A 144179-nucleotide genomic window follows, 5' to 3' on the forward strand; every position below is an offset into this window, starting at 1 on the left:
TGTCTTTGTCAGCACTGCTGGTGGGGGGGGGCAACACTACTGGAAACACTGCATAGTGGGGGACAAATACTGGGGACACTGTATCGGGGGGGGGCACCACTACTGGGGGTGGAGTACTACTGGGGGCACTGCATCGGGGGACTACTACTGGGGGCACTGCATTGGGGGGACCACTAATGGGGGCACTGCATTGGGGGGGGACAACTACTGGGGGCACTAAATCGGGGGACCACTACTGGGGGCACTGCATAGGGGGGGGGACTACTACTGGGGGCACTATATAAGGGGCACTGCATAGGGTGGACCACTACTGGGGGCACTGCATAGGCAGGGACTACTACTGGGGGCACTATATAAGGGGCACTGCATAGGGGGGCCACTACTGGGGACAGGGGCACTATATAAGGGGCTTACTACTGGGGGCACAAGGGGCACTGCACAGGGGGGACCACTACTGGGGGGCACTGAATAGGGAGGACCACTACAGGGTGCACTGTATAAGGGGTACTGCATAGGGGGGGGGACAGAACTGGGGGCCTGCATAAGGGGGACCACTACCGGGGGCACTGTATAAGGGGCACTATTGGGGGTCTGCATAAGGGGGACCACTCCTGGGGGCACTGTATAAGGCGCACTGCATAGGGGGAATCACTACTGGGGGCCTGCATAAGGGGGACCACTACTGGGGGCACTGTATAAGGGGCACTGCATAGGGGGGATCACTACTGGGGGCCTGCATAAGGGGGACCACTACTGGGGGCACTGTATAAGGGGCACTACTGGGGACCAGCATAGGGGGGACCACTATAGGTGGCACTGCATATGGGGGACCACTATAGGTGGCACTGCATAGGGGGGACCACTACTGAGGGCATTGCATAGGGGGACTGTATAAGGGGCATTGCATTAAGGTGCATATGGAATGGAAAGGAATATTCCCAGAGTGACGAGAAAGGGGAGGGTGACCTGTTCATACGCCCTATTTTTCAGTGACCACGCATACCTTGTGTCCATGGCTATTTTCCGGCGTGCATGTCTGTGGCGTGTGCACATAGTGGGGGGGAATCCATTTTTTTAAATTTGCCCTGGGCTCCAAATACCCTAGTTACGCCACTGAGCTGCTGATATATCTTTTCAGGTAAGTTTATTATAACCTAAATGTTAAAAATAAAGATAGCTAGCAGTGATGAAATGCAGGTAGGCTGAGATTTTTCACCTTAGTAGACTAAACATGTGACTGAAAAGTTATAGAAAACCCTTTGTAGGCGCAAAAATATGTATAGAGTCTGCCCTAGAGGTTAATCACTGTAGGAAGTTCCCATACTTCCAAATATAACATATAATGAGAACAAACAGTAGTGGTAACCTCTTGGCGCTCAAAACACAATAGATAGTGTAAGTCTCAATATATTCTGATAAAAAAACATTTTTATTCACATAAAAAGACAGAATAAAGAAGCATAATGAGACAGAAAACATATAACATATAAGGTGCTGAATATTGAATTGAAGCACAAAGTCAGTAAGGAGTCCTACCCGATTAGGGAGATGGAGCCACAGGATCTGATATACAGGCATGGATCTCATATTGAGAGTCGACAGCAACTGATTCCAAATGCAAATGTCACACCTAGAATCAACTCCAGACCTTTTACCTGCTTAATGGATAATGAAATAATGAGGGAATAGCCCACACCTGTCCATCAAATAGCTTTTGTGTTGATAGTACCATTACTTTTGGCCCCTTTAAAAAGTGGGAGGCACATATAGAAACCGTTGTAATTTCTACACCATTCATCTGATTTGGATGTAATTACCCTCAAATTAAATCTGAAAGTCTACAGTTAAAGCACATCTTGTTTGTTTCATTTCAAAGCCATTGTGGTGGTGAATAGAGGCCAAAATATGAAAATTCTGTCAATGTCCCAATATTTATGCACCTGACTGTATAACACACACACACACTCTCACTCTCTAAAAATATAGAGGCCATAATATGAAAATTCTGCCAATGTCCCAATATTTATGCACCTGACTGTATCTCTCTCTCTCTCTCTCTCCCCCCCCCCTCTCTCTCTCCCCCCCCCTCTCTCTCTCTCTCTCTAAGAAGAGTAATGGTACAGTATTTAAACTGATACTTTATCTAAGTATAGGTAATATATATGACTATAAAGACCACAGATAAGGTCATTTTCACAACAACAGTTATTAACAGCACACCTAAGTATTGGATTTTATATAATTTATAATGTGTATCTTTGGAATATAAAATAAATGATCTGGACTTCCGGAGGCGGGGCATCCTAGATGGCCGCATTTTAGAACTGCTCCGCGCCTTCTTGCGGAAATCTGCTAATACCCTCACCTAAAATCATATAGACCCCGTCAACAATACCAGCAGATTAAAGGGGAGTCTGGCTGGATCAGACAGATGTCTTTTTGAGGAAGGTCGGTAGCCTTTTCATACTACTCCGGAGTCCGGCCAAGTTTTGGCGCGAATCGGCATGGCAGCAGGCCTACTGAAGACAGGACCTGCAGCCGCCTGAAGATAGGCACCTCTTGTCCCACCCCTGGCATTTTTTCCTCCGGTGACCCAGCGAATATTAACTTACCTTTTTCTCCTGCTCCTGGGGACTTCTCCGTGCACTGGCTGGTGCGGCAATCAGACACTCGGAGACACGTGGCCTCTGCTCCATATACAGGATAGACCCTGCAGTCGCCTGAAGATCGGCACATCTTCCTCCATCCCTGACACACTTCCCTCCAGTGGACCGGCGGATCTTGGCCTGCCTCCCTTTCCTGCTCCTGGACTCCGTCCCGCGCGCTGGCTAGCGCGGCTGTTGGACACCCGGGGACACGTGGCCTCTGCTGCACACACGAGACGGACCCTGCAGCCGCCTGAGGATAGGCGCATTCCTCTCTCACCCCTGGCATATCTCCCTCCGGTAGGCCGGCGGGTCTTGGACTGCCTTCCTCTCCCGCTCCTGGGATCTGCTCTATGCGCTGGCTGGCGTGGCGGGCGGGTGCTCGGGGAAACGTGGCCTCTGCTGCATCTGACGGACGGGGGTGGTCTGCGGTCCGGCGGCCTCTCCACCTTGTGCTGAACACCTCCAGGGTGTGTGGACGGAGCGTCTGATGCGAGCGGCTGTGACCGGAGTCCTCGTGGCTGCCGCTGCTGCAAAGCACTTCCCCCAAGCTGCCTGATATTACAGTCGGGGCTCCGACTGGCTCTAAACCATTAGCAGACATCAGCGGTGAGTGATTGGAATTTACTGCGCACCAGACGGTCTGTTGTTGTCCCCAGAGTTGTGGTGATACAGCTAACTCTCCCACGCTTCAACCCTTTCTCCTAAAATGTGGGGATAGCTTCTATAAAGACATAATTTGCACCACGTCTATATACATGGACATTTTGCTGGATTCTTATTTGGTTGCCGGGGGATACATATTTGGAGTTTGAGTCCTATTTTTCCCCCTGAAGTGGACTTATCCCTACGTTGTCCCTCTCATTCAGCGCTTTCTACAAAAAGATAGAGGACACTGCAACTTGTGGAGACAACTAAAGTATATGTGTCCTCATTTATATCTACTTTACAGGTCTTCAAGAGGGCCGTCTGTTGTCAGGTCCATCTTAGCTTCGAAACTGCTAAAGTGCTGGGGTATTTTGTTGGATACAACCCTTTGGTATAATTCACATTTGTGGTAGATGTATATGTGAGTATGGGTATATGTGTGCATATTTATATGTACACATATATAATTGTTAGAAACTACTGCTATTTTGTATACCTGGTTAACCCGTGGCTGATATTTTACTGTTTCATACCGTGGATTATATTCACTATCTTTCTGCTAATATACGGTCACTATACAGGGGTTAGTTTTTCTGCCAAAACCCATTTCCAGATCTGATACTTTTATTTAATTGTACTGCAACATTTCAGCAGCTCAAATTGTGACACAACACAATTGAATTAGTGCTTGCATTAAGTCTTATTTTACCTGTTCTCTGCTGTAGTATGTTAGGTACTGACGCCACCTAGTGGTGGTTTTCTTTATTTTGAATATTGTGGCAGAATATTCTTAATAGGTGACCTCTGTGGATATATGTGATTGTTTTTGGTGTGCAAAGGGACCTAGCCGCAGGTTTTTAGTGTGTAAATTTTACTGGGTGCAACTTACTCGTAGAATATTGCATATTGTAAACACCCGTTATTATATATATATTTGTATATATATATATTTTTTTTTTATGAGCCTTTTTTTTCTTTTGGCTGTCAGGTAATGGACAGATATTTGGATAAGACATCACAGTCGGGCGACTCTTCACAACCTACTCCTTCTATGATGGGCAGAAATAGACCAACGGGGAACAAATCCTCCTCCACGCCACATGGATCCTCAGAGACCCCATCGGGCCCACAGGACATCTCCTGTCCCGAGCAGGGGGTTATAGTAGCTCAGACGTCTATTGCGGATATGATCGAGGCAATCTCCAGAAAACTTCTACCCCAGATTGACAAAAAATTCGATGTCATGCAAACATCTCTTGACTCAGCTTTGGCGAAGATTGATGCCAATACCTCTCGTATCTCTGGATTGGAGCAAAGGTTGAGTGACGCGGAAGACACAATTCACTCCTTGCAAGTTCGCCTTGACGACTGCTCTCGCTCCTCTGGGGCACTGGTGGAGAAATTAGATGATCTCGAGAACAGAAATAGGCGCAATAACTTGAGATTTATTGGAGTTCCTGAAACAGTGAGGGGTGAACGTCTGATGGAATATCTTTCTACTGCCTTGCCACGAGCTCTTAAATTGTCTCCAGATCTGCCCCACCACAAATAGAAAGGGCCCATAGGATCGGTCGAGAGAGAGATAATGCTGCAGGTCGTCCAAGACCAGTTATTGCTCGATTCCTGGACTTTAGAGTTAAGGAGCAGATTCTCATGGCGTATCGGAAGTCTCCTCAGCTACAAATTGATGATACCAGAATTTTGATTTTCCAGGACTTTTCCGCTTCTGTGGCTCAAAAAAGAAAAGCCTTCTCTCCAGTGTGCAGTTTCCTGGTAGAGAATAATCAACGCTTCGCCCTTATGTTTCCTGCTAAGCTGCGAGTAGAAGAGGATGGCCGCACTATTTTCTTCGATGACCCTGACAAAGCCAAGGCTCATTTTCTTAATAGGTGCTCTCCTTCGAGGTCTCCAAACCAAAGGCCTTAAAAAGTTTAAAAAGGTGTATCATGTTAACAATTGTTCAGATTAACTTGCGGCTGGTCCCCGCGTTCGCTGACTATTACTGGCGTTCCTTATTGGTCCGCAGAAATGGCGCAAAATGACATTATTGGTAATTTTCATTTCTGTTGCTATTTTCCTCGGTACTTCTTCCTTTTTCAGGGAATGTACAAATGTTTTTGGATGGAAAAAAGGAAAAAATAATGACTCCAAGGCACATATATTTAATTTTTCTCAGATTATATTGTATCACAGATCTTTTGATGTTATGTCTGTATTGAATAGGATATGTCTTTGCAAATGTTTAACCTGCAGTGCGGAGGGCCCCCCTCAACGATATCTTCTCGAAGGCTGGGACGGGGAGATGTCTTTTCTCTTTACTATGTATTTACTTGTTATGTTTCCTCCTAAGGGTATAGGATAATGGCGTCACCCTTGCCTTCAACTCCTCAGATAGATAATACTTTAAAGTTAATCTCTTGGAATGTGGGAGGCCTCAATACACCTATAAAAAGAAAGAGGGTTACTACACTTCTTAAGAGGCTTGAGGGTTCTGTAGTGTTTTTGCAGGAGACGCATTGGAGGGCTGGAGACTATTGCATGTTGAGGGACTCCTGGATCGGTGAGTGCATCTCTGCACCCTTTAGAAATAAATCACGAGGGGTAGCAATACTTCTACACCGAGCCTTGCCATATGTTATTCATGATAAATACCTGGATCCGGAGGGGCGTTTTATCCTTTTAGATATCTCTATTTCACATACTAAATATACTCTATTGAATCTTTACGCACCTAACTCCCCGGCAGATTTTATAAATGAACTTTCTCAATTTCTACTGACCAGAGATAATCCAAATGTAATAGTGGGTGGCGATTTCAATATAGTTGCGGACGCAGTATTAGATAGATCTACCCCTCCAGTGAGACCACACTCGGTTTATTGGCAACATCTGGCACGATTTGAATCTCTCCAAGGCCTAACTGACCCATGGAGGATCCTAAATCCTACTGATAGATCATATACTCACATATCGGCAGCCCACAGAACTCTATCTCGCATTGACTATATTTTAGTGGCAGATGCATTATTTTCAAAATTACAAGAAGTAAATCTGGGTGATATAGTCATTTCCAATCATGCTCCAATCAGTATTTCTTTGTACAACACTTCTCTAGTAGCTGCCTCCCGCCTTTGGCGCTTCCCCACATACTTGTCCAAATCAGAAGATTTTCGTAATTTCTTAACAATCAAATGGAATGAATATCTTGACGACAATATAGAGCATTGGGATGACCCTGTGCTCTTTTGGGAGGCGTCAAAGGCGGTGATGCGGGGCCATATTATTAATTATGTCTCTAGAAAATGTAAAGAAGTTAATAATCAACATGACTCTCTGCAGGCGGCCATGTCCTCAGCCTTCCAATTGTATATTTCCAACCCGGTCAGAGAGACTTTCAAGGTATATAAACAAACACGTGAATTGATGGAATCTTTCTTACTTTCCCAAGCTTAATGTAAATTAGATTATGCTAAAAATAAATATTTCCGATGGGGGAATCGGCCAGGAAAACTGTTGGCTACTATGTCCAGAGCTAGAGGTGGGAGGAGTTTCATACATAGGATTGAGGATCCTACCTCTGGGACCTCATTTTCTCAGACAGATTTAATCTCTAAACAATTTCAGAAATACTATGAACTTCTCTATGAGGATAGACCTATCGATTTGAATCTCCAAGATCGACTACTGAGCGAAGCACACCTTCCTAGACTAACCAGAGAGCAGAGAGATGGGCTTGATAGAGACATATCTCCTACTGAGATTAACGACGCCATTTCAGGTCTTAAAACTCACAAGACTCCGGGCCCAGATGGTCTTTCAGGAGAATACTACAAATGAATGCGACATAATGTGGCCCCCACTCTATTGGAACTCTATAGGTGTATTCACAAACATGCTCCTTTATATGCTACTTTTAACTCGGCTTATACCATATTCCTACCTAAGCCAGATAAAGATCCCCAATTAGTGGCCTCTTATAGACCAATCACATTGCTTAATGTGGATTTTAAAATATTGGCCAAGATAATGGCCACACGATTGCAAAGTATACTTCCTGATCTCCTTACTTCCCACCAGTTAGGCTTTGTACAGGGTAGGCACTCAGTAAAAGGTATAAGAGCAGCGATAGCAGCTACAGTGGCCTCTTTTGGTGATCCATCCTCCAATAACATGCTCCTCAGCCTAGATTGCCACAAAGCGTTTGACACTGTCCTCTGGCCTCGCCTTTGTGAAGTTTTGGCACGAAGAGCTTTTGGCCAAGATTTTATAGATTTAATCCGCTATTTATATTTATCTCCTAAAACTTCCCTATTAGTAAATGGGGTGCGGGGAGGGACGGTGGAGATGTTCAGGGGAACCCGTCAGGGTTGTCCCCTATCTCCCCTTCTCTTTAATTTATCCCTTGATCCGCTATTACGGCTCATCCAACAAAATCTAGATATTCGAGGTATATCGATAGGTAACAGAGAATTGAAAATTACTGCTTTTGCGGATGACATATTGCTATATATCTCTAGACCCTCTTCTTCTTTAAGTCACATATTGAATTTGCTCCAGGACTTTGGAAACGTGTCGGGTTTGCAGATTAATTCAGAAAAGTCGACTGCCTTATATCTTAGGCCTGGATACTTGCGCCCTTCTTGGCATGCTAATACTCCTTTTGTGTGGGCTAGAAAAAGTTTTATGTATTTGGGGGTTCAGATCACCAAAAATCCTGCATCTCTCTATTTTATGAATATCACTAGAGCCCTAACAGAACTCCGTAGAGAATTGGGAGGGTGGGGTCATCTCCAGCTCTCTTACTTGGGAAGGGCCAGTCTGCTAAAAATGGTGTCCTTTCCCAGGATAATGTATCTCCTGCAGTCCCTTCCTCTCCTGTTGTCTTTAGAAGATAAACACAGAGTTTGTCAATTTTATTTGGAATAAGGGGCGTCGCAGAATAGGTCTTGTTCGTTTACAACAATTGAAATCAAATGGAGGAATACATTTCCCTAATGTTACGCAATATAATCATGTGGCCATTTTACGTCACCTCCGTGATTGGTTACATGGCACTGACATATATACTAACTCTGATTTGGAGGGGGGCTTTCTCCCTGATTGTAACTTGGTATCTTTCTTACACATGTTAGACCACGATATCCCTCCTAACTTGAAAGAAAACCCTCTCCTATGGAGCACACGCAAATTGTGGTGTGTATTGAGACACAAATCAAATTTACTTGCTAATAGATCAATTTTTAATTCTTTTGTGCTTAACCCTGAGTTTCAACGGGGTCAGGCTGGCCAGCCCTTTACCTTATGGGCGTCAAATGGAATTGGTTCAGTGGGATGTCTATTGGACTATAATACGAAAAGGCCTCTCACATTCCAACAGGCGGTGGGGAAATATAGTTTTCTCTCATCTTTTCCATTTGCATATTATCAAGCCCAACATTACGTTGGTGAAATTATTAAAATTTTCTCTACGGAAGATTGGTCCAACTCTTTAGACCCCTTTTTGTCCAATCCTCCGCCCATATCTAAGGCCATTTCTATCCATTACAATTTTCTTAGAGTACAGCTTGATTATGAGTGTATACAAACAGGGCTGCCTCGCTGGCTGTGTCATTTTCCAGAATTGTCAACAGATGATTTACTTAAAGCATTAGAAACATCTTGTCATCTCATACCAGCTAGTTCCTACAAAGAATTATTTTTAAATATATTTCATAGGACATATATAAGCCCTCACAGAGGTTTTTTGATGGGGTCTTCCTCTTCGCACAGATGTTATAGATGCCAGGAAGAAAATGCAGATATATTTCACTGTCTCTGGGCATGCCCCTTAGTAAGAATCTTCTGGTTGGGTGTCAGAAAGTTTGTAACTGACCACCTAGTGAACTATTTACCCTTTAATGCGGAGTGGGCCATATTGGGCATATTACCAACAGATCAAAGGGTATCTAGGGGAGGGCGGAAACTTCTTTTGGCAATTAGTGCTGCAGCACGGAAAACTATTCTTCAGATGTGGATTCAGCCGGCTACCCCTCCTTTATCTCTGTTTCAAGAGAAATTGTTCTATCTTTTCAGGATGGACTGGATAGAGGCATCCTTGGAGAGGGAGAGTAGGGTTGGTAGGTTTTTTGAGATGTCGGAGAGTTATGTGACCACTCTGCCACTGAATACAAGGCAATTGCTCCACAAGTGCTTTTCTCCTACGTCATGGTTCGAACTCAGAATGGTGGATAATGACCCGCCGATATTGTTTTAGAGGGGAGGGGCCATTATCCGCATGACGGCAAGACTCAATTATTGAAATCTGATAGATAATTTTTCAGTTTCTATAATATCAGAGATAGATATGTTATGGTATATTGTTGGAATTTTGTATGGTATCAGAACTATGGGCCTGATTCAGACCCACTCGCAAGCGGCTGTCTGCTCGCAAGTGGGTCGATGTTGTGCTCTGCGCATGCGCACGATGGCGGGAGCTCCGTCGTGCGCATGCGCCAGACGCGACGAGCGAAGGACTTTCCTTCGCTCGTTGTGTCTGATCAAAGGGGGCGTGCTGTCGATGTTGATTGACAGCACGCCCCCTTTGGTGGGCGTGCCGGGGGCGTGCCTCCCTGACGGGGGCGTTCCCACGGGAACGCCTCCCATCAGAAGCCGGCCCACTGACATCACTAGTGATGTCAGTGGGAGTGATTTTGGCTCTGATAGAGCCAAAATCACTCCGGGGCTTGCGGTTGAAAACCTCAACCGCAGGCTCCGGCTCGCAGTTTCGATGGTCGCGATGGTCAAGACCATCGCGGCCACCAAACTGCACGCTCGTATAGGCTGTGGGTGGTGACCCACAGCTATACGAGCGTCCAGGAGGACGCTCCATTTTTATGGAGGGCGGCCCTCATTCAAAGCGTGCGCTCTGCTCAGAGCGTACGGCTCTGAATGAGGGCCTATGTTATGTGTTGTACAGCGATATCGTTATGCAAATTTGTGCAAAACCACAATATGTGGTTATTTTCGTGCTAAAGAGTCATAATAAAAATATTTTCGAAAAAAAAAAAAAAAAATGATCTGTATTCCTAATATAGATGTTTTGTTAAATAATGACAGAATAGCAGAGCATGTATCTTTACCTTGTTCCTCGTATGTAAATTAATATTTCGCAATTAATGCACGTGTTTGCTGTAGACAAGTATGCACATTAACCATATAATACAGGTTTCTGATATGTCTGCAGAATCTGTCTCATTCTGTATATCTGTAGAACTTTACAGTGATTTGGCACTTACTTCATGTCACTATAGCAACAAGCCAGTGTTCCCATGGTTAGCACCTACGCCTACACTAGTTATTGGTTAAGATGAGAATTTCCTGAGATTTTCCTTTTTTATCTCCATTTATGCTCTTCCCCAGCAGGTGACGAATTTCTAATTTTGTGCTACCTGTACATAAATCTGTTTGTTTTGAGTGTAATAAAAATGATAACACTTCAATCTTCTTATAATGCATTGATTCAATCTACTCATCAAAGAGTCTCCAACAGCAAGGGATTTAGATGTAGTTTTTTTTTCCAAAATATTCTGATTACTCTCGGATTAAGTGCAAATACCATTATCCTGTGCTAGTAAGAACTAGTATTAAACAATATGAGCAGTCCCAGACTTCTACAGTGCAGTGTTGGACTGGAGCATTAAGGGCCCAGCAGGGAAATGCTATGGCAGAGGCCCACTGAATGGGTGTGACCAGCTTTCATAGAATAATATTAAATCTGTGTCAGCTTTAATCTACTAATATAATCTGTACCCCCTTCCAGGACAGTCGTGAGCCTTTATAGGCCCCAGTAATTTAGGGGATGTGACCTAATGTAGGTAGGCATGGCCACACCTACTTAAAAAAATTGTGTGTATTGCGCTGCACAGCTCCATGGGGGGTGCAGTGTGCTCTTTGTCCAGGGGCAAATAGCCCCACCCACCCCCCTCCCACACACACACAGCCAGAGGAGACTGCTGCTGCTGCTGCTGCTGCCCAGCGATAGCATGTGTTGTGCTGGGGAGACAGAGGCTAATCCTAATTTAACATTTAACCAAGTGTCTAACCCTAAACCTCATTACATCATGCAGAGGGGGTGGGTCTGTCAGCACTGGTAAGTCCAGCGCTGATTGGAGCATCCGGAGGATGCTTTACTCAGCAGCACAGACTGCAGGGTGCCGGCCAGGAGTGTCTAAAGGATGCTCCGGCAGTGCTGCAGCAGTGATCCTGGCCGTAAGGCTGTGGGCCGGGGACGGTGCTGCCGACAGAGCCCTGTGCTCTGTGCAGTGGCATACCCTTAGTAATGGCCCTGATAAACAGCATATCACCAGTATATTACTGCAGGACATTAATTCCAGAATATCACAGGCATTCCATAAAGAAAAAGTTTTTGGAAAAGTATTGCAGAATTGGGCACGTAATACCAGCTAACCACAAAAAAACAAATAGATGAAAGCGCTGTCAATTATTACACATTTAACAATAATCACAAATACATATAATAAAGAATAAGCACATATCATAATATAGCAATAAAATAAAAGCAATCACTTCACTGTTTTTTTAAAGACACATAGCATCTGGAGTCAGCATAAAATGTTCATTTCACAGATCTAAATATCCTAACAGCGCAGCTTGATATTAGAGAAGTACTGTATATAGTAGTTCATTTATAACAATTCAAGCAGGTGCACACATTGGATGGTTATTTTGTATACCAGGGAAAAAAAGTGATAAGTACAGTATGTCTTTACTTGGAATGGGATTGAAATGCAGGCGGCTAAATTTCTTCTCTCTGCCCAATACCACTGCGGCCGCATCTGTATAGCAGCACATTCGGCAGTGAGAAAGAGGAGGCCGCTGAGAGAAGCAGTCTCCTCTCTTTTACTGCCCGATGTGCTATTGCAGCTGCGTTGCTACACAGAAGTGTGCAGAGAGAAGAAAAGTTGCAGATGGGTCACTGGACCCACACAAATGTAAGATAGATGTTAAGCGAACTGTGTCTCCCAGATGACACCAATGGCAGGTATACAAGATAACAGGAGGGCTGGATACTCGACTGGATACAGGAGACAATGCCAGAACCGGAAACACGTGAAACTCTATCACCGGCATGGAGTGAAGGGCTGGCTGTAATTTAACAGATACAGGGTCCAATCAGAGTGAGCTCTGCTGCCTTCCTAATATCAGACCAGTGTATAGCTGGCCTGTGCACACAGACAAGACAATTAACTAGTGTGCAGCTGATACTGCACACAGACAGACAGTAATTAATGAACACATGACAGTATTAAATGCAATGTCCTGGTAGCAACTAAGACTGTGAACTGCAACCAAGATGATCTGCTAACCGCAGATCCTAACATATACAAAAGGAAAGATTTGTAGCAGTTTTTGCATAAAGTCGCAGAAGCAATAGCGGCAAAGATGCTGACAGAATCAGGCCCAATGTGTCCCAATAGACAAGAAAGTACTTATTCAGGTACATTGAAGTTCTTTGAATGCACTGAACTGGAACAAGCAGTGTCTAACAAACTGCACCACAATGCAATTACATGCAGACGGAGTGGAAATGCAAATGGGTATGGACATATTGAATAGTATAGGTTCTATTTTAACATGTCACATGCCTTGCTCTTGCATTTAATGCAAAGTATGTGCCTTTGATACACCCAGTGGCGGGCTGGGCTGGGGGGCAGAGTGCCAGCTGCCTCCTGGTCCGCTACAACTTTACAGCTTTGGGGCCACTTGATTCACATGCTTGTTGGCCGGGAGACAGGAAGAAGTAGCTCCCTGGTTGCTCCAAGTCGGTCTCCTGTCCTAGGGTTGTCAGTGGCACCCGTCAGCACTTTTGGTGCTCGGGAATCCCACTGCGGGGTCACTGAGTCACCAGCCGGCCCCGCTGTCCACTTCCTGCCGTCTTTGTCTTGTCCATTCAGTATAGTGAAGGGGTGGGCAAAATATGACCCGCGAGCCAATCCTTCCTGCTGCGTCCCACCACTGCACAATGACAAGCGGCCCAACCAGCCGCTTGTCATTGTGCTGCAGTACCTCCGAACCGCGGCTGCCACTGGGAACAGCTGGGTGCAGCTATATGCTCCTAGCTACAGTCTCACACTTACAGGCACGTTCCCTTGTGCACTGCAGCGTGACTGTCTCCACTTATCAGAGCAGAGGCATGAGAGCATGACCCGGGCGTTCAGCAGCGGATCAGCAGTGCAGAGAAAGGCAGTGGCACAAGAATGAGTTTTACAAAGTGACCCAGCTATAAAATCCCTTATAATAGTAAATAATAAGGCAATATTAATTACAACACTGACATTATTTTGTATAATGTTTCTTTGTGTTTTTTCTTCTTATTGCCTTCCCGTGGTTTTATTTTTTAGGCATTTGCATTTATTGTTACCTGTTTGCATTATCATTTGTATGCGAATAAGCAAATAAAAATGTAATGAATATGGGGAAAAACACAGATAGGGCTAGGCAAAGGGAGTGAGTGTTTGGGGTTACAGCAGAAAAGTACGAGTATATAAATATTATGGGGCTGATTCTGATGGCCGCATTTGCGTAAAGCTGCAGCTGCTTGTTACTACATCACGGTGATGTGAGAATCCGCCCCATGTATACTAAATATTATGTATCCTATCCCGCCCTCTTTTCTTACATCGGGAGCCGCCATCATTAGTGATTGTACCAGCCTCATGCTGGGTGCAAAAGATCCATCCCATCTCCATCCGCACTCTGCCAATGAGCACTGAAGTCAGCCGACACACCCACGACCCATCCCAGACCAATACAGACATTTTTAATAAATGATACTAAAAAAATGGTGGTTTCTCAAATCAATTTATAAGCCCTTTACAGGTGCATGTAAGGGAAGGGTTAATCTAGACAAGAAAAAATACAAAAAACATTCCCCCAGCACTCTGCTCATAGGCCAGTAAAGAGATTTGTATCCTATATGATAATAGTTGTTGCAGAGATTTCGGTACATAAATTTGCAAAAATATGGTTAAGCTACCAGCCCCGCCATAATGTCCCTGCTTTTGGTGGTGCTAACGCTACATGTTATTAGCACCCACTTTAGGTCATACATTTATGCATTTTCTTATTCAACATGATAAGCACATACATTGATATATTTCTAATTTGAGAGCTAACTCACCTGGGTGCTATTATCTTGTAGCATTATGACACAAATTTTTCCGTCACCGGGGGGAATTCAATTCAATGCGATAATGAATAGCCTCAGGAGGGAGCTCCCGCAGCTATACAATTCACTGCGCTGTTTGGGCGAGCTAAAGGATTCTTCTCGCACCCCCCTGGGAATGCGAGGAGAACTACAACAAATGTGCTGGCCACGCAGCTCTTTGCCGGCTTAGCACGGTGCTAACAGCCGCGCGGCCGGCACTTTAGTCAGAGAATGCCGGTTCTCACGACTAAACACCCAGTTTAAGTAACAAGAACCGGCATTCTCTGACTTAACCAATTCTCGACCAGGCAAACAGAGTGGTGTATTGAATATATTCATCGCATTGAATTGAATTCCCCCCACAGTTTGCTGGTAGAAAAGTTGGGGCCACATGGTTGTGTTTGCCCCCCAGGCTGAAAGTTGCTAGCCAGCCCCTGGATACACTTGTGGGTAAAAGGCCATGAATTTTGATTGTTCTATGTAAGAGGATGCCAGTGCCATCACCAGAATTCTTTACCACCACCTGGAGTCACTTATGCTCCTTAGTGTTGTCTGTCACTGCTGTGTGTAACACTTTGCCTGGTACTCTGGTTGGATCCTCAAAACTATAGGTTGCCAACACATGCCAACTGGTCATTAGAATGTTAGCTCATATCTATAGATCATAGATACAGCAGAGTCATTGTGCAGGAACAGAACAGGATCATTAATAATAAATGATAGTTGCTCAGAAATAGCTCTCTAAGGAAGTGATGTTATACATACATAGGGCCTGATTCTGATGCAGGTCTGAATATGGCCACATCTAGTGAGCTTTAGCGAGCTGTACATGTGCTGTAGTGAACATACACATCTTTGCATATCTCTGGGTGATCCTGAGTCGGACAAATCTCAGATGTCTATCTCTATCCATTAAATGGGTGTTTCTGGGTAGCAACTGGGCATATGCACAAGAGCAGTGGCGTAACTAGGGTATTTGGAGCCCAGGGCAAATTGAAAAATGGAGCCTCCCACCCCCCTATATGCGGGCACCCAAAAAATGGGATTGGTCACAACATTCCTTTCCATTCCATAATGCAGTGCCCCGTATACAGTGCCCCCTGTGCAGTGCCCCCAGTAGTGGTCCCCCTTATGCAGGCCCCCAGTAGTTCCCCTTATACAGTACCCCCAGTATGCAGTGTCTCCAGTAGTGGTCCCTCTTATGCAGGCCCCCAGTAGTGTCCCTTATACAGTACACACAGTAGTGGTCCCCACTATGCAGTGCCCCTTATATAGTGCCCCCAATGGTAGTCCCCCTATGCAGTGCCCTTTATATAGTGCCCCCAGTAGTAATCCCCCATATGCAGTGCCCTTTATATAGTTCCCCCAGTAGTAGTCCCCCCCATGCAGTGCCCCCAGTAGTGGTCCCCCCTATGCAGTGCCCTTGATATAGTGCCCACAGTAGTAGTCCCCCCCAATGCATTGCCCCCAGTAGTAGTCCCCCCCAGTAGTGCCCTTATTAGAGCACCCGATGCAGTGCCCCCATTAGTAGTCCCCCCAGCAGTAGTCCCCAGTAGCAGTCCCCCCCAGTAGTAGTCCCCCCGATGCAGTGCCTCTAGTAGTAGTCCCCCCCAGTAGTAGTCCCCCCGATGCAGTGCCCCCAGTAGTAGTCCCAACCCCCTGATGCAGTGCCCCCAGTAGTAGTCCCAACCCCCTGATGCAGTGCCCCCAACCCCCTGATGCAGTGCCCCCAGTAGTGCAGAGTAAGACACGCAAGTAATAAAAAATAAAAAAAACCACTTAGCTGAATCCCCGGTCCAGCTCCGGCTCCTGATCCTGCCACCGTCCGCACCTCAGTCCGCCCAGGCTGGCATGCTTTGCATTATGGGAGAGACATCATGACGTCTCTCCCATCACCCACTGCAGGAGCCGGAAAGCGGAGCTCATAAGTGAGCTCCAGCCCAGCTCTAGTTACGCCACTGCAGAAGAGAGACCCATCTCATGGGCATGTTGTAGATGTGTTGTGGGTGCACTGGCAGAGTTACACCATATTCTGAGGTGTGCATATGCCGAGCAATGCCCATCTTTTGCACCTAGCATGGATTAGCTGTAAGTGCCAATACTAGCCATGATGTCTGCACCAGCTGATGTAAATAAGTGGAGTGCTACAAAGAGTACATATGAAGACATACACATTATGTATAATTATACAATATGTATATATATATATATATATATATATATATATATATATATGAGTTGGATTAGCATTCCATTTGCAATCCATCCGGATTCCAGATGCACCTGCATGCGTGTCACGTAACGGGTGCATGCTGCACTTCCCTGCCGGGTGCTCACACACCTCTGCCGTTCTGTGGGTGCGCATCTCCGCTGGCTCCCGCTGTCCGCGGGTCATTTGATTTCTCAGTGGCCGCAGTGATCGAAGTCCCACGTGGAGCCGGACCTGGGTGTCGCCATCTTAGTCCTGACTCACATGATCACAGTACTCCAATGGTGAGAGACAGGAGGCTGCAGGAAGAGGAACGGCCAATCACCAATCACCGGAGACCCAGGGGTATAAAGGAAGTCCAACTGCCAGTGCTTTGTTGTCTTCAGACCTGCTGTAACCTGCTCTAGGATCTCTCCAGCAAGTGATCTGCATATACACTCCAGTGCTAATGATACCTCCCAGGTCTTCCTGGCTCAAACCAGCAATCCTGCATAACTGGTAATGCAAAACCCAGTGTTCCTGCATAACTAGTACTGCAAATCCCAATGCTCCTGAATAGCTTGTATGCTTATTCCAGCAATCCTGGATAATTGGTACTGCAAATCCCAGTGTTCCCGAATAGCTGGTATTGCTCCATATCCCAGCAATCCTGCATAACTGGTACTGCAAATCCCAGTGTTCTCAAATAGCTGGTACTGCTCCGCATGCCAGCAATCATGCATAACTTGTACTGCAAATCCCAATGCTCCTGAATAGCTTGTATGCTTATTCCAGCAATCCTGGATAATTGGTACTGCAAATCCCAGTGTTCCCGAATAGCTGGTATTGCTCCATATCCCAGCAATCCTGCATAACTAGTACTGCAAATCCCAGTGTTCTCAAATAGCTGGTACTGCTCCGCATGTCAGCAATCATGCATAACTGGTACTGCAAATCCCAGTATTCCCAAATAGCTGGTACTGCTCCACATCCAGCAATCCTGCTTAACTGGTACTGCAAATCCCAGTGTCCTGAATAGCTTATACTGCTCCCAGCAATCCTGCTTAACTGGTACTGCAAATCCCAGTGTTCCTGAATAGCTAGTACTGCTCTGCATCCCAGCAATCTCACAATAGCTGAACTGATTGGCAATCCTAGTACTATCCATAGTTTTGCCATTCTCCTGCAGTTCTCTCCTGCATGGAGAAAAGCTATATCAAGCCACCTAACTTCCAGCCCAGCCTTTCATGTCCCACTCCCCTTGGCAACCTCAAGTCCTAATCCACCAACAGATCCAAACCTGACAATGAGGATATGTGTGTGACTTAGAATCAGGTCCATAGACTCTTACGCTTGTGTTTTATACAGAATTCATACAGCAAACTGGAGCAGGGTAAACAAATTCCCTGCCTCATTAGCCAATCCAAGCTGTGGGCCTGATTCAGAGCTGGACGCTCTGACCAGAGCGCTCGCTCTGAATCAGGGCCCTCCTACCTAACAATGGAGCGGTCTCCTGGCCGCTCGCATAGCTGTGGGTGACCACCCACAGCTTATGCGAGTGGCCAAAGAGATGGTCGCGATGGTCATGACCATCGCGACCATCGGGCTTGCAACGAGACCCTGCGGTAGGGTCTCGCTGCCGCAAGCCCAGGAGTGCTTTTGGCTCTATCGGACCCAAAAGCACTCCCACTGACATCACTAGTGATGTCAGTGGGGCCAGACCCAGACGGTAGGCGTTCCCATGGGAACGCCTCCGTCTAGGCAGCAACGCCCCCGGCACGCCCACCAAAGGGGGCGTGCTGTCACTCACCATCGACAGCACGCCCCCTTTGGTGTGAGACCCATAGCGACAGCGCATGGCTGTCGCTATGCGGGTCTCGCGCATGAGCACGACGGAGCTCCCTCCATCGTGCGCATGCGCATTAGGGCACCATCGACCCGCTTGCGAGCGCTCGGCGCTCGCAAGCGGGTCTTAATTAGGCCCTGTGTCCCTTATTCTGTAGTAGAGTCCATCCGGGCTATTTCTTGGTTCTAGTCAGTACCACTAAACTTCGACAGAGAGACAGGACTGCCATCATAAATCGTCTGTCCTAGTAAAAAAGTAATGGGGCACATCCACTAGAAGATCTACTCCTGGTCCAATCTCTAAAAGATTTTCCCTTGATTTTTTCCCTAGAAATTTTATCTTTCAGTCTGAACGATTTGCAAACTATCTTTAGTAGATCAAGTGAAATTGACCTGCATGTTCAGTCGACTGATGAGACGATCAAACGACCAGCGGGAGCGTGCATCGTTGATCGTTAACGACCAAACACTGCACGATTTATAAACGATTTTTAAACGATTGAACGAAAACGACATCGTTATCGTTCAATCGCCGGCTAAAATTGTTTAGTGGATGCCCCCCTTAACATTCACATAGGTAGTTGAGGGGGGGCATAGGAACACATACTATACTGTATAAAAAGACTGAGGGGGATACAGAGACAGACACACAGGATTGGGGAGGAGCAGAGAATTGCAGACATAGGGTGTGAGATTCCTGTTCAGCTTACACTGATGACTTCTGACTTGACTGTGCAAGAGGCCTGATCAGAAAGGAAGTCAGGTGAGGTGGAGGAGGACAGAAGGGAAAGTAGTGGCAGGAACGGACTGCAAGCGGACAAAATACATAGGGGCCCATTTATCATTGTATATTTGAGGTATAATCCCTGAAAACACCCGTTGTCAGGGGTTAATCACAAATATTTAGTATCCCCCGGATGTATAAAGGAGGGACCGCTGCAGGTATCCCTCCATTCCCGCTGGCAACCACATCCCCATAGGTTTCTATGGGGATACGATGCTTCCAAATTGACCAACATCCAGAAGGTGATGCATTCCGGATATTGGCCCCCGCAGCTAACGTCATCTGAAGATGGAGTTATCCGCTGTAGCCTATGGGCTACACCATGCATAATTAGCTGGCAGAGCAATGGTGGCCGTGCATGTGCAGTCAGTATGACTGTGCATGAGCAGCAGCCCCGGCAGGTCTCCGGGCACATCGCAGGAATGGGCTCCTTTCGCAGCCTGTGTCCCTGCATGTCCCAGATGATACATCTGGGTGCTATGATCGCATATTGCAATGTGATCAAGGGCGGTAATGTCATGCCCAGATCGCTGTGTAACAGCGATCATTAATAAATGGAGGCCCTAGTACAGCTGGGATGCGTTCTGCAACCCGGCGGTCGGGATGCTGATGCTTACATTACTGGTGCCGGAATCCTTACGCCGGTCAGAATCCAGGCATCCCATACCCAATCCGTGAAGCTTAGATATTGTGGCTGTGCTACCTCTTGTGGGTACACCTGGTCCAGAAGGCCCCCTGAGCAAGGGTGACTCCCCCTTAATATGTGTCCGCCAGTTGACTAGCTCCAATTATCCTGGCTACGATCTGCAGGACTGTCTGTAAATGAGAAGCAGTTTGCGCCCGACATCATTAGCTTTATCGGGCCCACTCTTCATCTGTGCCCCTGTACCCCCATGACTGCGGCCCAGCTGGAAGATATAGGAGTACATTTATCTAAATTTGTATAAAGGACAATTTGAGATGTTGGCCATACGAACCAATCAGATTCTAGCTATCATAGTTCATTTTGATTGGTTGCTATGGGCAACACTACCACTTTTCTTTTTTGAGAAGCTTTGATAAATATACCCATTATATTTTGAATCTCCCACTAAAACTGACCTGAGATAGCCCTAAATCCTTCCACAGAATTTAGGGCTACCTCAATGGTAAATTTGGCTCTAGGATTCAAGCTCCTTGAGGGACTCTAGAAGAGGCAACGCACCTACAGAAATGAATTAAATCCATCCTGGAGCTCTGGAAACCACTCCAGTGTCACCATTCTGTAGTCCCTGGAGACTACACTCACAAATGGGAACATAATTAAAGTTAAAACACTTTAGTTAAACACATTTATAACATACTTATGTATTTTGCCCATTATTATGTACAGGTGCAGAGCACCGATATTATCAGTAATATATTTGTTACAGCTGTGCATGGAGGATGAAAGGGGTACCTGACCACACTGTCGAAAACTAGAACAGCTGGGAGTTGTTATAAAGCATTTGAAGTGGCTGCCTGCCCTTAGCAACTATAGGATAATGCCACAATGATGATCTGCCCAGCGCGCTTCAAGGTGGACTTTAGTTCAAAAGGCCAAGCAATACCTTGTATCTGATAGTACAGTTACATCGCTCCACAATGTACTGTTATGGCAGTGTATATAAAATATAGAGGTAAAAAACTTGTGAGTGATGACAACTAGATGTGTATTTCTGCAGGAAAACTGTGGCTATGACTATTTCATCTACTTAATTCGTGTGGAAAATCTTCTGTGGGACTACCAGTATGGGCCAGGCAAATGCAATTCTGGGGCAATATGGGTATCATAATCAATGCTCATCTATAATAACAAAACTGACCTAGTTTGCAGTTGCCTTCCTGCAGCCCTAAACAAATCTACAAACGAAAAACATTTTATATATGTACTCTACCTATTACTCATCTTTGTGGCTTGTAGCTCAATGTTAAATCATTGCTGCTCTCTCGGCGCATTAATATACTAAGCACATGATTTCTCCATTACAAACAGAATAAGGAATAAACAATGTATCTGATAATACTTTTGTATCCATCGGATAGATAACAAGGTATAGGTCTCCTTGTTCAGCACATTGGACAGCAGCCCCAAGACATTCTATGTCAACGCAACCAGAACTCACTACAGTATACCTGAGTGTTTCTCTGTGTAGTGCGCGAGTGTGCTATTCTCGAAGCTGCTGCGCACAATGGCCTGCCTAGTGTAGCTACGATGTTACAGCGAGGCATTGCGCATGTGTGATTCGCAGAGTCTCAGGGCGGACTCCCATAATAAACACAGAAGGAAGGTGGCGGCCGGCTGGCATCTTGCTGAGTGAGGTGAGGTTATCAGCCGGTGCTGGGGTTCCTGGGCAGCGGGCACTACCTTACATTTGGTGACCACTATGTAGCTGTGCTTTCAAGACATTTTTATGTGCACGGTAAAAAAATAATTGCATTAAAAGAACTAACCATCCGCGGTAATTATGTTTGAAGGGTGTTTTATCAACATGGGCTGTAGCTATAGGCAAGTGCTGCGGTAGGACAGGCAATTGGCACATCCAGAAAATCTGTGACCCAATTTCAGGAGTGTCGGGTTGCTTTTAAACAGGTTTCATGTAGTTCAGATTATAATGGGAGGAATGCTTCAACCCCACCCAACTAACTAATATTATGGGGTAAACCTAGAAGTTTAGAATTCATATATATATTTTTAAACCATAGAAACTGTAAAACACGCTTTCCCAGTGGTGTTGGAACGGTTTATGACTCTAAACTTAATGGTTACTGTGTTAATGTCTGTATACCATTACCAGCAATCAGTACAAAGATAGTATTGACATTCACATTTGTAGAAATACTGGTGGTCAGCCTATTCGTACATATAAAACATGTAAAAACATTTTTTTGTGAAAATATATATATATATATATATATATATATATATATATATATATATATATTTTCACAAAAAATGTTTTTTTGTTATATATATATATATATCATATGTAGTGTTTGGATGTATTATACATTTGGGGTATAGTTCAGTAATACAGAGAGATTACAGTTTTACTGCGTGTATATTTTTGTATATATACACATTATGGCAGCTACCATATTGAGAATTAACCACTTAATTGACGATTTTTCCGGCAAAACCGATCAGAAATTGCCGGGTCTGCTGGAGAGTCCGGGTAGTTGGAGGAGATCCGTTCTGCACATGTGTAGAACAAATTTCCTCTTCAAAAACGCAGCGGGGCGGTGCGGTCGCACCCTGTCATCTGAAGCATAGCTAGCTGTGTTTGCATCCCATGCGACCACCACAGTTAAAAAAAATATGTCTACAGACAGCAATGGCAAGATTGGCCAAAGAAAAAGGAAATGTTTATATCTTAATGTATGTTACAATACCGAACATTTCATGTAATAATATGTTGTAGAGATATAGGGGTTCAATCCAGTTAGGTGTGAGTTGTTGTTTTTTCTGCAAATTCACCTGGCTAATTCATTTTGCAATCCAATTAGAAACTCACATTGAACCAGAGTAAACTCGCATTTCTCTAATTGCACCTCCCTTAGGATGAGAGATGGTAGGGAAAATCTATATTCCATCTTCAGGATCCATAGGGTCCACAGGAATTACCTTGGGTTATTTGGTTGGAGTGATCCAGGCACCGGACAGTCAAGCTGTGCATCCCAGAATGTCCTGGTCCTCTTCCCTATATCTCCCGCCCCTGGCCACAGGCAGGTCAGTCTGGTGCGCAGGATTCAGTTGCACCTTTTTAGACAAACTTTTGTTTTTGTTTTTTTCTCTCTTAGAGCAAGCAGTGCTAGGTATCCTAATGGACGCCTGTGCTGCTCGTCCATCTACCCCCCCGGTGCCGCAAACACCGAGTGCTCTGCTGTAGCTGATAATTTCAAGAGGTTTGGTCAGTCTCCCTGTATACCGCTCCTTTGGTGGCCAGGTTATACAGAGCTCAATATCCTACTAAGCTTTGTGCTTTGATATAGTTGATTAAGAGCCTATTGCAAGTATATTGCTTAATGCATTGTATGTGACTTATGCTAGTTCTGCTGTGTATTATACTGCCTTTATTTTTCTGAAAAAGCCTGTCAGTTATAACTATCACTGCTATTTCTCCTCATAACCCTCTGCTACAGGTGTGTGGGTTTTTGCATAAACTGTCACATTGCATTGTAACCTTTATTATGTATAATGGTAAGGAGAAGCAGGAGGCTAAAGCCCCTTTGCTGGTTTCATGTAAATTCTGTTTGGCGGGCTTGTCCCACCAGGATTTCATACAGGATGGTTTGTGTGGTAGTTGTTATAAGGAACCACCTCATCACTCCAATCTACCAGCCCCTGTACAAGAGCCACCCTGGGTGTCCTTTTTGTCTCAGGTTATGGCGCAGGTTGTGGGTCTACACCCACGCCGCCTTCCACTATTGGGTACCCACAGCACTTACAGCCTGCTATGTTTATATCCCCTTTGCATCCTTCCTGGATGGATATTTATGCCCACTCAAGTCAGAGTATGGCTCCGTCGTCTGCTGCATTTCAGCAAATGCTTCAAGCAAACAGACCGACTAAAGCCAGGAGGTGGTCTGTGTCATCCTATCAGTCCGCCCAGCCTGTAGCCTCTGACACATCTTCGGAAGGGTTTGAAGATGCACAGGGCTCTGCTCAGCAGTCTGTCTCAGGAGAAGAGGACCATCCGTCAGTAGTGGATGTCTATTCCTTGATTAGGGCAGTCAAATCTATCTTGAACATAGATAATGACGAGCCAGCACCTAGACTTAAGGCTTCGGTGTTCAAACGCCAGAAGGTGGTTAAGGCTGAGTTTCCTAAGTCCAAGCAGCTCTCAGAACTTATTGGGGAAGCATGGAGTACTCCTGATAAACGGTTCCATGTTACAACGCCCAACAACACAGGATTTTTGTCAATGGAAACTGCTCTATTCGGGTCCAGTCATCCAGGAATCCTTCCCAGGTACCTGGCAGGGTTTCATACGGAAAGGACTTGGGGGAGCTGCAGTGGAAACTGGTAACCCAGGTCGTCTAATCTGGGTCCGTTTACAGCATGGGGAGAGCCATTACAGAGCAAGGAGATGATGTCTTCTCCAAGCACTGGCACTGCACCCATGTGTAGTGTGAAAGGCGCTGATCCGGGAATAACCTGGATCGGCGCCGAGGTGGTTAAGGGGTCTGTTCCAGGTTAGTTCCAAATCCTGTGTCAAACCAGGGACTTTGGTGGAAAAGCGGGGTAATTAGGCAATTGGAAATTTCCAATTAGCTTAATGAAGGGGCCTATCCATTACACGACTTTGTGAACAATCCGACCAAAACCAGGCGGTTTTGATCGGATTGTGTAAAAAGTCGTGTAATGGATAAGCTACAAACGTCCTGCGACTTGCACTCCTGTGAACAACTGTCAGACTCTTTTGCCGTTCGAACATGCTGGTCAATTTCTGTATATTGCTGAACGACTTTAGAAAGTTGTTCAGTGGATATGCAGTGAACGACCAACGGTGAACGTCGGCAAACGACTTCTTTATTGAATATTTACTGCACTTATTAAAAATTTGGTCCTTGGTCTATAAAGAAATTGTTCACAAAAGTCTATCATGTTTGTGAAGACTTTTGTATGAAAGACTTTTTTTTTTGGCAGGAAAAGTCTTTGGTCTCTGGTCTTTAACAAAAAAAAAATCTTCTAATGGATAGGCCCCTTTTAGTCCAATAATTACATCATTTTTGTTGTGTAAAAAAAAATGGCCTCAAATTACCCATCATCAACTATTTGGTTTCTTTATGCATCACAAAATTTAATTAGTGTTTATTTAAAAAATAATAATAATTACCTTTTTATATTTTTTGTATTACATTTTTTTAGTCACCTCAAAGGACCCCAAAAGCATCCTTTTTCCTTCTATGAAAGTATACGGGAAAACCTTCACTTTTTAACCATTTTTTTTTAAATGTACAAAATCAGCCATTTAACACAGTTTAAATACTTCCAGTACTTTTCTTATGCCAGCTAGCAGCCTACTGTATGATTCTGCAAACAAAATTGCACTTTTTCTCACATAGCATTTGGCTGACAATTTGCAAACCCCCGCTGTGAGTACGCGCATTCATGAGAAGTCTGCGAATTCCATGAGACCAACTTGCACCTAATTTGATTGATCCCATAATTTACGATCAAAGGGGTCTATCAATTAGACGACTTTTCTACATCAGGGTCCATAGGGTATCCACAGGATACCTTGGGGTATAGGTGATGACATCAGGCATCAGGCACCATAGAGTTAAGTTTTCAGCCTCCCAGGATGTACTAGGGTCCCCCTCCTATACCCCGCCCCCGAGCCAAGGCATCTCAGTTTCGTTTGGTGCCCGGCCGGAGTCGGATGCACCTGTTAGAGGGGGGCTAAGGATAGCCCCTGAAGTTTTCTTCAAAGTAGCTGTGGCTGCTCATCTGGATGTACAGCATGGACAGTCAGTACTGACGTCCATGCTGTCTTCCCTACACCCCCGCCGGTACCAGAACGCCGATACTGATCCGGGGATGCTGGTAAGCATCTGGGGTCACAGCTAGCGGTGACCCCAGATGTTTGGGACCATGTCCGGATCCAAGGGGGCAGCAGGTAAGCAGCGGGGTCCCGCAGTGGGACCCTGCTGACACAAGGTCCAGAGTCCCCAGGCAGGGGGCTCCCTGGGGACTGGCTGCAGCGTGGAGCCAGGTACCTAACCTGCGCTTCCACTACCCCCCTGGGACAGCGGACTGCGGCTGAGCGGTAGCGCTGCAGCGTCCCAGGGGTTAAATGCATGCCAGGGGAGAGCGCCTTCCCTGTAACACAGCCGGCGCCTCCCCCGCTGCACACAGCCCTCTCTGCTCTGCTGACTGGCCCTGTGGCAGCGCTCCTCCCCCAGGCCGGCCTCCTCTCTGCTCCTCGGTGGCCATCTTTCCTGGAAGCATGGTGAGCACTGTTGGACGCTGAAGATCGGTGGCATCGCGGTCTGGTTCCCCCGGCATACCTCTCCTCCGTTGGCTTAAGGTCTATGTATGCAGCGCTGTGTCCTACCAGGCTCTGTGTCTGCGTAGTTGAGAATCAGCGCTGAGAGTGCAGGAATTGATTTCTTTGCATTGTATGTGACTTCTGCTAGCATCTGCTGCCTCTACTTTCACTTTCTACTGTCAGCCATTTCACTGTCCCTGATCTTTTTCTATAAAGTCCTTGCGGTGCGATGATTGCAGGGTGGTCTCACACTGTACTAACAAGTATCAGTGAGAGGGGTCACATACTTACCATTATGTCTGAGAGTGACTTTCCTTTCCAGCTTATGTGTACTACATGCAAGGTACCAATAGCGGAGGGGGAGGGTAACGCAGAGGGGCTATGTCGGCAGTGTTATTTATTGGCGCGGCCAATTACTGTCACGGCTCTGGTACAGGAGCCGCCCTGGGCTTGTTTCGCCAAAGCGCTTACAACCCTCGTGGGCCAGTTAGCTCCGCAGCCTGCGTTCTCACAGATGGGATTGTCCCAGCAGTCAGTAGTGTCGTCACCCATGCAGGGTTTCCCGAGACAATTGATGGTACCCCACAGTCTCATTATTTCCCCTCCCCAAATCTCTCAGGAGCCTGCGTGGGTTAATTCACTGACAAGTTCTGTACAGCACTTGTCGGACGTGTTACAAGGGGAGTCTGTGTTGAGGCCACATAAGCGGCCGATGGAGTCTCTGTCCGCTCCTTATGAGGATGACGACGTGACGTCTGATGATGGGGAGATTCTGGATCTTTCTGACCAGGAACCTCTCCGTACTAAAGAATCGGACGCTAGGTCCAAGGTGTATATTCCTGGACTTATTTGGGCAGTCTGCACAGCTTTAGTGATTGAGGATGAAGATCCTCCGGTGTCCAAGTCTAAATATGCCTTTTTTAAGGATATTAAGGGTGACGCCACAGTGTTTCCTCTTTCGGGTCAGTTAGTGGACCATTTAGAGGAGGCGTGGAAACAGCCTGGCAAACTGCATCAGCCTCAGAGACGCTTGGCGGTGGCTTATCCGTTTGTGGATAATTATTTTTCTAAGTGGGAATCCCCTCCACAGGTGGATTCTCATGCGACACGCCTAGTTCGTAGTGCCACATTGCCCATGCCCTCCATGTCTTCCTTGAAGGATGCTACAGACTGTAAGGTGGAGATCTGCCTAAAGTCCATTTATTCCCTTGCGGGGGGGGGCAGCTAGGCCGGCAGAAGTCCACCCTGATCCCGTCTCAGAGGATTCTGCACCTCGGAGCCTTATTGGACTCCGGACAGCAAAGGATCTTTGTGACGGGGGAAAAGATCTCTGCCTTGCAGTTGAGGGTGCGCAGTTGTCTGCAGAATCGCCGTGTGTCTCTGCACTCGGCGATGAGGTTACTGGGCTCCATGGTGTCAGTATTCGACATGGTGGAATATGTCCAGTTTCACTCCAGACCTCTGCAGCAATTGATCCAGTCCAAATGGAATGGACTGCCTCAGAGTCTAAAATCCCAGACGATGGTGCTCACTCCAGAGGTTCGCCTGTCCCTAGCCTGGTGGTTGCAGACGACCCATCTCAACAAGGGTCGTCCGTTCTGGGTGGCGAATTGGGTCCGGTTGACAACGGACGCCAGTCTTTGGGGCTGGGGAGCAGTCACGGGTCCACACTTGTTCCAGGGCAGGTGGACTCGGGCGGAAGCAGAGCTTCCAATAAACATCTTGGAGCTACGCGCGGTTTTCAATGCTCTCCAGCAGGCACATCGGGTTCTCCAAGGTCACCCAGTGCTGGTCCAGTCGGACAACGCTACCACCGTGGCCTACATAAATCGGCAAGGAGGAACTCGAAGTCGGGCGGCTCTCGTAGAGGTGTCCCGAATCCTGATTTTGGCGGAGCGCAATCTCCCGGCCATAGCAGTATTGATCCCAGGAGTCCTAAACTGGGAGGCGGACTTTCTCAGTCGCCAGGATGTTCATCCGGGGGAATGGTCTCTGCACCAGGACGTCTCAACTTCTGTTGGACAGGTGGGGTCTTCCAGAGATCGACCTCATGGCGTCACGGCACAACAAGTTGCCGGTGTACGGGTCTCGCACAAGAGAAGAAAAGGCGTCTCTGGTGGATGCTCTGTCTGTCCGGTGGACGTTCCGGTTTGCTTATCTGTTTCCTCAGTTTTCCCTTCTTCCACGGGTAATCCGGAAATTCAAACAGGAAGGAAGGACGCTTCTGTTGATAGCTCCCGCGTGGCCCCGGAGGCACTGGTTTTCAGACTTCCAGGGACTGTCCGTGAACATTCCTCTGCGGTTGCCGTTACGCCCGGACCTCCTGTCACAGGGTCCTTGTCTTCACCCGGACCTGACTCGGCTGTCTTTGACGGCGTGGCTGTTGAGACGGCCATGTTAAGGTCCAGGGGGTTTTCCAGCTCTGTCGTGCAAACAATGCTAAGGGCTCGGAAACCATCCTCTGCAAGGATATACCATCGTGTGTGGCATACGTTCTTCCAGTGGTGTCGGCTAGAGGTTATGCTCCTCGGGAGTTCCGTCTGTCTAGAGTGTTAGCTTTCCTACAGGCGGGACCATGGGCTTCGCCTTGAGTCTCTGAAGGTGCAGGTGTCTGCCCTATCCCTCTGGTTCCATCGTAGGATTGCTGCAATCCCTGATATGCGCACCTTTATGCAAGGTATTCTCAGAATTCAGCCATCTTTTGTTCCACCGGTGGCGCCTTGGGATTTAGCTGTGGTCCTGAGGGCTCTCCAGGGACCGCCGTTTGAACCACTGGGCTCAGTGGACCTCAAATGGCTGACAGCTAAAACAATTTTCCTTCTGCCCATTGCTTCGGCCAGACGTGTTTCTGACTTAGGGGCTCTCTCATGTAGACCCCCCTTTTCTGATTTTTCATAGGAACAGGGCGGTGCTGCGTACTCGTCCTGGTTTCCTTCCTAAAGTTGTTTCCAGTTTTCACATCAACGAGGAAATCGTTGTGCCGGCTTTTAACTCTCCTGATCTTTCAGTGGGTGAGGCCACTTTGGACGTTGTGCGGGCCTTAAGGATTTATGTTGACCGCACTTCTTCGTTTAGGAAGTCGGACGCCTTGTTTGTCCTCTATGGCTTCCGTAAAAAGGGTTGGCCTGCTTCACAGCAAACTTTGGCAGGCTGGATTCGTATGGCCATTTCTGAAGCTTATCTTCATGAAGGCCTTCCGGTTCCTTCCTCTATGAGGGCTCATTCCACTAGGTCTGTGGGTCCTTCGTGAGCTGCTCGACGTGGTGCCTTTGCAGTCCAGATCTGCAAGGCTGCCACATGGTCCTCGGTCCATACCTCTGTGAGGTATTACGCGTTTGACACCTTTGCCTCTCAGGATGCTTCCTTCGGGCGGCGGATTCTCCTTTCAGCACAGGAGCGTCCCCACCCTTAAAGGATACTGCTTTGGGACATCCCCAAGGTATCCTGTGGATACCCTATGGACCCTGATGTAGAAAATATGAGATATGGTAAGAACTTACCTTTGTTATCTCTATTTCTACGAAGTCCATAGGGTTCCACAGGACTCCCGCCCTGTCGCACCTGTGCTGCAGATGGGCTTTGCTCTGGTCACCGGTTTTTCCATCTCCGTCTGGTGAGAATGTGATTCTTGTGTGTGTCCAGATCTTTTTTCTCTCTTCCTTCTCCTCCTCCGGCCTATGGCTTGGTACGTACCTGAGATGCCTTGGCTCGGGGGCGGAGTATATGAGGGGGACCCTAGTGCATCCTGGGAGGCTGAAAGCTTTAACTCTATGGTGCCCGATGCCTGACGTCATCACCTATACCCCAAGGTATCCTGTGGAACCCTATGGACTTCGTAGAAATAGAGATAACAAAAGGTAAGCTCTTACCATATCTCATATTTTTAAACGATCCGACCAAAACCAGTGTTCGGTTACAATTTCTACTTCAGGGTCCATAGGGTATCCACAGGATACCTTGGGGGTATAGGTGTGACGTCAGTCGCAGGGCACCAAAGAGTTAAGCTTTCAGCCTCCCAGGATGCACTAGGTCCCCCTCCTATACCCCGCCCCCGGGCCAAGGCACCTCAGTTTAGTTTGGTGCCCGGCCGGAGTCGGGTGCACCTGTTGGAGTGGGGGCTAGAAGAGCCCCTGAAGCTTTTTCTTCATGCAGCTGTGGCTGCACATCTGGATGAACAGCATGGACAGTCAGTCCTGACGTCCATGCTGTCTTCCCTACACCCCGCCGGTACCAGAACGCCGGTACTGATCCGGGGATGCTGGTGGGCGTCTGGGGTCACAGCTAGCGGTGACCCCAGATGCTCCGGACCATGGCCGGATTCAAGGGGGACAGAGGTAAGCAGCGGGGTCCCGCGGTGGGTCCCCGCTGATCACATGGTCCTAAGTCCCCAGGCAGGGGGCTCCCTGGGGACTGGCTGCAGCGTGGAGCCAGGCGACCAACCTGCGCTTCCACTACCCCCTGGGACAGCGGACCGCAGCAGAGCGGTAGCGCTGCGGCGTCCCAGGGGTTAAAAGCATGCCAGGGGAGCGCGCCTTCCCTGTCTCACAGCCGGCGCCTCCCCCGCTGCACACAGCCCTCTCTGCATGCTGCCGACTGGTCCTGTGGCAGCGCTCCTCCCCCAGGCCAGCCTCCTCTCTGCTCCTCGGCGGCCATCTTCTCCAGAACGCATGGTGAACGCTGCTGGAAGCGCTGGACGGAAGCATCGTGGTCTGGGTCCCCCCGCATACCTCTCCTCCGCTGTGGCTCAGGTCTGTGTATGCAGCGCTGTGTCCTACCAGGCCCTGTGTCTGTGTAGTTGAGTAATCAGCGCTGTTAGTGCAGGAATTGTTATTTCTCTGCATTGTATGTTACTGTGCTAGCGCTGCCTGTAACTTTTCTTCTCTAAACTGTCAGCTTTATTACTGTCCCTGTTCTTCTGCTAAAGCCCTTGCGGTGCGGTGCTGCAGGGTGGTCTCTCGCCTATTTAATACTTAATTGGTGAGAGAGGTCACATACGTGGTGCCATCATGTCTGAAAGTGATTTTCCCCTCCGGCTACAGTGTACCACGTGCAAAGTACCGTTAGCGGAGGGGGAGGGTAGCGCGGAGGGCCTTTGCCGGCAGTGTTTGTCCATGGCGCGGCCTATTACGGTTACAGCACCGGTACAGGAGCCGCCCTGGGCTTGTTTCGCTCAGGCGTTAACAGCTTTAGTGGGCCAGTTAGCTCCGCAGCCCGCGTTTACTCCGAGGGGTTTGTCCCAGCAGTCTGTGGTGTCGTCACCCATGCAGGGGTTCCCACGACAATTGGTGGTACCCCACAGTCTCCCTATTTCCCCGCTCCCGGGTTCTCAGGAGCCAGCGTGGGTTAACTCCCTGACGCGTTCTGTACAGCACTTGTCGGATGTGTTGCAAGGGGAGTCTGTGATGCGGCCTCATAAAAGGCCGGTGGCGTCTCTGTCCGCTCCTTATGAGGATGACGAAGGGACGTCTGATGATGGGGAGATTCTGGATCCTTACGATCAGGAACCTCTCCATACTAAGGACGCTGATGCTAAGTCCAAAGTATATATTCCTGGACTTATTCGGGCGGTCCGCACAGCCTTGGTGATTGAGGACGAAGTTCCCCCAGCGGCTAAATCTAAGTATGCCTTTTTCAAAGATGTGAAGGGCGATGCCACAGTCTTTCCTCTTTCGGGTCAGTTGGTGGACCATTTAGAGGAGGCGTGGAAACAACCTGGCAAAAGATACCAGCCGCAGAGACGCCTGGCGGTGGCTTATCCGTTCGCGGATAATTATTTTGCTAAGTGGGAATCCCCTCCACAGGTGGATTCTCACGTGACCCGTCTTGTCCGTAGTGCCACATTGCCGATGCCATCCATGTCCTCCCTTAAGGATGCTACGGACCGCAAGGTAGAAATCTGCCTGAAGTCCGCTTATTCCCTTGCAGGGGGGGCAGCACGGCCGGCTATGGCCATTTGCTGGGTTGCCAGAGCGATGGAGCGCTGGGCGGATTCATTAGAGGCTTCTTTTGAATCCGACTGTCCGGCCGAACAGGCGGAGTTGATTGGCAATCTCCGTGATTCGGCCACCTACATCAACGAGGCGGCTCTAGACATTAGTACTCTGGTGTCTAGAATTTCTTCAGCAGCGGTAGCTGCTCGTCGCACCTTGTGGCTGCGATCCTGGAAGGCGGACGCAGATTCCAAGAAAGGTCTGGAAGCGTTGCCGTTTACCGGAGAAGTTCTCTTCGGTCCGGATCTGGATAAGATTGTGGCCACGCTGGCGGCAGCCAAATCTGCTTGTCTCCCGTCGGCCGCTGCTCCTTCTGGTTCGGGACCATCGTCCTTTCGGTCATCTAGGGCCCAGGGCAGGCCCAAACCACAGTCGTTTCCTCGACAGGCTGGCCCTAAGAAATCGGTCAAGCCCCGGAAGCAGGCATGGAGTACCAGACGTCCGGCCCCCAAGCCAGGTGACAAGCCTGCGGCCTGACGGTCCGGGCCTCCCTTTGGGGGATCCCAGGGTGGGAGGCCGCCTGCTACAGTTCGCCCAGTGTTGGTCGACCACTACGACAGACACTTGGGTTCTGGAGGTGGTTTCCCACGGATACGCCCTCTCCTTCCGGCACAGACCCCCGGCTCGCTTCTTCACCACGGGTCTCCCATCAGACCGGAACAAGGCTACGGAGCTGCGGAAGGTATTGCACACTATGCTCCAGGCTGGAGTTATAGTGGCTGTTCCATTCTCCCAGAGGGGCCAGGGTTTCTATTCAAATCTATTTTTGGTACAGAAACCCAATGGGTCATATCGTCCGATTCTCAACCTCAAAGCACTCAACAAGTCTTTGCGGGTCCCGAAGTTTCGGATGGAGACCCTACGGTCCATCATTCTGGCGCTGGAACCTGGGGACTACTTGGTGTCATTGGACATACAGGACGCTTACCTGCATGTCCCTATTCTTTGGCGCCATCAACAGTTCCTCAGGTTTGCAATCCGCAGCGACCACTTCCAGTTTCGGGCGTTACCTTTTGGCCTGGCAACAGCACCACGTGTTTTCACCAAGGTGATGGCGGCTTCTCTGCGGCTGCAGGGAGTCCGCATGTTGCCGTATTTGGACGACCTGTTATTGGTGGCAGGATCTCCAGAGCTCCTGTTACGCCACTTGGACCTGACCATTGCACTGCTGCAACGGCACGGCTGGCTAATCAACTGGCAGAAGTCCACTCTAATCCCGTCTCGGAGGATTCTGCATCTTGGAGCCTTATTGGACTCGGGACAGCAAAGGATCTTCGTGACGGAGGACAAGATCTCTGCTTTACAGTCAAGGGTGCGCAGTTGCCTGCACAGCCGCCGGGTGTCCTTACACTCGGCGATGAGGTTACTGGGCTCCATGTTGTCGGTGTTCGACATGGTGGAATACGCCCAGTTTCACTCCAGACCTCTGCAGCACCTGATCCTGTCCAAGTGGAATGGGCTGCCTCAGTCTTTGAAGTCCCAGACGATTGTGCTCACCCAGGAGGTTCGCCTGTCCCTTGCGTGGTGGTTACAGACGACCCACCTCAACAAGGGACGTCCGTTCTGGGTTCCAAATTGGGTCCTGTTGACAACGGACGCCAGTCTTCGGGGCTGAGGAGCAGTTTCGGGTCCACACTTGTTCCAGGGCAGGTGGACGCCGACAGAAGCGGAGCTTCCAATAAATATCTTGGAACTCCGTGCGGTCTTCAATGCTCTCCAGCAGGCACAGCGGTTTCTCCAGGGTCGCCCGGTGCAGGTCCAGTCGGACAACGCTACCACCGTGGCCTACATAAACAGGCAAGGAGGAACTCGCAGTCGGGCGGCTCTCGTAGAGGTCTCTCGGATCCTGGTTTGGGCGGAGCGCAATCTTCCGGCCATATCAGCGGTCTTCATCCCGGGAGTGCTAAATTGGGAGGCGGACTTTCTAAGTCGCCAGGACGTTCATCCGGGGGAATGGTCCCTGCACCCGGACGTTTTTCAACTACTGGTGGACAGGTGGGGTCTTCCAGAAATCGACCTCATGGCGTCCCGGCACAACAACAAGTTGCCGGTGTACGGGTCTCGCACAAGAGACGAAGGGGCGTCTCTGGTGGATGCTCTGTCCGCATACCTGTTCCCTCCGGTCTCCCTTCTTCCACGGGTAATCCGGAAATTCAAACAGGAAGGAGGGACGCTCCTGTTGATAGCTCCCGCGTGGCCCAGACGGCACTGGTTCTCAGACCTTCAGGGTCTGTCCGTGGACAGTCCTCTGCGGTTGCCGCTACGACCGGACCTTCTGTCTCAGGGTCCTTGCCTTCACCCGGACCTGACTCGGCTGTCTTTGACGGCGTGGCTGTTGAGACGGCCATGCTGAGGTCCCGGGGGTTTTCCAGCTCTGTGGTGCGTACCATGTTACGAGCTCGGAAACAGTCTTCCGCGAGGATATACCATCGCGTGTGGCATACGTTCTTCCAGTGGTGTCGACCGAGAGGTTATGCACCGCGGGAGTTTCGTCTGTCTCGGATTCTCGCCTTCCTGCAAGCGGGACTAGATCATGGGCTTCGCCTTGCTTCTTTGAAGGTACAGGTTTCGGCCCTATCTGTCTGGTTTCACCGTAGGATTGCTACAATCCCGGAGGTGCGCACCTTTATGCAGGGTGTTCTCCGCATTCAGCCGCCCTTTGTTCCACCTGTGGCGCCTTGGGATTTGGCTGTGGTCCTGAGGGCTCTCCAAGGACCGCCGTTTGAACCACTGGGCTCAGTGGATCTTAAATGGCTAACAGCTAAGACTGTTTTCCTTCTGGCCATTGCTTCGGCCAGACGTGTTTCTGAGTTAGGGGCTCTTTCTTGTAGACCCCCTTTCTTGGTTTTTTATGGGAACAGGGCAGTGCTCCGCACTCGGCCCGAGTTTCTTCCCAAAGTTGTTTCCCAGTTTCATGTTAACGAGGAAATAGTTGTTCCGGCCTTTAACTCACCGGGTTTTTCCGTGGGTGAGGCCTCTTTGGATGTTGTGCGGGCCTTAAGGACTTATGTTGACCGCACTTCTTCGTTTAGGAAGTCGGACGCTTTGTTTGTCCTCTATGGCTTCCGTAAAAAGGGTTGGCCTGCTTCAAAGCAAACTTTGGCAGCCTGGATCCGTATGGCTATTTCTGAAGCTTATCTTCATGAAGGCCTACCGGTCCCTCCTTCTCTGAAGGCTCATTCCACTAGGTCTGTGGGTCCTTCGTGGGCAGCTCGACGTGGTGCCTCGGCAGTTCAGATCTGCAAGGCTGCTACGTGGTCTTCTGTCCATACCTTCGTGAGGTATTACAGGTTTGACACCTTCGCCTCTCGATGCTTCCTTCGGGCGGCGGATTCTCCTTTCTGCACAGGAGCGTCCCCACCCTTAAAGGATACTGCTTTGGGACATCCCCAAGGTATCCTGTGGATACCCTATGGACCCTGAAGTAGAAAATATGAGATATGGTAAGAACTTACCCTTGTTATCTCTATTTCTACGAAGTCCATAGGGTTCCACAGGACTCCCGCCCTGTCGCACCTGTGCTGCAGATGGGCTTTGCTCTGGTCACCGGTTTTCCGTCTCCCTCTGGTGAGAATGTGATTCTTGTATGTGTCCAGATCTTTGTTCTCTCTCTTCCTTCTCCTCCTCCGGCCTATGGCTTGGTAACTAACTGAGGTGCCTTGGCCCGGGGGCGGGGTATAGGAGGGGGACCTAGTGCATCCTGGGAGGCTGAAAGCTTAACTCTTTGGTGCCCTGCGACTGACGTCACACCTATACCCCCAAGGTATCCTGTGGAACCCTATGGACTTCGTAGAAATAGAGATAACAAGGGTAAGTTCTTACCATATCTCATATTTTCAAACAACTTGTGAGTGTGGTTCACTACAACTGCCAGCATTATAGATCTCCCTAACGCCATATCTGTAAAGTGGGCACACTTGCCTACTCTCCAGGAAACTGTGGAAGGCTTCCAATTTTTTGAGTAACCCCCCGCAGCTTCTCCGCATTCCACCCACTTCCTTGTGAAGTGGGCAGAATGGTGAGAATATTCCTGGGGATCGGCAGGTCTCAAGTAGGGGGCGGAGCTTAATGGTGCAATTATTTAAGAATCGCAACATTTGGCCCCACCCCTATTTAATTATGCAGTATTCGTGGCAATTTGCAGTAAGGGGCAGGGCTTAATGACACAGATAGTCCAGTCTTGCCCCCCATCACGCCCACCTGCTTCTTCTTCCCGGGTCCTAATACTGTTGCACGCAGCAGTGTCTGTATCTGCATGTTTTGCTGCTCACAAACTGCAGCTGTAAGCCTTTCCCTGGTGCACAGCCATGCATCTAATTGTGCAAGGACTGAGATGCCCACTTCTAGCATCTTCAGACACTGCAATCATGCTTGGCGCATCTTTAGACACAACCATCGATATTTGGATCATCCAGATGTTAGATGCAGGTTGTCCATCAGAATATAGCCTCCAATGTGTGCGATTGTGAGTCTGAGCTCACAGTGCCACACTCCCATAACACGCCACTAAGACAGGCAATGTGCCTGCAGCCGCATAGCTACCTTCATCTCACCTCTCAGTTACTGCCCCTGAAAGCCCAATGCTTTTTCAAACAAATTCTGAGATCGTGTGACTGTGGTTACCCTAGGGAGACACTGTGGGATTACAATTGGAAAACTAAGATTACAGGCAGTATTGGTTTTAAAGGGGTCAGGTGAATGATGGACAACAGTCTGATTTAATAAGAAAGAGGCAGTTAATGATCAGGGCAAATGATCAAGCAGCTACATCTAGTGGTCATAACAGCAGACTAGTAAGAAACAACCAAAATTTATATTACAAATGAGGTTACAAGACCGGATAACAGAGGCAGAAACGGCGATGGTCCTGGAGGACTTTATTACAGGATATATTTGTAAAGGTTCCTGCACCGCAAATGGTCACAAGTAGAAAAGTTATTGTATATTCCATTCATTGGATGGACTGGATAGGCAGTAATGCAGGTAACCAGGCTGAGCAGGTAACAGGACTGTAGTCACAGGAAATGGGACTGGTCTACCAGTTATATGGCAGGCATGGCTGGTGCAAGTAACAGAATGGAAGAAACAATGATACACAGACAATGCTGGTACTGAGGATGCACTGGTAACAGAACTGAAGAGACAGAAAACAGGACTGGCGTAATGAGCATACCCAGATACAGAACTGAGAAAGGTGGCTTGCACACTAATAGATGGTGTCAGTGAGTCAGGAGTAGAATGATTACTAGTTATTGGCAAAGAGTCCTGGCTAGGAGAGGAGCCAGATAAAACAAGGGAATCAAAGAGAAAGCAGGGCCCAAACACAAGCCAATGTGAGTGGCTCCACAAAGGTCAAGGTCAAACTAAAGGTCATGATTCCAGTACTCAGGAAATTCAGCAACAGGCACAGAACTTGCAGTGCAAGTACATAACCATGAATTTGCATGATACAAAAGACTCCTTTTTAAAAGCCGTGATAACAGACTGAGCATGCTCCGGGATGTACAAAAAAAAAACAGACAGCTCCATAAATACCCAGTGCGCATGCTCAGGGAACATGAAGGTGTATCTCTTTTCTTAGCAAGTATGGGATCATAACACAGGCAGAGGGACAAAACCGGAGACAAACAGAACACCTGAGGAGCAGCAGGAGTCAGGACATTATTCGATTGCATAACGAGGGCAGCTAGGAAATGTCATTGCAGGCTTTAATGATTAAGGGCAAAATTTACTAAGCTGCGGGGTCTAAACGATTTGGTGGCGGTTTAGCGGCAGTTTCTAAATGACAGCCCTGTTCTATTCTTTTCTAAAATCTGTTTTGACAGCGGTTTTGCAGCGGTTTTGGCCTTAGTAAATCTGCGAATAGCAAAACCACCACCAAACCGCCGGGGTTTAGAACCCGCTGCTTAGTAAATAGTGCCCTAATGCTGGCCATACACTAGTACGACCAGCATAAGATGAGATTCATCTTACGATATCCCTTGAACTCCCCGGCACCTCACTGGCCTTTCCGGCCTCACGATTGACACACCATGTACATACGATCTCACGACACGATCATCTGTAGTTTAGGAGGGAAGGTCATTGAAAGAACACACCCTTCTTCAAAATGTAACTGAAACTACGCCGGTCGGATGCACGATGCATCTTATGCACAAATACACGGCACGATCTGCATACGATTACGATAGATAATATAGACTGCACATCTGATCATACGATACGTTTTAAGAGCGGCAGGAGCGCACATCGGATCGTATCCTACCTAAATACTACACGATTTTGACACAATTCATCGTATGACGCGTCTAAAATTGGCAATCTGCCCGAAATCGTGCTAGTGTATGGACAGCATAAGTGTGTTTTGAGAGAATTGGTGAAATTTGATGGGTAGGAGACAATTTGTGGTACAGCACCACAGCATGTGTGCAACCTATGGATGGGTAAGGATTATGTGACCACAGTAAAATGAAAATCACTGTAGCATCAAAGCCTCCACTTTAAAAAATAATTGGAAATGAGTTTTTGGTTTAATCAGAGCATTGTAGACTAGTCTATTCAGGAACCCGAATAGCACACTGAGACCTTCAGGCTAGTGGAGGGCTGTAAATGCTATGGGTCTCCAGCAGATAACGGTTATATTTCCAGAGGAATGATACAGATCTTACAGAAACTGTAACTATAGGCATTACATAGGAGCTGTTTTTTTAAGGTGTACATTGTATTAATTTCTCTTAGCTTTACTGGTCGTTCGTATGTCTTACTATATTAATTGCTGTGATACATTTATAGTGCTAGGTTATACCATTCCAAGTTTTACATTGGCAACCCAGAAACTGTCTCTCTGTGCTAGAACATCCAATTGTGTGCATTTGACAGTATATATTTCACTACATGGTGCTCTGATATTGTGGCCTGCCCAGAACCCTTAAGCCGTGACTAGGTATATATGCCAGCTAAGTAATGGCACCCATACACAGTGCGATATGCACCTTGCGACGCGATGTGGGATCCGACGGCCGACATATCGGGCGGTCCCCACACACTGTGCGATCGGGGTCTGCGCACTGGCCGATATCATGCCCACACACGGCACGATATAGCAGCGATATCGTACCAATTCGTCGGATTGGCTGCTATATCGCACCATGTATGGGCACCTAAACAGTATGAGTATATCGGGTTTTTCTACTCAACTGCCAATTTCGCCTTTAAAAAGTATAGTTTCATATCCGTAAATACAAACAATCATTTTTGGAAAAAGAATGACTTACCTGGTATTGTTGTTGATTAGATGCAATCTGTTAAAGAGAGTATCTAACATCTCCTTTCTCCTCAATGTTTTCAATATGGGCTTTATACTGTGCTATCCCAATTACGCAGCATTTTACTTCCTTCAGACTGGAGTCTCACAACAGCACTTGAACGGTGCACTTTTCTGGTTGTAGAAGAGCAGTGTCCATTAGAGCTGACACTCTGCTGTGTTGAGACATTAAAGTGAAGGTAGAATGCTCCTCCCCTGGGATCCATTCTTCTCATACTGTAAAACACTATATACAATATTTTTAATGTGTAATTTTATTATTGTGACCTAAAAATACCTTTTGTTAATAGGTAAGAAAATCCATGTAACAGTTTTCTGGCGTTGTATGTGAGGGTATCCTGCAGTGATGTCATAGCTCTGTGTGTAATGATTGTGGCTCCCATCAGCCATTACATGCATGAATCCAACAACAGCTAAACACTCTCTCCCCTGTGACACCAATCCGCCTGTTGTCTGGTTACATCAGCTGGTGTGTGAATCCTTCACAAAGCTAAAGCTAACTCACAATGGAGTGTAAAGTGGGAGGCCAAACAGCTCAAGACTGCATAGAAGTGTGTTAGCCAGCCCACAAGTAACATGTTTTATCACTGGAATATATATGTTTTCATATAAAATATTTCATGTTAGAAGTTGGCTATGGGCCTGATTCAGCAAGGGACGCAGTTGCTTATACGCACGCAATTGGCCGATTGTTGCATGTGTAGGCATTGCAATGCGCATGCGCGAACTAGCTATTGTGATCTGCTCCGGGGACAGTGGCAGGTGGGGAGTTTGACTGGGGTGGTACACCTGTCAAACCGTAACGCAGGTGTCCTAAGGCGAACTCAGGGAGGACAGAAACCTCCCGTGAGCAGAAGGGCAGATTAAGTGCAGTTTGTGGGTGGTGATGGGGGGGTGGTTGGGCGAACGCAGACGTGGCAGTGCATTTCAATGGCGTTGCATGGGCATGCATAAATTAGCCATTGCAATACCACGTGCAGCCTGAAGCCTCATAGCATGCGCTGGAGTAAGCAATTCCTGAGTAATGCTGGCCCGACACTAGTACGACCAGCATAAGATGTGATTCGTCATACGATTTCCCTTGAACTCCCCGGAAGCTCCCGGCCGCATTATTTGGTGCTTTTTGACACACGATGTACATACGATCTCACGTACTATCATTCGCCCCTATATGACCGGTCGTGATACGGTCGACCGTGTGCCGCACTAAAAACATGCGATCATCTTATAGATTTTGGCCTACATTTAAATAGAGGGCTGGGCTTCACTGGGAGGTATAAAAAACGGCTGCAATTTTAGCTCTGCACACTTCTGTTTGCTCCGTGACTAGTGGGGCTTGGCTTTTACCCTTGGTTTTTTGTCTGCTGCTCCTCTCCGCTCATGATGCTGCTGTAAAATGGAGCTTGGGCGTGTACAGAAAAATGTCACTCAAATGACGACGGTCGGACGTACGATGCATCGCATGCGCAATTACACGGCACGATCTGCATACGATTACGACTGATAATATGGGCTGCACGTCTGATCATAAGACACGATATAAGAGCATCGGATGGTATTCTTACCTAAATACTGCACGATTTGCACACAATCTGTCGTAAGAGGCGTCTAAAATCGTGCAATCGGCACGAAATCGCGCTAGTGTATGGCCAGCATTAGGTCAGGGCTTGTGCAAGTGTGTGTATGGGTCCGATGGTACTCGATTGCACCGATGGTTTTGCAATTCTGCTAAGCATTATGGATGTGCGTATGGTATAGTGGGCGTCCTTATGTAGTGCTGAGTTTGCAGTGTGATAGCAGTGCTATAGCAGTTGAACTGCGTGTGCGTACGAAGCATTGCGATCCATAGTGAATCAGGCCCTATAACCTCTATAGCTGTATTGATCCTGTATGGCAGCTGAGGAGCTTTTCCATCACAAAGAAGGAGACATGTTAGGGGCATGCCACACGCTTCCATAGCACTAGGGCTTCCCCCATTTCCCCCTTCCCATTTATAAAAAGATACCCTCAAACTGCCACACTTATCAAGGGCAAGCAGTCCCTTCAACTCAGGAATGCTCTGCCAAAAGCAATAATCCTGTGATGTCCCTTCCCTGTTTGTGAATGTGGTACTTTATCTTGTAGAAGGAGGCATGTACACGTACATTGGGGGAATGCTGGTAACTAAGTTGTATTTTTCTTGTGCAGAAGACTGTAGTAAAAAGAGAGTGTCAACTCTTCCTCACCATGACTCAGTTCGGAGCACCAAAGAACCCTGTAAACTGGGTTTCCCACATCACAGCAGCTGTGGTATCTCAGCCAGGTACTGTACATCATTTGCCTTGTCATTGCACTGTTATGGAAAGAAATTTTACTTGATACATTTCATCTGTAGCCCTGAGAAACTTTGTTTCTGATTAATAAATCATTACTACTGCATATATACAATAAATATATATATATATATATATATATATATATTAATTACACATATACACACACACACACACACACACAACCCTTTTCTGATCTTTAGAGCGTGAAAAGGGCCAAGTCTAATAACCCTTTTCCACCAAAATCCTGGGTCTGTCCCGGGATTTGGAACACGGTTCCAAGACGGGTCAGACCCGGGATTTACCCCATTCTCACTGCAGCGCGAGCCGGCGACATTTACACAGCACACGGCGCTTGGAGATTATGTCATCACCAAGCGCCAGAAACTCCAGCTCTCCCCTGAATGACAGACCGGAGCGGACCGGTGACTAGGGGAGGGGGGCTTTCCCAGAGGGGGAGTGTGTGTCCTTTCTGGAGGCTGTGTGATGTCACATCTGTCACCGGGGAGACGGGCAGGGAGAGATTTAAGCCTCCCCGTATGAAGCGGGGATATGGGTAGAAAACGGAACAGTCCAGACCATACGAGGAGGCTGTAATCTCTCCCTTCCCGGTGACAGCTTCTGAATAGCACCAATCACTGTGCTGTAAACGGATCCCTTTTCCACTGAGCCTGACCAGGGTTTTACCGCATAAAACCCTGCTTGAGACCCAGGAAGAAATGCCAGGTCAATCGACCTGCAAGTTTTTCCTAGGAGACTTTTGCACTGAGCCACTGTCCGGGTTGAGTTGGTAATAACCCGGTTATTTTGGCCAGTGGAAAAGGGGTATTAGTGGTAAATTTATCAATGTGCGGCCAAGGTATAGATGTACACAGTTCTGCATACAAGCAAAATGCTTATGCAGTTGTGGCCGACTTGTGCGCAACTGTAAATTGGCCCTGGTGTCTGCTGTGGTCACGTGCATCCTGGCACTTGCAGTGCCACAAAAGGTAGGCGCTACAAATATTTTCCCCCTTTGATAAAAGTGTTAATAATTGTGCCTCAGTTGTTAATAATAAAAATAATGGGGGCACACACACATTATTAATAAGTGTTCCCACATTTTTAATTCACTTTTTAATATAGGAGCCCCATCATATTTTTCTTTTTTTATTGCTCCCCTAATCATTTTCTGTACTGCAGTATATTCTTCTTTCGGGAGCTCCGTTGGGGATGCAAGTGCAGGAGGTTTTCGATTTATTAGACCACATCTAGGGGTGGGGTTAGGGGGGTGATTCATGGGATTTCCGGTGGGGGTGAGTGGGAGGTGTCTATTCACGTTGGAGGGCGGCGGGGCAACTTTATTCATTGGTCCTGCAGTTTCAGTGACAGTTGTAAGGGGAGAGAGGGGTGAGGTCTCCTTGCCGTTCTCTAATGGGCAGCTGCTAGATACACACCTAGCAGCATTATGCCTGTCAGTATACAGTCATTCTGGCTGGATACATATGTTACATGTGTACTTTAAGGAACATTTTTTTCTCTGGACAGGGCACCCTGTATTTCACACATATTGTGATACTCTCTTAACTCATTTAGCTTTGTATGTACAGAATATTTCTCTTTTAGGGGAGGTGACTCCTGCATACAGACCATTAGATACATTTTTTATTGATTATTTTATATATATTTATTTTATATTGACTTAGCACTGTGATTAAATTGTCTAATTAAATATATTAAAATAGTATCATTGTCAGTATCTATCATGTAACCTAGCAGCGAGAGACCCAGCTGTGGTTGAGAGGACAAATCTGCTGAACATGGCTAAGCTCAGTATAAAAGGACTTATTGAATCGGCTCTGAGCTACGGCCGTACCCTGGATTCAGATTACCCTCCTCTTCAGCAGTTCTTTGTTGTGATGGAACATTGCCTGAAACATGGACTTAAAGGTACAGTATGTAACAAAAAACAATAAAGCACATTGACCTGTCAAGATGACATGCAGTGATATATAAAGAACATAGGGCCTGATTCAGACCCACTCGCGAGCGGCTGTCCGCTCGCAAGTGGGTCGATGTTATGGACTGAGCATGCGCACGACGGAGGGAGCTCCGTCGTGCGCATGCGCCAGACGCGACGAGCGAAGGAAAGTCCTTCGCTCGTTGTGTCCGATCAAAGGGGGCGTGCTGTCAATGTTGATTGACAGCACGCCCCCTTTGGTGGGCGTGCCTCCCTGACGGGGGCGTTCCCACGGGAACGCCTCCCGTCAAAAGCCGGCCCACTGACATCACTAGTGATGTCAGTGGGAGTGATTTTGGCTCTGATAGAGCCAAAATCACTCCGGAGCTTGCGGTTGAAAACCTCAACCGCAGGCTCCGGCTCGCAATTTCGATGGTCGCGATGGTCACGACCATCGCGGCCATCACAATGCACGCTCGTATAGCCTGTGGGTGGTGACCCACAGCTATACGAGCGTCCAGGAGGACGCTCCATTTTCATGGAGCCCGGCCCTCATTCAGAGCGTGCGCTCTGCTCAGAGCGTACGGCTCTGAATGAGGGCCATAATACTCTATGTACACTGACGTGCCAAAAGTCATGGGATAGATGCTTAGTATCGTGTAGGACCCCCTCTAGCCTGATTATGTGCAGCAACTCGGCGTGGTATCGATTCCTCAAGTAGACGGAAACCTCTGGAGAGCTGTTGAGCCATGCTGTCTGGATAGCAAACACAGTGGTTGCGTACATCTCCGATGGTGTGGGGAATGCGTATGTGCATTACACCTTCTGTACATGTTCAGAATGGGTCCTGCAATATCACTTGCAGTGTTCCCTAAGCTGCAGCCTGATTGACAGGCTGTGGCCATTTGGGGGCGGGAAAAGTGCGGTGCTGGGCAGCGTTCCTGAAAATAGGGGGTGCTTCGTCCCAGTTTTCTGAAAGTACCGAGGCCAGTGGCTGTGTCTTCCGACACAGATTTACTGGCCTCGGTAGCGCAGATGTGGTGGCCAGTCTGAGTAGCCTTAAGGCCCCCATACATCAGAGATTGATTGCAGCAATCGTGCAATTTGCAATTGATAGTGTATAAAAATCTTTCCCTTTTTTAATCGATTGCAGAATTGCCACAATCGATTGAAAAAGGGAAAGATTTTTATACACAATCGATTGCAAATTGCACAATTGCTGCAATCAATCTCTGATGTATGGGGGCCTTTATGATCAGAATGTTGATCCGATCCTGGGTCTTCGGGCACTGCCATGGGATCTGAATTGCTAGGTGGAGGCATCTTTTTCCTTCAGACGCCTCCTGCAGTAATAGCATATATGCACACAGTAGCTGCGTCCAAAGATGCATAGTGAACAGGCCCTCTAAGCACTAAGAATACAGATAATCAAAACAATTATAATAAACTCTAATAATTTACATGGAGTATAAATAAACTTCTTAGCACATGTTTGGCCAACAATGTATGCCCACCTACCAAGGTGAACTTCATCATGTCCCCCTACTTCCACAATAATTTCACATTATATAAATGTATCCAGAACTTACCTATAATAGTGCCCATTCTAATGCGTAGACTGCAATGCAAGGACCCATACTAATTACAGTCACCTAAGGGCAGGTGGGAGGGCTGGTTCTCCAGGCAGAAGGAATCTTGCCTTCAGGTGTACATTATATACACAATTATAGAGGGAAAAAGGAAGGTGGGTGGGGCTCAATTGCACACTCATTTTAAACATAATGGGGGAGATGTATCAAAGCAACATAAAGTGGAGAGAGATAAAGTACTGACCAATCAGCTTCTAACTTTCATTTTCCAAACACAACCTCTACAATGACAGTCAGGAGCTGATAGATTGCTACTTTATCTCCAAGCTTTGATACATCTCCCCCTATAAGAGGTGCTTCCATGCTGAAAGTTATAGTGCCCTGCAGAAAAAATAAAATACAGATGCACACACTAAGCACTAGGAATATTGATAATCAATATAAATATAATAAACTTTAACACTTAACATGGAGTATAAATAAGGTCTGTATAAATATAATAATGTATGCCCACTTACCATACATAATCATACCACACTTTTCATTTCATGGTAAGATTATTCATCTGTAAATGGACTGGTGCAAGATTATTCATCTCTAAATGGACTGGTGCAAGATTATTCATTTGTAAATGGACAGGTGCAATTGCACCAGTCGAATGCTGTTACCACCATTTTGGAATAGCCCACAACAGTGTGTGCACGTATATGCAAAGTTGTGTGTCTCTCGCAATTACACCTGCCTATGCCTGGGAGGGGGCAGTGCAGGTCCAGATAGAGGTGTTATATCGTAGCAAGAGGGTGTTGATACAATTGTGCACGTATGCAGACCAAGAAAAAAATACACCTTCATGCTTTGGAATGGTGTCTTATTGTGTGTGGTCAGGATCAGGTGCAAATAGCAGATGATGGTGATGATGACGGTCGCCTGCAATATAGAACAGCTTCTGATTGGCTGTTTGTGATTATCTATTGACACTGATTGCTTTATGACTAAACAGTGTTTAAGGTTTTTTTTTCTGCATGAAATAGGGAGTTGTCTGGTGTGTGTGGTTTTTTTTTTGCATGAAATAGGGAGTTGTGTCTGGTGTGTGTGTGTTTTTTTTTGCATGAAATAGGGAGTTTGGTGTGTGTGTTTTTTTTTGCATGAAATAGGGAGTTGTCTGGTGTGTGTGTGTTTTTTTTTTGCATGAAATAGGGAGTTGTGTCTGGTGTGTGCCTGTGTGCGTGTATGTGTTTTTTCTTTTTTAAATAACTCAGAGAGTGTTTGCACACAGCTATGAGAGCATGAAAGTGGCTCAACCATGTTACTTGTTGCTATTGAATTGATAGGCTGTCAGTCTCATTAATATTGGCTGTGCCTACAAAATGGCTGCTACCACTGTGTGAAATCATCTATGAAGATTAATCGCTAGTTGATCTGCGCCAGATAATGGTCCAGAAAACAAAATAATATTATTTTAATATTTGACTTAATTTTTTACATTAAAAATAGGGGCATGGGGAACAGAATATAGAGAGGTTGAAGGCAGAGCTTTCGATTGTATATGCAATGAGTAAACATTAGATGTTGATAAGAAAAAAATCTGACAACAAGCTGATATGATCAGTCGGGACCATTCAGTTACTGGAAGTATAGAGAGTAATGTCGGGAGGGTGGTTGGAAAGGAGGGATAAATGCATGGAGGTAGCTAGGACAGAGAAATGAGAGCGCGAGGGAGCATGGCCGGATAGATAAAACTGTATCTAAGGCTGCAGATACAGGATGTAGTCGCCATCCCGATGGTCAGGATGCCGCCGGTCAAATTTCCGGTGCAGGAACCCTGACAGCAGTCTGAATCCCGGCTCCGGTATCCCAAACGCTGACAGTGTGTATTAGGGTTAGGCACTAGCAGGAGGGTTAGGGCTAGGATGCGGGAGGGGAGGGTTAGGCTGTGGTCAAGGTGGGTTAGGGTCAGGGTTACTTCCCAAATTCTGTTGAAATTCTGACTGTCAGGATGCTGCTGTAAGTATACTGACTGTCGGCATCCTGACTGCCGGGATTCTGTACCCAGCTCCCAGATACAGTGGCTTGCAAAATATTTAATCCCCTAAAAAGTCAGCAGAATTGTCTGTATTACAGCGTGCATATTGCCAAACATTGGGCCTGATTCAGAGATGTACGCTAGTGCAATTACATCTGAGATTTCCCACGGAACTAAGCTGTGAAAATATGCTAATGTTTCCCAAGCATAGGGACGCTCACTGCTGCCTCTCATATCCATCCAACGTCATGTAAACGTCCGTAACATCAATGCAGATTGGGTAGCCATGCAGCAAGTCTGACCTGTCTCAAACACAGCGTCTCTCCTGACACGCAGAGAGCGCTCATGCTGTGAAGGAGGGAGCTCTCAGTGGCTAATATATGCACGCCCATTAAACGGTCAGACACGCCTGTGTTTGCCTAGCCACTCCCCCATTACCTCACTCAAACTCTGACTACCTGTCACTCACTTTGTGTATTTGCAAATCAATCCCTGCGCATGCAATGGCCAACAATCGCTCGATCTATGTAAACATCTCTGAATGAGGCCATCTATTCCTAATGATGGGATCTGTGGAGGGGAGTCAGGATTCTTCCAAAATAATACTATCGGCCTCTAGTCTCCACTAAATCATACTATAGAAGAAGTGGCATATCTGGAGGTACTGGTAAAAGGAACCATGGAATAGCTATGTCTACTAGTTTGTATGTTAGCGTTCAATGGATCTAGATTGAAAGCGAAAAGTGTAGGGTGGGGGGTTATCATGAGGGTCTAACCAAAATAAGACATGGGCAATGTCATACCCAAAATTTTGGCCTCCACATCAACCCACTGCCTCATGTGGGCCTCAGTTAGATGGGTAGATAAATATTACTTTTGAGGGCAGAAGCCTCCATCACTGGAGTGCCTATAGAACCTGGGGGCACCAGTTCAGCTGCATGAATTGGAATATTTATTTTTAATTGTCATTGTAGAGGATGGACCCACTGGGGGTGTTTGGAACAGGTAGAATAACCGGAGAAGAAAGTTAATTTTCACCGCAGCAGCTCTGCCTATCCAGGATATATAATACAAGCACCGATCCGTTTTTAGGGAGCAGATTAATTGGGGATAATTAGCTGAAAATAAAGTATATTGTAATGGTTGGTGTACAGTACATTCCCCAAATACTTCATTTTCTGAGGTTGCTATTTGAAATTATACTTGTTTGACAGACACTGTTGGACATAGAGGGGATATTCAGAAAATTTTAAGCTGAGAATTAATTGTAACCTCTGATAAGGATAGCTAACATTCAAGATGACATAATTACCGTTAACATGACCAGATCACAAAAGGAGGTCATAATATGACCAGACAGAAAACTTCCAAAACTGCTGTGTTCGTTACATGTAGTGTGCACCTTATTTATAAATACTTTGTCTTGTTTGCAGTGAGAAAATCATTCCTTAGCTTTAACAGAACAATATGGGGTCCTTTAGAGATGGTGGAGAAACTGTGTCCTGGAGCTGAGGAAATAGCAGCCAGCGTGAGAGAGTTACCTGGGCTCAGGTGTGCTATTTTATGTTATCTAGAAACCTGTTACAGTGTGCTCACTCTGTAGAAGCCACACTTGCTGTCATACATAATGTCACAGAATCTAACATGTCACTTTCATTCCAGGACACCTCTTGGTCGAGCCCGAGCCTGGCTGAGGTTATCGATGATGCAGAAGAAATTGGCAGACTATCTGCGTTGCTTAATATTGCGCAGGGATCTTCTAAGGTGTGCCACGCACTGTCAAGAACTTATTATTAAAATCATTGGTATAAATCAAGGTCAAAGTCAGCCATTGGGGAACATACTGCAGGGCCTGATTCAGCAAGGAACGCAAGTGAGAGAACGCACGCACTTGGCCGATGTTTTTGCACTGTGTATGCATCGCACCTGCGTGCGCGAACTAGCCAGTGCAATCGGGTAAGGGTACGCAGACTACACGCAGTGTGTACCCAGACCCTTCCGATATTGTTTGACAGGAAGTGCTGTTTGTGGGTGGTGACGGGGGGTGGTCGGGTGAACACAGGCGTGCCTGTGCGTTGGGACGTCGTTATATGGGCGTGCATAATTAAGGCAGTGCGGCGGTATACGCAGCCAGACGACTCGATGCATGCAGGAAGTGGCCAAACTTCTGCACAAGATCAGGTCAAACTCTATTGTGTGTATCGTTCCGAGGGTTCTCGATGCTACTGATGTTTCCGCTGTCTTGCAGACCACTCAGGCTTAGAGTAAAGGGAAGTGGGCGGCATTATGTAGTGCTGGGCGTCTGCATCTTATGCTGCAGTTGACGTGCGTAAGCATTGATTAGCATATATTCGCAACGGCCAAGTTCGTGCGTGTGCACACTTGTGTTCCTTTCTGAATCAGGCCCATAGTTAGAACTCCCATAATTTCAGAACGGAAAACTTGGACATATGAAATATGTTTATGGCGTGACAGCCACTCCATGCTTCCTTTTGCATGATTCACATACTGAAACAGTTATAGAACGAGCATATTCTCTTTAACTCTGAGTTCACTTACCTCAGTAATCTGGGAAAACTAGTATTTTCTTGTTACATAGCAGCAAACATGGGGGGAAGCTGTTGTGGGTAAAACTCTAGCACATGGTAGCCATGATAATAAGTGATAGTGACATGACATACTCGGGATAGTGCTAGGACATCCTGCTTGCGCAGTCTTGCTCATGGCTAGAAATCTTATATCCGCATTGGTGTGATGGTAGCATTACTACTCCACAAAGCTGGTGGACAATTACAACTGTTCTGCAGATTTAAAATATTCAAATAATGTTGTGTATTGTGCATGACAAATATGCAGTTTTGGTCTGTATGATACACAGCCTACATCACACTCATTAGTTTTCTTTTTCTTTTAGTGAGTTTTATGAAAATCATGCAGTAATGATGGAAGAGGAAGGCACTGTAATCGTTGGGCTTTTGGTTGGGTTAAATGTAATTGATGCCAACCTATGTGTCAAAGGAGAAGACCTGGATTCACAAGTATGTTACACATTATTTTTGTACATCTATGTGCATACCTGCTCAATATGATATCTCATTCTGTTGTTGGGTACATCCGGCATCTGAACCACCTGATGCCTCTCTCTGCCCCTATTTCTTCTTCTGCCTGCTAACCTTACATATTCATGCCTAGGATGATAAATAAACATGTAGGATTTGCTACTTGTAGTGATTTAGATGTGAAAGTTCCTTATGTCTCTCGTGCTAATGGTGAGATGTTGTGCAGCCTCCTTCCTGTAAGAATGTGTATGGCATCACACGTGCTTTATTTGGATGAAATGTAATAATTAAATGATGTTTTATTTGTACATATCCTTTGGTAGGTTGGGGTGATTGATTTCTCCATATATCTAAAATCAGAAGAAGATAACCATGACAGAGAAGGAAGGTAACAATGCAAATTGTTCATATATTTGAATTCATTTGCCTGCTCAATAAAGATATATATCAGTTTATAATTACAGTTATTAGCCTGCATCTGAATATGTCATGCATCAAATTACAATGTCATGTATAGAGAATAGCTCAAGTGGGTTTTGAGTTGAAATATGGACAGGGACAGAAAGAAGGTCCTAGTTGGGTGGAAGTTAAGCTGGGTACACATTAGACGATTTTTTTTTAATGATTTAGCCAATTCCAATGGATCGGAATGACAAATCAGTAAACTCGTCTAGTGTGTACCCATATGTCGGCTGTTGCGCGCTCCCGTTTGGTTGTCAGCTGCATCGTCAGATCGTCCATACATGCATCTCAGCCTGACGATGCGACTGAAGAACCTATGAAGCAGGATGCGGCAGGGACTGACATATCGAGCGGTCGGGCACCAGATCGCCTAGTGTGTACCGGCCGCCGGATATGTCGGCCCGTCGGAGAGGGTTTCGCCGGTCACATTGGGTTTCGCTGGTCACATACCCAGCTTTAGGAGTTGTTAGCAGCACCTGTTCTAAAGATTACAGATGGAGTATTGTTACCAATATTGGTGAGAGCTGAAGGGGGAGTTAAGGAGGTAAGTGGAGTGTGTGACTAAATAATTCATTGTCTATTGTTACATTAATCAGCTGGGTACACACTATACAGATATATCTGCAGATGATGGTTGTTCGTACACACTGAACATCATCTGTGCCTGCCCGCAGGTCCCAGCGACCAGGGGGCGTGTCCTGGCAGGCGGGGGACGTGTCCTCGTGGCTGCCGCTGTGTGTGTACGGGCGGTCTGCCGACCACCCGTACACACCTGCCGATGTACAGATATGTCTGCAGACATATCTGTCCATCGGCTGTGCAGCACAGCCAATGCGATATGTCGGTGAACGCCGACGTTCACCGACATATCGCAGGTACCCACTGCCCGACCGGTAGCAGATACATTGGCCGATCAATTGATCGCCCAATGTATCTGTCAGTGTGCACCCAGCTTTAGAGTGTGGCTAACAGGGTGAGAGATCGCCTCTTGGAATAAGAGAATTTTCTCATCTGGAGGTATTGGTGAAATCTGGAGTTGAGTTTGCAGCTCGGAGAAATATGGGTAACTGGGATAGTATTGTCACACGGAAATGTGATGTTTTTTTCATAGCCATCCTTTAAAAGCTAATGGCAACAAACCAGGATTGTGTTGTGGGGTATTCCAGAGAGGGTAACACACAGCTGGTTCAGGGAGCAACTCATATTATAATAATAATCTATAATAATAAATAAGACAGTAAAAAGTAGGATGGAGCTTCAAGGCAGGTGGTCACTGGTGCTGAGGGAGCACAACACAGTGGTGATACAAAACACATTTTTATAGGATGATTAAATGTCAAGCCATATTTTGGCACCATGTGGTGAGTGCATCTGGATGCCCTGAGCCGTACGGGATGTTTTCTAATAGTTCTCTAAGGCCCTGATTCAGACCTGGTTGCTCTGACAGAGCGCTCGCTCTGAATCAGGGCTGGGCTTTTTTTTTTTTTTTTGAACGGCCTACTGGCTGCTCGCATAGCTGTGGGTGACCACACCAAAGGGGGCGAACTGTCACTCAACATTGACAGCTCGCCCCCTTTGTTGCGAGACCTGGAGCGACAGAGTGCCCGTGGCGACATGTGCTCTGGGCCACCCATCGACCCGGTTGCGGACACTCAGCGTTTGCGACCGGGTCTGAATTAGGCCCTATGTCAGGAATGCTTAGGTGCCATGGAAGATTTGTGCTTGTGTAAAGAAGACCCTGATTAGAATGGTAGTTGGAAGGTTTTAAAACAATTATACCCCATTTCCACTGCCGCAATAACCCGGGTCATAGCCTGGTCTACCCGGGTTGCGGCTCAGTGGGAAAGGGTCTCTGAAAAATAACCCAGGTCGAGTGACCTGGGAATCCGACCCACCTGGGGAGTACCGGAGTAACGGTCTGGTGTAAACATCATGAGCTGTGTCATGCCTCAAACCAGGCTTGAGTAGTGCTTGGAGATAACATCATCTCCAAGTGTCCACTGTAACGCCAGAAGTCACAGGGTCACAGAAAACCCAGTTCCAGTGTGAACGGCTAAATCCGGGAAATAATCCGGGTCCAGCTGTCGGTGTAAAAGGGGTAAAACCAGGCTCCGACCCGTGCTCACTCTGTGCTCAGGAGCTGATTCAGACCCGCTTGCTAGGATGCGACCGCTCGTAGCTGGCCGATAGTTGCAATCTGCGCATGCGTATGCATCGCAATGCGCATGCGCGAACCAGTGCGAACGCTCGGGAAGTAATCGCTCACTGCGCATAGACAGCCCAGCAGAGTGAGTGACAGGAGAAGGTGTTTGTGGGTGGTGACAGGGGCAGTCCATTAGAAACGGGGGAGTGGAGGTGCGAACGCAGGCGTACCTGAGTGTTTCGACGCCGTTTCAGAGGTGTGTACATAATTAAAAGGCAGCGTCATAGTACACGTCACTTGGTTGTATTTCACACTGAAATGATCGCAGTGCTTGCGGCCAGGTATAGTCAACCTCAAGCGCTGCGATCGCATCCGATGGTGCTCTATGTACCAATGTTTTCAAGCACTTCCAGGAGATGATGTGGGCATCTGCATACACTAAGTGATCGCACGCCAAGACATAGTGGGCGTGCTAATGCCTTGCCGTGCGATAGCCTGCCTTGCTGGGCGTGCGCTGGATTTGCATACGCAGGGTGCGAGCAAACGCATCTAGCGAGCGGGTCTGAATGAGCTCCTCAGTGTTATGGGTTGGAGCCGGGTTTTTGGTGGAAAAAGTGTGTTACAGAAATCATTGTGGTAAATTCAACTTAACAGATGCAACCCAGTCTATCTGATTTATTGGTTTCCATCAAAGTGGTGGAAGTTGACTGAGATCAACTGGAATGGGCACAGGTGCACAGTGGTTAGTATTGTTGTCTCACAGTGGTTAGTTCACTAGTTTGGTATCCTGATCAGGGCCCTATCTGTGTGCAGTTTGTATGTTCTAAACATGTTTGCGTGAGCTTCCTTCCACACTCCAAAATATTCCGGTAGAAATGCCATCTGAAGCCTGGTATTAGGGTAGCGCTATATAGCAAAATAAAAAAAAATTACAATTATAGGATATTCCTAAATATTTAAGGGCCTGATTCAGCAGCTATAGCAATTGCGATCACCGCTGCCAAATCGCACGAAACATTGCTGCAAAAATATGCTAATGCTTGCCAAAGCTCAGGCGGCATAATTACACCCACTACTGCTATCTCATATCCATCCACTGTCACTTTTCTGCGTGAACATCGGGGCCATTGACGCACATCAACCACTCACACAGCATTTACAGCAGACCCTGCAAGTCTCCTCGCACGCAGTGGGCTCTTAAGCTGCGTATGCAATAGCAGTGGCTAATCAGTGTGTGTACTGTCATTATTTTAATATTTCCTTTACGAGCGGACTATAGGTACCCGTGAGCCCTTAATGCCCGGGGTTGGGTGCTCCAAGTGCCAGCATGCGGGACAGGCTTGCTGGGACCTATAGAAAGGACAACTTTAGTTAAAATCTATTCTTGACATAAAACAACCCCGCAACCACCGTCCAGGGGTGCGGGGGATAGCCCCGGGCTTCAGCCCATGCCTGCGGTATACTCGAGAGGGGGACACCTTTATTGGGAGGGTCCCCACTTAACGAGGAATCCCGGCCAGGGCTGACTAGTTGGGGATAATATTGGGTATATGTGTTCTGCGCTCTTGATATGAATATAAACTGCTCAGTATAGGTAATTTAAATTATAAAAGGAGAAGTAAGCGCTAATAGAGAAAGCATCAAAGAGGTGATAAAAAAAAATAGAGCATATAAGAAAAAAATAGTAGTAAATAATTAAAGTAATAAGAATAAATAAGGGAAAATTAAAGAAAAAATGGAAACAAAAAATAAAAATAAGTATAAATATAAATAATAAGGATTGTAATGTTTAAAAGCCCTTCTGGGATATGGTGTTTGTGAGCAGTATCACTAAGTCTTTGATGGAAGATATCCGTGGATTGAGATGTTCCAGACTAGCCCTTACTGGCCGTACCTTAGACTTGCTTGTAGTATCTCCGGTTGGTGTGTATTAGTCGCCTGGGATCAAGTCTCTGGGGACTTTCCCGAGTCTGTGAATACCATATGTCTTCTCCGTGGCGCTGATTAGTGACGTCAGACACTCAGTGCCGGTCACGATGTTGTTTTCCAAACTTCTTTAAAGTGCTGCTCTGTGTGCTCCAATGCGTTTCAAACCTTTGCAGGTTCTTTATCAAGAATGAGTCTGTTTGTCATTTGACTGCTTTATATACTAATAGTTGGTGATAATGCTTTGGCCAGGGTGACCCCTTCAAGTGTGTCCCCTGGCTGTGGCATCACCGCCCTGCTAGTTAAACCCAGTGCTGGTTCTTAAATACGGGGGACCCCTACGCAATTTTTTTCCCCCATATTTCTAGGACCAGGGCCGGCTCAAACACCGCAGTCGAAGACCCCTACACAATTGTATACCCATATTTTGAGGACCAGGGCTGGCTAATACGGGGGTCCCTACAAAAAATGTTTTCCCATGCTTCTGTTAAACACGATGCTGACAGACACGATTCTTAGTAAATTTGTGAGTTTGTTTTAAACAAACTCACTTGTGTCCATGCGATGCCCAGCGTGTTTTATACTCAGAGAGAGACTATTCTTAGTAAATGTACTCCTATGACTGCTTGTTATAAGGCTAGGCTTAATAGAAAGGTCTGGCTCTGAGATGGCACTCTTGTTATTCTACCAACTATTACATTTTGTAAACATATGTTATAAATATTGAAAAAAAAAATTACCATGAGCCTAGGTTAGACAATTCATTTCCATGTATTTATTTGATGCAAACGCAAGGCACTGGGCATTGGAACCATGGAGAGCCAAAGCTGGGGGGAATGGTGGGTAAATGGGGCAACACAGTAAAATGCCTTATGATGGCAACAAATGGTAAATCCAGGCCTGCTTCCCATGATCACTTACAAATGTGCCGTACTGATCTCTCTGCATGCTATGACACATGCTTCGAGTCACATCTGTCTGTATTGTTACAATGTCCAATAACATTTCTTTCTATGTTAGAAACGTGCACATCTCTGCAATACTCGACCAGAAGAATTATGTTGAGGAACTAAATAGACAACTCAAGTAAGTTAGGACCACGAACTGTCTGACAGAAACAATGTTACGGGAGTGGTACACCTTTGTACAACCCCTTTTAAGACCCACAGCACTATCACACTGCAGCCTTCCAGTATCAGCGATGACAACTGGGATATGACACTGCTGTCAATGCTGGCTGCATGAACTGAGTAGAGGATTCAAGCTATCACAAAGTATGTCAGTAGTGAACACAGTTGAATGGGCAGTAAATGCAGCGATACATTCAGGAGCCATAATTATATCACACAGCAGCAGTAACTACTTGACTTGCGAATCAGACTGGGAACATTGGTCTGACAACTTTCTTCTCACTGCCAAAGCCACTGCACCCATAGGTAATTCCATACGTGTGGGGGAGGCATGCCTAACCAGCAGGGGTGCACCATGGCTTTCTCATTGAATGTTTGAGTCCTCAAGTTGTTTTCTCTGTTCTGTTACCTTGTTGCTGCAATATATTTTACTTTCCCCAATAAGAATAAATGGGGCACCAGATATTCATGAGAATGCAAACTGTAAATTCAGTAGCAGCCAGTGTCGTCATTGATGGCCAAAGCAGACACATTGTGGGCAAAATGTATATTCATAATAAGTCACTAGAAACTAATAATATCACTGATGGCCAGAAGCAGCTATGTTGTGGGCAAATTGTACATCAATTATTAATTCACTAGCAACCAGTGATATATGTGATGCTGCATTTTCATGAAGACTGGTTTAGTCCACAAATTAGCTTTCTCCATTGTCTCTAGGCAACAAGTACAAATTTACTTTGTATAAACTATATTGTTTAAACAACATGTAAAGGTTATTCAACAAAGAACAAATAGAAAAATGATGCAGAAAACAATTTCTTGATCTTTGTGAGAATAGGATGTTCTCCAGCAGTCATTTGTAGTTTGTCCAAAAGCTATGTCTTATAAAAATCCAAAGATTTCCCAAGTACCCAAATGCAAATACACAAAAACATTAAGATCTTTAATCAGTATATTATTATCGCCGATTTATAAATACAGTTAAAACAACCCCTTCTTATATATAGATATATGTTGCCTTTAGAACAGCATAGGTCCTTCTTTTGGGGCCTGTGATTTAGCTAATGCTTGACCTACAGATAAAATACCTGTCAGACCGACAGGCGTTTTCTCTGACAGCCTGATATCATGGCCATACACTGGGAGATAACTTACAGTATGGGCCACGGTATCTGCGCTCCTTCCCAGGGGAGGAGACATTTCCCTGTTCCTTTCTTTGTGAAGGAACAGGGGAAATGTCCGTTGGTTGGCCGCCTCTGGGCATACACTGCCCGATTCGTCCGACATTCACTAATGCCGCATAACCACTAGACGATATAATGAACGATAACGATATCGTTCAAACGTTCATTATAATGTGCAGTGGACATTGAGCCCACACTGAATGATATATAGTTCAGTGCAGACACCCTCCCTCATCCCCGAATCTGCACAATCTGATGATATCGTCAGGTTGGACAGCAAGTTCGGGTGAAGAGCGATGTCGTAAACTACCAGCGGGAGCGCGCATCACTGGTCGTTGACGGCATATCCACTGCACGATATAATGAATGATTGAACGATATCATTATCGATCATTATATCGTCTAGTGGATACGTGGCGTTACAAAATATCGCCTCGGATCTTCTGGCATGCCTGACTGATCAATATTTTCACATTGGTTGTCAGCCAGATATTTGTATAGTTTATGCCCAACATTAGTGACATAGGCGCGTAATCTATTTGAGGCGAAAAGTCGTTTTCGCGTGTTTTTGGTGGAAACTTTTCGCAGATGACATCATTTTCGCCTGTTTTGATTTTACTCCGTATTCAATTTGGAAGACTTTCCGCCTAGGCGGAAAGTCAATGCAATGTAATAGGCAGAAAAGTTTTGCCTATGAATAGCAGGCAGAAAAAAGTGCAGAATTGGGGTTTTGGGGTGCAACGTTGCGGGAACCCCCCCATGCAGCCTTCAGACAGTCCCCCAAAGGTAAACTGTGTCAAAATAAATTTAAAAAAAAACAAAACACTTAAATACACTTGACTTTGGGGGCAAAAAAAAGTTAAAAACTAGCGAACTTGACTCTCGGGGGGTCCCCAAGTATGCCCAGGTGTTTTTTTCATTGCAGGTGCTTGCGGAAGGTGGATTTTTCATGATTTTTTCAACTTAATTTTAGCAACTATAAAATATGCTGGCCCCCATTTTCAAGTACCACAAATTTGCTGGGATAAGTTATTTTCTGCAAAAAAACCCTCCTGAATACTATTCTGCACCATGTATACAAAAACGCTATTTAGCAGCTATTGGGCCCGTTTAAAAACACCAAATACCTTCAGCAAGCCAAATTGGGGGTAACCATAGCTAACCCCCATGTCAGAGCATCTTTTGTGGGGTGTCAGGCTGATTTCCCCTCTATCTGGCAGTACTTTCCGCTTGTTTAAGTTTCGCCGGGACCCGTTTTCGCCTACTTTCAAATTGAATACGGCTACACGCGCGCGATACTTTTCCGCCTGCAAAACACGCGATGTAGGCGAAAAGTCTGGGAGGCGAAAAAGTATCGCGGGTCCGCTCAAATTGAATACGGCTCTTAGTAGGAGATTTATCAAAGCTTGGAGAGATAAAGTGGAGAGTTCAAACACAGCCTGTAATATGTCAGTTAGAAGCGATTGGTTGGTACTTTCTCTCTCTGCTTTATCTCTCTCAAAGCTTTGATAAATTCTCCCCATAATCTTTATTTTATTATGGGAAAATTGGCAACATTGTGGTTGGCATTGTGGCAACATGGGTTCTGCTTTCTTTACATGTTTGTGCTTTAGATATTAACTTGGTCTTACTTTTCCCTTACTAGACACTTTCCAAAATACGTATTATATTTTGGGGAAGTGGTGTAGTAATGAGGTTTGAGTGCCTCTCACTCACAGATTGCAAATTAGTTCATACATATGCCTTCACCCATCGCAATATAGCATGAGTTTTGTATATCTCAAATTATAGTGCTAGAGAAAGACAGCATTAAATAAAATGTAAATGGCAGCAATTATTGAATACATAGGGGCTGATTCAGCATTCACGATCCACGTATGCAAGCCGGCCGGCCTGCGTAAGCTGAGGCTTACTTAGGTGGCCGGCGATGGTGATTCCAGCTTGCGACCTCGGTTGCAGTCCTGTCATCACAAATGCAGCAGGGGAATCAGACACCTCTTGCTGCATTTGCATATTAGCAAGGACGGAATTGCAAAGGTGCTTGTGTGCAGCTTTGCAATTCCACCCTAAGCCCAATCACCACCATAGATTGATATATGACTAAGGTATAAGTGGAGCCTCCGATGGGGAACACTGAGCTGCATTTGTACAAGACATGTTTGATAATTCCACAACCTCTTTCACAGTTTAAACTTAATTTGGATGACCACAGCCTCTATCTGTATCGGACAAGCGTGTAGTATTATAACAGAGTGTGACGTGATATTTCTTGCTTGCTTGTAGTGGCACTGTGAGTAGTCTTCATACAAGAATTGATACGCTGGAGAAGTCAAACACGAAGCTTATTGAAGAGGTACTGCTTGAAAACCAATATGTGAAAACCTCTTTTAAACCAGACATGTGGCCCAAAATGCTGAGGGGTCAATGGATATGATCACTGTTGGTAATTAAGAAAATGAGGTTGTAAGATGACCACTACCAGCCAGTGTGTGCAGTCAACTATCCACCACACTAATGGGCTGCAGTAAGGCCAGAGGTGATCGGCTGCTCTTCTCCACAGCTTAAAGGTCATATCTTGTACAGTTTGGCTAACCAGGCATTTAGCCAAATTGAACAATGATCACTCGGCTTCTGAACATTGTTGACATTATGCTTGTCAAAACTATGGTGTCTAGACAATGAATATCGACCTGAATGTCAACATCACATCCCAAACCCTGTTTACAGAGCTATACAAACACATATTATTTGAAGGTTTGCATACACAGAACTAGCCTGCTGCTAACTAGCCTAAAATATCTATTGTCGAAATTTTCTGTGTCGACATTTCATGTGTCAGCATTTTTAATGAGTTGACATTTTGAAGGTGACATTTTAACCATGTTGATATGGTATCGACCATTTGACTGTCAACTTTGCGGTTGTTGACATAATGACTACATATCATAAACACAGGAAATATTTCCTAACATTGGCGATTAAGGATAACAAGTTTTTTTTCTGAGGCAGTTTTTTTCCCCTTAAGTTAATTGAGATTAATGAATCCTTCTAAACTGCCCCCACCATTAAACCAAGTATGGATTCCCTTTCCCCATTGCCTGAAGCTGGGAGCCATATGGTGCTGTGAGATTGCACAGTCATCTGCAGCAGAGCTGGATAGAAGTGCTTCATTTACCTGCATTGAAGAGGACTGTAATGTATTATGTTCTTTTCTGTTCCAGACTGGCAAAAGGATAGAGGGCATGATACGGAGATGTACGCTATGTCCATGTTTTCGCAATTGGAGCATTTTTTTGCGCATGCGTTAACATTACTGTAGTCACACGCTGCAAGTATGTAATTGCAGTGTGATTGCCAGGCAAGAAGCATTTGGGGGTGGCAACGGGGAGTGTCGGCAAAAAACACAGCCGGCGTGTCACATCGTGTGCCTGCAATCTCGTACGCCGGTAACATGGCTCTGGCGCCTCAGTTACAGCAGCCATTCTGAGTGACCATAGACTTACCCAAGGAGTCGGTGTTTGCCTGATCTGCGCCTAATGTTGTGTATCTGTACGCAGTTGCGAACGGCTGTCTCAGTACAAGTCCCAGCCGCTGCTGCATTAACATATTTACACACATCCATAGCTGCTAAAGATGAATAAGCTGTGTGAGCATTAGAGTACAAATGTATATCAGGCCCAGGGTTCCTGGATAGGTAATGGAGTGGCCGGTCCTGCCGAAAGACTTACAGTTTGATGAGAATTGGGGTGAGCAGTCAGAACTATACAACTGATGGCTGTAATATGCAACCACTGTAAAACCCTTTCATAATGAGTCATGTGGCATTTGTAGGTGTGGCCTATACATTGAGTACAGCTGAATAGGCCAAGCCTATCCTTTAGTGGTTCATAACTTTGGTAATGTGTATGTGAGCACTGTTATTGTAATTTGCTCACTAATTAAGATTATTAAATATGGATGGGCCACAGTAAAAAAATGTATAGGTCTACTTCCAAGTAGTGTTTAAATGAAAACAGTAGCACCAGTTTACTCATTTTTTACATAATTGACTTATTTCTAGATAATTAATATGGGCCTCAGTACAGCAAATGCCTGCCCTATAACTGATATTTATAATGTGTAGAGGAGGAGTCCTCTTCTATTGGGAGAATGGTAGTGAGGAACCATGAACGAACCATGAACAGGGACACACCTTTATTTGGTCCATTTGTTTTATTAAATCCTGTGTGTTTATTTGTGTTGCAGCAGGTAAAGTATAATATCATTGTTTGTATTTCAGTTAGCTATAGCTAAGAACAATATTATCAAACTCCAAGAAGAAAATCATCAGTTAAGGAATGAAAATGCCATGATTTTCCTGAGAGCTCATCAACAGCTAGAGGTACATAATTCACTCCAAGTAACAAATTGGGGAATTTTATGTATTAATGTGTAACATTGCACATGTGATGCGCCTGTCCCTGTTACGCTGATGCACCTGTCCCTGTTACGCTGGTGCGCATGTCCATGTTTCGCTGGTGCGCATGTCCATGTTACGCTGATGCAATGTGTATGTTAAACTGATACGCATGTCCATGTTACAGTGATACACATGTCCATGTTACTTGCGTATCATGTATACATACACATTGTAACATGGACGTTCTTATCAGTGTAACGTGGACATGCGTATCGATGTAACGTGGACATGTGTATCATTGTAGTAGGGACAGGTGCATCAGTGTGACATGGATGTTCTTATCAGTGTAACCCGGACATGTGCATCAGTGTAAATGGACTTGTGTATCAGTGTAACATGGACATGTGTATCATTGTAACAAGGACATGTGCATCAGTGTGACATGGATGTTCTTATCAGTGTAAATGGACATGTGTGTCAGTGTAACAGGGACATGCGTATCAGTGTAACAGGGACATGCGTGTAACGTGGACATTCATATCAGTGTAACAGGGATATGCGTGTAACATGGACTGTGTATTAGTGTAACGTGGACATGCGTATCAGTGTAACAGGGACATGCGTATCGGTGTAACAGGCACATGCGTATCGGTGTAACAGGCACATGCGTATCGGTGTAACAGGGACATGCGTGTAACATGGACATGTGTATCAGTGTAATGTGGACAAGCGTATCAGTGTAACAGGGACATGTGTATCAGTGTAACATGGACTGTGTATTAGTGTAACGTGGACATGCGTATGGGACATGCATATCATTGTAACAGGGACATGTGTATCATTGTAACAGAGACGTATATCATTGTAACATGGACATGTGTCAGTATAACGTGGACATGCATGTAACATGGACTGTGTATCAGTGTAACATGGACATGCGTATCGGTGTAACAGGGACATGCGTGTAACATGGACATGCGTATCAGTGTAACGTGGACATGCGTATCAGTGTAACAGGGACATGTGTATCAGTGTAACAGGGGTATGCGTGTAACATGGACTGTGTATTAGTGTAACGTGGACATGCGTATGGGACATGCATATCATTGTAATAGGGACATGTGTATCATTGTAACAGAGACGTGTATCATTGTAACATGGACATGTGCGTCAGTGTGCATGGACATGTCAGTATAACGTGGACATGCGTGTAACATGGACTGTGTATCAGTGTAACATGGACATGCGTATAAGTGTAACATGGACATACACTCTTGGACTCTCCGGGAACTTGCTGACAAAGCCTTCCTCCAGCTCAGGAGGGTGCCCAGGTCATCCTTCTACTCCTGAGTCCTTTCCCCATGGTACATTGGGCCTGATTCAGAGCGACGCTATTTGCGCTCGCTCGTTCAGAAAAAGGGGCCGGCTATTTAAATTGAGCGCTCGCTCTTTGCGGTCTGTTGACGCCTCTATGTATCAGCGAGCGAACGAAACATGCGCTCGCTATTTTGTAAAGATGCCCCCTGGCCGCTCGCATCATACGTCATCTCCGCTATTTATTAATTAATCGAGTACATCGAAAGGCGTCTGAACTACTCGCAGTGCTTGTGGTAGGATTTTACTACCGCAATCATGCGACAACCAAGTGACGTGGTCGATGACGCCGCTTAGTTAATTAAGCACACCCTTAAAACGCCCGTTTTGACCGTTTGGCACGCCTGCGTTTGGATCTCCACTCCCCGTTTTCAAGCACCTTCCCCTGTTACCACCCACAAACACCTCATCCTGTCACTCAAATTAGCAGGCACTCGCTATGTGGCGAGCGCTCGATTTCCGATCGCACTGACTGGTTGGCGCATGCGCATTATGACCCATACGCATGTGCAGATGTGCGAACATCGCTCGGAGCGAACGAGCGGCCGCTTATGAGCGGCTCTGAATCAGGCCCATTGTCCAAATCCTCTTCCACCTTCTTTTAGTCCTCATCGGGATCTCTTCAGTGCACCTCCTGCCGAGGCTAGTCTGCGGTCACACTGCTGTCATGTCACCAGTGCTATGTATGATACTATACAGCCACCATAACCAGCAATGAGATGAGACAGACCAAGCTGTCACTGTGAGCGTGTGTAATACGATGTACCTGGTGCTCCAGTACACTGACGGTTTCATACACCTCTAAATAGTGGAAGGACTGCATTGTGTGCTGAGAGTTGCTAGGCCCTAGTTAAGCCATCACACTAGCACTGCGGCTCCAGCTGTCCCACCAACTTTATGATTGGCAGTCAATATGCATTGTGTATAAAGATAACCAATGGCAGTGCTGCACTGCGGCGTGACGCATCTCGCATCAGCTAATGGTGCCTACCGGCCCCCTTAAGACCACCTGCCCGCCTTGTTGTTAATCCAGCTCTGTGCATTACGGCAAAATAACTTACCAGCCGAAATAATTTAATTTGGAACATGACTGCAGCTCCTGGCCATGGCACCCCTATAAGTGCATAACCCTGCTGATTTTTCCATCGTTGTGGGGGTACATAAAGTCCATGAAGGGCTGCAAATGGTCATCAAGCAATGCAACGTAACAGTTACTGATTAATGACACGTTCAGGCGGACCCAACCCATGCCACATAAACACACCCCACACAATTATGGAACCACCACAAGCCTGCACAGTGCCTTGTTGACAACTGGGGTCCATGGCCTCATGGGATCTGCACCAACCCCATCATCAGTCCATAACATAGGGAACAGTGACTCATTGGACCACACCACATTTTGCCAGTCCTCCAGGGTCCAATTAGTGATGCGCTCTACGACGGTCTTTTTGTACTGTGATCTATGCTATTTACGTAAATAGTATAGATCACAGTACACCAAGACCGTCCTAGAGCGCACCACTTTCTGTCTTCAATAAAGGTATTGTAAAGAGGTTGGGATACCTCTATTAGTGGAGCAGCTAGGGACATCTCCACAGAGGGCCAAGAGCGCTGTATTCCTTATCTTTTGTTATATCCAATTAGTGATGGAACAAGCCCAGGTGAGGCGATGTGTCCGGTGTCGTAGTGTTAACAGGGGCACTCTGGTGGGTCTTCTGCTCCCTTATCCCATGGAAGCTAAAGAACACTGCACTGACCTGCTGGATATGCATCTTTTACCTCCTGTATTGAATGAGGAGGTGATTTGAGCCAGTGTCGCTTGTGTGTTACTGCAGACAATTATGGCCAGAACCAGCTGGTCTCGACCATTAAGCCCCCGTGGTCATCCACTGCGCCGTCCCCGGTGGGTGGTAATGTTTCCATGAGGTATTCCCGGTACACACGACATCGGAATGTTGAATGTCTGCACAACTTTGAAAATGGAATGTGCCATCCTTCGGGCACGGTCATGCCCCATTCGAACTCTGATCATTCACATCGCCTTGCCATGATCAGCCTAGCCGATGTTCAAACTTACTAACGAGACATCACATTGTAACTGATACAGGTCTGGCGATTTCCAAGATGTCACAGTATGGTGACGTCAGCTACCATTAGGTTTACATACTGCTATCCTATGGGTGCACAAGGGAGCGCCCACAGTGTATTAAATTAACCACAATACATTAAATATTCAATAATCAGAGCCAAATAGACCCATACTTTGTAATAGATATATAAATTCTTATCTCAAAAAGAACAAGCTTTCTAAACTTTGATAGGAGATCTGGTATTGCTGTAGCTAACTAAAAAGAGACTTCTAAGCGTAAAACAAGAAATAATTTTTCTACTTCAGGGTCCATAGGGTATCCACAGGATACCTTGGGGTATAGGTGTGACGTCAGTCGCTGGGCACCATAGAGTTAAGCTTTTCAGCCTCCCAGGATGCACTAGGGTCCCCCTCCTATACCCCGCCCCCGAGCCAAGGCACCTCAGTTTAGTTTGGTGCCCGGCCGGCGTCGGGTGCACCTGTCGGAGTGGGGGCTAGAAGAGCCCCTGAAACTTTCTTCAGTGCAGCTGTGGCTGCACATCTGGATGTACAGCATGGACAGTCAGTCCTGACGTCCATGCTGTCTTCCCTACACCCCCGCCGGTACCAGAACGCCGGTACCGATCCGGGGATGCTGGTGAGCATCTGGGGTCACAGCTAGCGGTGACCCCAGATGTTCCGGACCATGGCCGGATCCAAGGGGGACAAAGGTAAGCAGCGGGGTCCCGCGGTGGGTCCCCGCTGGTCACATGGTCCTAAGTCCCCAGGCAGGGGGCTCCCTGGGGACTGGCTGCAGTGTGGAGCCAGGCGACCAACCTGCGCTTTCCACTACCCCCTGGGACAGCGGACCGCAGCAGAGCGGTAGCGCTGCGGCGTCCCAGGGGTTAAATGCATGCCAGGGGAGCGCGCCTTCCCTGTCTCACAGCCGGCGCCTCCCCCGCTGCACACAGCCCTCTCTGCATGCTGCCGACTGGTCCTGTGGCAGCGCTCCTCCCCCAGGCCAGCCTCCTCTCTGCTCCTCAGCGGCCATCTTCTCCAGAACGCATGGTGAACGCTGCTGGAAGCGCTGGACGGAAGCATCGTGGTCTGGGTCCCCCCGCATACCTCTCCTCCGCTGTGGCTCAGGTCTGTATGCAGCGCTGTGTCCTACCAGGCCCTGTGTCTGTGTAGTTGAGTGATCAGCGCTGTTAGTGCAGGAATTGTTATTTCTCTGCATTGTATGTGACTGTGCTAGCGCTGCCTGTAACTTTTCTTCTCTAAACTGTCAGCTTTATTACTGTCCCTGTTCTTTCTGCTAAAGCCCTTGCGGTGCGGTGTTGCAGGGTGGTCTCTCGCCTATTTAATACTAAATTGGTGAGAGAGGTCACATACGTGGTGCCATCATGTCTGAAAGTGATTTTCCCCTCCGGCTACAGTGTACCACGTGCAAAGTACCGTTAGCGGAGGGGGAGGGTAGCGCGGAGGGCCTTTGCCGGCAGTGTTTGTCCATGGCGCGGCCTATTGCGGTTACAGCACCGGTACAGGAGCCGCCCTGGGCTTGTTTCGCTCAGGCGTTAACAGCTTTAGTGGGCCAGTTAGCTCCGCAGCCCGCGTTTACTCCGATGGGTTTGTCCCAGCAGTCTGTGGTGTCGTCACCCATGCAGGGGTTCCCACGACAATTGGTGGTACCCCACAGTCTCCCTATTTCCCCGCTCCTGGGTTCTCAGGAGCCAGCGTGGGTTAACTCCCTGACGCGTTCTGTACAGCACTTGTCGGATGTGTTGCAAGGGGAGTCTGTGATGCGGCCTCATAAAAGGCCGGTGGCGTCTCTGTCCGCTCCTTATGAGGATGACGAAGGGACGTCTGATGATGGGGAGATTCTGGATCCTTACAATCAGGAACTTCTCCATACTAAGGACGCTGATGCTAAGTCCAAAGTATATATTCCTGGACTTATTCGGGCGGTCCGCACAGCCTTGGTGATTGAGGACGAAGTTCCCCCAGCGGCTAAATCTAAGTATGCCTTTTTCAAAGATGTGAAGGGCGATGCCACAGTCTTTCCTCTTTCGGGTCAGTTGGTGGACCATTTAGAGGAGGCGTGGAAACAACCTGGCAAAAGATACCAGCCACAGAAACGCCTGGCGGTGGCTTATCCGTTCGCGGATAATTATTTTGCTAAGTGGGAATCCCCTCCACAGGTGGATTCTCACGTGACCCGTCTTGTCCGTAGTGCCACATTGCCGATGCCATCCATGTCCTCCCTTAAGGATGCTACGGACCGCAAGGTAGAAATCTGCCTGAAGTCCGCTTATTCCCTTGCAGGGGGGGCAGCACGGCCGGCTATGGCCATTTGCTGGGTTGCCAGAGTGATGGAGCACTGGGCGGATTCATTAGAGGCTTCTTTTGAATCCGACTGTCCGGCCGAACAGGCGGAGTTGATTGGCAATCTCCGTGATTCGGCCACCTACATCAACGAGGCGGCTCTAGACATTAGTACTCTGGTGTCTAGAATTTCTTCAGCAGCGGTAGCTGCTCGTCGCACCTTGTGGCTGCGATCCTGGAAGGCGGACGCAGATTCTAAGAAAGGTCTGGAAGCGTTGCCGTTTACCGGAGAAGTTCTCTTCGGTCCGGATCTGGATAAGATTGTGGCCACGCTGGCGGCAGCCAAATCTGCTTGCCTCCCGTTGGCCGCTGCTCCTTCTGGTTCGGGACCATCGTCCTTTCGGTCATCTAGGGCCCAGGGCAGGCCCAAACCACAGTCGTTTCCTCGACAGGCTGGCCCTAAGAAATCGGTCAAGCCCCGGAAGCAGGCATGGAGTACCAGACGTCCGGCCACCAGGCCAGATGACAAGCCTGCGGCCTGACGGTCCGGGCCTCCCTTTGGGGGATCCCAGGGTGGGAGGCCGCCTGCTACAGTTCGCCCAGTGTTGGTCGACCACTACGACAGACACTTGGGTCTGGAGGTGGTTTCCCACGGATACGCCCTCTCCTTCCGGCACAGACCCCCGGCTCTCTTCTTCACCACGGGTCTACCATCAGACCGGAACAAGGCTACGGAGCTGCGGAAGGTATTGCACACTATGCTCCAGGCTGGAGTTATAGTGCCTGTTCCATTCTTCCAGAGGGGCCAGGGTTTCTATTCAAATCTATTTTTGGTACAGAAACCCAATGGGTCATATCGTCCAATTCTCAACCTCAAAGCACTCAACAAGTCTTTGCGGGTCCCGAAGTTTCGGATGGAGACCCTACGGTCCATTATTCTGGCGCTGGAACCTGGGGACTACATGGTGTCATTGGACATACAGGACGCTTACCTGCATGTCCCTATTCATTTGCGCCATCAACAGTTCCTCAGGTTTGCAATCCGCAGCGACCACTTCCAGTTTCGGGCGTTACCTTTTGGCCTGGCAACAGCACCACGTGTTTTCACCAAGGTGATGGCGGTCATGGCGGCTTCTCTGCGGCTGCAGGGAGTCCGCATGTTGCCGTATTTGGACGACCTGTTATTGGTGGCAGGATCTCCAGAGCTCCTGTTACGCCACTTGGACCTGACCATTGCACTGCTGCAACGGCACGGCTGGCTAATCAACTGGCAGAAGTCCACTCTAATCCCGTCTCGGAGGATTCTGCATCTTGGAGCCTTATTGGACTCGGGACAGCAAAGGATCTTCGTGACGGAGGACAAGATCTCTGCTTTACAGTCAAGGGTGCGCAGTTGCCTGCACAGCCGCCGGGTGTCCTTACACTCGGCGATGAGGTTACTGGGCTCCATGGTGTCGGTGTTCGACATGGTGGAATACGCCCAGTTTCACTCCAGACCTCTGCAGCACCTGATCCTGTCCAAGTGGAACGGGCTGCCTCAGTCTCTGAAGTCCCAGACGATTGTGCTCACCCAGGAGGTTCGCCTGTCCCTTGCGTGGTGGTTACAGACGACCCACCTCAACAAGGGACGTCCGTTCTGGGTTCCAAATTGGGTCCTGTTGACAACGGACGCCAGTCTTCGGGGCTGGGGAGCAGTTTCGGGTCCGCACTTGTTCCAGGGCAGGTGGACGCCGACAGAAGCGGAGCTTCCAATAAATATCTTGGAACTCTGTGCGGTCTTCAATGCTCTCCAGCAGGCACAGCGGTTTCTCCAGGGTCGCCCGGTGCAGGTCCAGTCGGACAACGCTACCACCGTGGCCTACATAAACAGGCAGGGAGGAACTCGCAGTCGGGCGGCTCTCGTAGAGGTCTCTCGGATCCTGGTTTGGGCGGAGCGCAATCTTCCGGCCATATCAGCGGTCTTCATCCCGGGAGTGCTAAATTGGGAGGCGGACTTTCTAAGTCGCCAGGACGTTCATCCGGGGCAATGGTCCCTGCACCCGGACGTTTTTCAACTACTGGTGGACAGGTGGGGTCTTCCAGAAATCGACCTCATGGCGTCCCGGCACAACAACAAGTTGCCGGTGTACGGGTCTCGCACAAGAGACGAAGGGGCGTCTCTGGTGGATGCTCTGTCCGTCCGGTGGACGTTCCGGTTCGCATACCTGTTCCCTCCGGTCTCCCTTCTTCCACAGGTAATCCGGAAATTCAAACAGGAAGGAGGGACGCTCCTGTTGATAGCTCCCTCGTGGCCCAGACGGCACTGGTTCTCAGACCTTCAGGGTCTGTCCGTGGACAGTCCTCTGCGGTTGCCGCTACAATCGGACCTTCTGTCTCAGGGTCCTTGTCTTCACCCGGACCTGACTCGGCTGTCTTTGACGGCGTGGCTGTTGAGACGGCCATGCTGAGGTCCCGGGGGTTTTCCAGCTCTGTGGTGCGTACCATGTTACGAGCTCGGAAACAGTCTTCCGCGAGGATATACCATCGCGTGTGGCATACGTTCTTCCAGTGGTGTCGACCGAGAGGTTATGCACCGCGGGAGTTTCGTCTGTCTCGGATTCTCGCCTTCCTACAAGCGGGACTAGATCATGGGCTTCGCCTTGCTTCTTTGAAGATACAGGTTTCGGCCCTATCTGTCTGGTTTCACCGTAGGATTGCTACAATCCCGGATGTGCGCACCTTTATGCAGGGTGTTCTCCGCATTCAGCCGCCCTTTGTTCCACCTGTGGCGCCTTGGGATTTGGCTGTGGTCCTGAGGGCTCTCCAAGGACCGCCGTTTGAACCACTGGGCTCAGTGGATCTTAAATGGCTAACAGCTAAGACTGTTTTCCTTCTGGCCATTGCTTCGGCCAGACGTGTTTCTGAGTTAGGGGCTCTTTCTTGTAGACCCCCTTTCTTGGTTTTTCATGGGAACAGGGCAGTGCTCCGCACTCGGCCCGAGTTTCTTCCCAAAGTTGTTTCCCAGTTTCATGTTAACGAGGAAATAGTTGTTCCGGCCTTTAACTCACCGGGTCTTTCCGTGGGTGAGGCCTCTTTGGATGTTGTGCGGGCCTTAAGGACTTATGTTGACCGCACTTCTTCGTTTAGGAAGTCGGACGCTTTGTTTGTCCTCTATGGCTTCCGTAAAAAGGGTTGACCTGCTTCAAAGCAAACTTTGGCAGCCTGGATCCGTATGGCTATTTCTGAAGCTTATCTTCATGAAGGCCTACCGGTCCCTCCTTCTCTGAAGGCTCATTCCACTAGGTCTGTGGGTCCTTCGTGGGCAGCTCGACGTGGTGCCTCGGCAGTTCAGATCTGCAAGGCTGCTACGTGGTCCTCTGTCCATACCTTCGTGAGGTATTACAGGTTTGACACCTTCGCCTCTCAGGATGCTTCCTTCGGGCGGCGGATTCTCCTTTCTGCACAGGAGCGTCCCCACCCTTAAAGGATACTGCTTTGGGACATCCCCAAGGTATCCTGTGGATACCCTATGGACCCTGAAGTAGAAAATATGAGATATGGTAAGAACTTACCCTTGTTATCTCTATTTCTACAAAGTCCATAGGGTTCCACAGGACTCCCGCCCTGTCGCACCTGTGCTGCAGATGGGCGTTGCTCTGGTCACCGGTTTTCCGTCTCCCTCTGGTGAGAATGTGATTCTTGTATGTGTCCAGATCTTTGTTCTCTCTCTTCCTTCTCCTCCTCCGGCCTATGGCTTGATAACTAACTGAGGTGCCTTGGCTCGGGGGCGGGGTATAGGAGGGGGACCCTAGTGCATCCTGGGAGGCTGAAAAGCTTAACTCTATGGTGCCCAGCGACTGACGTCACACCTATACCCCAAGGTATCCTGTGGAACCCTATGGACTTCGTAGAAATAGAGATAACAAGGGTAAGTTCTTACCATATCTCATATTATTTATTTTTAACATAATTAAAATGTGCTCACATGTAACAGGCTTATCTCAAACATAGGTCGACAGGGTTCCGGACACAGGGCCAAGTTCAGACCCGCTCGTTAAGATGCGTTCGCTCGTAGCCTGCCGATATTTGCAATCTGCGCATACGTATAAGGCGCAATGCGCGTGCGCGAAAAAGTCCATCCAATCGCGAAGTTATCGCCCCTTGTACACAGACTCCTCGCTAGAATAAGTGACAGGATGAGCCATTTGTGGGTGGCGACGGGGTGGTCGATGGAAATGGTGGTGCGAACGCAGGCGTGTCTGTGCGTCAACGCCGTTTCAGAGGCGTGCATAATTAAGACGCAGCATCATAATACACGTCACATGGCTGAATTACAGACTAAAGCACATGCAGTGCTTCCGGTAGGGTATGGTCAGCCACAAGTGCTGCGTATGGGTCCGATGTTACTCGATATTACCGATTGTTCAATACACTTCCTTGAAATGACGTGTATTTCTAAGGGAAAGTGGGCATCTTAAGACAGGCTGGTGGCATCTAAATACACACCGCGATCGCACGCCAAGACATAGTGGGCGTGCTAATGCCTTGCCGTGCGATCGCGGGATCTGCATAATTTGGTAGCTGACAGCTGTGAGCGAACGCATCTAGCGAGCGGGTCTGAATTGGGCCCACAGCTCGAATGTAACTCCAAACTGATCACACACAAGGGAGGCCACCCTACATGTTGCGTCTAACAGGGGTGTATATGTGTGCATATAACTACATTTATATGGTTTATACACAGGCCTCAAAGGCTGGCATTGAAGCTGAGCACATGTACAGACATCATTCAAGACACGGACTGAGTGAAGTCTTTACTGATATATGTACTCATCATGAAGATCTGCATATGAGACAGGTGGGTCTAGGATAGCGTAGTGTACCACACAATCACAGCCTGTGTTACTGCTCTGGTTCTAGCATAATAATAACATACAACCAGTAAAAAAAAGAACAGACAGTTCTTCAGCAGTGGCTCAGCATACATTGCAAGGCAAGTTCTGCAGTGACTGTGCCATCATTGTTGACTGTAAGCAATAAAGTATACATTCTGATTTCAGCTTAATTTCATTTCTTGGCTTTTATTAATTGACTATTAGGTAGCTCATATTATATTGTAAGCCATTGTGAACGTCATTTGTGGCACAGTTTGGGCATAGGAATGAAACAAAATCTGAATTATGCGCAACACTGGTGATGCTTTAATTGATTTGTATTATGAAATGGCAGTACATCATCACAGGAAAACATTGTGAAGATGTAATGACTATCTTGAAAAACACAATAAATTCTTTAGATATGTACAGCAGACATATGGTATAAATGTGACTTTGGGCAAATGACACAATTGCAATTGTAAATAAATAGAAAGCACCTACATCGCCATCTACTGGGCAGAAGTGGTAATGCAGGAGCCCTTTTTGTTTTGAAAGAGTATTTCTCTTTCCTTATGTTCTCCTGTGATCTTTGCAATTTCTCACCCTTAAAGGACTCAGATGCTGATCTTGTGAAAGTAAGGGTGCAGCATGAAATGGAACTTGCTGTGAAGTTGTTGGAGAAAGACATTCACGAAAAGCAAGACGCTCTCATTAATCTTAAAGAGCAACTGGATGAAGTAAAGGCGATAAACTTTGATATGTATCAGAAAATGCAGGTATGAAGGTTATGGTCAGAGCTCCCTCATCCTCCTTCCTTTTCAATTTACTACAATAGTAGTTGACTGGCAACGTCAACAGCTATTAGCATTTCAGATCTTAAAGTAACATTGCTGCATTCTTCAAAACTGATCACCCTTAGTGCTATAAAGAATCTGATAAGTTTAACTGTTTTTCAATCTTAAATGCAGCAGTAGGCGCCGGCAAACAGGGGCATGGCCTTGCGGGTGGGGGGTGGCCTCATGTCCCAAACCCCCGTTTTAGTCACTCCGTGGGTCCCTGAGATGCGGACTGCCCCCGGGGACTAGTCTGTTTGCAGTGCCAGCTCACTCACTATGTTAGGAGCCGAGTGCTGAATGTAATGCTGCAGTGACGCCAATGCCCCTGCTGTGATAGACTTGATACAGAATGTTGTTACTAAGTGTTAGATCATAGGTTTATCCGCAGACCCTTGTTCATTATTGTCATCACAAGGGCAGCTATTGTGCTTTTGTAGAACAGCTACAGCCACAGGAACTTCTGTCCCAGCTACAGGTAGCTGGGTCAAATTTGTAACTTCTCTTCCTGCCAACCCTACCTCTGAGTATAAGAAAATCATTTGTCACAGTATTGCAGAGGAGTTTTGCCAATGTGTGGATTCCTGCAATACCTTTAAGTTCCTGGTTACCAGGCATATTTTGATCTACATTTCCAAGTTTTAGAAACTATATATCATTGCTTACTACCTACAGCCACTTTTCCAGAAAATGATGTGAGAACTGATGGTCTCCACATTGGTTATAAATATAATTATGTTTCCAGTGTTGTACGAACTATATTTGGTAGCCTTTAGGACAGCATAATAATGAATACAGATTTGCAAACCAAGTGTTCATCTTTAAACCACACTTCTACGATAGCATCAGCAACAGTTTAAAAAGAGAGCAAACCAATACATACATGTTTGGTTTAAGAAAACCCATCTTTTTCCTTTTATATGGTACACAATATGGACCTCATTCAGAGCCGCTCGCAATTAGCGAGGGCTCGCTCTGAATGAGGGCGGCCGCTTTTTTTTTTTTAAAGCCAGCCTCCTGGCCACTTGCTAAGCTGTGAGTGACCACCCACAGGTTTTGTGAGAGGTCAGGTGATGATCGAGATGGTTGCGACCATCAGGCTTGCGACGAGACCCTTGTGGTAGGGTCTTGTCTGCCGCAAGCCCCAGTGAACTTTCAGCTCTAATAGAGCCGGAAGCTCACTACTGACATCACTGGTGATGTCAGTAGGGCCGCCCACAAACGGCAAGCATTCCTTCAGGAACGCTTGCCGTTTGTCCAGCCACTCCCCCACGCCGCCTACAAAACGGGGCGAGCTGTCGATCAACATCGACAGCCGCTCCGTTTGTAGCGAGCCCCGGAGAGAGTGAATTTTTTACCCGATACGGAGCTTGCGCACGCCGCATGTGCACAATGCACAACCATCGACCCGCATGCGAGCGCATAGCGCTTGCGAGCAGGTCTGAATGCGACCCTATGTTTGTAGTGCTTGTTTTTCCACAAGCAATAAACTATAACCACATTTTATGGTTTAGGTAAAATAAAGGAAATGGACATGACATGACTTGCCCAGCATCAATTTTGATAAATAATAATAAATATGAAGGAAATGGTGTCTGTGTAAAATTATTCATTTCTGTATTGGTTTATTAGAGATGATTATTATGTAGGCTGCAATATTGTAACATGTCATATACCAGTAATCAAGCCAGGGGTGTAAGTTCATACCCCCCGGTGACTTTGGCTTGCTCCAGCCCCCCATGTTTTTGCAGCTTCTGCTAGCCCCATTCTGTCTCTCCAGCCCCCCAGTGTCTCTATCTCCAACCAGTCCCCTTCTGTCTCTCCAACCAGTCCCCTTCTGTCTCTCCAACCAGTCCCCATTCTGTCTCTCCAGCCTCAATGTCTCTCCAGTCCACAAAAGTCTCTCCAGCCAGCCCTCTTCTGTCTTTACAACTCTAGCCAGTCCCCTTCTGTCAACCAGTTCCCTTGTCTCTGCAGCCAGCTCACTTCTGTCTCTCCAGCCAGCCCCCTTATGTCTTTCCAACTCCTCAGTGTCTCTCCAGCCAGCCCCTTCTCTCTCCAGTCCCCCAGTGTCTCTCCACCAGCCCCTTTTTATCTCTCCAGCTCCCGCATCCCGTGCCACAGCTCCTCTGACTTTCAGTGGTGCGGTGTGACATCATGAAATCACGCACGCTGCATTGCAAACCTACAGGCACCTCCGGTGGTTGTTGCAATCAATTTATTTAACAAAAATAACAGCTCCACAGACCTAAACAAATAGATTAATCTATAACCACCACATGCGCAGCTGCAGTAATCAGCAAGGCACAGGCAGCAGTTAGGATAGATTTATCTGTGTGCCCTTTGTATTCCTCCTATTGTTGGGCCTGCTCCCTGGTGCCCCCCTGACCAGAGGCCAATGACTCCACTGCCTCTGGGAATTTCGCCACTTAATCAGGGTCATTGAGGTACCTGGCTCTAAGCACCCAATGTAACAGAGGACCTGATTCAGACCCGCTCGCTAGGATGCGTTCGCTTGTAGCTGCCTGATTTTCACATTGTGCACATGCGTACGCATCACAGTGCGCCATCCATTACGAGAGATCTGGAAGCGTTTGCTCGCTGTGCAGCCCATCAGAGTGAGTGACAGGAGAAGCCGTTTGTGACCATTAAAAACGGGGGAGTGGAGGTGCGAACGCAGGCATGCCTGAGTATCTTAACGCCGTTCCTGAGGCGTGAATAATTAACAGGCAACATCATAGTACACGTCACCTGGTTGTATTTCACACTGAACTGCTCGCAGTGCTTGCGGTAGGGTATAGTCAACCACAAGTGCTGCGTTCGCTTTCCGATGGTACTCAATGTACCGATGGTTGCATACACTTCCTGGAGATGACGTGCGCAAGTGGGCGTCTTATGACAGGCTGGAGGGCGTCTGCATATACAGGGCGATTGCACGCCAAGACACAGTGGGCAGGCTTATGCCTTGCCGTGCAAACGCCTGCCTTGCCGTCACTTAGCCGAATTTGCATACGCAGCGAGCGTATGCATCTCGCGAGCGGGTCTGAATCAGGTCCAGAGCTTCATCAGTATATGTGATAAATGTGGGGTTGATGTGTACTTCTACCCTATTAATATATGTGATTAAAATTTTATAGGTTTTTATTCTTTTTTCTTTTTTTAATTTTAAATATTTTTATTGTGGCTTTAAACAAAACAATATGTACAGTATGATGCAGCACAAAGTGCAGCAAAAATCAGATTCTAGTTAAAGGCATTATGCTGGCATCTGGTACTTTGTAGCGTATGTATTTTAAGGCTCTATCCATTAATAAATCACATAATCAATGCTGGACTGTTGGCAAGAAGCCACATAACCATTTATATAAAAATAGAATATAATGAATAGGTGTGGCAAATTGTATCTTACCCAATAAAGTAGACTTAGCAATAGGATTCTATACTTGGTTTATAAACTTTCAATCAAGTGCAGGTTTTTCATTGTTAATCAATGCTTCCTGTTCTTCTTGAATAGCGTTCAGTAGAGGATGGCAAGGAAAGAGATATAAATGACAGACTGGATGGGATGTCCAATCACATGTCAGCTGCTGTGAAACCACAGGAAAATAGGTAAGAGTTGTATTATAGCATTCTGTTAATATCTATTTGTAAAGCACCAACATATTCAACAGGCTAGATAGCATGCTCACTAGAGCTTAAAACCTATTTTTGATTTGTTCAACTAATTGGATATGTTACAATCAATTAACAATTTCTGACTGAAAAGTATTGTGGACAGCTCCCATTCCAAAGTCAGTTCCCTCTCATGTGGCCAAGATGGCAGCTGTGTGGGGATGCGGCACGAGGGTTAACACTCTTGCCAAGGCACCATTTTTAAATGTGTGACCAGCACCAGATGCTATCTATTAAAAAATATATATATTATATGGTGTGCCACAGTCGTACCCCTTTGATGGCTGTGGCAAGGGAATCGTTAATGTCCCGGCGCCGAGGGAAATCAGTGAGGCGCAGGGACATGTAGAAATGTATACCTCCTCTGCTGGCTGCCCTACAGCCCAGGATCTCCCAAGGCTGCGGTTTAACCCCTGGTGCGCTGCATCGGGGGACTGTCTACCATGTGCCACTGCAGCCAGAACATAGTCCCGGACTGCAGGGCGGTGTACTGACCGCTGGGGACTATACTACAATGCTGTAGGGCTGGGAACAGCAGAACGCTAGGGACCGGGTCCATGGATCTCAGATTTCGGGTGCAGGAGGTAGCAAGGTCCCCTGGCAGAATCCTGGAGTTAAGTTTTGCGACCACTAGAATAGTGCAAAATGCTATACTGTTCTCTGGCTGTTCTGGATTGAAATAAATATATATATTTCACTAAATCTCCGAGTGCCGCAGCTTGTTTGTGTTGGACACATGGATGGTATTTTTTCCTGAAGGCACCGGAGTTGTCATTTATATTGAGGAACAGAGTGCCGGTCCGTGTTTGGTATATATATATATATATATATATATATAGCAGGTGCTGCACTAGTACACCAATATATCTGATAATCTGCAGCCTCTATAGAGTGGAATTACCAATCCCCTCTGCAAATATCCTCCAAAAATTGTATATAAAATATAGAGGCGCTGATTTAATCAGAACAATTTATTAAAAATCAAAAAACACATATAAATAATATAAAATAACCGTCGGCTGACCGATATATTTGTTTTAAAATTATTTTTATAACCTATAATAATATTCTTCTGAATATATAGCTATTACTGCAATGCTATGTTATATAACATCAAATAGTAAGGTCTAGCCTACATCAATCACTATATCAAATAAGAAGAATAATGGTAAAATTATTAGTGAGCTTTACAGGTACAGCTAGCAGTATGTACACCTGAATGACAATTTATATGATCTTAATAGATTTCATGAATCCCATGGATATAAATCCACACAGCTGTAGCTGTTCAAAAAAGAGATATTGAAACTGTCGGATGACAAACAATCTCTTTTGAACAGCTACAGCCTCAAACCAGCGAGGTTTAACTATCTATATGTGGATTTATATTTTAAAACAAATATATTGGCCGGTCAATGGTTATTTTATATTAATTATAAGTGTTTTTTGATTTTTAATAAATTGTTCTGATTAAATCAGCGCCTATATATTTTATATAGAATTTTTTGTTCTGGATTGAGCCTAATGTCTCCCAGCTAAAGCCCTCTGCCAAATACCTTGCAAAGCCTGGTCCATGCTGATGGACCAGTGGAAGTTACCTGACACTATCCAGGAATTGTTGCAGCAGCGTGCCTACACATACACTGCTTACTTCTGGGTGACACTTCTGTCACTGCTGCCCAACTCCGAGTGTCTCCTAGATTTAAGCCACTGTTGTGACATTGTCGGGACTGAACCTTTACAGGTTTACCGTGAAGTATGTGTTAGGCCAGAGTGAGGGCCCTAAGACAGTTCGAAGTTCCAATAAGTTGATTGGCAGGGTTAAATCAACCAACGTTCAATGGCCCTGAAAGGAGTGCTGACCGGTCACTGCGCCCCAGAGACTGGTGTCCGTTGTAAGGATTACCCAGTCCGGGATCCAAAAAGGGGCGACCCTTGGTTAGATGAGATGGCCATAGTCACCCAGATAGAGACAGATGCACATCCGGAGAGAGCATCATCGTCTGAACATTGATCTGATGGAGAAACCTGTTCCACCTGGAGAGGATCAGTTTTTGCAAAGGTCTGGAATAGTACTGAGCATATTCCACCATTCTGAAGGTAGACACCATGAATTCCGGAACCCGCATTACTGAGTGTAAGGACACTCGTCGACTGTGGAGACATCTCGCAGTTGAAGAGTGGAGATCTTGTCTTACGTCAGAAAGACTCTCTGAATCTGGGAATCCAGCAGGGCTCCTAAATGAATCATACCCTATGAGGGATTCAGGGAGGACTTTTTCCCCAGTTGATTAACCATTCGTGCTTGTGAAGGAAAGCAATGGTTAACTGGAAATGGCTTTGAAGTACCCTGGTGATCCTGCCAAGAGCAGGAAGCCGTCCAGATACAGGAGCAGTCAGAAACTCTGAGTTGATCGGCTGTCATAAAAGCCATAAATCTGGTAAACCCCGGTGGGGCTGTGGACAGTCCAAAAGGCAGAGCCTGAAACTTGGAAGTGTTGCTGTGGCACAGCAAACCTGAGATAATGTTGATGAGAGGGCTCTATAGGTACCTATAAGTACGCGTCCTGAATAGCCAGCGATACCATAAAGTCCCCAGGTTCCATAGCTCGGATGATGGAGTGTAGGGGTTCCCTCCTGAACCTAGGCACCTTTAAGAATTGGTTCAGGGATTTGAGATTGAGGATAGGCCAATGAGGACCATTTAGCCTCTGAACCAGAAAGTAAGTAGAATAATAACCAGTCCCTCGCCGAGATAGTGGGGCTGGCATAACTACCCCTGCTTACAGCAAGGACTGTAAGCAGGGGTAGTTATGCCTGCTTACAGCAAAGACTGTTTAGCTTTCTGGATTAGTAAGGCTTTGTTCGGGTCTGAAGAAGGACCTGTGTAGCAAAACAGGTGGGAAGGCCTCCTGAGCAATGAGAGGGCGTACCCGTGAGAGACCCTATCTCTTACCCAAGCATCCGTGGTGGTTTGACACCAGCACTGGGCAAACCGAAAAAGTCATCATCTCACTCTGGGATCCCCCAGATGAAGGCCTGTCCCGTCAGGCTCAAGGTTTATCCTCAGGTTTAGAAGCAGGGCGTCTGGAGTTCCAGGTGTGCTTGGTTCCAGGTAGGGCGGCCCTCGTGGAGGCTGACAGCCTAGGAAAGGACTGGCCTTTAGGCTTTCCTTGAGGACAAAAGGATTTAGCAGATGTAGTCCGTGGCCTTGTAGTGGAAGTAGCTGAAGGTGGAAATGCCGTTTGTGATACTGCCAACGTTGCTACAATCTTGTCAAGGTCAGGGCCAAACAAGATCTCCCCATTATAGGGTAATCCACTTTAAGGTCTATCTTGGAGTCCACCTCTGCCTTTCATGAGCGCAGTCATAGGGTATGGTGGGCAGATACAGTCGCGGCCGACACCCTGGAGGTTAGGAGACTGGCATCCCATGTTGTTACTCCAAAATAGGAAACTGCATCTTGAATGTGAGTAGCAAAAGACATCTGATCCCCAGAAGCTTTTGAGGAAAAAAGGTCTACAAATGCCTCAGCCCATCTCTCAATAGCATTAGCCACCCATGCGATAGCCATGGTTGGATGGGCAACAGCCCCTGAAAGCGAGTATATTGATTTCAGGCAAAGCTACCACCTACCCATCCGTAGAATCTGTCAGGGCAGGGGATGGGAGGCGTAGTAGCGCTCTTAATCAAACGAGTAACATGAGAATCCACCGCAGGAGGTCATTCCTATTACTTGCAATGACCCTCAGGGAATTGGTAACATGAGGACAAACGCTTTTGTGATACCTCTTATCTGGCGATTGCCAGACCCCCGCCATGTGATCCACCCGCTGGTCAGAGAGGGGGAAAACAGCTGAAGACACTGTAATGCTTAAACTGAGGGTGATGTGATTTAGGTGCAGGTTCGACATCCTCTATAACTAGGATGGACTTGACCGCCAGCACCAAAGCAGGGATATAAAATACTGGATTTAGGCTCCCCCTCGTGTCAAATGAATAGGAGTCAGATACATTATCCATTTTTCCCTTGGCTGACGATCTGTGTTAGACAGCAGTGCAGACTGGGTGTCACGGCCAGGGTATTTCAGCATGGCGCTAGGTGAGTGTTACCTGTGAGGTCATTGTGGCGCGGGCTGTCTGGTGGCGGAGCTGGTGTCTGGCGGGGGGCTTTGGCTGCACGCGTTGTTGTGCGGGCCTGTTGTCACTCTGCGCTGGTAAGGCCTGGCGGCGTCTCCATTCCGTTTGGCATGGGCGCTGCCATCTTGCCTTCTGGCCATGTGATGCGGCTGGCCAATCCTGGTGAGTCACATGTTCCCTCCAGCCAGTAACAGCACGGCATGGGGTATTTAGGAAGGGTCAGTGCCTTCCTTCTTTGCCAGTGCAACGTGTATCTCAGCCTAGCTGAGAGGGAGTTCTCTGTGCTGTTCCTGTGAATCCGCCGTCTGCCAGTCTGCCTGTCAGCTCCTAGTTCCCACTGGACTACCCCGCTACCTCCATCACCCTTGCCCATACCTGAGTGCCTGAGCCTGCTGACATCCTGCACTTCAGTTCACTATCTGAAAACCTGGCTTGTTTATTTTCAGTTTCACTATCTGCAAACCTGGCTTGTTTATTTTCAGTTTCACTACCTGCACACCTGGACTGCTCTAATTGTTTCTACCTGGACATTAACCCTTTTGCTCCCACCACAGAACTCTTGTGCACATTTATATTTTCCTGGACTTTTATTTACTGCCACATTATATGTCCACTCGAGCACTTATTAAAAATCCTACTTCTATTTACAAATCTGCTTCTGTGATCGCTCCTGCTACCACCCCGGGTCCACAAATAACCCAGAACGTAACAGTTTGCACTGGCCCCATGGAGCCGGCCACGGATCAGGAGTCAGGAGTGGATTTGTTCAGGTGCATTTCTGGTCGATTAGAAAATCTGGAAAACATGCAGCATCAGATGGCTAAATTTCTGCAAGAGATGTCCAAGCGACAGGATAGTTTGCAAACTTCCTTTTCTACCCCTGAAATACCAGCAACTACATCCGCATCAGCGTCTGGGAATACAGGAGGCAGATCATCTTCCCGCTTAAGTCTTCCTTTACCAAATAAATTTGACGGCAATCCTAAACTCTGCCGAGGATTCCTAAATCAGTGTGACATACATTTTACCCTGCAGCCTGACAACTTTCCAACTGCAAGAACTAAAGTGGCTTATATAGTCTCTCTGTTATCCGGCCAGGCCTTGGAATGGGCTTCCCCACTCTGGGAGCGCTCAGATCCACTGCTGGATAATTACACAGGCTTTGTGTCATCCTTCAGGAGGATTTTCGATGAACCTGGGCGTACTGTATCAGCATCATCAAACATCATGACACTGAGGCAAGGGGTCCGTCCTGTCAGTCAATATGCCGTGCAATTTCAAATTTTAGCATCAGAGCTCAAATGGAATGAGGAAGCCCTCACCTCGGCCTTCTGACATGGGTTGTCAGACCGACTAAAGGATGATCTAGTCACTCGAGAGCTTCCTACTAATCTGAACGACATGATTTCATTGTGTCTCAAAGTTGACCTACGCTTCAGGGAACGTCAGGCTGAAAAAAACAGAACTGACCGGCAAAGATCATTTACCCCCTCCATTTCTACCCGTCCCATTCCTTCTCCCACTGAAGAGGAGCCTATGCAGGTGAATCATACACACCTCTCCAAAGAAGAACGGCAGAGAAGAATGCAAAAGAACCTCTGTCTGTACTGCGGAGAGTCTGGTCACCTGCTGATCTCCTGTACCCGTAAACCGGGAAATGCCAAATCCTAACTGATCCTGGAGACATCAAGTTAGGAGTTATGAACCAGTCTCCAAAAATTAAAGATTTCACGATTACCCTAGCCTTGGATCTTAAACCCAAACCTGTCTTTGCTACTGCTCTAATCGACTCAGGAGCAGCCGGAAATTTCATAACGTCTAGTTTCATTGATAAATTTCAGATACCTTGTTTGACTCTCAACCATGCTATCTCTCTGACCTCGATAGACGGACGCCCTCTGACTAACGGGATAGTCACCAAAGAGACTCAACCTGTATTGGTCCGAATTGGGGCACTTCATTCTGAGTCCTTAAAATTCCTGGTGATATCAGAGGCCTCTCAAGAAATTGTTCTTGGTCTACCCTGGTTACGTAAACATAATCCCAGGATTGATTGGAGTTCTATGCAGATTCTGTCATGGGGTATGGACTGTCAGAAATCCTGTCTTCCAAAGATTCGACCTGTGAGAAAGACAGTTTCATTAGTTTCTTCTGCCATTCCCAAGGAATATCAGATGTTTGCCGACGTTTTTTCTGAACAACAAGCAAATATCTTACCCCCTCATAGGGAGTGGGACTGTCCAATTGAATTGATACCTGATAAGATGCCACCTCGTGGTCGTACCTATCCGCTGTCCTTGCCTGAGACTCAAGCCATGACCGAGTACATCCGGGACAACCTGGCAAAGGGGTTCATCCGCCCCTCTACTTCACCTGCCGGAGCTGGGTTTTTCTTCGTTGGCAAGAAGGACGGTGGTCTAAGACCATGTATCGATTATCGAGGCCTTAATGACATTACTGTAAAAAATCGATACCCTCTTCCCCTGATTACTGAGTTGTTTGATAGGGTCAAGGGCTCTGTCATTTTTTCTAAATTAGATCTAAGAGGGGCTTACAACCTCATTCGTATCCGAGCTGGCGATGAATGGAAGACCGCTTTTAATACCAGAGATGGACATTTCGAGTATTTGGTAATGCCTTTTGGATTATGTAACGCCCCTGCTGTCTTTCAAAGTTTCGTTAATGAGATTTTCCGGGATCTGTTATATGTTTCGGTTGTTGTCTATCTGGATGACATACTGATTTTTTCACCCTCTGTGGCTAAACATCAAGAACATGTTAAGGAGGTCCTGACCCGTTTGAGAGAAAACCACCTTTACTGCAAACTGGAGAAGTGCGTCTTTGGAGTGCCCAGTGTACCTTTTCTCGGCTATGTAATATCTGGCTCCAGTTTAGAAATGGACCCCAAGAAGGTACAAGCAATTCTGGATTGGACCCGACCTCAGACACTGAAGGCCATCCAGAGATTGTTGGGCTTCGCCAATTATTATAGACGCTTCATTAAGGGATTTTCTACACTGCTGGCTCCCATTACAGCCTTGACCCGCAAAGGTGCTAATCCTGCCCAATGGTCACCTGAGGCAGAGTCTGCCTTTCATCTTCTAAAACAGGCCTTCATCTCAGCACCAGTCCTTCGACAACCAGATCTGGACAGGCCTTTTTTGTTGGAAGTAGATGCATCATCTGAAGCTGTGGGAGCAGTCTTGTCTCAACGTTATGAGGACAACAGAGTCCATCCGTGTGGGTTCTTTTCTAAAAAATTATCTCCTGCCGAAAGGAACTACGCCATAGGTGAGCAAGAACTACTAGCTGTAAAGTTGGCGTTGAAAGAATGGAGATATTTGCTAGAAGGCGCCAAGTTTCCATTTACTGTATTTACGGACCATAGAAATCTCCTATTTCTCAAAAACCTCCAATGTGTGAGTCCTCGTTTGGCCCGCTGGGCAATATTCTTTGCCAGGTTTCAGTTCACCCTGACCTTTCGGTCTGGAGCACTTAATCAGAAGGCTGATGCCCTATCGAGATCTCTCCTCTGTGATGATCAATCTGAAAATCAAAGCAATACCCCTGTCTTGGAATCAAGAGTTTTCGCCGCATTACAACTTCAGCCTCCTATGGGAAAATCATTTGTGGCCCCGGAATTAAGGAAGCAGCTTCTCACTTGGGCACATTCCTCTCGCTTCGCAGGGCACTCAGGCACTCGGAAGACCTTGGAGTTCCTGAAAAGACACTATTGGTGGCCTTCTATGAAGACAGACATAATGGAGTTTATCTCTTCCTGCTCCTCCTGTGCCCAGCATAAATCATCACGACAAGCTCCAGCTGGGGAATTGCTTCCATTACCTACTCCATCACGTCCATGGACGCATCTCTCCATGGATTTCGTCACAGACCTGCCAGTCTCTCAAGGTTTCAACACTATCTGGGTTGTAATAGACCTATTTTCTAAGATGGTCCACTATATACCGTTGAAGAAGTTACCTTCTGCCCCTGACCTGGCACAGTTGTTTGTCCAACACATATTTCGTCTACACGGCCTTCCTGCTGAAATTGTCTCTGACCGTGGTGTGCAGTTTACTGCAAAATTCTGGAGGGCTTTGTGTTCTGTTCTTCAAGTGAAGTTAAACTTTTCCACGGCCTACCATCCGCAAAGCAACGGCTCCACCGAGAGAGTTAATCAAGATCTAGAGACTTTCTTAAGAATTTTTATGTCATCTTCCCAGGACAATTGGGCTGCCTTGCTGCCGTGGGCTGAGTTTGCACATAATGCTTCCTACCACTCGTCAACTAACCAAACGCCATTTCAGGTTGTATATGTATATGGCCTTCATCCTCGTGTTCCCGAATTCCGAAGCCTGCCTGTTTTCGATGTTCCGGCCGTGGAGGACACGGTGCGGAATTTTGCTGCCATCTGGACTCAAGTACGGTCTTATTTGTTGAAGGCATCCTCTCGCTATAAGACCCAGGCCGATAAGAAGCGTAGAATAGTTCCACGCATGCAAGTTGGAAGCCAGGTCTGGTTATCCACCCGGAATCTTCGTCTGAGGGTTCCTTCTATGAAATTTGCACCACGCTTCATCGGTCCCTTCTCCATAACAGAAGTCATTAATCCAGTGGCCTATCGTCTACAGTTACCCCCATACCTAAAAATCCCTAATTCCTTCCATATTTCCTTATTGAAGCCCCTGGTCCTGAATAAATTCCATAGTGCTCTACCTGCTTCTCCTCGAGTCCAGACGGAGAGAGGAGTTGAGTTTGAGGTCGCCCAGATCTTGGACTCTCGTCTACGCAGAGGTCATCTACAGTATTTACTGGACTGGGAAGGTTACGGTCCAGAGGAACGTTGCTGGACCGATGCTCGTGATGTCCACGCTCCCACGCTCATCAGGAGATTCCATTCTGCCCATCCGGAGAAGCCTGGTGAGTGTCCTGAGGCCACCCCAAAAGGGGGGGGTACTGTCACGGCCAGGGTATTTCAGCATGGCGCTAGGCGAGTGTTACCTGTGAGGTCATTGTGGCGCGGGCTGTCTGGTGGCGGAGCTGGTGTCTGGCGGGGGGCTTTGGCTGCACGCGTTGTTGTGCGGGCCTGTTGTCACTCTGCGCTGGTAAGGCCTGGCGGCGTCTCCATTCCGTTTGGCATGGGCGCTGCCATCTTGCCTTCTGGCCATGTGATGCGGCTGGCCAATCCTGGTGAGTCACATGTTCCCTCCAGCCAGTAACAGCACGGCATATTTAGGAAGGGTCAGTGCCTTCCTTCTTTGCCAGTGCAACGTGTATCTCAGCCTAGCTGAGGGAGTTCTCTGTGCTTTCCTGTTCCTGTGAATCCGCCGTCTGCCAGTCTGCCTGTCAGCTCCTAGTTCCCACTGGACTACCCCGCTACCTCCATCACCCTTGCCCATACCTGAGTGCCTGAGTCTGCTGACATCCTGCACTTCAGTTCACTATCTGAAAACCTGGCTTGTTTATTTTCAGTTTCACTATCTGCAAACCTGGCTTGTTTATTTTCAGTTTCACTACCTGCACACCTGGACTGCTCTAATTGTTTCTACCTGGACATTAACCCTTTTGCTCCCACCACAGAACTCTTGTGCACATTTATATTTTCCTGGACTTTTATTTACTGCCACATTATATGTCCACTCGAGCACTTATTAAAAATCCTACTTCTATTTACAAATCTGCTTCTGTGATCGCTCCTGCTACCACCCCGGGTCCACAAATAACCCAGAACGTAACACTGGGGAGACACCACAAGGCGTGTATTACGGGTTGCTTAGAAACGACATCCACCCAGGGTGGCTGTTGTGGCAATCCCTGCAAGGGAAATGACAGACTGTTGTGGTACCTGAGGGAATTGCATGTACTGTGAAAAACCCTGGTAGGTTGTGACAGTCTGTGTCACAGGGGTAAACTGCAAGAACTGTGAGATACCTTGAGAGGGAAGGGTAGCATGTTGAGGTAACCCCAAGTGGGTTACAACTATGGGAGCCGCCAGGTGATCCGTATTGGAGGCCAGGTCTTGAGAAAAAAAACGCCAAATGGAGGTCCTTTAAGGGGCCCGGCACCTGATGGCACCTTACACATAACCGTTCCTGAGTCAAATCCTCCTTACTCACCAATGCAGCACACGATTTGCAGGATAGCAAAAATGGGTGCAGTATCGTACTCCATTTCCTAGTCAGACATATCTGACTAACAATCATTGTGGAAATATCAAACAGCGTTATACTGTTCCTGAATGGCGCTAGGATTAGCTGCAGGGACCCACTATCAGCGTATGCAACACACAGTTCCACCTAAAATATGGCAATGTGAAGCATGCAACAGTATGTGACCAACCAACCTCACAAATATTGACAAGTATGTGTGTGTGTGTATATATATATATATATATATATATATATATATATATATATATATATATATATATATATATATATATATATATATATATATATATATATATATATATATATATAGACACACACACACTCAGGTCCATAAATATTGGGACATTGACAGAATTTTCATATTTTGTCCTCTATTCACCACCATAATGGCTTTGAAATGAAACAAACAAGATGTGATTTAACTGCAGACTTTCAGATTTAATTTGAGGGTAATTACATCCAAATCAGGTGAACAGTGTAGGAATTACAACGGTTTCTATATGTGCCTCCCACTGTTTAAGGGGCCAAAAGTAATGGGACAAACTAAACAATCCTAAATCTAACTTTCACTTTTTAATACTTTGTTGCAAATCCTTTGCAGGCAATTACAGCCTGAAGTCTGGAACGCATAGACATCACCAGACGCAGGGTTTCATCCCTGGTGATGCTCTGCCAGGCCTCTACTTCAAATGTCTTCAGTTCCTGCTTAAAACACTCTTTGGTTGCTTTTGCAGTATGCTTCGGGTCATTGTCCATCTGCACTGTGAAGCGCTGTCCAATGAGTTCTGAAGCATTTGACTGAATATGAGCATATAATATTGCCCAAAACACTTCAGAATTCATTCTGCTGTCAGCAGTCACATCATCAATAAATACAAGGGAACCAATTCCATTGGCAGCCATACATGCCCACGCCATGACACTACCACCACCATGCTTCACTGATGAGGTGGTATGTTTTGGATCATTAGCAGTTCCTTTCCTTCTCTTCTCTTCCCATCACTCTGGTACAAGTTGATCTTTGTCTCATCTGTCAATAGGATGTTGTTCCAGAACTGTAATGGCTTTTTTAGATGTTGTTTGGCAAACTCTAATCTGGTCTTCCTGTTTTTGTGGCTCACCAATGGTTTGCATCTTGTGGTGAACCCTCTATATTCACTCTTGTGAAGTCTTCTCTTGATTGTTGACTTTGACACATATATATCTACCTCCTGGAGAGTGTTCTTGATTTGGCCAACTGTTGTGAAGGGGTTTTTCTTCACCAGGGAAATAATTCTTCTGTCATCCACCACAGTTGTTTTCCGTGGTCTTCCGGGTATTTTGGTGTTGCTGAGCTCTCCGGTGCGTTCTTTCTTTTTAAGAATGTTCCAAACAGTTTATGTGGCCACACCTAATGTTTTTGCTATCTCTCTGATGGATTTGTTTTGATTTTTCAGCCTAATGGTGGCTTGCTTCACTGATAGTGACAGCTCTTTGGATCTCATATTGAGAGTTGACAGCAACTGATTCCAAATGCAAATGTCACACCTAGAATCAACTCCAGACCTTTTACCTGCTTAATTGATAATGAAATAACGAGGGAATAGCCCACACCTGTCCATGAAATAGCTTTTGAATTGATAGTCCCATTACTTTTGGCCCCTTAAAAAGTGGGAGGCACATATAGAAACCGTTGTAATTCCTACACCGTTCACCTGATTTGGATGTAATTACCCTCAAATTAAATCTGAAAGTCTGCAGTTAAAGCACATCTTGTTTGTTTCATTTCAAAACCATTGTGGTGGTGAATAGAGGCCAAAATCTGAAAATTCTGTCAATGTCCCAATATTTATGGACCTGACTGTGTGTGTGTGTATATATATATATATATATATATATATATATATATATATATATATATATATATGAGGTCTCAGAACCAATCTGCCCTAATACACCTGTATTAGGGCAGATTGTAAAGAAAAGGGATAGATATACACTGACCGGTGAGAGAATAAAGCACAGACAGTCAGCGCTAGCATAAGTCACATACAATGCAGAAATATAAATGCATAAACATTACATATAATATACTGCAAATGGCACTGCAATCAACTGTCCAGATTCAGTGTCTGGGGAGGCTATAGCGCTGTGTACACTGACCCAATAGGCGAGGTACGCAGGGGGACTGGACCAACTGCCGTCCTAGGAGATCTGCAATGCGCCACAAAGATAAAATGGCCGCCGGAGACCTCAGAGGAAGCGTGGTCCAAGGAGGAAGCAGCTCAGCGATTGCAGACCTTAGACTGGAAAGGCTCGCTGAGCTGAGGGGAGGAGTCGCTGTAACAGGGCAGGCTGCCTCCTTTGTCCGGCTATTAATCCCCGGGTCGCCGGCTCCCTGGTGTGTCCCCAACAACCGGAGCCAACGGACTGCATAAATACGCGGATCACCGCAAGGGTGACCCGCAATCTTAACTGTCCCCGTCGATCCGGCAGCAGTCCTGGGAGCCTGTAGAGTCCGGCTAGCACAGACTCTGGGGTCCCGCCGAGATCCCCAGATCTGTACTGGTTTTGCGGCGCGGTGACGGAGCTGAAGAGTCTAAAGTAAATAAAAAACTAAAACTCGTAATTAAAAAGTAGCTTAAGGGCTGCTAATCAGCCCCCCCTACGTTAACGGTGACTTGACTCCGACCGGGCACCAACTTTAACTGAGGTGCCTCTGGCTTGGGGGCGGGTCTATAGGGAGAGTGGACCCAGTGCATCCTGGGAGCTGAAAGCTTTAACTGCGTGGTGCCCGGATTTGGTTCCCAACCTATACTCCAAGGTCAACCCTGTGGACCCCAAAGAAGAAATGGGAGTTACAAAAGCTATATCCTGTTTTGTTTTTAAATCTATAGCAACTGTTAATATACACATAAGTTCAGTATCCCAGCGCAGGGGATTCCGGCACCGGAATCCAGACACCTGTCAGAATCTCGGCCCCAGCATCCTGAATGTAAGTAGCGGGTTTGGGGGGAGGGTTAGGCACTAAGGAGCTGTTTAGGTACAAGGGGGGTATGTTGGGGTTAAGCACCGGGGAGGGAGGGTTAGGCCCAGGGTACCGACAGTTGTCGTATCCTAACCCTGTTGGGATGCCGGCATCAGGATTTTGACCGCTGGGATCCCGAGCACCAGCATCCCGTACCCATCCCTACATAAACAGCCCTTAGTATCCATATAGATTCAATGGCATAGGATCAAGTAGATACAAGTGAGTGTCAACAGTTAACCTAGCAAAAGGGTTGTCATGGATAGTGACAATCCTAGGTAACACAAGTATTTTTACTCAGAAATGTCAAATGAGTAACTAAGTACACAAATAGAGTCACAGAAGATATATTTGCATAATAAGGAAACATTTGTGCTTTCCTATTCTGTGGGTTTATAAAGTTTGTGCAAATAGGTTTGGGGAAACTGAAAGGATGGGAGGGAGGAGGGGAGCGTTGGTCGCAAGTGGCTTGCCAAACAGGTGAGAAGTGGTTATTTTGGGAGGAGGAGAAAGGATGGGAATGAGCCAATTTACATAGATGTAGTAAAACGTGATATTAAGTCCTCAGGATGGAAGTTATTAAGAATGTACCAAGGTTCCCAAACTGTGTTACTTTTTTGATCCGATACTGTAGTAAACCTGTAATATACTCTATGGAAGTAATATACCTTATGCGTAATGAAACCGCATTGAGACAGGGTGTACATGGATTTTTCTAATTGCTAGCTATCTGTGTCACACAGAATAAAGGGAAATAGCAGTAAAGCTAAATAACTGTTGGGCTGGTGGGGTTAGTGCATACAAATAACATCAGTAATTGACTTTTGTTTACTTTATACTAGGGGTGTGCACCGGCCACTTTTCGTGTTTTGTGTTTTGGTTTTGGATCTGGATCTTTCTTCGTGTTTTGGATCTGGATTGGTTTTGCCAAAACCACCCTTCCGTGTTTTGGGTTCTGGGTTTTGGATCTGTATTTTTTTTTTAAAAAGCATAAAAACAGCTAAAATCACAGAATTTGTTGGTTTCTCTGCTCCTATGCTATTATTAACCTCAATAACCTTAATTTCCACTCATTTCCAGTCTATTCTGAACACCTCACACCTCACAATAGTGTTTTCATGTCCAAAAGGTTGCACCGAGGTAGCTGGATGACTATGCTAAGCGACACGAGTGGGCGGCACAAACACGTGACCCATCTAGGAGTGACACTGCAGTGGCAGACAGGATGGCAGTTAGAAAAACTAGGCCCCAAACTGTACATAATGCAAAGAAAAAAAAGAAGTGCAAGATGGAATTGTCCTTGGGCCCTCCCACCCACCCTTATGTTGTATAAACAGGACATGCACACTTTAACAAATCAATCATTTCAGCGCCAGGGTCTGCCACACAACTGTGGCTGAAATGATTGGTTCGTTTGGGCCCCCACAAAACAAGCTGGCAATTAATGTGTCCCTGCACAAACTGGCTCTACGGAGGCAAGATGTCATCCTCATCCTCCTCATCCACCGATTCCTCACCCTCTTCAGTGTGTACATCCTCATCCTCACAAAGTATTAACTCGTCCCCACTTGAATCCACCACCACAGGTCCCTCTGTACCTTCTGGAGGCTGGTCTGCCTGGAAGAGCTGATAATTCATTTTGATGAACATCATCTTCTCCACATTCTGTGGAAGCAACCTCCTACGCCTTTCGCTGACAAGGTTCCCGGCTGCACTAAACACTCTTTCGGAGTACACACTGGAGGGGGGGCAACTCAGGTAAAATAGAGCCAGCTTGTACAGGGGCCTCCAAATTGCCTCTTTTTCCTGCCAGTACAGGTATGGACTGTCTGACATGCCTACTTGGATGCTGTCACCGATGTAATCCTCCACCATTCTGTCAATGGTGACAGTATCAAATGCAGTGACAGTAGACATGTCAGAAATTGTTGCCAGGTCCTTCAGTCCGGACCAGATGTCCAAACTTGGTCCTGCCTGCCCTGCATCACCGCCAGCGGGTTGCTTAGGATACCTAAGTTTTTTCCTGGCAGCCCCAGTTGCGGGAGAAAATGAAGAAGGAGCCGTTGACGTGTCACGTTCCGCTTCAGCTGACAGTGTGTTCACCAGCAGGTCTTTGCACCTCTGCAGGCTTGTGTCGGCCGGAAAGAGAGACACCACATAGGCTTTAAACCTAGGATCAAGCACGGTGGCCAAAATGTAGTGGTCTGATTTCAACAGATTGACCACCCTGGAATCCTGGCAAAGCGAATGAAGGGCTTCATCCACAAGTCCCACATGCCGAGCGGAATCGCTCCGTCTTAGCTCCTCCTTCACTTTCTCCAGCTGCTTCTGCAAAAGCCTGATGAGGGGAATGACCTGACTCAAGCTGGCTGTGTCTGAACTGACTTCACGTGTGGCAAGTTCGAAGGGCTGGAGAACCTTGCACAACACGGAAATCATTCTCCACTGCGCTTGAGTCAGGTGCATACCCCCTCCTTTGCCTATGTCATAGGTGGATGTATAGGCTTGTATGGCCTTTTGCTGCTCCTCCATCCTCTGAAGCATATAGAGGGTTGAGTTCCACCGCGTCACAACCTCTTGCTTCAGGTGATGGCGGGGCAGGTTCAAGAGTGTTTGCTGGCGCTCCAGTCTTCGGCACGCAGTCGCTGAATGGCGAAAGTGGCCAGAAATTTTTCGGGCCACCCAAAGCGTCTCCTGCACGCCCCTGTCGCTTTTCAGAAAATTCTGCACCACCAAGTTTATTGTGTGAGCAAAACATGGGACGTGCTGGAATTTGCCCAGATGTAATGCCCGCACAATATTGGTGGCGTTGTCAGATATCACAAATCCCCAGGAGAGTCTAAGTGGGGTAAGCCACTGGGCGATGATTTCCCTCAGTTTCTCTAAGAGGTTGTCGGCGGTGTGCCTCTTACTGAAACCGGTGATACACAGCGTAGCCTGCCTTGTAACGAGCTGGCGTTTCTGAGATGCTGCTACTGGTGATGCTGCTGCTGTTGCTGCGTAAGGTGATACATCTACCCAGTGGGCTGTCACAGTCATATAGTCCTTAGTCTGCCCTGTTCCACTTGTCCACATGTCCGTGGTTAAGTGGACATTGTGTACAACGGCATTTTTCAGGACACTGAGGACACTTTTTCTGACGTTTCTGTACAGTCTCGGTATCGCCTGCCTAGTGAAGTGGAATCTAGACGGGATTTGGAACCGGGGACACACTACCTCCATCAATTGTCTAAATCCCACTGCACTAATGGCGGATACCGGACGCACGTCTAACACCAACATAGCAGTCAAGGCCTCAGTTATACGTTTTGCTTCAGGATGACTGCTGTCGTACTTCATCCTCCTCGCTAAGGACTGTTGGAGGGTCAATTGTTTAGTAAAAGTAGTGGTGTTCCTACTTCCTCTCTGGGATGATGAACGACTCCCAGCAGCAGCAATAGCAGCAGCGGCAGCAGTAGGCGTAGCAATGCAGGATCCTCCAGAGGAATCCCGGATAGGAGAGTCAGTCATGCCAGTGAGATGGCCTGCAGGACTACTTCCGATCCTGACTAAGGAGGAAATTGACGAGGAGGGAGTTGACGGTGTGGTTTGCAGGCGCTTGGATACAACAGGACAACGGGATTTAGGTGTCCCTGGACTGCTTACGGTCTTAGCCAAAGTTTCTGAACTTGACAGTAACTTTTTATGAACGCGCTGCAGGTGCCGTATAAGGGAGGATGTTCCTAGGTGGTTGACGTCCCTACCCCTACTTATTTCACCTTTACATATGGTACATATGGCAAGACAGTTGTTGTCCGGATTTGGATAGAAATATTGCCAGACCAAAGAGGTGGAATGTTTGGTCTTCTGCCCAGGCATGACCGTGATGGGCTTTTTCATCCCACGGACAACAACTGTCTCCCCCGGAGCCTGATTTAAACAAACCACATCACCATCAGAATCCTCCTCGCCAACTTCCTCCTCAGCGCCAGCTACACCAGTATCCTCATCCTGTTGTACTTCAACAGTGACATCTTCAATTTGCATATCAGCAAGTGGACTGTGGGTGCTCCTTTCAGCACTTGCAGGGGGCGTGCAAATGGTGGAAAGAGCCACCTCTTCACGTCCAGTGCTGGGAAGGTCAGGCATCGCAACCACCACCACACTTGGACTCTCCTTGGGGATTTGTGATATCTTCTTAGAAAGCACAGTTCTTCGCTGTGCTTTTGCCAGCTTAACTCTTTTGATTTTTTTAGTGGGAGGAGGGCTTCCATCGTCATGTGAAGCTGAACCACTAGTCATGAACATACTAGGGATCGACCTTAGCCGTTCCTTGCCACTCCGTGTCGTAAATGGCATATTGGCAAGTTTACGTTTCTCTTCAGCTGATTTAAATGTCTTTTTCAAGGTCATTTTCCTGAACTTTGCCATTTGGGATTGTATGTGCCCTCTACTATGACATTGGGCATCGGCCTTGGCAGACGACGTTGATGGCATGTTATCGTCTATGTCATGACTAGTGGCAGCAGCTTCAGCACTAGGAGGAAGTGGTTCTTGATCTTTCTCTATTTTATTTTTAATCGGAGAAAGTTTGGTCCTCCATTTATGTTATATCGATTTGATATATACGTGCGGCTAAACACAGAAAATAATTTTTTTTTTGGTTTGGACTGGAGTGTACTTTGTGGGTTACAGCACCCTTTAACGGTCAAGCCAGCCGGCCCTTTACTTATGACACAGGCGCACTCTTGGCACTACTTTGTTGATGCACGTGCGGCTACTGCGCACACAATTCACAAACACAGAAAATAATTTTTTTTTGGTTTGGACTGGAGTGTACTTTCGGGGGTTACAGCACCCTTTAACGGTCAAGCCAGCCTGCCCTTTACTTATGACACAGGCGCACGCTTGGCACTACTTTGTTGATGCACGTGCGGCTACTGCGCACACAATTCACAAACACAGAAAATAATATTTTTTTTGGTTTGGACTGGAGTGTACTTTGGGGGTTACAGCACCCTTTAACGGTCAAGCCAGCCGGCCCTTTACTTATGACACAGGCGCACGCTTGGCACTACTTTGTTGATGCACGTGCGGCTACTGCGCACACAATTCACAAACACAGAAAATAATTTTTTTTTTGGTTTGGACTGGAGTGTACTTTGGGGGTTACAGCACCCTTTAACGGTCAAGCCAGCCGGCCCTTTACTTATGACACAGGCGCACGCTTGGCACTACTTTGTTGATGCACGTGCGGCTACTGCGCACACAATTCACACAGAAAATAATATTTTTTTTGGTTTGGACTGGAGTGTACTTTGGGGGTTACAGCACCCTTTAACGGTCAAGCCAGCCGGCCCTTTACTTATGACACAGGCGCACGCTTGGCACTACTTTGTTGATGCACGTGCGGCTACTGCGCACACAATTCACAAACACAGAAAATATTTTTTTTTTGGTTTGGACTGGAGTGTACTTTCGGGGGTTACAGCACCCTTTAACGGTCAAGCCAGCCGGCCCTTTACTTATGACACAGGCGCACGCTTGGCACTACTTTGTTGATGCACGTGCGGCTACTGCGCACACAATTCACAAACACAGAAAATTATTTTTTTTTTGGTTTGGACTGGAGTGTACTTTGGGGGTTACAGCACCCTTTAACGGTCAAGCCAGCCGGCCCTTTACTTATGACACAGGCGCACGCTTGGCACTACTTTGTTGATGCACATGCGGCTACTGCGCACACAATTCACAAACACAGAAAATAATTTTTTTTTGGTTTGGACTGGAGTGTACTTTCGGGGGTTACAGCACCCTTTAACGGTCAAGCCAGCCGGCCCTTTACTTATGACACAGGCGCACGCTTGGCACTACTTTGTTGATGCACGTGCGGCTACTGCGCACACAATTCACAAACACAGAAAATATATATTTTTTTAGCACTTGGGGGGAGCGCCCCTGATGGACAGAGCACCCCCTGGACAACACTACAGCTCTACTTTGGAGTGGACACAGCCCCTATGGAGAACTGACTGCACAACACAGTCCAGCCAGCCCCTATGGACTTTGAAGTAGTGGACACAGCCCCTATTAACAACAGCAGCACAGCACAACACAGCCAGCCCCTATGGACTTTGAAGTAGTGGACAACAGCAGCACTACACTACACAGCCCTAACTCCCACCCTCCCTCTTCACTGTCCACAGCCGAGTGAGAAAATGGCGCCGACGCGGGTACCTTATATAGGATCCAAAACCCGCGAGACTCGGAAGGCGGGATGATGACGTTTTGCCTCGATTTCAGATCCGAGTCAGGCGGGAAAAGTCGAGCCTGACTCGGATCGGACTCGGATCGGGGGGGTTCGGATTTTAGAAATCCGAACCCGCTCACCCCTACTTTATACCTATTTTGCTGTCTTATGAGATAAAATCTTTTGTAATTTACATATGATTTGAAGGTTGCTAGCGAGTTTGAGGATGCTGAGGTTTTATGCTTTAGTTACAACTGTTATCCATCATGGCAAATCCTTATTCTCCTAAACCAGAGGTTTCCAAACACAGTCCTCAAGGCTCCCCAACAGTTCAGGTTTTAGAGGTATCCATGGTTGAACACAGGAAACTTAATTAGTACCTCCGTCAATTTTATTTAACCACCTGTTGGGAACCTCTGTCCTATACATGTATTTTTTATGTTGTCTCATATTGAATCCAGTCATGTGACCTAGTTTATTATGGGGAGGCTTATTTTGTGGAATAGTTCCAAATACACATTTTTACCACCATGATAATGAACCTGAGGGGCTTTCCCCCAAAGGTAGTTAGCTGTTCTGGTGCAATCTCACCATATTACTGGACCTGTATCCAATATCTTGATGGGATATGTTGTATAAATCAACAAGGGACTATAGTACAGAGATTCCCAAACGCAGTCCTCAAGGCACCCTAACAGTCCAGGTTTTAGAGATATCATTAGTTGAGCACAGTTGGTTAAATCAGATTGACTGAGGTACTAATTAAGTCACGGGCGCTCAACCATTGATAGCTCTAAAACCTGAACTGTTGGGGAGCCTTGAGGACTGAGTTTGGGAACCTCTGCTATTGTAGTTGTGTGTTGTTGAGAAAATAAAAACAGAGATTTGGTAAGAACTTACCTTTGTTATCTCTGTTTATACGAGGTCCATAGGGTCCACAGGGTTGACCTTGGGGTATAGCTGGATCTGGATCCACGGGCACCACGCAGTTAAAGCTTCTGCTGCTCCCAGGATGCACTGGGTCCATCCTCCTCTATACCCCGCCCCAGCCACATCAGTTGGTAAGTATCCAAGGCTGGAGGAGAAAAAAAAACAGAGAGAAGGAAGACTGGAACCATACTCACAGAAAGGTATACGGAAAACCGGTGACCAGCCACATAGCCCATATGAAGCCAGGTGCGTCAGTGCGGGTGCCCTGTGGACCCTATGGACCTTGTAGAAACAGAGATAACAAAGGTAAATTCTTACCATCTCTCTTGTTTTCTACTTCAGGTTCCACAGGGGTCCACAGGGTTGACCTTGGGGATGTCCCAAAGCAGTACAACTAAGGCCGGGGATGCTCCTGCGCTGAAAAGAGAATCCGGCGCCTGAAGGATGCATCCTGAGAGGCGAAGGTGTCAAACACACAGAACCTTAGAAAAGCCTGTATGGAAGACCGAATGGAACTAGTCCGGTCCACATAAACTTTGAGAACGCGGACAACATCTAAGGAAGCCTCACCAGCCGAGAGATCAGGTGACTGAAATGCCGGCACAACTATTTCCTGATTAATGTGGAACTTAGAGACCACCTTAGGAAGAAAACCCGGACGGGTGTGAAGCATTGCCCTGTCCTGGTGAAAAATCAGAAAAGAGAAGCACGCCTAATTCTGACACTCCCCTGGCCGAAGCAATTGTGAGGAGAAAAACAGTCTTAACTGTCATCCACTTGAGTTCCACCGACTCAAGAGGTCCAAATGGAGGACCCTGTAGGGCCCGAAGCACCACTGCCAAATCCCAAGGAGCCACTGGTGGAACAAAGGGAGGCTAAATCCTGAGAACACCCTGGAAAAAGGTGCAGACATCAGGCAGAGTAGCGATCCTACGCTGGAACCACACAGAAAGTGCAGACACATGAACTTTCAACGAAGCTAGGCATAAGACTAGGTCCAACCCAGACTGAAGGAATGCCAAAATCCTAGTAGTTTCTGGACTCACACCATTGAAAATAAGTATGCCACACTCTGTAGTAAATCCTGGCGGAAGCAGGCTTTGCGCGCCTGTAGCATTGTGCTGATGACTGAGCTGGAAAAACCCCGGGCCCTTAAGGCGGATGTCTCAAGAGCCACGCCGTCAAAGACAGACGACCCAGATCCGGGTAAATGTCCTGCCTTTGAGGCAGAAGAAACGGAACGTCGATGGAGAGGCCCCGTTTGAATTTCCAAAGGACCCAAGGCAGCAAGGATATCGGAGGGAATAGATACGCCAGCTGAAATGTCTATTTCAATGACAGCGCGTCCACCAGGCTTGCGCCGGCGTCTCTTGTCCTGAACCCGTACACAGGCAATTTGCGATTGTGACGGGAGGCCATAAGGTCCACCTCCGGCAGTCCCCACTTGTGCACGAGCAGTTGAAATACCTCTGGGTGAAGGGACCATTCCCCGGGATGCATGTTGTGACGGCTGAGGAAGTCCGCTTCCCAGTTGAGAACTCCTGGAATGAAGACTGCATGAGATTGCTGGAAGGTGGCACTCCGCCCAAGACAGGATGCGTGATACCTCCGACATTGCTGCTCGATTGCAAGTCCCCACTTGACTGCTGATGTATGCCACCGTGGTGACGTTGTCGGACTGAACTTGCACTGCTCTTCCGTGAAGAGCGAGACCGGACAACTGGAAGGCCCTGTACACGGCCTGAAGTTACAGAATATTGATGGGAAGAACCGCTTCCACCGTCCAACGGCCCTGAAGGGAAAGTGGACCTGTCACTGCACCCCAACCCCGGAGACTGGCATCTGTCGTGAGCAGAACCCAGTCCGGGATCCAAAAGGGGCGACCCTTGGTGAGATGAGATGTCTGAAGCCAGCGACAGGCGCACCTCCGGAGACAACACCAGCAGTCCTGATCCGGTGTGGTAACCCGTTCCATTTGGATAGAATCAGCCCCTGCAGGGGCCTGGAATGAAACTGGGCATACTCCACCATGTCGAATGTCGACACCATGGACCCCAGAACTCTCATTACCAAGTGAACCGACACCTGGAAACTCTTCAGACAACTGCTCACTCGTAGTTGTAGGGAGGAAACCTTTTCCGGAGCCAGAAAGTTCCTTTGCTGACGAGAGTCCAGAAGGGCTCCCAAATGAACCATCCTCTGTGACAGAATGAGGGAGGACTTCTTCCAGTTTATCAGCCACCCATGCGCTTGCAGACAAGCGATCGTCAGGTGCAGATGTTGCAAAAGTACCTCCGGAGAGCCTGCCAGCAATAGGTCATCCAGATATGGCAGAAGCCATATACCCAGGCTGCGCAGATGGGCAGCCATGACAGCCATAACTTTGGTGAACACCCTTGGAGCCGTGGAAAGGCCAAAGGGCAGAGCCTGAAACTGGAAGTGTAGTAGCTGGCGATAGCAAACCTCAGATACCGCTGGTGTGAAGGGGTTATAGGAACATGGAGGTAGGCATCCCGGATGTCCAGGGAGACCATATAATCCCCCGGTTCCATAGCTAGCATGATGGAACGCAAAGTTTCCATCCTGAAAGTGGTCACTTTGAGGAACTTGTTCAAAGATTTCAGGTTGAGAATAGGCCGATGAGATCCATTGGGTTTCTGAACCAGAAATAGAGAAGAGTAGTAACCAGTCCCGCGTTGAGAAAGCTGAACGGGAACAACAACCCCTGCTTTCAGCAAGGACTCTATGGCTTCCTGAATCTGCAAGGCCTTGGTCTTGTCCTGTGAAAGACTCTTACAGAAGAACTGTTGGGGGGGGTTTGTGACGGAAGGACAGGGCGAACCCCTGAGAGACCACTTCTCGTACCCAAGCATCCGTGGTGGTATTGCACCAACACTAGGTGAATTGAAGAAGTCGGCCCCCCACTCTATGATCCCCCAGAGAGAGAGGCCCGTCCCATCAGGCCGAAGGCTTATCGTCTGGCTTGGAAGCAGGGCGTCTAGTTCTCCAGGCCTGCTTCTTTGGTTTAGGGGCAGCCTTGGTTGACGACTGCCTCAGGAAGGACTGACCCTTGGACTTACCCTGAGTCCGAAAGGCTGAGGTCCTAGACTTAGAAGGCGCAGCTGCTGATGGCAGAAACGTTTGCCAAGGGATCAATAATTTTGTCCAGGTCAGGACCGAACAAAATTCTCCCCATTAAAGGGTAAGGCCTCCAGGCCCTCCTTGGATTCCCCATCCACTATCCAAGAACGAAGCCACAAAGACCGGCGAGCAGAGACCACTGGCGCTGAAACCCTGGAAGTCAGAAGACTAGCATCTAAAGACGCTTCTCCAATATAGGAAGCGGCATCCCTCATTTGTCCAACCAAAGCTCTCTGAACCTCCAGAGCTTCCTCAGGAAAACTATCCTTCAGTACATTGACCCAGCTCTCAATGGCTTTAGCCACCCAAGAGATGGCCATGGACGGACGGGCCACCGCCCCAGAGAGAGAGTGAATGGAACTTAAACAAGTCTCCACTTTCCTGTCCGCGGGATCCTTTAGGGATGAAATGGACGGCATAGGCAAGGTGGCACTCTTAATTAAGAGAGTAACGTGAGAATCCACCGCAGGCGGGGTTTCCCACTTTTTGCAATGGCTTGCAGGAAACGGATAACTAGATGCTAAACGTTTCTACGGCTGGAACCTCTTACTAGGCGACTGCCAGGCCTCCGCCATATGATCAGTCAGCTGGTCAGAGAGGAAAAACAGCCGGTCACTTTTGCCTGTTTAAAACTTGGATACTTAGACTTGGGGGCCGGGGCATCATCCTCTATATCAAGAATGGACCACGCCAATGCCGGCACATTAATGGAAGATTTTGTCTCCACTTCTGGGGCAGGGGAATCCAAATCAGAGTCCTCATGCAATTCCCCCTCATCCGAGGACTCCTCCGAGTCTGATAGCTGCGCAGACTGGGATGACATAACAGTGCGTTTTGACACCTTGTGAGGCTTGTCACTACGCAACATGGTTTGAAAGGCTGAAGATGGGGCCGCCAAACTCTGGACTGAACTGGAGAACACATCCACCCAAGGTGGTTTACCCGTTTGCAGGAGACCCTGGAAGGGAATGTCGGACTGCTGCATCATTGGAGGAGACTGAACATACATAGGGAACAGTCTGAGGCCCAGGGGGAGACTGCAATAATTGCGGTACACCCGGAGAACGGGGGATGGCTGTTTGGGGTAACCTCCTATGGGGGAGAGCAGTCGGGACGCCAGACGGTCCGCGATAGAAGCCAGAACCTGAGAAAACACTGCCCAAGGAGGGTCCTGTCCTGTAGTTGGGGGGTTAGAGGGACCAGGTAACTGACGGCACCTCAGACACAGCCCATCCTGAGATAAATCCTCCATATTCACCCCTGCAGCGCAGCGTCTGCAGGAGAGCAGAGTGGGAGCCGTAGAGATGATACAATATATATTACATACACATACATATACCCAAATATATATAGCAACACAACAGGGAAGCTCAGAATGGAATGTACTCTTGCCGTACCCACAAGTATGCAGCACACAAGCCCACAAATATGGCACCGTGACCGACCTCACAAATACATGAATTTATATATGTGAGATCCAAGAAAAGCCCTTCCCACACACCTGTCAGGGCTGTAGGAAAAGGAAAGGGATAGTCATAGACTGACAGTAAGGAAAAATAATGCACAGTCAGCACTAGCAAAAGTCACATACAATGCAGAAAGTTAATACTCACTGCACCTTGTCACTACAATCAACCTGCCTAGATTCGGTGTCTGAGAGGACTATAGCGCTGTGTACACTGACCTTTAGCCGGGGAGAGGTACACAGGGGGACCGACCGCACGCTGCCTGCGAGATCTGCACTGCCCATCAGAGAAAAGATGGCCGCCGGAGACCTCAGAGGAGGAGTGGCCGAAGGAGGAAGCAGCTCAGCGTCCCCAGACCTAAGCGGAAAGGCGCGCTGAGCAGAGGGGAGGAGCCGCTAAACAGGGAAGGCTGCCTCCCCTGGCCAGCGATTAACCCCAGGGTTGCTGGCTCCTGCTGCCGCATAACACCCTGGTGATCTAGTGGTCCCGTGGGGTATGCCTCCGGAGAGGGGGAGCCCGCCGCACTGCTAGCCCCTCCGGTCCGTCACCACAGACAGGAGGCATGCGACTGCATTTGTACACGCGGGTCACCGCAAGCAGTGACCCACGGCTTACCTGATCCCCGGTGCTCCGGCAGCAGTCCAGGGAGAGCCCAGAGCCCGTGCTAGTACAGAAACTGGTGTCTATTTTGCTGTTTCAGTGGCTTACCTACAATACAGAACACTACAGTAATGTATTTAAATCTCAAATTTTCTTAGTGATGATTTTCAGAGAATGCACGTTCTGAAGAGCATTTGTTGTCTTAAAAAATGTGGTTGCTCCAGACTTACAAGGAGAAACTAGTGTAACACTTGCTGTCCTGAAAGAGGCACTTCTGCTAACTAAACTGTCTGCTGCTGTCTCCTCGCAGAAGAGTTTGGCTTCCAAGTTCCTTTCTTTGGAAAGATCTCAAGGTGCCCACACACATACCGATATACTTACGATCCAACGATGTGTCCGATTTCCCTTGAAATTCTCCCCGGCAGCTCAGCACACAATTTGCTGTCCAATCTTCATCCGATCTCCTGCAGCCAGACTTTTTTATAGTGCATTGTGTCCTAGATTGTGTCCTAGATTGTCAGATCCGCCGTACTGCACGGCAGTTCTGAAGATGAGATGTGCGACCTGTGGGGGCGCGCATCGCATCGTGAGTGGGGACTCACGATTTGGGCATTTCTTACCCGATCTGTTGTTCCAATGTGTCGGAATCAGCCCGATCGGGGGAAAAAAAAAAAAATCGCTGTGTGGGCACTCTCACTCTTTGCCAGAATCAAACATTTACCTAAAATTGACATTCATGGCTTTTCCATCATCTGTTATTGGACATTGAAGTTAGCTTATCCAGCTAAGCTTTCCTGGATACCTTACTGTAGGCATCCAGGTGCTTTGTCCTACTTTTCATAATATTGTTTCAAAAAGCATTATTTCTGCCTCTTTATCATTAGCCTTCATCTGAGAAAAAATCCAAGCAACACACTTGGGTGTCATGCTGTTGTTGCTTAGTACAGAGGTTCCCAAACTCCACCATTATAGTCCAGATTTTAAGGATACCCATGCTTCAGCACACATAACAATTAGTACCCTAGTCAACTTGATTTAACCATCTAGACCAGAGGTTCTCAAAGTCGGCCCTCAGGACCCCCATAGTTCACGTTTTCCGGGAACCGAGCTTGAGAACCACTGATCTAGAACAGTGGTGGTCAAACTCGGTCCTCAGGACCCCACAAAGATCACGATTTGCAGGTCACCCAGCAGGTGCACAGGTGCATTCATTACTCACCGACACATTTTACAAGTGCCACAGCTGGAGCTAATTATTTCACTTGTGATTCTGTGAGGACACCTGGAAAACATTCTGTTGGTCCGAGGCCAGAGTTTGAGAACCTGTGATCTAGCATGGATAGCCTTACAACCTGAACTATAATAGCAGCATTTTGTAAACTGGCCTTGTGGCATTTTATCTTGCTAGTTTTACACAATGGCAACAGAAAGATGCCTGATTCTTGTCAATACATTTTTTTTTTGTTGTTGTTGCTTCAGACAATATCTTAGGATTGTGACCGTCGGTATTCCGATGACCGCAGGGATCCTTTATCGTGAACAGGGTCTAAAGCTGGGTACATACTGTACAATATATTTGCCAATCTTGCAATCCGTGATGGATCAAAACAATCATATAGAGTACACAGAATTATTTTGATGAATTGTGTTGTCGCATCTATCCATCTGACGGGTAGCACATCAGATGGAACGATGCAATTCACTAATATTATGTCATTGTACAGATCATGCAATGTGTACGCTAGCACGATATATCGTTACATTGTGTCAGCCTGGATTATGGGTTCTTCTATGTACAGTGCCTTGCAAAAGTATTCACACCTCCCTTGGCTTTTTTTCCTTTCTTGTTACATTACAACTTGTAATTTATATTATTTTTTTAGCCGAATTTTGTGTGATGGATCTGCACAAAAGTGTCTAATTTGGTGAAGTGAAATGAGAAAAAAATATATATAAAAAGAACCTTTATAAATACAATTCTGAAAGTTGGCATGTGCATATGTAATCGCCCCCTTTGCTATGAAGCCCCTCAAAAGTTCTGGTGCAACCAATTACCTTCAGAAGTCACATAATTAGTGAAATGAAGTCCACTTGTGTGAAATCTAAGTGTCACATGGTCTGTCAGTATAAACACACCTTTTCTGAAAGGCCCCAGAGGCTGCAACACCACTAAGCAAGAGGCATCACACCATGAAGAACAAGGAGCTCTCCAAACAAGTCAGGGACAAAGTTGTTGAGAAGTACAATTCTGGGTTGAGTTATAAAAAAAAATATCCAAATCTTTGATGATCCCCCAGATCACCATCAAATCAAAAGAACATGGTACCACAACAAACCTGCCAAGAGAGGGCCGCCCACCAGAACTCACAGACCGGGCAAGGAGGGCATTAATCAGAGAGGCAGCACAGAGATCAAATGTAACCCTGAAGGAGCTGCAGAGTTCCACAGCAGAGACTGGTGTATGTGACCACAATAAACCGTACACTCCATAGAGCTGGGCTTTATGGAAGAGTGGCCCGAAAAAAGCCATTACTTAGAGATAAAAATAAGAAGACACGATTTGAGTTTGCCAAAAGGCATGTGGGAGACTCCCCAAATGTATGGAGGAAGGTGCTCTGGTCAGATGAGACAAAAATTTTACTTTTCAGCCACCAAGCAAAACGCTATGTCTGGCGCAAACCCAACACATCCCATCACCCCAAGAACACCATCCCCATAGTGAAACGTGGTGGTTGCAGCATCATGCTCTGGGGATGTTTTTCAGCTGCAGGGTCTGGGAAACTGATTAGAGTCGAGGGAAAAATGGATGGTGCTAAATACAGGGATATTCTTGAGCAAAACCTGTTTCAGTCTGACTGTGATTTTCAACTGGGACGGAGGTTCACCTTCCAGCAGGACAATGACCCGAAGCATACTGCTAAAGCAACACTCGAGTGGTTTAAGGGGAAACATTTAAATGTGTTGGAATGGCCTAGTCAAAGCCCAGATCTGGAGCAGTTTTGTCTTGAGGAATGGGCAAAAATTCCAGGGGCAAGATGTGGCAAGCTCATCCAAAGCGACTTGCAGCTGTAATTGCCGCAAAAGGTGGCTCGACAAAGTACTCACTTTAGGGGCGTGAATAGTTATGCACGATGAAGTTTTCTGTTATGTTGTCCTAAATGTTGTTTGATTCACAATATAAAAAAAAAACAAACACAACTTCACAGTTGCAGGCATGTTCTGTGAATGAAATGATGCACACCTTCAAACAATCCATTTTAATTCCAGGTTGGGAGGCAACAAAACATGAAAAATGCAAAGGGGGGTGAATACTTTTGCAAGGCACTGTATATGCCGTTTAGTATTTGCGAATATTGCTTCATCAAAGTGGCATCTCTTCCCTCCCTGTTAGAATAGTTTGGGACATTTTTGTCCTCAGGTTGGAAATTATATTATTTGAAAATGGAACTCAAAGTAATAAAATAAGTGTCAGTAGTTGCACTGTTCCTAATCTAGTACAGCTACCGAATATGTCTGGTGCTTTATAGATTAATAGAAATAAGCTATATAATAAATATGTCTTAAAGCTACATTACAGTAACACTTGTTTTTCTTTTCTTTTTTTGTTGTTTCATAATTATTTTTGTTTCCACACTTGATGCATTTCCTCAAAAAGTGATAAGCCGGCTTTAAACCAGCCTAGAAACATTGAAATACCCTACATGAAGGGTGCAGTAGAATCTGCCCCACAATATAAACTAATTAAAGATATATCATTCTAGCATTGTATAAATAACATTTATGTATTTAATAAAATAGAATTTTATTTATTGATCTTTATAGTAAATGACAGGTAAAACAATGTTTGTTATACTTATCAGTTTGTAATACATTAAAAAAAAATGTACCTGTTACACATGAATGTTAGAAGTATGTATATGCTGTATAATGTATTACTTGTTAATTAATACTCACAAAGTAGTAAAGAGTATTTTCATATTGTTTGGACTTGCTTTTATTTTATTTATTTTACTTCTAATTTTGTCCCCTTCGACATAACGTTAGCTTTTTTTTTTTAAAGTTTTATTTAGCCTCACCCCACCATAGGAAGAGAAATATCTGTTCCTGGTGAAAAGAAGATTGAAGAAAATATTTAACCAATTCACTCAAAAATGTTTTAATTATTGCAGTTGTAAGTCAATGACCAAAGTATTTTTTTATTACACACTTTGTATACTGTTAAATTATTCTAAACGGATAGGTCAGTAAAATTTGTCATTGTTTGGTGATAGTTGACATTAAGGGGGCCTGTGCTCTGGGTTCTGTTAATTAACATATTAGGCATGCTGGTAAGTACATAGAGTTGCACAAGATGAGAGGAACAGTACTCACAGCTCCACCAGCCAATCACTTCCATATGGTCAAGCAGACTCTACATGACAGTATGATACTGATCTCTTGCACATACTGCATTGTCACTATTTCCTATGAATTCCTGTTTATCTCTCCACTTATCGCTGTATCCTGCAGGGATTTCAAATACAGCATTTTGCTTTGGTTTCCTCTATAGATATGGGTTATTGGCAGCAATATCCACCAACCAAAGCATTACTTTATTGCCAAATACAGATTCATGCATTTGTGGATATTAGCATACAGGACTGCCCACTAGACTGAAACCACACCTGTTAAAGCGTACAGTGCACCAAAAAGCTTGGAAGTCATCAAGAATTCTCATTGTAGACATTTTATTACACATATTACTGCTGCAAATGTACCTTTAATTCAGTCAATAAACTAAGACATTTCATATACAGTTTAACATCAATTTCAAGTGCTACATTTCCTATGGTGTGGAACATGAAACCAAACCGGGAAAGTAGATATACCACAGAAAGTTAAAATAGGTTTGGTCATTGACCCTGGTATGCAGAACTAGACATTTTAAGACAGACTATCTACTTATTACCCAGATCATACAAAATCTAATATGTTAAAAGTTTACCTGCCACAAGATGGATCCGAAGAAAAAAAAATAAACCTATAGGGTTGCGATTTCTGCCATGCAAAAATCTAAATCACTGATAAACCATCCGCTATAATTGTTAAACAAGCAAGTTTCTCCTGGATTTAACAGTTTGCTGTGTTGATAAATAATTTCCAATAACTGGATCAATGTCACACAGCACTCAAACACTTACTTATGGGGAATGCAGCAGATTAATAATTGAGAAACAAAGATCAGTTCAACTTCTTGCACTGCGCTTGCAATTTCCTTTATTCAGATTTAGGTGAAACAAACAAAGTTGAACACAGCCCCTCTTTAGAAATATAATACTTGGGATTGTGTTGGTTGCAGTGCTACAATATTGTTTTGAAGTTTGACAACCTTGTGTTCGTACAGCAGTATTTATTGTGTGTTCAGTGCCATAGAGAAGATTTTTTTTTTTTGGCATTATGTAACAAGAGGACCTGGTTCTCTTCCAAGTCATGTGTTTTGCAGATGGAACGCATAAATAACGTTCTTCTAGAACACAATGATTATTGGTTATTTTGTTTTGACAACCCTCACTTCCAAAAGTACTTTTGGTAAAGATGTACAAGACATTTGCTAGAGAATTAGTTCCTTGCACAATACATTCCAATGATTATGCAGCATTACTGACTTTTATGCATGTTGCACAGAAATCTTATAGAGCAGCAATAACAGTTCCTTACAAGTCAAGGTAGTCTTTCTGCTCTTGACATCTGTATATGAGTAGTAATGATGAAGCTTATTAGATGCAAATAATTATTTTTATAGGTGAAGCATTTAGGTAAAATAATCTTCATGGTTAGCCTGACATTTCACTGCAGATTTTTTTTTTTTTTTAAGCTCCCTCTCACAAAGACTCTTTACCTCCCTCATTCTGTAGGTACAGTAACATCCAAAGAGGCCTCATCCGCCGAGAGGTCTGGTGAATTAAATGCCGGAACCACAATTTCCTCATTCAGGTGGAAGCGAGAAAGCACCTTGGGAAGGAAGCCTGGGCGTGATCATAGAACAGCCATCCTGATGAAATATCAAAAAGGGGGAGTGACAAGAAAGCGACCCTAAATCGGATACTCTACTGGCAGATGCTATAGCCACAAGAAACAGTCTTCACAGTGAGCCATTTGACATCCACTGATTCCAGGGGTTCGAATGGAGGTTCCTGAAGTGCTTGGAGCACCACAGACAAATCCCATGGAGCCACAGGAGGGACAAAGGGAGGTTGTATTCGTAGAACACCCTGCATAAAGGTGTGAATATCCGGTATAGGAGCAATTCTGCGCTGAAACCAGATGGACAAAGCAGAGACCTGCACTTTCAGAGATGCTAGAATTTTAGAAACCTTAAAAGACCTGAGGGTCATAGTTCCTTGGAGCACACCATTGGAAATATGGCTTTTAGCATGGTCTGGACCACAGAGCTGGAAAAACCCTCAGCAGTTAGGAGGGATGTCTCAAGAGCCAAGCCATATAAAACAAACGGGCTAGGTCCGGATGTAGACATGGACCCTGAGACAACAGGTCTATTCGTAGAGGAAGTTGAAGATCGGAGTACCAGTGACGTCTAGGCCAGGCCAGAGCTACTAATATGTGCCTCCCTCCTGTCATAACTTTCAAAGCACTCGAGGAAGCAGGGATATTGGAGGGAAGAGCTATTGTCTGTGAAATGGAACTTCCATTTAGCATGAGTCTATGAAGGCCGCAACAGGGCTTTGTTCTGGCTCCATAAATTGGAAGTTTATTGTGTCTTAAGGCCATGAGATCCACCTCCGAAATACCTCATTTGACCACTAGAAGCTGAAAGACTTCTGGATGTAGAGACCATTCTCCTGCATACACATTGTGATAGCTGAGGAAATCCGCCTGCCAATTGAGAATCCCTGGGATGAACACTGTGGACATGGCTGAGATATTGCTTTCGGCCAAGGTGAGAATGCAGGACACTTCTGTCATTGCTGATTGATAATGCCACGGCTGTGGCCTACTTCAGACTGTACTTGTAATGGCCGGTTTTTCAGAATATTCTGAGCCAGAGTGAGAGCTCTGTAGATGGCTCGAAGTTCCAGGATGTTGATTGGCAACACTGCCTCGACTGGGGACCATCAGCCCTGGAAGGAGTGCTGGCCGGGTACTGCACCCCACCCTCGGAGGCTTGCATCCGTGGTGAGGAGAGTTCAGTCTGGGATCCAAAAGGGATGACCCTGGTTCAAATGGTATGTCTTTAGTCACCAGGCTACGGACAGGCGAACCGCTGGGGGGAGGCTCATAGTCTGGGATTTGAGCAGATGGGGGTAGCCCGTTCCACCTGGAGAGGATCAGATGTTGTAGGGGCCTGGAGTGAAACTGGCCGAATTCCATCATGTCGAAGGTGGACACCATTGATCCCAGGCCTGCATTGCAGAGTGAATCAACACTCTGGGATTGTGAAGCAGTCTGTGCTGTAGTGCTGAAATCTTGTCCGCCGTTAGGGAGATTCTCTCAACTTGAAAGTCCAGGAGGGCTCCCAAATGTACAGTACCATCCTTTGAGAGGGGGTCAGGGAATACTTTTTCCAGTTAATCAGCCAACCCTGCATTTGTAGAAAGGCAATGGTTACCTGTAGATGGCTGTGAAGAGTCTCTGGGAGCTTGCCAAAAGCAAGAGATCATCTAAGTACGAAAGCAGTCTGATCCCTTGACGACAAAGAGAGACCGCCATAATCTTGGTAAAGACCTGAGGGGCCGTTGAGAGGCCAAATGGCAGAGCTTGGAATTGGTCATGTTGCTGCAGTGTAGCAAACCAGAGATACTGTTGATGAGAAGGAGCTATAGGTACATGAAGGTAAGCGTCCTGAATGTCTGGGGATACCATAAAATCTCCAGGCTTCATGGCTAGGATGATAGAATGGAGGGTTTCCATACGAAACCTGGGCACCCTGATACACTTGTTCAGATACTTGAGGTTGAGGATAGGCCAATGAGACCCATTGAGGGGACCCAAATTATTACTCCTGAATTCAGTAAGGAATGAATGGCTTTTTGGAGCAGCAGGGCTTTGTTGAGTCCGATGGAGGTCCTGTGTAAAAGAACTGTTGTGGGGGGGGTCACCTCAGGAAGGAGATGGCGTATCCGTGGGAGACCACTTCTCTTGCCCAATGTCTGTTGCCGTGGAAAGGATTGATCCTTGGCTTTGCCTGGAGGGCGAAAGGATGATATCCACAGCTTTGTATTATATGAGGGCAGGAACGATGTCTTGTAAGTCGCCAAAGTAGTCACAATTTTATCCAATTCTGGACCAAATAGGATGTCTCCTGCATAAGGAGCCCCTTTTGATTCCGAATCTGCTTTCCAGGAACGTAGCCAAAGATTACAGCAGGCTTCCAGGAACGTAGCTAAAGATTACAGCGGGCCACTACCGAAGTGGCAGATAAAGTGCATCTGGAAAGTATTCACATTGCTTCACTTTTTCCACATTGTTGTTACAGCCTTATTCCAAAATGGAATACATTCATTTTTGTCCTCAAAATTCTACACACAATACCCCATAATGACAATATGTAAAAAGCTTGTGAGATTTTTGCAAATTTAATTATTAAAAAAAAAAATGTACACAAGTATTCACAGCCTTTGCTCAATACTTTGTTGATGCACCTTTGGCAGCAATTACAGCCTCAAGTCTTTTCGAATATGATGCCACAAGCTTGGCCCACCTATCTTTGGGCAGTTTCGCCCATTTCTCTTTGCAGCACATCTCAAGCTCCATCAGGTTGGATGGGAAGCGTTGGTGCACAGCCATTTTCAGATCTCTCCAGAGATGTTCAATCGGATTCCAGTCTGTGCTCTGGCTGGGCCACTCAAGGACATTCACAGAGTTGTCCTGAAGCCACTCCATTGATATATTGGCTGTGTGCTTAGGGTCGCCCAAGTCTGAGGTTAAGAGCACTCTGGAACAGGTTTTCATCCAGGATGTCTCAGTATATTGCTGCATTCATCTTTCCCTCTAGCCCGACTAGTCTCCCAGTTCTTGCCGCTGAAAAACATCCCCACAGCATGATGCTGCCACCACCATGCTTCACTGTAGGGATGGTATTGGCCTGGTGATGAGCGGTGCCTGGTTTCCTCTAAACAGAACACCTGGCATTCACGCCAAAGAGTTCAATCTTTGTCTCATCAGACCAGAGAATTTTGTTTCTCATGGTGAATCCTTCAGGTGCATTTTAGCAAACTCCAGGCGGGGCTGCCATGTGCTTTTTACTAAGGAGTGGCTTCTGTCTGGCAACTCTACCATACAGGCCTGATTGGTGGATTGCTGCAGAGATGGTTGTCCTTCTGGAAGGTTCAACTCTCTCCACAGAGGAATGCTATAGCTCTGACAGAGTGACCATCAGGTTCTTGGTCACCTCCCAGACTAGGGTCCTTCTCCCCCAATCGTTCAGTTTAGACGGCCGGCCAACTTTAGGAAGAGTCCTGGTGGTTCCGAACTTCTTCCATTTACGGATGATGGAGGCCACTGTGCTCTTTGGGACCTTCAAAACACCAGATATTTTTCTGTACCCTACCCCAGATTTGTGTCTCGAGACAATCCTGTCTCGGAGGGCTGCAAGACAATTCCTTGGACTCCATGCTTGGGTTGTGCTCTGACATGCACTGTCAAGTGTGGGACCTTATATAGACAGGTGTATGCCTTTCAAAATCATGTAGAATCAGCTGAATTTACCACAGGTGGACTCCAATTAAGCTGTAGGAACATTTCAAGGATGATCAGTGGAAACAGGATACACCTGAACTCTATTCACAGCTTTTGCCATGAAGCTCAAAATTCTTATGTACATGCTGGGCATACACTATACAATTATCTGTCAGATATCTGTCCAATCTGGCTGGTTGGAATGAGAATCTGGTAATGGATGGGGAGCAAATGACAATCGACCATTTGCTCACAAACACTGGAAAACAGACAAAAATGGTTGTTCAGACACGAATGTAACCAATTTTAGCAAAATGTTTTTTGTCCGTTTTCCAGTGTTTAAAACCATATGTTCGACTGTCTTTTGATAAACCCGAGGGGTGAAACACGTCAGGGGAAGAACTATTGCTTGCATCTGTTCCTGATATCTACCAGAGACCGCACCTACACTTTTTCTGCTAGCCGCTAACTGCCGCTATTCCTCCTGCCTATGTATTTACAGCCAAGAGCTTGCAAGAATATACAGCTCTCCTGGGAAATGTGCTGAAGGCAAACGGCTATACTGCCAGCACGAGTGCCGGAGCGTCTCACACTGTGTCTCCACATCGCAGTCAGCGGAACAGAGTATCTGCCAGAGCTCTCAGATTTACTGGGGAACCAACTGACGGCAAGCGCTAGCTTGTATCAAAGACTGCTGGAGTCAATCACGTTGTGTCTATTTGGAACACTCAGCTTTATCTATTTAATAGGAGCCTTACGGGACACTACCTTGGAATACAATTAACAATTTATAAGGATGCGGTGAGTTCTTTACCAATTGAGACATACTCTGCTGGCTGTTTTTTCCCTTCTGGATATTGGGAAAGTTAAGTACTTAATATAATATTCCAATATTTCCTAACAGGATCTTCCACAGACATTGATTTTTTTTTTTCATAGAGGTGGATTCAATATCCATGCATTCACAATATTTTTTGGGGAATATATTTTATTAATTTATCAGTGTATTGTGTGGATTGTATATCCAACAGTTTAGGAACTGTAGTTCTAGGTTTTTATTTATATAATATTTTACAATAAATGTTATATTTGTTTACATTTGTCTACATTTTTGGTGTATACTAGCACAGACATACTTTCTTTGTATTTTGGTGAGTGGTAGATTTGTCAGTCTTCTCTGCATGTCAGCGGCTGTGTAATCACCCAGATCCTTGTTGGATTAAGCACTCCACTTATTTTCGGTTTGTATATTTAGTTTAGAGCAGGGCTAGACAAACTTTTGTAAAATCTAGGAACCATCTTAAAAGTTTAGGAGCCAGACCATCGTCCAGTACCAAAATACATGAAAGCTTATACAGACCACCACACATGCCCTTTCAGTGCCCCTCAACCTAGTAGTAAGTCCCCTGTATTAGTGCCCCCAGTACTAAGCACCATAATGCCCGTGGGGGAGCCGTACGCCGCTGCGGGGAGTCGGGCGTGCACCGATTAACATTTCAGCAGGCACCCGGCAGGAGCTTCCCGGCGGCGGGGCTTGGAAATCCTGGCGATTTTTTTGTCGCCATGGCACCCAGGATTTCTCAAGCCATGGTTGAGAGCAGGGGTCTTCAACATTGGCCCTCCAGATGCTGTTGAACTACACATCCCAACACGCACTGCCACCTTTTTGATATAACAGCATGCTAAAACTATGGCAGTGCATGATGGCATGTGTAGTTCCACAGCAGCTGGAGGGCCAAGGTTGAAGACCCCTTGTTTAGAGGGTGGCTCCTCTTCTCCTGAGACAGAGTGAGAGAGATCTGCATCTTCTGCCTCCCCAGATCTCAGAAATCAGACAACTGTGTAGATTGGAAAGATATAAAACATTTACCTACTAAATGTACATCTTTTTGCAGCATTGGCTAATACCGCTACGGTTTTTCAGTAAAAGTCTGTACTGAGGTAGATAAGTCTATCCCTGGGGGAGGCAAAGGATTTGCAGGGGGAACCTGCTATGGTCATCCCATAGGTGGAGCTACCACAGGGACTGCTAGTTGGTCCACAAGTTTTGCTAGCATGTGTGAAAATGCAGCCCAGGGTGGGTCCTGAGGTAGAGAGACCAGGGCTGATGGACCTGGGGCTGTGCAACAATACAGAGACCTTCCTGAATGAGGTCCTCTGTGGCTAAGGCCACAGAGCAGGACTTATAAGCTATCCGAATAAGAGCAGCAGCATCAGGCTGCTTTTTATTCTTTCCTCTGCCAAACAAGTCACAAGAATAACAAAATACATATTCATTTGTGATCTGTGGCTTTGCTATACAGACTGTGCAGAGTCTGTATAGCAAAGCCACAGTTCCCAAATTACTATTGAAAATCAGATAAAGGACATCTTGGATATGGCGATATATGCAAGCTTTAATATCAAATGTGAGCACAATATTGGAATAAATTACCATTTATAACTCATGATAGTATTACACTATATCAGATTTTCATTCTTTGCTGAGAAATTATATCGCCTGGAATATAACCTTCTGAAAGTATTTTTAAGTGGAAGAAATTACAAGAACTCACATATAAAAATCATTGAGTAACACATGCCTGTGCGTTAGTGTGGAACACTTGTTTTGTTGCAATTATTTTTTTGAGTGTGGTGAAGGCTTTATTCTGTGTTACACAAGCAGTGTAATACTTTATATTTTGCGCACTTTGGATCCAACTTTTGTTGAAATAGAACAGGGGTAGCCAACCTCGGTCCTTGAGAGCTACTAACCATTCACATCCAGACCACCTAGCTGGTGCACAGGTGTATTCATTACTCACTAACACATTTGAAGAGATCCACAGGTGACGCCAACTATTCCACTTGTGTTTCTGTGACGAAACCTGAAAAACATGCACTGTTGGTAGCTCTCAAGGACCAGGGTTGGCTACCCCTGCTATAGAAAATGCAGATTAGCACAAGTCACTTAGAAATGCAGAAAAAGAAACATTACATGTCTGCAATGGGCACTAAAATCAACTACACAGGATATAGCGCTGTATAACCTGGCCCGTGGGAAAGGACAGTGTTTCCCGGAGACCTGCTTGCCTAAAAGGGCTGCCACGCATCTGAGGGGGCAGAGGGTGAGGGAGGAGCAGCTCAGGGAACACCAAAGACCACAATGGAACAGCACTCTGAGCTGGGGGGAGGGGCTGCAGGGAGAGCACCTTATCCCCTGGCTGACATTAACCACCAGGTTCCTTGGCCTTTACAATATGCTTCTGCACCAGTATTGTTATGCCCCGGTGGTCTAGTGGGCAAGCCAATGTCCACATCAGCATCTCCGGTCTATCTCCTGAGACTAGAGGCACAACTGGACTAAAGACGCTGGGCCCAGTGAATGGGGTTCCACTTTACCTGCCCCCTGGATTCCAGGGAGTCTGCTAGCTAGTCCCCCTCGGAGCCCCGCTAGGAGTACCTAGCACAGGTTTGGTGTCACAGTACCGCAAGGGAGGGGGGGGGGGGGGGGGAGATTGAGCAGCAGCACAAATGTCCAGAGGACACTCTGGTGCTGCTCGCCCGTAAAAGATATCATAAAATTAAAGTTTCGGCTGCTTAATGCAGCCCAGTTACAATGGTGGTCCATCTCCTGCCGGAGGCCGAGTTTTTTTTATACATAAATGATTTCTGCTTTTTTTATGTAAATCCCCTATTCAGCAATGGATTAATGGAAAAGAATGCAATTATCTTCTCTATTAATTCCCATCTTAGAGTATCACAGTGTAAGGATCATGCCCTTGATCTCTACAGTGCTTTAATGCTTTTTGCCATTTAGCAAAGCATAAAGCATTAACTTGCTCGAAAAAGCCTTACTTTATATCTCAGACTGGCATTATATGAAGAAACTACATTAAATAGCAGGGACAGAGGGAAAACATCCCATAAGTCCTTGCAGCATCCTGTAACTCTGCCCAGTATCCATCCCTGATTTGCCGTGACCAACGACAGGTAAGTCACTCTAGAGCCTGTTAAACCTGCCGAAATTGATTGACGTGTATACAGGCTTATATTAGCCTTTATACATGTTATTATAGGCTAATATAAAGCCTGTATTCACGTCAATTACTTTGGACAGGCTGTAGATGCACTTAGCAGTCGGCGGGCACCTCAAAAGCAGGGACGGAGACTGTTCGGAAGCACAACTGAAAATGCGCAGTAGCAGAAGGTATTGTTTTGGGAAACAGATAATGCCTACTTTAACATCACAGGGACAGCGTGCTACCGCAACTGCCATCTCTGCTCAAAATAACTTATACCAGCTTATCACTCATCAACTTTAACAGGTACCATGTTGGGCAGAGTAAGTAAATATATATAATAGAGTTGGATTGCGTTATGCAGAAAGGTTAGAAAATACAACATTTAAAGACCACACACACAACACGTCATAACTTGATAAGTAGGAGTAAACTAGATCTTAAGGTTTGATACCTATCTGTACATCTATGCAAATAAGTAGTACTAGACAGACTTAAAATTATGTTGCCCTACATAAAAGGTGCACATCTGAGGGGTTCAATATTCATTGAGGTCTGGTCAGATTTTTTAGATTGGTATGCTGTACATAAACTCTCCAAGATGCCCTAGCAGATGCTGTAAGGAGTATTAAAATCTGAACCATAAAGGCACTTTCCTAGATGGCAACATAAAATGTAATAGTCTACTTAAAGTACCATAGCTAAAAACTATGGTTTATTAGAAAAATGAGGGACAATTACCACAAATGCTGCAATGATGCACACTAGTCAATGGAGGGGCAGTTAAAATTAAAAAGGGATAGAGATAGATATTTATCTATAGCCAACCTTGAAGATTACTGGGATTTTTCTTTTTTAAGAAAACAATGCACCATACATGGTTTATAAACTTCATTTAGGAAAAGAAATCTGTACAGTGTGATACAAGTAAAATTAAATCATATCTGGGCGAAGTGTGTAATGCCCAAATCGAACACGTTTTGATGAAAGATACAGTAAACATACAACACATGTGGCAAGTGTACAAAAGAGTGGTACAGGTGTTAATACAAAAATATATAAAATACTACAAAAACAAAAGTTTCAGTATGACATAGCTGGCTAAAGTCAAATAGATCAAATAAAAATACAACTTCCTTAAAAATGCACCCCACTTCCTTTGTCTGTGGAACAGCCTTCAGGCATAAGCAAGGGAGGGGGAGGGGGTGTGTCATCTTCCTGAGATATTCACAGAGTTTCTGAAAGAAGAAACTGACACTTAATCTTAGGCATTAACACAGGAGGGAAGAGAAAGTGCCCAAAGCACTTTCAACAAATGCTTGGAAGTTAACTATGGCATACTCAGTGCAGGTCATTTGTTGGGTTAAAACAAGGTATAGATTTAGCAAACATTCTAAGGGGAAATGTTGAGGCGCTGCCTATAGCAACCAAACAGCTTCCAGTTATTTATAGAATGTACCAAGGATAGACAATCTGATAGGTTGCTAGGGGCAACACCTCCATTTGTCCACCTTACAAGGTTTGATAAATCCCTACTATAGTATACCAGCAATGTCACAACTAAATAGACTAATCTTTACAAGGTTGTTTCATCCCACAAAATGACCACAAGCACTGTACATAGACAACAGCACCATTATGAATTCAGTTTCAGGTACCACTGTATTAAGCATAAAAGGAGACACATCCTTTGATTATAAAAAAAATTTATTCAAAGTCAACGTTTGCATCCAAACAAATTAAATCCTACAGTAACAATGTCCACTGTACTCTGCTCACTAAAATTTTTAAGATCAACTTCCTTGTACAAACTTTCGTACAAGTGCTAAACACAAAAACAGAACTAACACTTTCTTCCACAAATTCCTCTAGACAAAGCAATATTTGCTAGTACAATCCACGCCATCCAGCTGTACTCATGCTATCGTGCTGCCCAAAGTAGCCCCCACTGTTTCCAGAATTGCCCCTTCCTGTAAAGAGAAGTATATTCATAAAGCTTTTATAAAAAAAAAACAGTCAAATTTTGGTTTCCTAAAGTTTTTTTTTTTTTTTTTTACAAGTGTAAAAATCTTCACACATCCAGACACCCTCCCATCATTCTCAAAACATTGTACTTGGCCAGATAGTTAGATAACTTCAAGCCAAGAAACAGACAATTAACTCAGGACACCTATACATCTGATGCGTATGCATATACAGGAAAAAAAAAAAAGGTAGAGCGATCTGAAATAGGCAGTGTTACAGTATTGAAATACACTGCACAATAAAGGCTGGGTACTCCCTGAGAAAACCTGTAATTGTGACAATGTCCAGGGACATCCTGGACATCGCATGATTGCCAGTATGCACTACAGCGATTAATGAACGGTGGAACAATCACTAGTTCAGTCCTTCGTTAACATACATTAGGTCGCATGCAAAATGGTCAGGTTTGATATGCAGTACATGAAACCTGACAAGATCAACAGCAACCACAGGCAGCCGCATACTAAGCGATGTAGGCGATTTATCGTTAAGAAACGACAAAATCGCCCCGACATCGCTCCAGTGTGTACTCAGCTTAAGATGGACAGAATAAATTTATGCAATACTGCGTACTGTATTTTGTGACAAAACAACTAAGTGTTGGTGCAACAAAGTAAAAATAGCAAGGCATATAATATGCAAGTTTCTCTTTAAAACAAAAACCCCAGAAGCAAGTTGCATAATAAAAACTTAGGCCCTCATTCAGAGCCACTCGCTAGCGGCAGTACGCTCGTTCCGAGCGATGTTCGCACATCTGCGCATGCTTACGGTTTTTAGTACACATGCGTGAACCGGTCAGTGCGGCCGAAAATCATTTGTACGCAATATAGCGAGTGCCTGCTATTTTGAGTGACAGAATGAGGCGTATGTGGGTGGTAACAGGGGAAGGTGCTTGAAAACGGGGAGTGGAGATCTGAACGCAGACGTGCTTAAAGGTCAAAACGGGCGTTTTATGGGTGTGCATAATTAATACAGCAGCGTCAATGACCACGTCACTTGGTTTTTTTTAACTCAGAACTGCTCGCAAAATAGCGGTTGAAAAAACCAACCACAAGAATAGCGAGCAGTTCTTATCCTGTTAGATGTACTCGATTAATCTAATAAATAGCGGACATGACGTATGGTGCGAGCGGCCAGGGGGGCGTTTTTATCAAATAAACGAGCGTATGTTTTGCTCGCTCGTTCAGACTTAGAGGTGTGAACAGACTGCAATGTGCGAACGGATCATTTGCATAGCCACCCCTTGTTTTTGAACAAACGACCGCAAATAGCAAACGGCTCTGAATGAGGGCCTTAGTCCTATCAGTAGATGTAAAACAGTTACACAAGTAGTAATACTTTTAGATGTTTCACACTTTACATTTCATATGCAGATAAAGGAAAGCTCTTCTTGGTTACTTCCATCTGAGGCCCATTACCAGATGCTTGGTAACAGGAAATTTTGCAGTTATACATTTAGACTTGTGAGTAACCAGAAACTTGTATAAAGCCCCTTGTATTTGAGGTTTGATGCTGATTTAAGATGATGCTACAATAAGGACGGCAACTGCCAACAGAATACTGGTCAACCATTATGGAGAGCAATACATACCATATCCACTAAGACCATCTGGATTTGCGTAACATCCACTATAGTTTCCGGTCATGCCCATTCTGCCTACAGCACCGTATCCTGCTCCATCTGGGGACAATACAATGTATTTAACAAAACTATAGACTACAGAGTTATCAAGTGCCTTTGGCAGATGTAAATTTAAGGGAAAAAAATAAATTACCTAATGCTTCCCTGCCGTAACATCCTATCCCTGTGCCCATCCCGGTGCCCATTCCAGCACCGCCACCAGCAGTGGAGTTAAGGAATAACTCAATGTATCGATGTTCTGAAAAAGGAATTAAATTGGTCAGTATAACAAGATAATAGACCAGACAGCTCATAGGACAGAACAAACCTGAGCAAGTTTAATAAAAAAAAAAATAATAATATGGACCTTGAATGAAAGTATAGTAAAGAAAAAAAAAGTTTAAACATGAAATCCACATACGCATGTTATTTTTATCTTTAGACATAGCTGCTACTGCATCTTCATGTGTTGCAAATTCCACATCAGCTTCTCCAGTGGCCCTTCCATCTGCACCAATGTCAATGTGAACTCTGATTGGAGTAAGTGGGGAAAAGAACTGCAACAAAAAGAAACTTTCCTTAAATAATCAGTCTGAATTACCACAAACTATAAGCAAGTGGCTTGACAACCAGTTTTTATTCCAGAAGATTTAAAAATATTTCTAAAGCTTCTTACATTGGCAATGTCACTCTCAGTTGCACGGAAAGGCAATCCACGCATATGAACAAAATGGCCACTGTGAAATCCTGTGCCTGCCTCACTTGCTCCAGGGTAACCTTGAGGAAGACCTAGGCAGTAAGACAAATATATTATTAGCCTATGTGTTATTGGGAGATTGCATTTATGATGGGAACTAGATTATGCAAATGCTTTATACACATTGCGCAATGTGAAGAGATACGAATTTAACTGCAAAGGAGCATTGAAATAGTTCTTGCTTACTCATGCATGTGCACCAGCAGTGTGCATGAAGTTTTTATACAGCTTAATAGGTCAGTGCACAAGCAGAATATAGAATAGTCATTTTACATACATGCTCAAACACATACCTCTTCCTTCTCTAAGCCGATCATCAAAACCATCTGCGCCATAGCCATAGTTGTTATAACCACTGTATTCATCAAATCCACCATAACCTTGGAAATAGCACAAAAAAATAAAATAAATTATGTGCAAGAAATAAATGCACAATACAGGCAAATTATTGTAGGCTACATAAACAAATAGCCAGGAAAAAAACCATGATGATTTAAGTCTATTTTTACTTACCACCTCCATAACCACCTCCACCACGCATGCGGTCATACATGTTACCGCGGCCAGCTCCGTAATATGCGGCACCACCACCACCACCACCACCTCGACCTCCCATTGGCCTGTCATATGGGCCTGGGCGCTGCCCCATCATTCTTCGTGGTGGATCATAAGATGATCGGATTTCACCTCTGCTACTTTTAAATATTTCAATGTATCTATACAAGAGTTTTAAAGAGAGAAAGTCAGTATGGATTAAATAAGCACCTTAAACCTAACGAAAAATAGTGGCTCCACTTAACTCTTAAGCAGTAAAGACAATTGTACAATCAAGTTTTAAAAAGGTCAGAAAATGGAAAGCCGATTCTCAAAGAGCATTTGAAGAGAAATTAGTAGTTACCACTTTGCAATGTTTTAATGACTGCAAAAGGAAAAAACAAAAAATAAATGTACTTATAAAATCAGAACCCCCATCCCACCACCATGGAGCCCAAAAATAATAAACAAAAAAATAACAAAAACAGAAATATAACCATCCCGTTCTGTCCATCCCCACCTGTGCCCTATTCTTTCCTTGTGTTTCCCCAGAGCATTTTCTGCTATCTCCTTTGAAGCAAACTGCACGAAGGCCTCCCCTGTGCTTCTCCCCTGGTAGTCCATCGTCAATGTTATCCCATTTGGCACGATTCTCAACCCTTTAACCCAAGGACAAATAACCCCAATAAGGGGAACAGTGTTAAAGGCTGAAACAAACCCATCTCAACAATACTAACAAATGTAAAGTTCCCAATAACCGAACAGCAGCTCAGATCATGCTAGGATTTCTCCCGCCACCCCGCAATGTTAGCATATCCACAGAACAAACACCAAATTTATTATAACTTAACAGGCTATTTATAGTTAAAAATGGATTGACTTATGAAGAGCTGTGCTGATTTATGCCCTAAGTATGTAAATGAACATTGTAATGCTTAAATAAAATAAAAGATAATTAAGTTTTGAAACTACAATCACCTGAGAAAAACTGCACAATCTCTTCTTTGCTACACCCAAATGGGAGCCCGCGAAGCCGGACAGTTCCATCAGTTGCTGAATCTGCATCGCCAGTATTATTGTGTTTTAAAACCCATTCCATCTCTGTATTGTTGGACTTGAAAACTGCAAGAACATGGCAAGTTGTTAGACCACTTTTTGCGACCAGCAACATCTTGATGGATGTTAGAGATAAAACACATTCCTTCTACAAAAATAACACATAGGAAGTGGAAAGAAAACACTGGGTTAAAGTTCTTTACCTTCAATGTACCTATGGCCCATGTATTTGCGATCTTTCTCCAATGCCTTTTTAAGATCATCTTCTGTATCCAGTACAATGAAGGCTTCCCCGCTAGGACGGCCCTCCTTAGACATTGTGAAGTGAATGCCGCCAATTCCATCAGCAATAGAGCAGTCTGCAAATATAAAAGTGCATTGTTTCTTAACTAAATGTTATCCATTTCCAAGTATTGGGTTGAAGCTGCACTACAATCTAGGAAAAAGGTTATGGTTAACATTCATGCTTGTAGTAACCACTGGAGCCCTAATCCAAGTTAAAATGGCATCAGAGGACGGTGTGAAAACCACTAGATCAAGGACTGGTCTTGGCTCTCATAACCACCTCCTTGGTTTTAAGGAATCTTTATGGTGGTCTTCCTAATAAGTTTGAGCTGACAATTTTGTCAACAGTTTGCTGGGGGTATCCACTTAGCGATTTAACCAAGCGATTGCACGATAACGGCGTAGTTATCGTGCAATCGCTTGCAAATCACGCATGTTTTGGTCGGAAGCTACCAACGATGCGCATGACCGCTAGTCTATTCAGACATCGACGATACATGCTGATCAACGTGATGATATCAGGTTCAGCATGTGCGGGGATGAGGAATGTGCCTGGACTAAACGTTCAGTCTAGGCACATCACTAGATATACTAACGAGAGCACAGCAATGTTGTAATAGCTCTCGTTTGTATATCTATAAATGGATACCCGCCTTAAGGGTTAGGTGAAGAAAGATTGCAGGTAATCCTACTGGATCAAGATCCAGTTTACATGCAACAGTAACAAAGCAATGGGCAAATAAAACCCACTCTAGTGCACAAACCTTTAACCATTTCTGCACTGAAAGGCTAATTACCACATTGTTATTCATATTCAGCTTCCATAAAACTTGTAACCAGGTTATGAAAAATACCAAGAAGAAAAAAAAAAAAAACAATGAATCATTGCAAAAACACATTTACTCATTAAATAGTCTTACCTGAGAAAAACTCCAATACCTCCTCCCGGGTGCAGGACCACGGCAAACCACGGACTCTCACAATGCATTCGTCTGACATGGTTCTGTACAGATCTAGAGGGAGACAGGAGATTTAGTACAATGATACTTCTCCCCTGTCTGCTACTGTTATAGGAATCGCCCCTCCTGTATCTCAGCCGCCCGTATACAGTCCGGCTTACAGAGCTGCCATAGTAACCTGCACACACGTCCCCCCGGGGTAACAACAGCCGGTATCATAGGTGCAGAGCCCGCCGCACACACGGCCTCTCCCAGCTACAGCACAGTATAACACGTGTAATCGGCATTTACGGTGGGGGGGGGGGGGGACCGGGAAAGATACCGGGACACTACAACTATCCATAAACCCACACCGTGTAGCCGAGAGACTGCGGAGTTTCCGGCAACAACGGGGGCAATCCCGATTTTTCATTATAACGGCACGTGTAACATGTCTAAGGATAAAACCGGATCACTTCCGCTGCAGCCACCTCTGCACCCCTCCCCGTGTATCAGGCGGGATTAGCCGCCCGCCCGGCCCGGCGCACCCCATGCCGGTTACGAGGAGGCCATGACTGACATGCTCGCGGGGCATTGTACTGTCTGGATGCGGTCACAAAATGGCGGCAGCGTCCTGGGAGCCGGTACAGCGCCATGCGCAGCACTACCTGCTCACCCGTATCCTACTGCTAGAGGGGGAGAGCTCCGGGAGGTGAGCGGCTCGCTGATCGCCAAGAACAGGCCGAGGCTTCTCTCCCTGTCGATGCCGCTTACCTGGCGTGCTGGAGTACGCGCTGTGTGAGGGACAGGCCGAGCCGCGGACACTCCTTTCATACACACACGCGTGGGGCGAGACGTGCAGCGTGCTTACGTCACACCCGCTCAGCCTCAAGAGCGGGAACTCTCCAGGACGGAAGTGACGCAGCTACAACCAACGGTCATAACGCGGCCACACAAAGGCAACACTACTTCCTGTTGCATCCCACAATGTCAACATCCCCATAAGTATGGGGAGTGTGAACATTATATAGGGATAGTTTTGTAACAAGGATAATTGAGTGATATCTTCTTCATTTACAGTTTTGATGAATATGAATTTTACTTAAAACTTAGAAAAAAATATCAACACATTAAAAATGGGGCTTTAGTGATGATGAACATAGCCCTATGTGACTGTCTCTGGTAATTTATTATAATATAATAGGAAGCAGGGTGGTTACAGAGGAGCTCACTGTGCTATCCTCATGCAACGCAGGTCTATCCGTCAGTTGCCACTTATAGAGCAGCAGGCAGTGCATTGGTACATGCATTAGCAGGATCTTCTGTGGTTACATAAATCTCTGACATTACACATCATCATGCGGCAGTGGAGGATGATTTTTATATCAGTTATTACTGCTTTATTTCCTGTAATCACTAGTGAAGAGTAAATGATACATCACGTTCTAAATGCTGCCTGTATAGTACGTATATTTTATATGGGTACACATGCAGAGACATGAAACAGCCATTGCACAGAAATGCACCATTATATAGATTAGAACTAGCTGGAACATGCATGTGAGGTTGCCACTATAACTCTCACTGGCTGTATCACTGCAATAACCCACGCACTGGCTGCAAGGCACTGTATCACTGCAATAACCCACGCACTGGCTGCAAGGCACTGTATCACTGCAATAACCCACGCACTGGCTGCAAGGCACTGTATCACTGCAATAACCCACGCACTGCCTGCAAGGCACTGTGGCCCCCATTTATTACCGAGTTTTATCTCCAAAACGAGTGATAAATTTCACAGTGTATGATAAATGCAGGCTTGGCTACCCTCCCGATTTGGCCGGGAGCCTCCCGAATATCGGGTGCCACTCCCGGCCACCCGGAAAGGCAGGCAAGTTTCCCGACATTCCTGAAACCTCCCGATCTCCCCTCAAAATACACTAGAAATCCTCACAGAGGGGGGGGGGGGGGCGGTGACACAATTCGCGCTGAATCGCATCATCGTGGCCCCACCACCTGCTTCACAGTGCCGAAAATAACGGCATTGTAAAGAGGGGGCAGGGCCACAATGACGTGATCACGGGCCCCCGGCTCTGCCCCCAACGTATCACAGCTGTCCGGAAAAGCCCCCCGCTGTTAGCCGACAATCAGCTCCCTCCCAGAAGGAGGGAGCTGATTGTCGGCAAGCATGGAAAAATGGTGCTCCAGCCAATCAGCTCCCAACTGTCATTTTTCTAAAAGTTGACAGTTGGGAGCTGATTGACTGGAGCACCGTTTATCATATATAGTGAAATTTATCACTCGTTTTGGTGACAAAACGCGTTAATAAATGAGGCCCTGTATGACTGCAATAACCCATTGACTGACTGCAGAAATGGGCATTGTGTTAATGCAATAACCCACTCACTGACTGCAGGGGCACAGTGTCACCACAAGAACACACTCACTGGCTGCATGGGCACAGTTGGGCATCACTAACCCACTGGCTTCAAGGGCACAGAGGCACAGCAATTACCCACTCACTGGCTGCAGGGGCATAGTGTCACTGCAATAACTCACTGGCTTCCGGAGCACTGTGTCACCACAATAACCCGCTCACTGGCTACAGAGACAGGGGCATGATGTAACTGCAATAACCCACTTACTGACTGCAGAGACGGGCAAAGTGTCACTGAAATAACCCACTCACTTGCTACAGGGGTACTGTCACCACAATCACCTACTCCCTGACTGTAGGGGCATAGTGTCACTGCAATAACTCACTCACTGGCTTCAGAAGCACTGTGTCACCACAGTAACCCAGTCACTGACTGCAGAGACACTGTCGTAATGCAATCATCCTCTCATTGGCTGCAGAGACAGGCACAGAGTCGCAGCAATAACCCAGTCACTGACTGCATAGACACGATGGCAATGCAATAACCCTCTCACTGGCTGCGAAGACAGGCACAAAGTCACTGCAATAACACACTCACTGGCTGCAGAGACACAGTGGCAATGCAATAACCCTCTCATTGGCTACAGAGACAGGCACAAAGTCACTGCAATAACCCACTCACTGACTGCAGAGACACGGTGGCAATGCAATAACCCTCTCACTGGCTGCAAAGACAGGCACAAAGTCACTGCAATAACCCACTCACTGACTGCAGAGACACGATGGCAATGCAATAACCCTCTCACTGGCTGCAGAGACACGATGGCAATGCAATAACCCTCTCACTGGCTGCAGAGAAACGATGGCAATGCAATAAGCCTCTCACTGGCTGCGAAGACAGGCACAAAGTCACTGCAATAACCCACTCACTGACTGCAGAGACACGATGGCAATGCAATAACCCTCTCCCTGGCTGCAGCGACACGGTGGCAATGCAATAACCCTCTCACTGGCTGCGAAGCCAGGCACAAAGTCACTGCAATAACCCACTCACTGGCTGCAGAGACACGATGGCAATGCAATAACCCTCTCACTGGCTGCAGAGACAGGGTGGCAATGCAATAACCCTCTCACTGGCTGCGAAGACAGGCACAAAGTCACTGCAATAACCCACTCACTGACTGCAGAGACATGATGGCAATGCAATAATACTCTCACTGGCTGCAGAGACACGATGGCAATGCAATAACCCTCTCACTGGCTGCAGAGACACGATGGCAATGCAATAACCCTCTCACTGGCTGCAGAGACACAATGGCAATGCAATAACCCTCTCACTGGTGCGAAGACAGGCACAAAGTCACTGCAATAACCCACTCACTGGCTGCAGAGACACAATGGCAATGCAATAACCCTCTCACTGGCTGCAGAGACACGATGGCAATGGAATAAGCCTCTCACTGGCTGCGAAGACAGGCACAAAGTCACTGCAATAACCCACTCACTGACTGCAGAGACGGGCAAAGTGTCACTGAAATAACCCACTCACTTGCTACAGGGGTACTGTCACCACAATCACCTACTCCCTGACTGTAGGGGCATAGTGTCACTGCAATAACTCACTCACTGGCTTCAGAAGCACTGTGTCACCACAGTAACCCAGTCACTGACTGCAGAGACACTGTCGTAATGCAATCATCCTCTCATTGGCTGCAGAGACAGGCACAGAGTCGCAGCAATAACCCAGTCACTGACTGCATAGACACGATGGCAATGCAATAACCCTCTCACTGGCTGCGAAGACAGGCACAAAGTCACTGCAATAACACACTCACTGGCTGTAGAGACACAGTGGCAATGCAATAACCCTCTCATTGGCTACAGAGACAGGCACAAAGTCACTGCAATAACCCACTCACTGACTGCAGAGACACGGTGGCAATGCAATAACCCTCTCACTGGCTGCAAAGACAGGCACAAAGTCACTGCAATAACCCACTCACTGACTGCAGAGACACGATGGCAATGCAATAACCCTCTCACTGGCTGCAGAGACACGATGGCAATGCAATAACCCTCTCACTGGCTGCAGAGAAACGATGGCAATGCAATAAGCCTCTCACTGGCTGCGAAGACAGGCACAAAGTCACTGCAATAACCCACTCACTGACTGCAGAGACACGATGGCAATGCAATAACCCTCTCCCTGGCTGCAGCGACACGGTGGCAATGCAATAACCCTCTCACTGGCTGCGAAGCCAGGCACAAAGTCACTGCAATAACCCACTCACTGGCTGCAGAGACACGATGGCAATGCAATAACCCTCTCACTGGCTGCAGAGACAGGGTGGCAATGCAATAACCCTCTCACTGGCTGCGAAGACAGGCACAAAGTCACTGCAATAACCCACTCACTGACTGCAGAGACATGATGGCAATGCAATAATACTCTCACTGGCTGCAGAGACACGATGGCAATGCAATAACCCTCTCACTGGCTGCAGAGACACGATGGCAATGCAATAACCCTCTCACTGGCTGCAGAGACACAATGGCAATGCAATAACCCTCTCACTGGTGCGAAGACAGGCACAAAGTCACTGCAATAACCCACTCACTGGCTGCAGAGACACAATGGCAATGCAATAACCCTCTCACTGGCTGCAGAGACACGATGGCAATGGAATAAGCCTCTCACTGGCTGCGAAGACAGGCACAAAGTCACTGCAATAACCCACTCACTGACTGCAGAGACACGATGGCAATGCAATAACCCTCTCCCTGGCTGCAGCGACACGGTGGCAATGCAATAACCCTCTCACTGGCTGCAAAGCCAGGCACAAAGTCACTGCAATAACCCACTCACTAGCTGCAGAGACACGATGGCAATGCAATAACCCTCTCACTGGCTGCAGAGACAGGGTGGCAATGCAATAACCCTCTCACTGGCTGCGAAGACAGGCACAAAGTCACTGCAATAACCCACTCACTGACTGCAGAGACATGATGGCAATGCAATAATACTCTCACTGGCTGCAGAGACACGATGGCAATGCAATAACCCTCTCACTGGCTGCAGAGACACGATGGCAATGCAATAACCCTCTCACTGGCTGCAGAGACACAATGGCAATGCAATAACCCTCTCACTGGTGCGAAGACAGGCACAAAGTCACTGCAATAACACACTCACTGGCTGCAGAGACACAGTGGCAATGCAATAACCCTCTCATTGGCTACAGAGACAGGCACAAAGTCACTGCAATAACCCACTCACTGACTGCAGAGACACGATGGCAATGCAATAACCCTCTCACTGGCTGCAAAGACAGGCACAAAGTCACTGCAATAACCCACTCACTGACTGCAGAGACACGATGGCAATGCAATAACCCTCTCACTGGCTGCAGAGACACGATGACAATACAATAACCCTCTCACTGGCTGCAAAGACAGGCACAAAGTCACTGCAATAACCCACTCACTGGCTGCAGAGACACAATGGCAATGCAATAACCCTCTCACTGGCTGCAGAGACATGGTGGCAATGCAATAACCCACTCACTGACTGCAGAGACACGATGGCAATGCAATAACCCTCTCACTGGCTGCAGAGACAGGCACAAAATCACCACAATAACCCAGTCACTGACTGCAGAGACACGATGGCAATGCAATAAGCATCTCACTGGCTGCGAAGACAGGCACAAAGTCACTGCAATAACCAACTCACTGACTGCAGAGACACGATGGCAATGCAATAACCCTCTCCCTGGCTGCAGCGACACGTTGGCAATGCAATAACCCTCTCATTGGCTGCGAAGCCAGGCACAAAGTCACTGCAATAACCCACTCACTGGCTGCAGAGACACGATGGCAATGCAATAACCCTCTCACTGGCTGCAGAGACAGGGTGGCAATGCAATAACCCTCTCACTGGCTGCGAAGACAGGCACAAAGTCACTGCAATAACCCACTCACTGACTGCAGAGACATGATGGCAATGCAATAATCCTCTCACTGGCTGCAGAGACACGATGGCAATGCAATAACCCTCTCACTGGCTGCAGAGACACGATGGCAATGCAATAACCCTCTCACTGGCTGCAGAGACACGATGGCAATGCAATAACCCTCTCACTGGTGCGAAGACAGGCACAAAGTCACTGCAATAACCCACTCACTGGCTGCAGAGACAGGCATAAAGTCACCACAATAACCCAGTCACTGACTGCAGAGACACGGTGGCAATGCAATAACCCTCTCACTGGCTGCAGAGACACGATGGCAATGCAATACCCCTCTCACTGGCTGCAGAGACAGGCACAAAGTCACCACAATAACCCAGTCACTGACTGCAGAGACACGATGGCATTGCAATAACTCTCTCACTGGCTGCGAAGACAGGCAAAAAGTCACTGCAATAACCCACTCACTGACTGCAGAGACACGATGGCAATGCAATAACCCTCTCACTGGCTGCAGAGACACAATGGCAATGCAATAACCCTCTCACTGGCTGCAGAGACACGATGGCAATGCAATAACCCTCTCACTGGTGCGAAGACAGACACAAAGTCACTGCAATAACCCACTCACTGGCTGCAGAGACACAATGGCAATGCAATAACCCTCTCACTGGCTGCAGAGACACGGTGGCAATGCAATAACCCTCTCACTGGCTGCGAAGACAGGCACAAAGTCACTGCAATAACCCACTCTCTGGCTGCAGAGACACAATGGCAATGCAATAACCCTCTCACTGGCTGCAGAGACAGGGACAAAGTCACTGCAATAACCCACTCACTGACTGCAGAGACACGATGGCAATGAATAACCCTCTCACTGGCTGCAGAGACACGGTGGCAATGCAATAACCCTCTCACTGGCTGTGAAGACAGGCGCAAAGTCACTGCAATAACCCACTCACTGACTGCAGATACATGATGGCAATGCAAGAACCCTCTCACTGGCTGCAGAGACACGATGGCAATGCAATAACCCTCTCACTGGCTGCAGAGACACGGTGGCAATGCAATAACCCTCTCATTGGCTGCGAAGACAGGCACAAAGTCACTGCAATAACCCACTCACTGGCTGCAGAGACACAATGGCAATGCAATAACCCACTCACTGGCTGCAGAGACACAATGGCAATGCAATAACCCTCTCACTGGCTGCAGAGACAGGCACAAAGTCACTGCAATAACCCACTCACTGACTGCAGAGACACGATGGCAATGCAATAACCCTCTCACTGGCTGCAGAGACACGGTGGCAATGCAATAACCCTCTCACTGGCTGCGAAGACAGGCACAAAGTCTCTGCAATAACCCACTCACTGACTGCAGAGAAACGATGGCAATGCAATAACCCTCTCACTGGCTGCGAAGACAGGCACAAAGTCACTGCAATAACCCACTCACTGGCTGCAGAGACACAATGGCAATGCAATAACCCTCTCACTGGCTGCAGAGACACGGTGGCAATTCAATAACCCTCTCACTGGCTGCAGAGACACGATGGCAATGCAATAACCCTCTCACTGGCTGCAGAGACACGGTGGCAATGCAATAACCCTCTCACTGGCTGCGAAGACAGTCACAAAGTCACTGCAATAACCCACTCACTGACTGCAGAGACACGATGGCAATGCAATAACCCTCTCACTGGCTGCAGAGACACGGTGGCAATGCAATAACCCTCTCACTGGCTGCAGAGACACGATGGCAATGCAATAACCCTCTCACTGGCTGCAGAGACACAATGGCAATGCAATAACTCTCTCATTGGCTGCAGAGACAGGCACAAAGTCACTGCAATAACCCACTCACTGACTGCAGAGACACGATGGCAATGCAATAACCCTCTCACTGGCTGCAAAGACAGGCACAAAGTCACTGCAATAACCCACTCACTGACTGCAGAGACACGATGGCAATGCAATAACCCTCTCACTGGCTGCAGAGACACGATGACAATACAATAACCCTCTCACTGGCTGCAAAGACAGGCACAAAGTCACTGCAATAACCCACTCACTGGCTGCAGAGACACAATGGCAATGCAATAACCCTCTCACTGGCTGCAGAGACACGGTGGCAATGCAATAACCCACTCACTGACTGCAGAGACACGATGGCAATGCAATAACCCTCTCACTGGCTGCAGAGACAGGCACAAAATCACCACAATAACCCAGTCACTGACTGCAGAGACACGATGGCAATGCAATAAGCCTCTCACTGGCTGCAAAGACAGGCACAAAGTCACTGCAATAACCCACTCACTGACTGCAGAGACACGATGGCAATGCAATAACCCTCTCCCTGGCTGCAGCGACACGGTGGCAATGCAATAACCCTCTCACTGGCTGCGAAGCCAGGCACAAAGTCACTGCAATAACCCACTCACTGGCTGCAGAGACACGATGGCAATGCAATAACCCTCTCACTGGCTGCAGAGACAGGGTGGCAATGCAATAACCCTCTCACTGGCTGCGAAGACAGGCACAAAGTCACTGCAATAACCCACTCACTGACTGCAGAGACATGATGGCAATGCAATAATCCTCTCACTGGCTGCAGAGACACGATGGCAATGCAATAACCCTCTCACTGGCTGCAGAGACACGATGGCAATGCAATAACCCTCTCACTGGCTGCAGAGACATGATGGCAATGCAATAACCCTCTCACTGGTGCGAAGACAGACACAAAGTCACTGCAATAACCCACTCACTGGCTGCAGAGACACAATGGCAATGCAATAACCCTCTCACTGGCTGCAGAGACACGGTGGCAATGCAATAACCCTCACACTGGCTGCGAAGACAGGCACAAAGTCACTGCAATAACCCACTCACTGGCTGCAGAGACACAATGGCAATGCAATAACCCTCTCACTGGCTGCAGAGACAGGGACAAAGTCACTGCAATCACCCACTCACTGACTGCAGAGACACGATGGCAATGAATAACCCTCTCACTGGTTGCAGAGACACGGTGGCAATGCAATAACCCTCTCACTGGCTGTGAAGACAGGCGCAAAGTCACTGCAATAACCCACTCACTGACTGCAGATACATGATGGCAATGCAAGAACCCTCTCACTGGCTGCAGAGACACGATGGCAATGCAATAACCCTCTCACTGGCTGCAGAGACACGATGGCAATGCAATAACCCTCTCACTGGTGCGAAGACAGGCACAAAGTCACTGCAATAACCCACTCACTGGCTGCAGAGACACAATGGCAATGCAATAACCCTCTCACTGGCTGCAGAGACACGGTGGCAATGCAATAACCCTCTCATTGGCTGCGAAGACAGGCACAAAGTCACTGCAATAACCCACTCACTGGCTGCAGAGACACAATGGCAATGCAATAACCCTCTCACTGGCTGCAGAGACACAATGGCAATGCAATAACCCTCTCACTGGCTGCAGAGACAGGCACAAAGTCACTGCAATAACCCACTCACTGACTGCAGAGACACGATGGCAATGCAATAACCCTCTCACTGGCTGCAGAGACACGGTGGCAATGCAATAACCCTCTCACTGGCTGCGAAGACAGGCACAAAGTCACTGCAATAACCCACTCACTGACTGCAGAGAAACGATGGCAATGCAATAACCCTCTCACTGGCTGCGAAGACAGGCACAAAGTCACTGCAATAACCCACTCACTGGCTGCAGAGACACAATGGCAATGCAATAACCCTCTCACTGGCTGCAGAGACACGGTGGCAATGCAATAACCCTCTCACTGGCTGCAGAGACACGATGGCAATGCAATAACCCTCTCACTGGCTGCAGAGACACGGTGGCAATGCAATAACCCTCTCACTGGCTGCGAAAACAGTCACAAAGTCACTGCAATAACCCACTCACTGACTGCAGAAACACGATGGCAATGCAATAACCCTCTCACTGGCTGCGAAGACAGGCACAAAGTCACTGCAATAACCCACTCACTGACTGCAGAGACATGATGGCAATGCAATAACCCTCTCACTGGCTGCAGAGACACGATGGCAATGCAATAACCCTCTCACTGGCTGCAGAGACACGATGGCAATGCAATAACCCTCTCACTGGTGCGAAGACAGGCACAAAGTCACTACAATAACCCACACACTGGCTGCAGAGACACAATGGCAATGCAATAACCCTCTCACTGGCTGCAGAGAAACGGTGGCAATGCAATAACCCTCTCACTGGCTGCAGAGACACGATGGCAATGCAATAACCCTCTCACTGACTGCAGAGACACGATGGCAATGCAATAACCCACTCACTGACTGCAGAGACACGATGGCAATGCAATTACCCTCTCACTGGCTGCGAAGACAGGCACAAAGTCACTGCAATAACCCACTCACTGGCTGCAGAGACACAATGGCAATGCAATAACCCTCTCACTGGCTGCAGAGACAGGCACAAAGTAACTGCAATAACCCTCTCACTGACTGCAGAGACACGATGGCAATGCAATAACCCTCTCACTGGTGCGAAGACAGGCACAAAGTCACTGCAATAACCCTCTCACTGGCTGGAGAGACACAATGGCAATGCAATAACCCTCTCATTGGCTGCAGAGACAGGCACAAAGTCACTGCAATAACCCACTCACTGACTGCAGAGACATGATGGCAATGCAATAACCCTCTCACTGGCTGCAAAGACGGGCACAAAGTCACTGCAATAACCCTCTCACTGTCTGCAGAGACACGGTGGCAATGCAATAACCCTCTCTCTGGCTGCAGAGACACAGAGGAAATGCAATAACCCTCTCACTGGCTGCAGAGACACGGTGGTAATGCAATAACCCTCTCACTGGCTGCAGAGACAGGCATACAGTCACTGCAATAACCCACTCACTGGCTGCAGAGACACAATGGCAATGCAATAACCCTCTCACTGGCTGCAGAGACACGGTGGCAATGCAATAACCCTCTCACTGGCTGCAGAGACACGATGGCAATGCAATAACCCACTCACTGACTGCAGAGACACGATGGCAATGCAATAACCCTCTCACTGGCTGTGAAGACAGACACAAAGTCACTGCAATAACCCACTCACTGGCTGCAGAGACACAATGGCAATGCAATAACCCTCTCACTGGCTGCAAAGACACGATGGCAATGCAATAACTCTCTCACAGGCTGCAGAGACAGGCACAAAGTCAATGCAATAACACACTCACTGACTGTAGAGACACGATGGCAATGCAATAACCCTCTCACTGGCTGCAAAGACAGGCACAAAGTCACTGCAATAACCCATTCACTGACTGCAGAGACATGATGGCAATGCAATAACCCTCTCACTGGCTGCAGAGACACGATGGCAATGCAATAACCCTCTCACTGGCTGCAGAGACACGATGGCAATGCAATAACCCTCTCACTGGTGCGAAGACAGGCACAAAGTCACTGCAATAACCCACTCACTGGCTGCAGAGACACAATGGCAATGCAATAACCCTCTCACTGGCTGCAGAGACACGGTGGCAATGCAATAACCCACTCACTGACTGCAGAGACACGATGGCAATGCAATAACCCTCTCACTGGCTGCAGATACACGATGGCAATGCAATAACCCTCTCACTGGCTGCGAAGACAGGCACAAAGTCACTGCAATAACCCACTCACTGGCTGCAGAGACACAATGGCAATGCAATAACCCTCTCACTGGCTGCAGAGACAGGCACAAAGTCACTGCAATAACCCTCTCACTGACTGCAGAGACACGATGGCAATGCAATAACCCTCTCACTGGTGCGAAGACAGGCACAAAGTCACTGCAATAACCCTCTCACTGGCTGGAGAGACACAATGGCAATGCAATAACCCTCTCATTGGCTGCAGAGACAGGCACAAAGTCACTGCAATAACCCACTCACTGACTGCAGAAACATGATGGCAATGCAATAACCCTCTCACTGCCTGCAAAGACGGGCACAAATTCACTGCAATAACCCTCTCACTGGCTGCAGAGACACGGTGGCAATGCAATAACCCTCTCTCTGGCTGCAGAGACACAGTGGCAATGCAATAACCCTCTCACTGGCTGCAGAGACACGTTGGTAATGCAATAACCCTCTCACTGGCTGCAGAGACAGGCATAAAGTCACCACAATAACCCAGTCACTGGCTGCAGAGACACAATGGCAATGCAATAACCCTCTCACTGGCTGCACAGACACGGTGGCAATGCAATAACCCTCTCACTGGTGCGAAGACAGGCACAAAGTCACTGCAATAACCCTCTCACTGGCAGCAGAGACACGGTGGCAATGCAATAACCCTCTCTCTGGCTGCAGAGACACAGTGGCAATGCAATAACCCTCTCACTGGCTGCAGAGACACGTTGGTAATGCAATAACCCTCTCACTGGCTGCAGAGACAGGCATAAAGTCACCACAATAACCCAGTCACTGGCTGCAGAGACACAATGGCAATGCAATAACCCTCTCACTGTCTGCACAGACACAATGGCAATGCAATAACCCTCTCATTGGCTGCAGAGACAGGCACAAAGTCACTGCAATAACCCTCTCACTGACTGCAGAGACTCAATGGCAATGCAATAACCCTCTCACTGGCTGCAGAGACACGGTGGCAATGCAATAACCCTCTCACTGGCTGCAGAGACACGATGGCAATGCAATAACCCACTCACTGACTGCAGAGACACGATGGCAATGCAATAACCCTCTCACTGGCTGTGAAGACAGACACAAAGTCACTGCAATAACCCACTCACTGGCTGCAGAGACACAATGGCAATGCAATAACCCTCTCACTGGCTGCAAAGACACGATGGCAATGCAATAACTCTCTCACAGGCTGCAGAGACAGGCACAAAGTCAATGCAATAACACACTCACTGACTGTAGAGACACGATGGCAATGCAATAACCCTCTCACTGGCTGCAAAGACAGGCACAAAGTCACTGCAATAACCCATTCACTGACTGCAGAGACATGATGGCAATGCAATAACCCTCTCACTGGCTGCAGAGACACGATGGCAATGCAATAACCCTCTCACTGGCTGCAGAGACACGATGGCAATGCAATAACCCTCTCACTGGTGCGAAGACAGGCACAAAGTCACTGCAATAACCCACTCACTGGCTGCAGAGACACAATGGCAATGCAATAACCCTCTCACTGGCTGCAGAGACACGGTGGCAATGCAATAACCCACTCACTGACTGCAGAGACACGATGGCAATGCAATAACCCTCTCACTGGCTGCAGATACACGATGGCAATGCAATAACCCTCTCACTGGCTGCGAAGACAGGCACAAAGTCACTGCAATAACCCACTCACTGGCTGCAGAGACACAATGGCAATGCAATAACCCTCTCACTGGCTGCAGAGACAGGCACAAAGTCACTGCAATAACCCTCTCACTGACTGCAGAGACACGATGGCAATGCAATAACCCTCTCACTGGTGCGAAGACAGGCACAAAGTCACTGCAATAACCCTCTCACTGGCTGGAGAGACACAATGGCAATGCAATAACCCTCTCATTGGCTGCAGAGACAGGCACAAAGTCACTGCAATAACCCACTCACTGACTGCAGAAACATGATGGCAATGCAATAACCCTCTCACTGCCTGCAAAGACGGGCACAAATTCACTGCAATAACCCTCTCACTGGCTGCAGAGACACGGTGGCAATGCAATAACCCTCTCTCTGGCTGCAGAGACACAGTGGCAATGCAATAACCCTCTCACTGGCTGCAGAGACACGTTGGTAATGCAATAACCCTCTCACTGGCTGCAGAGACAGGCATAAAGTCACCACAATAACCCAGTCACTGGCTGCAGAGACACAATGGCAATGCAATAACCCTCTCACTGGCTGCACAGACACGGTGGCAATGCAATAACCCTCTCACTGGTGCGAAGACAGGCACAAAGTCACTGCAATAACCCTCTCACTGGCAGCAGAGACACGGTGGCAATGCAATAACCCTCTCTCTGGCTGCAGAGACACAGTGGCAATGCAATAACCCTCTCACTGGCTGCAGAGACACGTTGGTAATGCAATAACCCTCTCACTGGCTGCAGAGACAGGCATAAAGTCACCACAATAACCCAGTCACTGGCTGCAGAGACACAATGGCAATGCAATAACCCTCTCACTGTCTGCACAGACACAATGGCAATGCAATAACCCTCTCATTGGCTGCAGAGACAGGCACAAAGTCACTGCAATAACCCTCTCACTGACGGCAGAGACTCAATGGCAATGCAATAACCCTCTCACTGGCTGCAGAGACACGGTGGCAATGCAATAACCCTCTCTCTGGCTGCAGATACACAGTGGCAATGCAATAACCCTCTCACTGGCTGCGAAGCCAGGCACAAAGTCACTGCAATAACCCACTCACTTGCTGCAGAGACACGATGGCAATGCAATAACCCTCTCACTGGCTGCAGAGACAGGGTGGCAATGCAATAACCCTCTCACTGGCTGCGAAGACAGGCACAAAGTCACTGCAATAACCCACTCACTGACTGCAGAGACATGATGGCAATGCAATAATCCTCTCACTGGCTGCAGAGACACGATGGCAATGCAATAACCCTCTCACTGGCTGCAGAGACATGATGGTAATGCAATAACCCTCTCACTGGCTGCAGAGACACGATGGCAATGCAATAACCCTCTCACTGGTGCAAAGACAGGCACAAAGTCACTGCAATAACCCACTCACTGGCTGCAGAGACAGGCATAAAGTCACCACAATAACCCAGTCACTGACTGCAGAGACACGGTGGCAATGCAATAACCCTCTCACTGGCTGCAGAGACACGATGGCAATGCAATACCCCTCTCACTGGCTGCAGAGACAGGCACAAAGTCACCACAATAACCCAGTCACTGACTGCAGAGACACGATGGCAATGCAATAACCCTCTCACTGGCTGCGAAGACAGGCAAAAAGTCACTGCAATAACCCACTCACTGACTGCAGAGACACGATGGCAATGCAATAACCCTCTCACTGGCTGCAGAGACACAATGGCAATGCAATAACCCTCTCACTGGCTGCAGAGACACGATGGCAATGCAATAACCCTCTCACTGGTGCGAAGACAGACATCACTGCAATAACCCACTCACTGGCTGCAGAGACACAATGGCAATGCAATAACCCTCTCACTGGCTGCAGAGACACGGTGGCAATGCAATAACCCTCTCACTGGCTGCGAAGACAGGCACAAAGTCACTGCAATAACCCACTCACTGGCTGCAGAGACACAATGGCAATGCAATAACCCTCTCACTGGCTGCAGAGACAGGGACAAAGTCACTGCAATAATCCACTCACTGACTGCAGAGACACGATGGCAATGAATAACCCTCTCACTGGCTGCAGAGACACGGTGGCAATGCAATAACCCTCTCACTGACTGTGAAGACAGGCGCAAAGTCACTGCAATAACCCACTCACTGACTGCAGATACATGATGGCAATGCAAGAACCCTCTCACTGGCTGCAGAGACACGATGGCAATGCAATAACCCTCTCACTAGCTGGAGAGACACGATGGCAATGCAATAACCCTCTCACTGGTGCGAAGACAGGCACAGTCACTGCAATAACCCACTAACTGGCTGCAGAGACACAATGGCAATGCAATAACCCTCTCACTGGCTGCAGAGACACGGTGGCAATGCAATAACCCTCTCATTGGCTGCGAAGACAGGCACAAAGTCACTGCAATAACCCACTCACTGGCTGCAGAGACACAATGGCAATGCAATAACCCTCTCACTGGCTGCAGAGACACAATGGCAATGCAATAACCCTCTCCCTGGCTGCAGAGACAGGCACAAAGTCACTGCAATAACCCACTCACTGACTGCAGAGACACGATGGCAATGCAATAACCCTCTCACTGGCTGCAGAGACATGGTGGCAATGCAATATCCCTCTCACTGGCTGCGAAGACAGGCACAAAGTCACTGCAATAACCCACTCACTGACTGCAGAGAAACGATTGCAATGCAATAACCCACTCACTGACTGCAGAGACATGATGGCAATGCAATAACCCTCTCACTGGCTGCAAAGACGGGCACAAAGTCACTGCAATAACCCTCTCACTGTCTGCAGAGACTCGGTGGCAATGCAATAACCCTCTCTCTGGCTGCAGAGACACAGAGGAAATGCAATAACCCTCTCACTGGCTGCAGAGACACGGTGGTAATGCAATAACCCTCTCACTGGCTGCAGAGACAGGCATACAGTCACTGCAATAACCCACTCACTGGCTGCAGAGACACAATGGCAATGCAATAACCCTCTCACTGGCTGCAGAGACACGATGGCAATGCAATAACCCACTCACTGACTGCAGAGACACGATGGCAATGCAATAACCCTCTCACTGGCTGCGAAGACAGGCACAAAGTCACTGCAATAACCCACTCACTGGCTGCAGAGACACAATGGCAATGCAATAACCCTCTCTCTGGCTGCAGAGACACGATGGCAATGCAATAACCCTCTCACTGGCTGCAGAGACACGATGGCAATGCAATAACCCTCTCACTGGTGCGAAGACAGGCACAAAGTCACTGCAATAACCCACTCACTGGCTGCAGAGACACAATGGCAATGCAATAACCCTCTCACTGGCTGCAGAGACACTGTGGCAATGCAATAACCCACTCACTGACTGCAGAGACACGATGGCAATGCAATAACCCTCTCACTGGCTGCAGATACACGATGGCAATGCAATAACCCTCTCACTGGCTGCGAAGACAGGCACAAAGTCACTGCAATAACCCACTCACTGGCTGCAGAGACACAAAGGCAATGCAATAACCCTCTCACTGGCTGCAGAGACAGGCACAAAGTCACTGCAATAACCCTCTCACTGACTGCAGAGACACGATGGCAATGCAATAACCCTCTCACTGGTGCGAAGACAGGCACAAAGTCACTGCAATAACCCTCTCACTGGCTGGAGAGACACAATGGCAATGCAATAACCCTCTCATTGGCTGCAGAGACAGGCACAAAGTCACTGCAATAACCCACTCACTGACTGCAGAAACATGATGGCAATTCAATAACCCTCTCACTGGCTGCAAAGACGGGCACAAAGTCACTGCAATAACCCTCTCACTGGCTGCAGAGACACGGTGGCAATGCAATAACCCTCTCTCTGGCTGCAGAGACACAGTGGTAATGCAATAACCCTCTCACTGGCTGCAGAGACACGTTGGTAATGCAATAACCCTCTCACTGGCTGCAGGGACAGGCATAAAGTCACCACAATAACCCAGTCACTGGCTGCAGAGACACAATGGCAATGCAATAACCCTCTCACTGGCTGCACAGACACGGTGGCAATGCAATAACCCTCTCACTGGTGCGAAGACAGGCACAAAGTCACTGCAATAACCCTCTCACTGGCTGGAGAGACACAATGGCAATGCAATAACCCTCTCATTGGCTGCAGAGACAGGCACAAAGTCACTGCAATAACCCTCTCACTGACTGCAGAGACACAATGGCAATGCAATAACCCTTTCACTGGCTGCAGAGACACGGTGGCAATGCAATAACCCTCTCTCTGGCTGCAGAGACACAGTGGCAATGCAATAACCCTCTCACTGGCTGCAGAGACACGTTGGCAATGCAATAACCCTCTCACTGGCTGCGAAGACAGGCACAAAGTCACTACAATAACCCACTCACTGGCTGCAGAGACACAATGGCAATGCAATAACCCTCTCACTGGCTGCAGAGACAGGCACAAAGTCACTGCAATAACCCTCTCACTGACTGCAGAGACACGATGGCAATGCAATAACCCTCTCACTGGTGCGAAGACAGGCACAAAGGCACTGCAATAACCTTCTCATTGGCTGGAGAGACACAATGGCAATGCAATAACCCTCTCATTGGCTGCAGAGACAGGCACAAAGTCACTGCAATAACCCACTCACTGACTGCAGAGACACGATGGCAATGCAATAACCCTCTCACTGGTGCGAAGACAGGCACAAAGTCACTGCAATAACCCACTCACTGACTGCAGAGACATGATGGCAATGCAATAACCCTCTCACTGGCTGCAGAGACACGGTGGCAATGCAATAACCCTCTCTCTGGCTGCAGAGACACAGTGGCAATGCAGTAACCCTCTCACTGGCTGCAGAGACACGTTGGTAATGCAATAACCCTCTCACTGGCTGCAGAGACAGGCATAAAGTCACCACAATAACCCAGGCACTGGCTGCAGAGACACAATGGCAATGCAATAACCCTCTCACTGGCTGCAGAGACACGGTGGCAATGCAATAACTCTCTCACTGGTGCGAAGAGAGGCACAAAGTCACTGCAATAACCCTCTCACTGGCTGGAGAGACACAATGGCAATGCAATAACCCTCTCATTGGCTGCAGAGACAGGCACAAAGTCACTGCAATAACCCTCTCAATGACTGCAGAGACACAATGGCAATGCAATAACCCTCTCACTGGCTGCATAGACACGGTGGCAATGCAATAACCCTCTCTCTGGCTGCAGAGACACAGTGGCAATGCAATAACCCTCTCACTGGCTGCAGAGACACGTTGGCAATGCAATAACCCTCTCACTGGCTGCGAAGACAGGCACAAAGTCACTACAATAACCCACTCACTGGCTGCAGAGACACAATGGCAATGCAATAACCCTCTCACTGGCTGCAGAGACAGGCACAAAGTCACTGCAATAACCCTCTCACTGACTGCAGAGACACGATGGCAATGCAATAACCCTCTCACTGGTGCGAAGACTGGCACAAAGGCACTGCAATAACCCTCTCACTGGCTGGAGAGACACAATGGCAATGCAATAACCCTCTCATTGGCTGCAGAGACAGGCACAAAGTCACTGCAAAAACCCACTCACTGACTGCAGAGACATGATGGCAATGCAATAACCCTCTCACTGGCTGCAGAGACACGGTGGCAATGCAATAACCCTCTCTCTGGCTGCAGAGACACAGTGGCAATGCAATAACCCTCTCACTGGCTGCAGAGACACGGTGGTAATGCAATAACCCTCTCACTGGCTGCAAAGACAGGCATAAATTCAACACAATAACCCAGTCACTGGCTGCAGAGACACAATGGCAATGCAATAACCCTCTCACTGGCTGCAGAGACACGGTGGCAATGCAATAACCCTCTCACTGGCTGCGAAGACAGACACAAAGTCACTGCAATAACCCACTCACTGGCTACAGAAACAAAATGGCAATGCAATAACCCTCTCACTGGCTGCAGAGACACGATGGCAATGCAATAACCCTCTCACTGGCTGCAGAGACAGGCACAAAGTCACTGCAATAACCCACTCACTGACTGTAGAGACACGATGGCAATGCAATAACCCTCTCACTGGCTGCGAAGACAGGCACAAAGTCACTGCAATAACCCACTCACTGACTGCAGAGACATGATGGTAATGCAATAACCCTCTCACTGGCTGCAGAGACACGATGGCAATGCAATAACCCTCTCACTGGCTGCAGAGACACGATGGCAATGCAATAACCCTCTCACTGGTGCGAAGACAGGCACAAAGTCACTGCAATAACCCACTCACTGGCTGCAGAGAGACAATGGCAATGCAATAACCCTCGCACTGGCTGCAGAGACACGGTGGCAATGCAATAACCCTCTCACTGGCTGCGAAGGCAGGCACAAAGTCACTGCAATAACCCACTCACTGGCTGCAGAGACACAATGGCAATGCAATAACCCTCTCACTGGCTGCAGAGACAGGCACAAAGTCACTGCAATAACCCACTCACTGACTGCAGAGACACGATGGCAATGCAATAACCCTCTCACTGGCTGCAGAGACACGGTGGCAATGCAATAACCCTCTCACTGGCTGCGAAGACAGGCACAAAGTCACTGCAATAACCCACTCACTGACTGAAGAGACACGATGGCAATGCAATAACCCTCTCACTGGCTGCGAAGACAGGCACAAAGTCACTGCAATAACCCACTCACTGACTGCAGAGAAACGGTGGCAATGCAATAACCCTCTCACTGGCTGCAGAGACACGATGGCAATGCAATAACCCTCTCACTGGCTGCAGAAACACGATGGCAATGCAATAACCCTCTCACTGGTGCGAAGACAGGCACAAAGTCACTGCAATAACCCAGTCACTGGCTGCAGAGACACAATGGCAATGCAATAACCCTCTCACTGGCTGCAGAGA

At 47.0% G+C, this 144179-nt stretch overlaps 2 protein-coding genes across 6 annotated transcripts; one reads left to right on the forward strand and one right to left on the reverse strand.

The window, feature by feature from the left end:
* Window positions 1-21587: 21587 nt before the first annotated feature.
* Window positions 21588-106566, forward strand: RUFY2 (RUN and FYVE domain containing 2). 3 transcript variants are annotated; one of them, XM_088476129.1, is made up of 14 exons: window positions 21588-21656; window positions 41831-41945; window positions 43711-43884; window positions 48940-49057; window positions 49169-49270; window positions 50421-50544; window positions 50889-50953; window positions 56117-56182; window positions 59697-59766; window positions 61693-61794; window positions 72303-72416; window positions 73047-73211; window positions 76783-76877; window positions 106279-106566. In XM_088476129.1, the coding sequence occupies exons 2-14, from the start codon at window positions 41870-41872 to the stop codon at window positions 106382-106384; spliced, it is 1377 nt and encodes a 458-aa protein (XP_088332255.1). In that variant the 5' UTR covers window positions 21588-21656; window positions 41831-41869; the 3' UTR covers window positions 106385-106566. The 3 variants fall into 3 exon arrangements, with proteins under 3 accessions (XP_088332255.1, XP_088332258.1, XP_088332260.1); XM_088476132.1 differs by having other exon boundaries at window positions 43714-43884; XM_088476134.1 differs by lacking the exon at window positions 43711-43884.
* An 8152-nt stretch (window positions 106567-114718) lies between these two features.
* Window positions 114719-124447, reverse strand: HNRNPH3 (heterogeneous nuclear ribonucleoprotein H3). 3 transcript variants are annotated; one of them, XM_088476167.1, is made up of 12 exons: window positions 124290-124447; window positions 123498-123590; window positions 122496-122651; window positions 122215-122358; window positions 121757-121895; window positions 121216-121418; window positions 120996-121082; window positions 120622-120734; window positions 120367-120502; window positions 120100-120204; window positions 119916-120005; window positions 114719-117537 (listed from the first exon to the last, which is right to left on the reverse strand). In XM_088476167.1, the coding sequence occupies exons 2-12, from the start codon at window positions 123574-123576 to the stop codon at window positions 117527-117529; spliced, it is 1263 nt and encodes a 420-aa protein (XP_088332293.1). In that variant the 5' UTR covers window positions 123577-123590; window positions 124290-124447; the 3' UTR covers window positions 114719-117526. The 3 variants fall into 3 exon arrangements, with proteins under 3 accessions (XP_088332293.1, XP_088332275.1, XP_088332284.1); XM_088476149.1 differs by lacking the exon at window positions 114719-117537 and adding an exon at window positions 117989-118269 and having other exon boundaries at window positions 124290-124445; XM_088476158.1 differs by lacking the exons at window positions 114719-117537; window positions 124290-124447 and adding exons at window positions 117989-118269; window positions 124192-124263.
* Between the last annotated feature and the right edge of the window lie 19732 nt (window positions 124448-144179).

Source organism: Taudactylus pleione, unplaced genomic scaffold (assembly GCF_031769625.1).
Source record: "Taudactylus pleione unplaced genomic scaffold, aTauple2 ptg000016l, whole genome shotgun sequence".
NCBI lineage: Eukaryota > Metazoa > Chordata > Amphibia > Anura > Myobatrachidae > Taudactylus > Taudactylus pleione.

What these genes read in the sequence shown, in the direction of transcription:
- RUFY2 (XM_088476129.1), top strand. Translation starts at nt 41,870, where the DNA reads ATGACTCAGTTCGGAGCACCAAAGAACCCTGTAAACTGGGTTTCCCAC. An exon ending in GAACTAAATAGACAACTCAA is followed by an intron (nt 56,183 to 59,696) that starts GTAAGTTAGGAC and finishes GCTTGCTTGTAG; the next exon opens with TGGCACTGTGAGTAGTCTTC. An exon ending in GTGAAACCACAGGAAAATAG is followed by an intron (nt 76,878 to 106,278) that starts GTAAGAGTTGTA and finishes TTCCTCAAAAAG; the next exon opens with TGATAAGCCGGCTTTAAACC.
- HNRNPH3 (XM_088476149.1), bottom strand. Translation starts at nt 123,576, where the DNA reads ATGTCAGACGAATGCATTGTGAGAGTCCGTGGTTTGCCGTGGTCCTGC. An exon ending in GGTATTGGAGTTTTTCTCAG is followed by an intron (nt 122,652 to 123,497) that starts GTAAGACTATTT and finishes TTATATTTGCAG; the next exon opens with ACTGCTCTATTGCTGATGGA. An exon ending in CTGAGAGTGACATTGCCAAT is followed by an intron (nt 120,503 to 120,621) that starts GTAAGAAGCTTT and finishes TTTTTGTTGCAG; the next exon opens with TTCTTTTCCCCACTTACTCC.